This window comes from Phoca vitulina, unplaced genomic scaffold (assembly GCF_004348235.1).
Source record: "Phoca vitulina isolate PV1807 unplaced genomic scaffold, GSC_HSeal_1.0 scaffold22, whole genome shotgun sequence".
Lineage (NCBI taxonomy): Eukaryota > Metazoa > Chordata > Mammalia > Carnivora > Phocidae > Phoca > Phoca vitulina.
Genome location: NW_022589725.1, coordinates 6,935,626 through 7,079,804, shown reverse-complemented (window position 1 = coordinate 7,079,804; position 144,179 = coordinate 6,935,626).

Below are 144,179 nucleotides of genomic sequence, written 5' to 3'. Positions count from 1 at the left end.
CTGCTTCTTTTACTTTCCGAAATAAATCTCGTCTGTCGGATCCTTGAGCCCCATTCTCTGCCAACGCGGGATTGGACGAGTTAAATGTTGAACATGTGCTCCTCCAGGCTACTCCAGCCTGAAGGCGAGGGGTAACAATTGTTTAAAAATCTTGTTTTCCCTCTGCAAACTTGTCAGATTCTCTCTTTATCTTTGAAGTCTGGGAATTTCACAAGCTATTCCAAGTGTATGTCTTTTCTCACTCTCTCTGCCCAGGGCTCCACAAGCTCTTTCCATCCCAAGCCTAGAAGAGCATGTGCTCTGCTTCACCGTTTTCTTCTATCATCCACGTGTGAATTTTCTACGGTCTGTTTTCCGTTCACCTTTTGGTTCTCCTGCTAATTACTAGCTAAGACTCTTGGATCCATCCTCTGTGTGTTTTGTTTCATCCCTGAATCTCCTTTTAAAATTTTAAATTCTTATGTGTGTATGTTGGCACTGGTATTTCTTCTAAATGATCTTTCCCAACACAAATTCGGATCTCAGGAGTGACTCCTCACTTTTTCAAATCTTCTCTTAAATTTTTATTTTATTTTATTTTATTTTAAGATTTTATTTATTTATTTGACAGAGAGAGAGATCACGAGAGCAGGAACACAAACAGGGGGAGTGGGAGAGGGAGAAGTGGGCTTCCTGCGGAGCAGGGAGCCGGATGCGGGGCTCGATCCCAGGACCCTGGGATCATGACCTGAGCCAAAGGCAGACGCCTAATGACTGAGCCACCCAGGTGTCCCTTCTCTTAAATTTTTAAATCCTGAAACATTTCCCCTAAAAAGCCTGACTCTAGCGTCAATGGCGTCTCTTTGAGAGAGAATGTTTCTTTCTTACTAAAGTCATTTTTCTTGCTTATTCCAGGTCTTGCATGTCAGTGGGAGTCCGCTCTTGCGGTCCTTCAGCTTGGTCCTCTCTCTCAATTTCCTAAGTCTCTATGAGACTCTGTTTTAATTTTAATTTTTTCCTCAATTTTAATTTTTAATATGGTAAGTATTGATAGGTATAACTCATGTAAATATTAGAGTCTTCAGCACCTTTTAAAGATGTAAACAATCCTGAAATCTCAAAAAGTTTAATGGATTTTGATATATTTATTTTCTCAAGAGAGATTATTGAGTACCAGGCACTGCTTATTGGGGATTTGGGAGAACAGCAGCAAATGAGGCAGAGACATTGCTCTTATGGACATTCTAGCTGGGTAGGCAGATGCTGATAAGTCAACAACTTGACATGGAAAATAATTTCAGGTATGACACAAGGAAGGAAGCAAGGTTGAGAAGGGAGAGCAAATGCCAGGGGTTGCCATTTTAGATGTGGGAATCAGAGAGGTTTCCTTGGGAAGGGCACATTGAGTCAGGGACCTGAATGGGCTTACTTCTCTGTGCCATTTCTCCCAGGAGGGCCAGAGACTCAGTGTGCATATAGACTCACGGTGGCCCATTAGAACATGACAGGGGTTCTAGTGGGTGGGCAAAATAGCAAGACCCTTGTCATTCATGAAAGACATTGCTCCTTTAAATAGATTCATCTTAAGCTCAGTTCAAAATAATTATTACAATTATAATAAGAAGAACCATTTATTGAATATTGAATATTTAATGTTAACCACTTGCCAGGGACTATGCAAATTATATTGCATGCATTTCTCATTGAACCCTTACAATAACAGAGTGAGCTAAGTACCATTCATATCTCCACTTTACATATGAGGACTCTGAAGCCTAGAAATGCAAAGTCCCTTTTACAAGGTTAGTTAGTAGTAGCAGAACCCAAATCCAAATCCTCATTTTCTTTTTTCCAAAATTCATGCTCTTGACTATGAGGCAATTTTAGTAGGCCTGGGGATTTAAAAATAAATTCATATTCTTTGCTCTGTAAAAGCTCATTGAATTATGACCATAATAGATAGATAGATAGATAGATAGATGGATAGATAGATAGAAAATTATTATACCACGTGGTGAATGCTAGGATTCAGCAAAGCATAGAATGGCAATGGGAGGTCAGAGGATGGTCTTTCAACCTAACTGGCAGGAAAGCACTAGAAAGAAGAGATTTGAATATGAACCCAAAAGATGTGGAGATAATCAAAGAAGAAAAGGAGAGAAGGGTATTCCTGGTAAAGAAATGAACATAAACAAAGATGCTGAGTCATGTACTTTGCAGAGCATCCAGAGAACTCTGGGATGTTCAGTGCCAGAGCATGGAGATTGGGGCAATCCATAAGCAAGAGATCGTAGAGTCTGAAGACGTGTGACCATGGAGTGTTGTACACCATGGAAAGAAGCTTGGGATTTGTTTTGTGAAAAATAAGCAGTTGGAAGTTTTCAAACAAATATCAAGGTAAGACTTACTTTAAGTAAAATGCCCTGGTGACCCACACACAAAAATAGACTCAAAATGGATGAAAGACTTAAATGTGATACAGGAATCCATCAAAATCCTTGAGGAGAACACAGGCAGCAACCTCTTCGACCTCAGTCGCAGCAACTTCTTCCTAGACACATTGCCAAAGGCAAGGGAAGCAAGGGCAAAAATGAACTATTGGGACTTCATCAAGATAAAAAGCTTTTGCACAGCAAAAGAAACAGTCAACAAAACCAAAAGACAACCGACAGAATGGGAGAAGATATTTGCAAATGACATATCAGATAAAGGGCTAGTATCCAAAATCTATAAAGAACTTATCAAACTCAACACCCAAAGAACAAAGAATCCAATCAAGAAATGGGCAGAAGACATGAACAGACATGTCTGCAAAGAAGACATCCAAATGGTCAACAGACACATGAAAAAGTGCTCAACACCACGGCATCAGGGGAATACAAACCAAAACCTCAATGAGATACCACCTCACATCAGTCAGAATGGCTAAAATTAACAAAGTCAGGAAACGACAGATGTTGGCAAGGATGTGGAGAAAGGGGAACCCTCCTACACTGTTGGTGGGAATGCAAGCTGGTGTAGCCACTCTGGAAAACAGTATGGAGGTTCTCAAAAAGTTGAAAATAGAGCTACCCTACTACCCAGCAATTGCACTACTGGGTATTTACCCCAAAGATACAAATGTAGTGATCTGAAAGGGTACGTGCACCCCGATGTTTATAGCAGCAATGTCCACAATAACCAAACTATGGAAAGAGCCAAGATGTCCATCAACAGATGAATGGATAAAGAAGATGTGGTATATATATACAATGGGATATTATACAGCCATCAAGAAAAATGAAATCTTGCCATTTGCAATAACATGGATGGAACTAGAGGGTATTATGCTAAGCTAAATAAGTCGATCAGAGAAAGACAAGTATCATATGATCTCACTGATATGAGGAATTCTTAATCTTAGGAAACAAACTAAGGGTTGCTGGAGTGGTGTGGGGTGGGTGCGATAGGGTGGCTGGGTGATGGACATTGGGGAGGGTATGTGCTATGGTGAGTGCTGTGAATTGTGTAAGACTGATGAATCAGACCTGTACCTCTGAAACAATAATACATTATATGTTAAAAAAGAAGAAGAACAAGAAGAAGAAGAAGAAGGAGAAGGAGAAGAAGATAGCAGGAAGGGAAAAATGAAGGGGGGGAAATCGGAGGGGGAGAGGAACCTTGAGAGATGATGGACTCTGAGAAACAAACTGAGGGTTCTAGAGGGGAAGGGGGTGGGGGGATGGGTTAGCCCAGTGATGGGTATTAAGGAGGGCATGTATTGAATGGAGCACTGGGTGTTAAACGCAAACAATGAATCATGGAACACTACATCAAAAACTAATGATGTAATGTATGGTGACTAATATAACATAATAAAATAAAATTTAAAAAAAAAATGCCCTGGTGACCATTCTGAGGATGGGTTTGAGGGAGAAGGATAGGACCAAGGTCAGGAAGATCAGTTAGGAAGCAATTGTACTGGTCCAGGGGAGAGACTGTAGTGGTCTCCTCTAAAATAATGGTGATAAAGATGGAGAAAAGAGGAAGTCTGAGGATGTTGAGGACACATCAGCAGGGTCTGGTGCCAAATTGGAAGTTGAGATTGAGCAAAAGGGAAAATCAGTGTGATCTTCAGATTTTGGCTCAAGGGACTAGATAAATATTGGTTCCTTCAGCTGATCTGGAGAACCAGTGGGCAGGAGCAGCACAAGAGGGAGATTGGACAGAATGGGATGCCACGGTACATTTGTGGTGCATTTAGGACACCAGCTGGAGTGCACTGGGCGTCTGCAGCTCACCACAGAGATCTGTGCTGGAGATAGGGACCTGGGAATCTCGGCAACCCATTGAACGTGAAAACAATAAGAGTGGATGAGGTCATCCAGGCAGCAGCTGGTAGAATGGTGGTGGGAAAACAAAATAGAATTGGGAAAGCATAACATTTAAGAATATTCAAGCAATTGGGCGCCTGGGTGGCTCAGATGGTTAAGCGTCTGCCTTTGGCTCAGGTCATGATCTCAGGGTCCTGGGATCGAGTCCCGCATCGGGCTCCCTGCTCCTTGGGAGCCTGCTTCTCCCTCTGCCTCTCTCTCTCTCTCTCTCTGTCTCTCATGAATAAATAAATAAAATCTTTAAAAAAAAAAAGAATATTCAAGCAATTGAGTAATGTTTATAGAACAAGTTAAAGAAACTGTAGCTGACAAGATCTTCTTCGTTGGTGAGGCTAGGCGGAAAAGGGTGTAAGAAAGATTTTAGGAAAAAGAGGAAGGACACAAGAGAGTAGGCAACACCAGTGAGAACCAGTGAGTGGAGTGGGGCAAGTCATGGGGCCAGGAAAGACATATGGAGAAAGATGACCAGGGAATGGACAGGGCAAGGCGGGGTTGGGTTGCTGATCCTTCCAGGAGTCTTTATGTTTTATTTTTTATTTATTTATTTTTTTTTTAAAGATTTTATTTATTTGACAGAGAGAGCACAAGCAGAGGGAGACAGAGGGAGAAGCAGGCTCCCTGCTGAGCAAGGAGCCCGATGTGGGACTCGATCCCAGGACTCTGGGATCATGACCCGGGCCGAAGGCAGCCGCTTAATGGACTGAGCCACCCAGGTGTCCCTGTCTTTATGTTTTAAAGAAGAGTATCTTCTTCATTCAAAAAATGTCAGGCCAAGTATCCAAAAAAGAACATCGGAGTTTCCAAAGCCACTTTGCAGTGGGCTTTGTTATTGCTGTTAACTGAAGGCCAACCTTAGCTGTCCCTGTGCCATAATCCAGTGGCCAAGCTCACAGGGTTAGAGAGGTACTGGAGAATCTAGATCCAATGATAAACAGCAAAGTTAACCTTGTCACTCAAGCAACAAGCATCTTGTTGCTTCATGGTTCCTTGGGAAGCAACATGGATGAAGATATGTATATGTCTGACTTTAGTTGTCTTTTTCCTTCTACTGGAAATTTTATTTGGCTGATTGAAAGCTGTGGAATGCTTAGTATCCCATGGAGACAGTCACTTTTTTTGGTCTTGTAATTAGAATGAAGTACTTCTTTGTTACTCAGTAAACTTTTCGTGGCAAAAATAACATTAATATGACAGGTTAGACAAGAGTTTTATTGAAAGATCAGCGACAAGGACTGGCTCCAGAAAGATAAATAATCTTCATTTCACATGACAACCTAATGATAGATGAGGACAGATGGTGACAACCCTCAACCTAGAAATCTGCTTGAATCAATCAATCAATCAATCAGCAACTATTTATTGATCTCCTGTTTTGGCTAAGAACACCTTAGAATCAGATATCAGAATTCAAAACCCAGTTTTTCCACGTACCAGTGACTTATCCTTGGGAGGATTCCAAAACCTTTCTGAGCTTCAATTTCTCCCTTTAAGTAATGAGCAAAATAATTATATTTAACCTAACAAGTTGTTGTGGGGACCAGATGAGATGTAAGGACTCCATAAACACCAGTTACTGCTGCTGTTGTTGTTGATATGATTGTTGTCACTTCTGGGTGCCCCAGGTTAGTGCCCAGGCTCGCTTTCTTTCCAGGGTGATTTTATTGTGTTTCCTAGAAATGGGTAAACTGAGTTTCAAAGAAATGCTCAAGGAGGTGCCCTGGGCCTGTTAACCTATCCTGGGAATGCAGGGTTTATAGTTTTCTGACCACTCAGAGGAGCATATCCCTCTTCTCCTGTGAGGACCCTGTGGGAGAGAAGGGATGAAGAGAAGAATGAGGTGAAGACACTGAGGAAGGCAGGAGAGGGAGGGAGAGAGAAAGAGTGAGCAAGAGGGAGGGAGAGAGGGAGATAGAGAGGGAGAGAAGAAAAGGAGGGAGGAGGGAGGAAGAGAGAAAGAAAAAGAGAGTGGGAGGGAGGGAAGAGGCACAGAAAGGGAAGAACTTCATTGTGGAAAAAGAGTAAGTCCAGGGACATGCATAGGTTTTGCCTCGATTTTTGCTGGGCTTCATTCATTCCCTCAATAGATATTTCTAGAATGCCTACCATGTGCCAGGCATTCTTCTAGGTGCTGGGGATACCATAATGACTAGGAAATCTGAAGTCTCAACATTTATGAATGTTATATTCTATGGGGGAAGGTAGGGCAAAGACACGGAAATACCCTCAAATCTATTTTTTTCCAGTAGCAGTAAATGTTCTGAAGAAAAGAAAGCTGGTGAGTTGCTAGACATTGATTTGGCGATAGTGAGAGCATCTACTTGGGTTACGTGGTCAGGAAGGACATTTTTGATTGCTAAAGAGGGGCCTGACTTGTCTGGGGACAGTTCTCCAATATTGAAATTCCACTGCATGTGGTGGATCAGACTGGCCTGGCCTGTCTCCCTACCTCTTCACAAGCTCCTCTTCTCGCCATTCGAGGCCGACAGCCTTTTCTACAGTGAAATTGGGAGCAAGACTTGGTCATGCACAGCTCAGCTAATTTCCTCTCCCTTTTGGGGCAGAGAGGGGGGTGCCTGCAAAGGATATGTATTCCACTATGCTTCTTCATAGTTGAAGTTTTACAAGCATAGCACCCCATGTTCTTCCTAATCCTGGGGTTCAGTATTAGGAGGCTCTCATGCCTTCATGTGTCAGCCTTCATGAGAGGCAGTGATGCTGAAAGGGCCAGCGACATCAGCAGCACCTGGGCGGTTGTTAGAAATGCAAGTTCTGGGGCACCTGGGTGGCTCAGTCAGTGAAGTGTCCAACTCTTGATTTTGGCTCAAGTCATGATCTCAGGATCATGAGGTTGAGCGCCGCGCTAAGCTCCTTGCTCAGTGGTGGGGGGGGGGAGGTCTGCTTGAGATTCTCTCTCCCTCTCCCTTGGCCTCCACTCCCTGCTCGTGCAGTCTCTAAATAAATAAATAAATAAATAAATAAATAAATAAACAATAAAATCTCTTAAAGAAAGAAATGTGAGTTCTCAGGCCTTACCCCAGACCACCTGAATCAGCAACTCTGGGAATGAGGCCCAGCAATGTGTGTTTTAACAATTGTGCCAAGTGATTCTGATGAGCGTTCAAGTTTGAAACCACTGCTCAAATACAGCTTTGCTTTCTGTAATATACAAGGCCCCAGGTGTTAGAAAGGTCTGCAATTCCAATCTGCTCACAGTCAGTAACAAAGAGCCTAGAACTTGAACATCAGAAGCTTTCACAGCCCTTCTGTCTACCTCAGGGCGCCACACACCCAGCCCTGACATTTGGGGCTGGCTAATTCTTTGGTGTAGGGATTGATCTTGAGCATTGTGAGATGTTGTGAGATGCTAGCATCTCTGGCCATTACTCCCTAGATGCCAGTAACACTGCACCCCAGCAATGACACACCCCAGCTGTGACAATCAAAGTGTCTCCAGACATGACCAGATACCCACGGGATGCAAATTCATCCTTGGGGGAGGACCACTGGTCTATCTGCATTGGCTGCTGGCATAGCTTATTGACTCTTCTCAGTGACCACTAAGTAAATGGTCTTCCTTAGGGAAAGAACACCACCTGCCTCTTAAATTGTTGGGAGGATTAAATGTAAATGTTTGACAACCATTAGGACAGAATGTGTCATATGGGTTGTCATGTGACTTAGGTTTTCCTCTTCTCCTTCTCCTCCTCCCCCTCCTCCTCCTCCTTCTTCTTCTTCTTTCTTTCACTTGTTATAGGTCTATATAAAAGTTAGAAATTGTTAATATTATTTTTATTGTTATTAGTCTTCTTATCTTATTAAATGTCTTATTAAATGCCTCCAGAAGTTAGTTGTTGTTAAGTTATTGTTATTCTCTCATCTCATGAGTTACCTGCAGTTGCCTTTAATTTCATCCCTGGCACTCCCCATTAGGAGGAAGGATTGTAAAGATCTTTATTCTTGCTGGTTTTGCCTTACCATAGATTCCTTCCACTAAGAAAAATGTAGCAAACATTTTTTTAAAGAGGCAACCTCAAGCCAACATCGCATTGAGCATGGAGCCCAAGGCAGGGCTCGATCTCACAACCCTGGGATCAGGGCCTTGAGATGAAAGCTTAACCAACAGCACCACCCAAGTTCTCCTGTAACAAACATATCTTTAACGCACTCTTCTACTTTCCTCACCCTCCTTGAGGATGCTCCAACACAATTGGACAGCGGCTCTTATTAGCCCTTCAAACCTTGCAACTTGCTCAACACAACCTGCTTCCTTACCTCTACCCCATCCCATGAACATTGTGATCCACACATGGACATAGAGACTCTTTTAAAATAAACTCCTCATAGTGTGCCAGGATTGACAGCTGCTGCCCACATCCTTAACTCTGTAACAGCAAACGTCTGAATAAAGGAGGAAAAAAATCCGGGTGTTTTGCTGATGCCTTGCCATGCATTAGAAATTATGCAACATCTGGATGACGACCCAGTATTTTGGCTTTCCATTGGGCTGCTTGGGTATTGTGTAGACACAGGCTTTATCTTAACATGGTCATAATTTACGAGTTTGGAATTTCAAATTCAATCCAAGTCCTTTGGAGCCTGAATCCATTCACCCTTGGCAAAACGTGAGTATGTGTTTTTAAGGCAATAGGACTTGGAAAGTTTATTAAAAAGTCTCAAAAGGCATTTGGACATCAAATAACTCTCAAAACCCAATGTTTTTGTGATTTAAATGAATCAGAAACATATGGATTAAATTTCCTTTAAATTGCTCGCAAGATTAAAAATCAAGGGAAACAGTGCTCAGGGCCAAATGTGTTTTGGGTTTTCCAGGACAAAGTATGGTTGAAACGGAGCTGGAGGCAGGAACAGCACCCACACTACTGCTGGGGTCTCCACTCCTCAAACCAGTAAGGACCAGTTTTATGCACAGAGCATTTGTTCTCACTCTGCCAAGCAACCCCACAGACCACCAAACACAATCTTAGTAACAAACATCAACAATTAAAATGTCGGCTAATTTGCAGTGGGCCAAAAACAAGCAACATACTTCAAAGTCAACTTAAAGATGTCTCTTTTTAAGGTTCTCTTGCAGAATCTGAAAGTGATTAAAAGAGAAATTATGTATGAAAAAGGAGCTATTTCAAGCATTATTTAAAAGTGGGCAGAGATGGGACTTCTAGGAGCAAAGTCACCTCAGGCAGCTGCCCAGCTCTGGGCTTGTCATCCCTAAGCTCAGATATCAACCTAAACTCAGCTCTGAGGGCTCTAAACTAAGCTGGAGAAAACCAGTTGGGAAGATATGGTGGGGATGAGCACGGGCACGTAGCTCTCCACTGGAGGGGGTCTTTGTTTATTTCTATCACTCCCCCAGCTCTCTGCTCTTGCCAAATAAGAAGTAGAATCTGTTCAATCTCGTTGGTGATCAAACTACATCTCAAAACATAAAACATATGTTTTAATCTGATTTCCTCTTTCATGTCACTTTTTTGGGATCAAATTATATGACCTTCCATTTCTGCTTCTTCAGATTAAAATAACAGACTTCTTTTTCCAAGTTCACCATTCTTGACTTTGACCCAACCCTGGAGGCAAAGAGATCTTTGAAAGGAAGAACACATAGTCTGACCTTGCTCACTTTTCATTTTTCATTTTTTTTAACGTATTTTATTTAAATTCAGTTAGTTAACATATATTGTATCATTAGTTTCAGATATAGGATTCAGTTATTCACCCGTTGCATATAACACAGGGATGAAATTAAAGGCAACTGCAGGTAACTCATGAGATGAGAGAATAACAATAACTTAACAACAACTAACTTCTGGAGGCATTTAATAAGACATTTAATAAGATAAGAAGACTAATAACAATAAAAATAATATTAACAATTTCTAACTTTTATATAGACCTATAACAAGTGAAAGAAAGAAGAAGAGGGAGGAGGAGGGGAAGGAGGAGGGGGAGGAGGAGGAGGAGGAGGGGAAAACCTAAGTCACATGACAACCCAGTGCTCCTTACAAGTGCCCTTCTTAATGCCTGTCACCCAGTTACCCCATCCCCCCACCCACCTCCCCTCCAGAAACCCTCAGTTTATTTCCTACAGTTAAGAGTCTCTTACAGTTTGTCTCCCTCTCAGATTTCGTCTTATTTTATTTTTCCCTCCCTTCCCCTATGACCCTGTTTTGTTTCTTAAATTCCACATATGAGTGAAACCATATGATAATTGTTTTTTTCTGATTGACTTATTTTGCTTAGCATCATACCCTTCAGTTTCATCCATGTGGTTGCAAATAGCAAGATTTCATCCTTTTTGATGGCTGAGTAATATTCCATTGTGTATATATACCACATCCACAACCAAAGAAATACAAACAATTATAAGAACATGTTATGAGCAACTATATGTCAACAAATTAAGCAAGCTGTAAGAAATGGATGCATTCCCAGAAACATATAAACTACCAAAACTGAAACAGGAAGAAAAAACAGACAGACCCATAACCAGCAAGGAAAATGAAGCAGTAATAAAAAAAAAAAAACAAAAAAACTAACAAACTAGAGTCCAGGACCAGACGGCTTCCCAGGGGAATTATACCAAACATTTAAAGAAGAATTAATACCTATTCTTCTGATGCTGTTTCAAAAAATAGAAATGGAAGGAAAACTTCCAAACTTGTTCCATGAGGCCAGCATTACCTTGATCCCAAAATCAGGCAAAGAGCCCACCGGAAAGGAGAATTATAGACCAATATGCCTGATGAACATGGATGCCAAAATTCTCACTAAAATACTAGCCAGTAGGATCCAACAGTACATTAAAAAGATTAGTCACCACGACCAGGTGGGATTTATTCCTGGGTTGCAAGGGCGGTTCAACATCCACTAATCAATCAATATGATACCTCACGTCAATAAAAGAAAGGACAAGAACCATATGATCCTCTCAATTGATGCAGAAAAAAACATTTGACAAAATACAGCATCCTTTCTTGATTAAAACTCTCCACAGTGTAGGGATAGAGGGAAAATACCTCAATATCATAAAAGCCATATATGAAAAGCCCACAGTGAATATCATTCTCAATGGGGAAAAACCGAGAGCTTTTCTCCAAGGTCAGGAACACAACAGGGATGTCCACTTTCACCACTGTTGTTCAACATAGTACTAGAAGTCCAAGCCTCAGCAATCAGACAACAAAAAGAAATAAAAGGCATCCAAATTGACAAAGAAGTCAAACTCTCACTCTCCACAGATGACATGATACTTTATGTGGAAAACCCAAAAGACTCCACCAGAAAATTGCTAGATCTCATGCAAGAATTCAGCAATGTGGCAGGATATAAAATCAATGCACAGAAATCAGTTGCATTTCTATATACTAACAATAAGACAGAAGAAAGAGAAATTAAGGAATCAATCCTATTTACAATTGCACCCAAAACCTTAAGATATCTAGGAATAAACCTAACCAATGAGATAAAGGATCTGTACTCTGAAAACTACAGAATGCTTATGAAAGAAATTGAGGAAGACACAAAGAGTTGAAAGAACATTCCATGCTCATGGATTGGAAGAAAAAATATTGTTAAAATGTCTATGCTGCCCAGAGCAATCTACACATTCAGTGCAATCCCTATCAAAATACCATCGACATTTTTCACAGAGCTGGAACAAATCATCCTAAATTTTGTAGGGAACCAGAAAAGACCCTGAATCACCAGAGGAATGTTGAAAAAACCAAAGCTGGTGGCATCACAATTCCGGACTTCCAGCTCTATTACAAAGCTGTCATCATCAAGACAGTATGGTACTGGCACAAAAATAGACACATAGATCAGTGGAATAGAATAGAGAGCCCAGAAATGGACCCTCAACTCTATGGTCAACTAATCTTCGACAAAGCAGGAAAGAATGTCCAATGGAAAAAAGACAGTCTCTCCAACAAATGGTGTTGGGGAAGTTGGACAGCCACATGCAGAAGAATGAAACTGGACCATTTTCTTACACCATACACAAAGGTAAACTCAAAATGGATGAAAGATCTAAATGTGAGACAGGAATCCATCAAAGTCCTAGAGGAAAACACAGGCAGCAAGCTCTTTGACCTTGGCTGCAGCCACTTCTTGCTGGACATGTCTCCAAAGGCAAGGGAAACAAAAGCAAAAATGAACTGTTGGGACTTCATCAAGATAAAAAGCTTTTGCACAACAAATGAAACAGTTGACAAAACCAAAAGACAACCAACAGAATGGGAGAAGATATTTGCAAATGTCTTATCAGAGTAAGGGCTAGTATCCAAGATCTATAAAGAATTTATCACATTCTATACCCAATAACAAATATCCAGTCAAGAAATGGGCAGAAGACATGAACAGACATTTCTCCAAAGAAGACATACAAATGGCTAACAGACACATGAAAAAATGCTCAACATTACTCAGCGTCAGGGAAATACAAATCAAAACCACATTGAGATACCACCTCACACCAGTCAGAATGGCTAAAATTAACAAGTCAGGAAACAACAGATGTTGGTGGGGATGCGGAGAAAGGGGAACCCTCCTACACTGTTGGTGGGAATGCAAGCTGGTGCAGCTACTCTGGAAAACAGTATGGAGGTTCCTCAAAAAGTTAAAAATAGAGCTACACTACCACCCAACAATTGCACTACTATTTACCCAAAGGATACAAATGCTGTGACCTGAAGGGCTACCTGCACCTCAATGTTGTAGCACCAATGTCCACAACAGCCAAACTATGGAAAGAGCCCAGATGTCCATCAACAGAGGAATTGCTCACTTTTCCTAGTTGGGTCTCCTGCAGATATTTCCCACAATACGTCACCTCTTCCTCCTATTTCTCCCCCTCCCATTCCAGCTTTAATTTTATGGCTTATATTTAGGCATTTTGTTACAGTTCAGGGTGATATTTATTATCTCCCTATTATCAACTTTTCCATCAGAACTCTGAAACTGTTATATATTTCAGAATGCCATTTATTTGTTCAACCTATATTTATTAAGCTCATACTATGTACCAGGTACATATTTACTGAAGATATATCCGTAAACAGGACAATTCACAGCAGATGAGTAAATAAATGGGTAAATAAGAAACTGGAGATTGTGACAAGTGTTATTGGGAATATAAAATATGTGGTTGTGAGTACTTGAGTAGGGGGGGAGAGTGGGGGTGTGTGTGTCTGGAAAGGAAGTTAAGATGGCACAGTCAATAAGAGGCTTTCTGAGTGGGTTCTATTTGGAGCGCTGTATGGAGAGAAGTAGTGAGCCTGAGACAAGCTGGGGAAGAAAGCTCCTGGGGGAGGGGAGAGTAAGAGCAAACACCTTGAGGCAGGAACCAGCTTGGTCCACTGAAGAGGCAGAATGGGGACCACATGATTGGCGTCTATGGTTTAAGTAAGACAGGATGATAGGAGATTGGACTAGTGAGCAGATGTCAGATCCTGTAGGTTTTTGTAAACCACAGTACATCTCTGCATTTTATTGTGAGATGGGGAATTTAATTTGAAGCAAGCATGATCTAGTTGCATTTAAAAATATTATTTTGGCTGATATTCGTAGAATGGACTGTAGGGAGCAAGAGTTTATAACAAAGGAGACCTGTAGATTCAATTATGCCCTACCCTCTGTCCCTACTTTCTGCTGAGACATTTTGGATGCCACTGATTCATTTTTTTTCTCCACCCACAGGTGAGAAGTTGAGTTCTGTTGGCCAGCTTCTATCTTCTGCCATGACAGGGGTGTAAAGTCTTTGGAAATCCTTTCCCAGCTGCTGGGCATTAGGACAATGGAGTTTTATTAACTGCTTCATGATTGTTTGGGCTTTGTGCTATATAGACCTGCCTTAAAATATGTTAGTAGTGAAATGAACTCATGGTATATTTCAGACGCAGTATAACAACCTCAAAAATCTCATCAAGATTGAATTTGGATCCTCTGGGGGCACTTCTCGATCTAGGAAATGGGTATAAAAATAGGATTTATAGGATTGTGGTAAGCATTAGATTCAGTGCAGAGTGGGAAGCACTTAAAGATGGCCTGGTACATGGTGAAGGATTCCTCAGTATGTATTAGCTACTATTTTTACCTCCAACAGATTAAAATAATCTTTGAACTCACTTAACCATGACAAGAATAACACAACAGAAAGACTATAGTACATGGGCCAGTATCATTCGTGACTAATGTTGCAACAATCTTCAATACCACTGAATAGGAATATCTATTAGATGTGCAATAGTCTATGATCAAATATGGTTTATTAGGAATTTGGGGGGTGATAGTAACAGAAACACTGTAAAGACAGCACATTGCAGTTCCCAGAATCCTTCCCTAGCAGTCTTTAACTCTGACTACCTGTAGACATCTCACCCCAAAACCACTGCGGTCCATTGTAATCATTCCCTTAAAGGATTAAGAACTACTTTGGATTAGAGATTGTAGCTTTTAAACAACATTAAGGGGATAAAAATAGTCATATACCCATTTCCAATCATTTCTCAATTGCTGCCTGCTTCCTAGGCTGTGAGTATCTCACAGTAATTTTAGTATTTATAATTTCTATTTTCATACACTCTACCCTTTAAAAACAAGCTGCCAGTTCCCTTTACTACTTTTCTGAAGAGACAGTGATCTGTTTCAGTGCTGGAGGAAAAATAGGCTGTGTCGGTCACTCCATTAAGGATAATTCCTAAAGGCATGTTGAAGGTAATTTTGATTTTATATGATTTGCACAGTATTAATCAGAATAGGAGAGGCAATGCTGTGATGATATTAATTTAAAAATGAATGAGGATGTACTTTTGTTCAGATCACAAGTCCAATAGAGATCCATATGCCACTCAGATTTTCAGGCTGATGGTTTCCAGCAAGTGGATTGGCTGGCCTCCGAGGTCATCACAGAAGGGTATGAGAGGACACAGTGCTTCCAAGGACCAGGACTAGGAGTACCTTTCATCATTTCTCAAACTTTGCTGTACCTGAGAATCTTCAGGGGAACTTTAAAAAAGTTTAATGCCCAGGCTATGTCCGATTAAATCGGGATTTCTTGGGTTGAGATCTATGCATCAGTATGTTTTAAACCTCTCTAGGGGATTCCAGTGTGAGCTGAATTTAGGACTCAGTGGCTTGTGTCACTTCTGCTCACATTACATTGGCCAGACTGAGTCACATGGCCCTGATCAGACACTAAGGGAGCCTGGGAAATGTAGTCTTTATGTGTGCCCAGGAGTGAGGATTGAAAGAGGAGTTGCCAAACCTGTATGATTGTGTCAGATACACTCATTTTTCATGTTAACTTCAGAATGCACCTCCCCCACCCCACCCCATATACCATGTGATCCCACTTGAATAATATCGTGAAAGCCAGGTCTGAGCAGTAGCAGGGGAATGGGGAAAAGAGTGAATTGTATTGACATTTCAGAGATACCTTTTTCATTCTGGTCCCATGCGTATTTGAAGCAGGATTCTAATCTTCATTCTAAGAACATGGAGCAGCAAATGAAGAGTTTTAACCAAAGGACCAATGAGCCCAGATTTCATTATTTTCATCTGGATCAGCTATGATGTGGGGCGAGTATGGAGGGGAGCAGGCCAGTTACTCCTAATTCTGAGCCCGTCCAGGATAGATGCTGGTGGCCTGGATGCGAGTGACACAAGTAGTGATGTGTTTGAGAAGAATTGAAGAAATTGAAGCAAAAGGATCACATATCCCAACCATGAATTGCACATTGGGGGTGAGAGATATTCATTAGGACTTAAGTGTTTCTGGCATGAGCAATAAGATGTAGACTGGTGGAGGGATGGGGAGGCTACCACATCCAAGGGTGAATGAGAAGTGAAGAAATGCAGACATGATCATAGATACCACTTTAAAAAATTATGTCTCAGAACTGGGGGCATTGACTTGTCCAGCTATTAATAATACAATATTTGCTTCCCACTAGGACTGTTGCTCCTTGTGCATATAGCTCCTTGGGCTGCCACTCAGATTAGTATTAGGGTGCCAATGCCTCTCTTGGTACTTAATTCATGCCAACTTGTTGGCCCACCTGTCTGTCTGTATGCCTGCTTGGCTTAAAACCAACTTCATGTCAAATACCTTGTTGAAGAATAAGAAGTTTAGTATGCTCAATAGAAGAAATATTAAGAACCACACAACACTCTTGACTCTGTTGGCTTAGTGCTGGATAAAGTGTAGTGACTCAGGAAAATTCCCTTGTAAACTCTTGCTTTCCATTCTAGTCCAAGAGAATGTTGTCTTGTGTGACTCAAAATTTTGAATGGAAATTTGGAACTATTGACCCAGGGAGTGGCCTACTTATTTGTTTGAACTCTCCTCCTCTCCCTTGGCTTCACCACTAGATCAAAAGGGCATGGAATCTCTCTTCTCAAAGCTTACTAAATAGTTTGGTATATAGAAGTTGTTCAGTAATTATTTTTGATGAGTAAATACATGGCTTGTGGCGTGATCAGAAATAACTTTTGAGGTCTTCCTTCCCTGCGGTGGCTGCTTCCTGGGGTTCTCTGAGTAGCCTGTGCACAGACCAATGGAAGGATGCCCTCACATTGGTTCAATCTACACCCAGTCTCCGAAAGGGCAAATTTTCTCTACTCTTCATCATTTTAAAAAAAAATCGAGATATAATTCACATACCATAAAATTCAACCCTTTAAAGTATATAATTCCATGGATATAGTATACTCAAAAGATTAAGCAGCAACCTACTTCCACTGTCTAGTTTCAGAACATTTTCGTTGCTGCAAGGATTCCCAAATCCACTAGTAGTCATTCCTGATTCCTACCTCCCGCCAGGTGGCAACCACTAATCTACTTCCTGTCGCTACGGATTTGCCTTTTCTGAATACTTCATGTAAACGGAATCACACAAGATGTAGCCTTTCGTGTCTGGCTTCTTTCACTTCACATAATTTTTTTCAGGGTTTACTATGTCTCAGCACTTCATTCCTTTTTATGGCTGAATAATATTCTATGGTGTGGCTATCCCACATTTTGTTTATCTATTCACAGTTGTTGGGTTTGGGTTGTTTCCATATTTTGGCCAGTATGAATAGTGCTGCAGTGTTCTGACAGGTTCAGAGAAGTTAGAAAGAGAGAACAGGTGCCCTTCAGTTTACAGAGGGCTCGTAGGACAGCTGAGGTGAGCATCAGTTACCTTTCCTTCTGACTTCCTTCAAAACCTACAGAATGCGCTGCTCCTGGGTAGAAAGGCCTATCAGTGCAGGAAAATCTCACTTAAAATATAGTGAACTTTTCTTTTTAATCAATTCATAGCTACAGAGAAACTAGTACAAATCCAATCAGACTGCAGCTCATTTTTTAGGGAGCTGCAAAAAAAGTCTCCGGATTTCCGGAGGGTTTCCCTCAGTGGGATCCGGTGGCGAAGAATCCGCCCAGCTCTGCTGGGAGGATCTGTTCTTTTTTAAAGCAGGATACAGGAAGAGGGGAGAGAGAAACTGTTGATTGTGCCAGTGACGTAAATGACGTTTCAGTTCTCCCATTCAATCCAGTTTCTAGTCTCTGCCAACTCTTCTACGCCATCATTCTGATAATGCAGAAGGTTCCCCATTACGAGTTGAAAGTTTTTGGATGGGTCTCTCTCAGACCCAAATGATTAACGTTGAGGTCTTCCCAACCTTGAACTCACCTTTCCCTATGCCAACCCAAGTTAGGGTCTCATCTCTCACCCTCCCTCCTTTGCCCAAATATGGACAGGGTTGTTTTCAGCTAGTGTAAGACCCCACGAGGCTGCAGCCTCCACAGTGATCCCAGAGTCAGGCCTCTGTGGCCACGTACAGAGGTCCGTGGGTGGACGTCAGGTTGGATGTTCGGAGCCCAAAGGATAAAGTTCCTGGGCATGCGCCACCTTTGCACATTCCATGTTTGAGAGTGCAAAATTGCACAAGCAAACCGAGCTGCCCACAACTGGCTAATTGCAGAGGCAATCATCCCCCCGGCTCCCTCCAAATGAGCAGGGAGCAGCTAATTGTGCTCACAATTGGCTGATTGAGCTCACAGTCGGTAAATTGCTGCTGCAACTGTTTGTGCATACAATTTTGCACCTGGGAGTAATCGTGGGCTATAGGGTCTAACACACTTTGAAAGAACATTAAACAGTACAGCATCTGAGAAATCCAACACCGTCCAGCCTGCTTGGGGGATTGGAGCTGGGTAGGAGAGACACACTTCTTAAACTGGAGTTGGGGTGTCTCAGACCCTGAAGCAATGCCCCAGGGTACGTATTACCACTTATAGCTCTGGTCCTACCACATCATATATCTTTTAACCTCATACTCAAAACTCACCACTCAGCCTGCAAAACATCTCAGTCACAGGAAGGGTAGTAGAGTGTAGTGCTTAGAACATGAGTTCTGAACTCAGGATACCCCGGTGCAAATTTGAACTCTCGCACTTCTTTGCTGGGTAATCTTGGCAAGTTTCAATTCTTCTCATCTGTAAAATGGTGACAATGTTACAAGTCCCTGCATCACAGGGTTGCTGTGTGATTAAAAGAGGTCATGGCTGAAAACTGTGAGCACACAGTGCTTACTCCATAAATGTTTTCTCGCTCTTTTTTTTTAAACTCACAATGTTGGTCAAAATGCAGACATCCCTTGATACCCCATGGAATAACTCACACTCTGATTTTTAAAGAGTTGTTAATAGGTTGGCATTAGCATCAGAGAGATTTTTGTTTTCCTTCTTAGCAGCTACATGACTGTGGCCAAGTTGTTTGATTTCTCTTAACCAGGGTTTACCAGTCTGCAAAGTGGGGATGAAAGTGTTATCTGCTTTACAGGCAGACAGGTAGCCTGATCTCGTAGGGCTGCTGTGAGGATAAACTAAGACAATGTATCTGAAGGGGTTAGCACTTTGAAAGCCCTCTGTAAATGTTAGCTCTTGTCCTTGTTACTGTCATTGGTGTAAAGCTGCACGAGGGCAGACTGGCACAGAGCCTGGCACACTGGGGACTGCACTAAAGCTATTATGTCATTCATGCTCACAGCACATCAATCTCCTACACACTGCCCTGACAGAAAGGATCCTTTTAGAAAGAGAGGAGATGTGTGAGCTCCTAGCAAATTGTTGTGCATGGGCTCCTCCTAAATCTACATGAGACCAGTAAGTTTCAAACCCAGAGAGACATGAGACCCCAATCCTTGTGTTTGCCTTGCCCTGACTCATTTCTTGGTCCCTGGTAGAGACAATTTTATAGGGTTCTTACTCTCACCAAGAAAAAAAGAGATAAGGACAAGCTTTGTCAGGATGTGGAAATTAATCCAGGGGAGGCAGACATTGTGTCTCTAAATGTAATTGAATCTCCCTGGTGTCTGGTGGGGGGGCGGGGGATGGAGCACAGACCTTCTGACTTTTAAGTCCGCTGGGAGGGATTTGGGGTGGGGGAAGGTATGGCAGGAGTACTGCTCCAAGCTAAATCAGCTCCCCGAGTACTTCTTTTCACCTGCGGACCCAACCTCCTTCTCTGTCCTCTTTAGGACTGCCACCACTCGTCCATCCCTTTGGATGTTTCTGGCCCCCGGTTGCAGCTACCCTGTAGGACGCACACTCTTCTTTCCTTGCTGCCCAAGAATACAAGCACATAGGACTCTTTATGGTAAAATGGGTTCTTCTGCTGATCTCTTCAGTGGTGCAGACAGGGATGAAGGGCCAAGACTTTAGATCCTAGAGTTCTTCACTGGCATCTCTCTTTGTTTCCAGCACTCTCTTGGTATACCACTTTGCTAGGGCTGCCATAAGACAGTACTGCAGACGGAGTGGCTTAAACAACAGAAATTTATTTCTTATTGTTCTGAAGAATAGAAGTCCAGGATCAAGGTGTGAGCTGGTTTGATTTATCTTGAGGCCTCTCTCCCTGGCTTGCAGATGGCTACCTTCTCCCCGTGTCCTCACACGGTCTTCCCTCTGAATGCGTGCACCCCTCGTATCTCTGTGTGTCCGACTTTCCTCTTCTTCTAAGGACACCAGTCAGGCTAGATTTGGGCCTGCACTAAAGACTTCATTTTAACTTAATCACCCTTTTAACCCTTCTCTCCAAATATGGTTATATTCTGAGGTACTGACTCCCAACACAGGAATTTTGGGAAGACACAATTCAGCCCACAACTCATGGGATTCTCAGGAGTCCCAAGAAATGTTCTCTTCCAGGGATGAAGTCAACTGGACCCAGATTACAGCTCAGCACTGGTTAGTTGTGTGACCTCAGACAAGGCACCTAACTAAGCTCCCTAACCAGGGTGACTGCATGTCTCAGTTTACCTGGGATTTCCCCACTTATGTCTATCATCCTGATGTAATTATAGGAGCACCCCTTTTCATTCTTAAATGTATTCTTGTTTAGATGATAAATTATATAATCACTATTCATTACTTCTAGACCTAAATCACAAGATCTAAATTTCAGGATTTTCAGGGGATACTGGAGAAGTACCCATCGTAATACCCAATATGTAGTATGACTTTTCTTTTCACTTGCACCTTCCCATTCCTCACCCCCAATTCCCTTGGTCAGGCGGGCTCATTTTTTATGAAGAACTGTTTGCCCAGAATATAGCCGAGAGATGATGCTTAGGTAGACCAGTAAGTCTGGCCCAGTGTTCATCCTGGCCCACCTATGCCACATATAACTGGTATTTGAAGGGCCACCAGACTGGATAAAAGCCAAGTTAAAGGATCCTTCTACCCTAGAAAACTCTTCACTATTAGTGGCTGGCAGTGCACCTGAATGAATTAAGATTCCTTGACTTCCAGCAACAGAAACATTGTCTTGATTAAGTGGAAGGAAGTGGGGAAAGAGCCTAATTATACAGGTAGTTCACAGACTCCAAGGAAAAATTAAGCTTGAGAAAGGAAAGGGACCAGAGTGGTTCTTGTGATCTTTGGTTCAGAGATGAATGGACTGTCATTTATTTTCTTGAGAAATCAAAAACTTATATATAGAAACAGAGTAAGGAATTAAGCATTGATCTGCCCCCACCCAGATTTATCAACAGTTATTCATTTTGCTATATTTGCTTCTGGTGGAGTTGTTTTAGTATCATTATTATTTTGCTCTTCTTTTGTCTGGCTAAATAAACAAAACAAAGCCAACTTAACTCTTCAGGCTCTAGTCTCATTCTTTGTCCCTAGAGCTCTTGGCTGCAGGAGCCCTTTCTCCCTGTTCCCCCTTCACTTGCTCATTTAAGGAATGAGGGCTGCTGCTACCTGTTCTTTTCCAGGTGATCTGTTAGGTCTCTTAGAGCTCGGAGATGAACGAGACCCCACTTGTACTCTGGAGGATAGCGCAATCTCAAGTGGAAACAGACAACTTACAGGTGTACCTCAGTGGACTGAGGACAGGGGGATAGTTAGAGGCCATCTTTGGCAGGCAGGTTCTCCTTGTCACAGACGAGTTCTCCACCCTCCTGCTCCTTCTGGCCAGCCTGCCTCCGCTCATCTTGGGGAGGCCACTTCCCTGGGACCCATATTCATCAAGCAGTTAAGCTACAGCTTATCAATTCTATGATGAACATATTTTGAAAGCCATTTAACAAATCTGAAATATCGTGATCAGTTGCCTCTTACAAACACCATTGACCAAGAGGCAGTTGTGACAGGTGTCATCATTGCCTTCACGTGCATGAACTTGGTCTGAAAATTTTTGTGGCTATTTTCTGGTAAGATCAAGAGATCCACAAGTAGCTTGCAGAGAGGGGGTCAGCAACCTAGAATAATACCCTAGAGATGGTAGCCTCTAAGCAGTAATATTGCATGTAATATTTTAGGTATGCCAAGAGCGAAAAAATAAATCTAAAAGAGATTTTTAATAATTTGAAAATAAAATTTCTAAGGCATAAGGAAATATTGTGCCATGATTTAATTGATAGTATTTTTTGTTTCTTAATAGTGAATCAAATAATGATGTCTTTAATCAATGGTGACTTAGATTTGATAAAATAACTCACATCTATAAACCTCGTGGGGACTCCATTGGGATCATTTTGCTTTCCATACATAGCATAATGCCTGGCATGTAGTGGATGCTCAATATATATATGCCGACTGGTATGATTATTTAAAATAATATGTACACAGGAATGAAGGGAAGAATAATAATACACTGATCATAGACCTAGAATACCTTTCTGTTACTCACACTATGACTAATGCAAACATCAGATGGCATTTTTGTGAAGCAGGGATGGACAAACTTTCTGTAAAGAATCAGAGAGTAAATATTTTAGGTTCTGTAGGTCATACATTCTGTTGCAACTACTCAACTTTGCTGTTTTAACATGAAAACACCCATGGACAGTACACAAACAAAGAGCTGTGTTGCAATAAAACTTTGTTCACAAAAACAGGTAGCTGGCAGGATTTGACCCATGGGCCTTAGTTTGTCAGCTGCTCTAAAGCAAGTGTTTTTCAAACTTGAATGCGTACAATAATGACCTAGTAAACTTCATAAATTTCAGACTCCTGAGCCCCCCTCCAGATGGCTGTAATAGTGATGGCGATCCTCTTTTTAAGAAACACTTCTATAACATCTTGAAGAATTAGGTACCTTTAGAAGGTACCTGCACTCTTCTAGAAACTGTCCCCAGAGTTTGGGGTAAGAGCCTGAATAAGCAAAAGTCAGAATCTCTTGCTGTCTTATTTATCCGGCATGGATATGTTTCCCCTTTATTTGGATGGTGTCTGTGGCATCGATGTATTACCAGAAGTTAAGTAAAATAGGGGGGCTCAGCAATCTTTTTAAAAAGACAGATGTTTTACCATCCTATCCAGGGTAAAGGATAAATGGTCCAAAAGTGAAATGATACCTCTTTAGTTTTATGGTCAAGAAGAGAGTCTTCTCTCTAATGGGCAACAAGTCCCAGTGGCCATGTCTGGGCACAGGCTGGGCTTGTGTCTAGAGAAGAAACCACAACAAGCCAAGCCTTGTCCACTGATGCCAGAGTCTGATGTGGCTGCCATATGTGCATAATTATGCAGACCTACATCAGGCAGACACTGGATTCGAAGAAACTAGTCAGGCATCTCTTCAATGAGCCTCTTAGAATGGCCCTCCGAAGGGGTGATTTCTTTTTTAGAAAATGAAGCCCTCTTACATTTGTTTGTTTATGTAAATGGCTTTGGAATATCTGTGTGAGATTTTAATCTGGTTAATTGTCTTTAAATACTGCTTGCCTGGGGATATAAACCTCTTTAGGACTACATAGATTCAGGAAAATGCAGGGAACGAGAAATCATTTGATAATATAATAATGACAACATTTATCTGCTGGGCACTAGGCGAAGGACTTCCATGCATTTGATTCATTCGGCTCTTATAACAACCCTGGAGGTAGGTTCTCCTATGACTCCCATTTCTGCAGAGGAGGACCCGTGACTCTGAGAGTCTAGGTCTCTATGTAGGACCACTAGCTAGTAAGAAGCAGAGCCACGATCTAAGCCTGGGCATTGTGACTCTTGATCCTGATCTCTTCATTTCTACTTGACAAAACATTTTACTGGTGTAGCGTGGCAAGGGAGTGGGCCCACTCTAAGTATCTAAGAGTAGAAAAACAGCATTTACCCACAGGCTGGAGTTGGGGGTGTGTGCCCATCTCACGCTGAAGGACATGGCTGCTAGGATGAGGTTGACCAAAATCTGGCTTCTGTTAGCAAGGCAGGAGGAGGAATGGCTTAGTGGATGGATAACCTCCAGTGTTACTAAAGGCAGCAAACTGTGTGGCATCCATTTGTTCAAGTTAAAGTCTCAGACATCACGCCTATTAGATTGGAAAACACAAGACCTGGACCCAAGTGCTGCGAGGATGTGGAGCAACTGGGACTCGTGCACATGGCTGGTAGGAATGCAAAATTGGTCCAGCCACGCCGGTAAACTGTCTGGCAGTTTCTTAGAAGGTGACTCACTTACCATGACACGCAGGAGTCCCACTGCTAAGTATCTACCCAAGAGTAAGGAAAATGTATGTTAACGCAAAAACCTATGTATGACCATTGATAGCAGCTTTCTCAAAGATCGTGCCAAATGGGACACAACACAATGTCCTTCAAAGGGGGAATGAGGACATAAGCTGTGGTACACACCAACAATGAAATACTGTTCAGTGAGGAAAAGGAGCGAACAAGTACACACAACAGAGGTGAGTCTCAGATGTACGCTGGTAAGTGAAAGAAGCCAGACTCATGGCGCGCTGTAGGATTCCAACTATATGACAGCCTGGAAATAGCAGAACAAGAGAAACAGAAAACGGGTCAGTGGTTGCCAGGGGCTAGGGGTAGGGTTGTCTACAAAGGGGCATAGGGGAATTCTGGGGGGTCATGGAGCCGTTCTATAACTTGACTCTTTGGTGATGGCCACACAACTATGCATTTGCCAAATTGCATAGACTTCTACGCAACCAAGGTAAATTTTACTGTACATAAAATCTATCTGAATACACCTGACTCCAGTGAAGTCTCAGGCAGCAGTCAGGATATGGGATGAAGGACTGTCTCCTGGCCTATAATCGGGGGGCTGTCCAGCCCAGGAAGACCCCGGGTGGCTAGGGAGAGCAGGCAAGGAGGGCTCGGTGATGCGCAGCAAGGCTGAGGTCCACTAACCCATTGGGCCTCATGGAGTCCTGCACCGAGGTAGCAAGAGAACGTTGAACCCCCACATGTGGTTGGTTGAGGGCTAGTCAAGGCTGGTTCAGGAACTCTAAGGGCTGAGTCTGCAGGTGGATGATGTGGGAGATTCCAGCTGACACAGTTTGGGGAAGACAAGAGCTGAGAACAGCCATTCTGACCGAGAGCTTCCAGGTCCCAGGCTCCCCAGCCTGGATGGATCCCGGATAAGGAAGAGAGTTGTGTCAGTGACCCCTATAAAGGACTGGTGTAAGCAGGGCCCATCTCCGTTGGGGTAATATGTCTACAAGCCAACCAAGCGTGACCATTTCTAAGCAGGAATCTGCCTTCAGACAATGAACTACATCCTACACACTCCACTCAGTGCCCTTGCTTCACCTTTGTCAGTTAAATACTCCCAATTTCTCCTTTCCCAGTAACTGACAGGGATCAATTTTCCCTTTATTCCGTGTAGAAGGAGAGAGATTTTGGAGGCTGAGAGCAGTATCAGTGGGATTTGACGTCGGCATCCCCACGATTCGGGCTCCTGATTTCTGTCCCCATTACTGCAGGGCCTCGGGCAAAACCTCTAACCTTGATTTCCCCCAAATGCATAATAAGGAGAAGGGTCTTTACTTATTTATGATGGACTCTGTTAGTTGTATGAGAGATGTTCCAATGTGAGTGTTATTACAAGGCCCAATTTACTGTCCAGAAAGAAGCAATCCTGATAGAAATCTTTCATTTAATTAAAATTGATTTTAAAATTGCCTGATCAATAGTGAGTTAAAAATTCATCCTGACTCAGTGGGAGGGGAGAGGTCTCCCAGCCGTCCTGAGTGGAGTGGTTTGGGCTCAAGAGTTGGGATGGGCCTTGCTGGTGCTGCTTGGCTGGCCAAAGTCTGAAGGCTTCCCCTGTGGTCCAGATGGTCAGCCCCTCCCTGAAAGAATCCTGCAGAAGAATGAACTCTTATTTCTCGAGCTTTGAGCGGGAAAGCTTTCAAAATGCAACTGACTATGCTCGTCAAGTGTGAGCCATGTCATTTACTAAGAACCAACAAAAACATCTACTTGCTCGCTTTTTGACACATTTCCTTGAAAGCTGCCTCCAGCATGTACGGGGGTCCTTTCCCTGTGTCCAGTCCCTCCAGCCAGAAAAAAACTGCAGCTGTACCCCACACTCCCAGCCCCTCCCCTCCCTCACGCAATCATCTGCTGAACTGGCAGTTCAAACCCTGCATCTCCTGTCCCTTTCCATCCCCACTGCCCCTGCCCTGGGTCAAGCTTCCTTCACCTCTCACCTGGAACGTCTTAATAGCTGTCTCCCTGGCCTCCGAGGCTCCAGTCGCCCACCTGTCCAATCCATTCTCCATGCTCTTACTTGAGAGATCTCCTTAAAGCATAGGTCATCTTGGGTCACCGCTGCTCAAAAATCTTCGATGACTCCCATTTTAATACAGAATTAAGTCCAAATGCCCCAGCAGGCATACTAAGACATCCATAATCGGACTCCTTTCCAGCAAGTCATGTCCACTGCATGTCTCCCTGACGGGTGCCCACTTGTCTTCTTCTCCTTTCAAACGTCCCTGCTCAGCACTCAGAACGCACAGGACTCCTCTGGCCCCCCATGGCTATGCTCACACGGGTGCTCCTGATGGCGGCACTTGACAAATCCTCATTTGGACGATGCTTTGTGCCGGGCTCCATGCTCGGCAAGGTGGAAGCTGGCGGGAAGTGGTGTGTCAGACAGATGAGGTCCCTGCTTCCCTGGAGCTGACAGTTCAAGGGGGAGATAAACTATTTTAAAAAGCCAGCAGATAAAGAAATGAAGAAATACAGATTGTGGCCTTGTTATGAAATAAATCAATGGAGCCTTGGGGTGCAGATAATGCAGGCTAGGGGTGGGGGCACCCAACTATGGAGTCAGGGATGGTCTTGCAGAGAGAGAGAGCCATTTAAACTGAGACATGAAGGATGAAGAGGGGCGGATAAAAGAGGTACGAAAAGACTGAGCAGTAGGGACAGTGGTTCTAAGAAGCCGAAGTGGGAGAGACAGTACACTCCAGGAAAGCCAATTGGAACATAAGAAGGTTTTGTTTTGCTTTGTTTTGTTTTCTTAATGCCAGGAGATGAAGATGGAATATCCAGAGTCAGATCATGTGTGACTATGCAGCCGCCTGGGGTTTAAATTGTATCCCAGGTGTGTTAGTTTCTTGGGGCTGCTGTTACAAAGTAGCACGAACTGGGTGACTTCACACAATAGAAATGTATCCTCTGACAGTTCTGGAGGCTGTTAGCCTGAAATCAAGGTGTTGGCAGGTCACCACTCCCTCCACACCTCTAGGGGAGGATCCTTCCTCGCCTCTTCCAGCTTCTGGTGGCCCCAGGCATTCCTGGACTCACTGTAGCTTAACTCTGTCTTTCCATGGCCGTCTTCCCTCCGTGTCTGGGTCTGTGTCCAAATTTTCCTTTTGTTATAAAGACATCAGTCATATTGACTCAGGCCCACTCCAATGACCTCATCTTGACTCGATTAAATTTGCAAAGAACCTAGCCCCAAATAAGTTGATGCCCCATTCGTAGGTGTTAGGGGTTAGGATTCAATGTATCTTTTCTCTGGGGACACCATTCAACCCTAAGTGCCTTGGGAAGCTTTTAAAAGATTTAAGTGATAGACAACATTGTCTATTTTACTTAAGAAATCATTCCTTTGGTTTCTGGTGGAAGATCAGCAGAGGGGGCAGGTGGAAGCCAGAGGTCAATCTTGCAGGTGTGAGATGATGCTGGCAGCTGAGTTGGAGATGAGGGGGGTATGTCCAGATGTGCTTTGACACAGAACAGACGGGATTAGCCACCCACATTCTAAAGGTAATTTACATTCTGCACCCTCCACGCTGCCTTGCAAGTCATTCCTTTTCTTTGTGCTTCCATAGCCCTTGGCTTACACCTTATTTGGCCCCTATCTGGTTTTGCTCTGCTTAGGATTATATATGGGGGATGACTGTCAGGAATGGAGGCACCTGATATACAGGAGGGCTTTTGGCTCAACGAGAAAAAGGGAAGAGATGACACATGCAGCTGTACTGAAGGGGATTGAAGGAGAGGGTCCAGATTTTCAGAGTGACTTCCTGGGCCGAGCCCAAGGACTCCTTTCTGAGCAGCATCAAGCCCTGGTGATTTGGGCCCAGGGCACACAGTGCTGCTCAAAGTGGGGACGAGAGGTGCCCCCTCCCCCCACCGTCCCCCACCTTGCTTAGAGCACAGCCTGCCTGCAAGGTGGCTAGGACTTCACAGATGTGCTGGTATCACAAGTATTTGTGGCTTTGGGGTTATCAGCAGAAGGCATGTGTCTAATAGATTCCAGCACGCCGAGAGCAGGCAGGGGCCAGAGTGGTTGTGGTAAGACGTTACCCCCAAGCACAGCCATGGAATCCTGAGGAGCAGTCAGTATGGAAGAACGAGAGGGAGCTGCCTGCGAGATCATGCAAGAAGCTTCCGGAAGCCCAGATGGCAGATCTGGGATTGTCTAGAGGATGTTTGTCATTTTCCACGACCAGTACGTGGACGCCCTGTTATGCGGGGCATGGGGGAGTCTCCACTGCATGGGATACGGGGCAGGGCACAGCCTGCCTCTGACTAGAGAGCCACAAAGCACAGACACCCCCTTCCCCTGCTTCCTTTGAGGTGAGGGCCTGGGTGCGTGACCTGGGCTCAGCTCATCAGACATTCTGCTTCCGGACTTGGCACAGAGAACTGGGGATGCAAAGAAGCAGTGACTGGGGAGAACCCCTTTGGAGTGATGGCGGCAGACGTTCAGTGGGGATGCCAGTAGGGCAGCCCTGGTGGAGAATCGCTGCACACCAGACTGCACGGTGGCCCCCAAAGATGACCCCATCAAATCCCCAGGACCTGTGTCTGGATGTTGTCTCCTACAGCAAATTAGGTCCTTTGGTTAAGAATCCTGAGAGGAGGCGTTTATCTTGGACTACCCAGGTGAGCCCTCAATGAAACCAGACATACCCTTCTAAGAGGGAAGCAGAGGGGGTTCTGACGGAGACACATGGAGGAAGAGGCAGCGAGGCCAGGAGGCAGAGACTGGAGTGACACGGCCACAAGCCAAGGGCTGCCCGGAGCTCCCAGAAGTTGGAAGAGGCGAGAGAAAGGTTCTTCTAAAACCTTGGGAAAGAGTGTGGCCTGGTAACCCACCTTGATTCGGGACGTCTGGCTTCCAGAACTATGAGAGAACACATTTCTGTTGTTGGAAGTTGTCGAGTTGGTCACCCGTTGTTAGCCCGGTCACAGGAAATGAATAGAAGCTACATAGCCAAGCTTTCTCCAGTTTGTGTTCTGGAACTGCTCCTCCCGACTTCCCAGCAAGTCTGAGCCTGCTTTTTTTTTTTTTTTCTTTTTCTGCCTAAATCGGAGGCAGTTTCTGTTGCTTGCCACAAAAAGCACTGATGGCTAGAGTCAGCCTTTGGAGGGGAAGTGACAACGTTCAGAGAGGAGTAGCAATGCCCCCCATGATCTAATTTGGACCCGCTGGCTCCTGAGGCCTGGAGAAAGCCAGACTGTATTTGCTGTAATGCCTTCACCAGCCACTGATGAAATGCTCCACACACAGCATCCCAGGGAGCTCCAGAGTACAGAACTTGGCTTAACTTTAGCCTTCAGTGGAGACATTAATTTTCTCTGATATGGAGAAAAAAAGAGGAAGGAAGGGGATGGGGAAGAAGGACAGACTGCAGGAACTCATCCTGTGTGGTTTCAATCTTTCAGAATGCTGAGCAGTTCTGTAGCATGGGAATGTCGTGGGTTTGGGGCCAGAATGGCAAATAAGTGACTCCCACACAGTCCATTATCTCTTACCTATGCCTGTGGCAGACATGAGTAATCGATCCTTGCACCTCTGCCTCACGATCCTTCTGAAACAGTGATCAGGACAGCTGTTCTCAATTATTTGGGTGTGGAATGAGATATAAAATCTATTGGAAGTCTCTGGTTTGTAGGCATGAGGACAGAGAAGCCAAATAGCACTGGGAAAGCAATGGGAGGTGAATGCAAAAATGACTCAACATCTGCAAAGGCCTGAGGGCCACATCAGTGCACTGTGGGGAATGTCACCAGCACAGAGCTCTAACTTCCCCCAGCATGCGGACGGGCCAGGAAAAAACCCACTCGTGGTCAATGGGTTTGTGAAAGGACTAAGAAGTAATGGGACCGGAGTGCTCTTGATCAAGTTGACCATGAGTCCCTGGGACTTTCATGGATTGAGTAGAAAGGGAGAATTTTGCACGGGTTGAATGGGGACATGATGAGAAAATGTGCAGGGTCCATGGAGGAGAGATGAGAAAGATGGGGAGCAGGAGGAGGCTGCAGCCCGGGAATGGGATTTCAGAATGCACTGTCAGAAGTGGGGCAGGTCCGAGGGATGGCTGCACCTCAGTCATGGCCACTTGGAGGAGGAGGACAGAAGTGAGATGGGGAATGGAAGGTGTTGGACTTGGAGGTCAAGGAGATTCGAGGTCATCTTGTTGCCTGAATTTGCAAGGGGACACTGAGATGGAGAGAATTTGTGTTAATGAGATATCAGCTTGGGGCACCTGGGTGGCTCAGTTGGTCAAGCATCCAACTCTTGATTTTGGCTCAGGTTATGATCTTAGGGTCATGAGATTGAGCCCCTGGGCACGGAGCCTGCTTAAGAATCTCCCTCTCCCTCTCCCTCTGTCCCTCCTCCACTCACACTCTCTAGTGCGCGCTCTCTCTCTCTCCCCCCCCCCCCAAAAAAAAGGGGAGAGAGAGAAATATCAGCTTGTCAGTATGGATATTAAAATATTGAATAGATCACTTGAATGATTTGATAAGCACCAATTTTTTTATTCCTTGATTTTGCTTAACCATGTTTATTGTGATTACTGAGGTGTAATTGAGGTGTTAATTTGGTTCTCTTCTCATTGAATTTTCCCCTTCTCCAGCTCCAAGAAGGTAACCTATACTTCTGTGAGCCCTTGCTTCCCTTGTGTTATTGGACAAAACCAGAAGAGGCCTAGAGGCCTCTCCCAAATCTATCCCCTCACACAAACATTTAGCCTTTTTGACTTCTGTTTCAGGAAGTTATAACTCATTGAGGTGGTGGTGCTAGGGGGAGGAAAGGAAGGAGTATTACTGAGGGTTCCCACAGAAAACAACACACTCAGAGTAGGTTCTAGAAGGCTCCCTCAGGAGATTCTATACTATGAAACTCCTTCCATATCCCCCCAAGTCTTTCAGAGGAGAAAAAGCTTTTTTTAATGCTTATGTTCAACTTTCTCACAATCTCATTGGCATGCGGGCTAAGAATCAGAATTACTCAGAAATTAGAAAAACAAAATAACTATATTTCCCACATGCTCAGGGATCTTAGAGTGAAATTCATATTAATTACTCTAATATAGGAATTCAAATGGAAGAGTATACCTTAACAGATGATTCAGGCGGAGCCAAGTGCAGGGAGGTTAAGCTTAACTCCCTCATGTGGGACACCCTCCAATACCTCCTGCATTTGTGAGTGGAAGAGTCTGCAGTCTTGAGTGCCTCCCACTGCCCTCTCCCCCCCATTTTATGGGAATGGGTCTTCAGGGGCCTGGTCTGCCCGAGTCTCACAGGACAGCGAGACTGTAAGTTATTTGGTGAGGAGAATGTCCACATTGGTCTCAGATTCATCCAGAAGTCAGATCATCCCAGACAGAGGCTCTGCCCTCAGGCTGGTATTTTGGCTAATCACCTGACATGCTCTTGCATCTTCCCTGGCTTGAAGAGAGGCATCGCCAGCCTCACGTTCCTGTGGCTTTGGCTGGAATTCGGACATGGGAGAATGGAGAGCTCATGGTCAGCCCCTCAAGCCAGTCATCTGTCAGCACACGGCTTCTGGATTGGGTTTGGGGTCACGTCCTGAGATGTGAGTGTGGTTTGAGTGCGTGAGCAGGAAGAGCTGTGAATGTGCCCAGGGAACCAAGAGGAGAGCGTGGTGGTCGGTAGAACCAGGCTGTGTGAGCAGAGGGTGTGGCAGGAAGCCCGTGTTCCAGCACTCCCCAGTGGTGTGACTTTGGGCATGCCACTGAGTCTTTCTGAGCGTGCCCATCTATGGGACAGAAGGGAAAGGGTTTGTCTGAGTTTATGCAGATAGTAATCGTGGCAGTCCAACTTGGTCTGCCTAATTTATTATTCATGCATACAAAAATACTTATTGAGCAACTACTATGAGCAAGTCATTGGGTCAGATATGGGAGATATCTCCTGTTCTTGAGCCAGCAGGGAAGAGAGAGTGTAAACAAGAAATCACTGTGGTTATAAAGGAGAAGCAGAGGGGCCTATTGGAAGCATAGAGAAGGGAGAACAAGAAATGGAAATCGAAAATGGTATAATTAATATTCTAGTGTAAGACCCACTGTTATATCTATTTTTTTTAAGTGCAGAAAAAAATGTATGCACAAAGCTGTTAACTGCAATATTATTCATCTTAGCAAAAAGTTGGAAATGACTTAAGTGCCCAGCCACAGGGGAATAAACAAATGATGTCACATTGTTGCGGCATATCATAGACTCACTTAAAATGATGTTTATTATGTTTATGATATTATGGGAAAAATGTAGGGTAAATATGTAAACACAATACAGGTCATGAGGTTGTTTATACAGTGTGATTACACATATATTTGGGAGGATGATGAGGGAAGACCCTAGGTTATTTCTGAATAGTGGTGGAAATTATGGGTGATTATTTTTTCTTATTTCTTTTATTTTCATACACTTTCTAAATTCTGTAGCAAACCAAGGCAAAAATAATAAATAAAAACTCATGAAGCATTCACATATTTGTCCATGACCATTTGTCTGGCACTAAAGGATACAGAAGGGATTCCCAAGGCATGTTCAGGACTTACCTAGAAGGACCCTATAACCTTCTTGAAACCCCAGAATAAATATACGCTGCAATAGAAAATAGGGTGGTGCTAAAGGATAATTCTGGCAATCCACTGAGAGTTTGAATAGTAACAACTTGCTTTAGATGAGCACTTACTACATGACAGATATTGTTGTAATGCTTTACCTGTGTCATCAGCTTGCATGGGGACTAACCATACCCCACTTTACAGAGGTGATCCTTGAGGCTGAGGCTTCTGGGGCTCCACTCTGAGCTAGGTGCAAGAAGGGATGTGTGGCACCAGACCCTTCCCCCCACCACTTTCCACTGAGTGCATTCCTTTGGTGACCATGACCATCTACTGGGTTCCTGCCATAGGCCACACACTGGGCCAGCAGAGTCATGGCCCCACTCTCATGCAATTTGCATGCTAGTGGGCAATATTGACACTAAGTACTAAACAAAGAAATCTGTGAAGGAAAAGAACATTCTGGTTGGAGAAAGTGTAATGGCCATAAAAGTGTCAATAGCATACCCATTTATCCAATGATGAAGAGTAAAAAGAAGCTGGGGGCCTATGGTAAAGACTGACTTTCAACTTGACCGAGGGCATTTGCGTTCCATCCACAGAAACCTTCAGAAGAGATGAAAATATTGTTAATAGAAACTGGAAATTAAAACTTATTCCAGCAGGCAGGCTGCTTAGCGTCATCTGAGTCTCTACCTCCCAGTTCTTAAAATGGGGACAAGGGTATGTAGGTTGTGCGGTTGTTGTATGAATGAAAGGGGCCACGTCACAGGAAGAGTTTAGCACAATGCTTGTGTGATATTGTGATTTATAATAAGAAATATATATTTGGTCTTTGATCATGTTCCTGGCAAGGAGCCCCTAAAACCCTTGGAATTTCCTGTGATCAGAGCAATAAAGGTGTCTTTTGTCATGTTAATGAGATGACTTTTGGAAAGCCCTTAGGTAACCTAAAGATGGGGGCTGGTTGCCAGAGAAATCAATCAAGTGATTACAGGGTTGGAATTTTTAGGACCCCAGCCTCCCCAACTCCAGGGAGGGGAGAGGGACTGGAGGTTGAATCAGTCACCAATAGCCAGTGATTTAATCAATTATGACGATGTAATGAAGCCTCCATAAAGACCCAAAAGCAGTGGGTTCAGAGAACACGTGGAGGTCTTGGGACAGTGGTACCTAGAGAGGGCGCTCTTCCCCATACATCACCCTGGGCAGCTCTTCCCTCTGGCTGGTCCGAAGTCATATCCTTTTACAATAAACTGGTGATCTAGGGAGTACAACAGTTCTGTGAGTTCTGTGAGCCACTCTAGCAAATTGATCAAACCCAAGGAGGGGTCTTGGGAATCTCTGATTTATAGCTAGTCTGTCAGAAGCACAGGTGAGATGACCTGGGCTTTCAACTGATGTCTGGAGTTGGGGGGAGGAGGCAATCTTGTAGGACTGAGCCCCCTACCTGCTGTCTGGGGTAGATAGTGTCAGAACTGAGTTGAATTGTAGGACACCTAATTGGTGTCCCAAGAATTGCTTGTTGGTGTGGAGAACCCTTCTCCTGCTCCTGCACTGGAATTGTTACCAGAAACTGGAAATTAAGCCTGGCATTTAGAAAGTGCTCAACCCTGTTGGCTGCTATCATTGCTTCCGGGATCAAAGAGCAGAAAGAAAGGTGAGCTAGAGGGGTGGGAGGTATTGTGACATAATCTGTCATTGTTTTCCCCTTTGTTGATAGGAACATGATCTTCTTCCTGTTGGTCTTTGTCTCCAGCTGGGATGATGAAGTAGGGGGTCCATTCCCCCACAACCTGTGTTACAGGGATTTTGAGTTCCTTCTTTCTTTCTTTCTTTCTTTCTTTCTTTCTTTCTTTCTTTCTTTCTTTCTTTCTTTCTTTCTTTCTTTCTTTCTTTCTCTTTCTTTCTCTCTTTCTTTCTCTCTTTCTTTCTCTCTTTCTTTCTTTCTTTCTTTCTTTCTTTCTTTCTTTCTTTCTTTCTTCCTTTCAGATTTTATTTATTTATTTGACCTAGAGAGAGACAGAGAGAGCACAATCAGGGGGAACAGCGGGCAGAGGGAGAGGGAGAAGCAGGCTTCCCGCTGAGCAGGGAGCCTGATGCGGGGCTCGATCCCAGGACCCTGAGATCTTGACCTGAGCTGAAGGTAGACGCTTAACTGACTGACCCACCCAAGCACCCAGTAGTTGGAGTTTCACCCAGAAAAATTTGCGCTGGCCACCATGTTTTATTAGTTTTATTGTTATTATGATGTTACTGTTATGTTTGTAAACCCTAATCCTTTCAAATATTCTCTTTCTCATCTTCCAGAACTGTCTTTGTGAACAAAGGCACACAGATAACCACAGATTCATAAAGATTGCTATAGCCTGAAGCATCATTTTTTGTCCTGGCCTGATTTGGGTGAAGAGATAATGGGGACCACAGACCCCCAGTCATTATCTGCCTTTCAGGGGGCACCAGGATCCTGGTTCAGCTTGGACGAACATAAGGCCTGACACGGCAGGCATTCAGCTAACATTGTCTCCATTGTTTGATCACTAGATAAAACAAATAAACCAAAAGAACTTGCATGGAAAAAAGACTGGAAGGAAATAGAGCAAAGTTATTAGCCTTAGTTCACTGTAACTAAGAATTGCTTTATAACATCCCTTATAATTTTTGTTTTTTTTTTCCTGAACTTTCTAAGAGAAACCTGTGTTGTATTTGTAACTTGGAAAAACCCCTTTGTGTATAAAACAAACATTCATTAATTGAAAGAACGTGTCACTGTTTTCCACTGCCCAGAGGAAAATGGAAGAGCCCCCGGAAGAGGTAGGTAGAGAGAAGTGGAGGTACTTGATTTTTTGCTCTCAGAGCTTGATTTGTTGGTTTAACTTTTCAGGACTGTGGTGTCAGCCTCTCTGATCTGTATCTTGAAGCTCTGGTCACATCTTACCAGCAGAAGCACTGCAGGGGCAAATGAGAGAAGTCGCCATGTGGGTTCATATCACATGATATGTGATGCTGAGCTCCTGCCTGAAAGGCAGTATACAAATCCCAAGTATAAAAATGTTTTTGGACTCCAGATCCCATGCAGGTGTTTGGGGGTGGTTGGATTTATTCCCAGGCTCTCTTTCCTGCTCTCCCCAAAGAAGGTGGGTTGCTGACTAGCATTGGTCTCTGCTCTTGTGCGTTCTTTCCGGTTCACCGAAGGAGGAAGGAGGAAGAAGTTGTAGCATAGAGGGAAGCAGGAGAGATGTGGCCCTGGGGATGTTGCCAGGGGTCAGAGCAAAGCAGCTGAGCTGACTCAGCCTCCGATAACACATCTCCTATCAGCCCATTTACTTAGCCCACGGACGGCCCTGGGACAGCAGGCCCGACTCCAAGCTTCTCGTGAAACCTGGGGGCAGATTCACTCAGTGCCCCCAAACCTCAGCGTGACCCTCTCCTCCCCCGGCCCTGCCACATAATTTCTCATGGTGGGAAAGCAGGTTGTGTTTATTCAGATAAAGATATATTACTATAATAGAATTACTAATTATGTCCAACAACTTTTTCCTTAAACAAAACATTCCTTGGTTGGGGCAGGAAAGCATTAGTAAGAGGAGGCGGAGGAGGGAGGGGGGAGGGAAGGCGTGTTTTTCTTTCCCTCTGACTGATGATGGCGTGCTAATCTTGGCTGGCTCACAAGGGGCTCTGTCCCGTGGAGAACTGGGCCCTGCTTGGCCAGCCTTAATTTGAAGCAAATTTTGCTCGAGCCAATCTTCACCTCCTCATTAATGTTTGTTAAAAGCCATCGCAGCACACACAGATGCCTCCAGCACCCTGGCCGGCCCCCATCCCAGAGCCAAGTCCAGGTCACTGTCAGGGGCGACAAGCTCCTCCCTCGGGTCGGCTGGGCTTTCAGGACGCATGCGCGAAACAGGAGGCTGGCTCCCTAATGAAGTCTGCAGACAATGCTGATTTGGGAGTTGTTAGTGCAGATGTCACATGAGGACACGGCAACACCAAGAGTCTTAGAGTCTGAGATTCTGTGGGGGGAATGCGAGGATAAGAGACTGATTCCGTGTGAAGCAGAAAGCATTGCAAATCATTGCTAGCTTCCCCTCTTCTCCCCACTGGGAAGATTTTCCCTCGCCTGTCTTTCCCCGCTCTGTTTAGCCAACCGTCTTAGGTTGGGTTCCCGCAGAAGCAAACCCTGAGATAAGAACGCGAGTGCAAACAGTTGATTCGGGCAGGGGTCCCAGGAAGCATGGCTGGGGGAGCCGGGAAGGGAGAAAGAAGAGAAGGAAGTGAGTATAGGATCCATTGATGGACAGGTTACTGTTGTGGGCAACCGGGCTCCTTCTCCCTAGAAATCGCTGAGAGGCCGCACAGTTCATGCCTCAGAGCAGCTGAGGACTCCGGGGTATTCATCTGCTAACTCTGTCCATCATGGGTTGAGGGCTCTGGAGGTAGAATTCCTTGGCACCCCCGTCCTGTCCCACAGGTGAGACATTCCTGCAGTGGGAACCTGGAGGGTAGGGCACTTGTCCCTGTTCCACTCACGAAGCACAACTACACATCCCGGACATTTTGTATAAAACAAAGGATAAGAATATTCTGGAAGAGGAAATGAAGGTCGGCCGATGAGGACGTCAGGACTTGGGGAACGACATGGTGGTGAATTCCTTTGAATTTCCCTTCTGCCTCATGTATCCTAGACGCGGCACTGAAGAAACAGCCAACCTGGAAACATAGCCTGTTCTCTCAAAACAGAAAACTTTCTGATAATCACTGTTCTCCTTCAGTCAAGCATCACAGAATTAAGCTGTGACTACACCCCCGTGCATGCCAGCAAAGGCTGAGTGGGGGACCCACATCTGTGGGAGGCTGCCCCAATACCCCCGCTAGAATGATGTCAGGGAAGACCTATAGGGAGCTGGTATCTTCATCCCTGCCGACCAGTAACCCAGTAACGGGTACCGCCCCCTCCACCGCGGAGAACACATGCAGAGTGGAACTCCCACCCCCACCCCGGCGTAATGCTGAGCTCCTGCATTTCTGCTTCCACCTAGCCGAAGTAGAAGGCCAGGAAAAGCCCCAGACAAATATGGCTCACTGGTTTTTTTAAACTAAAATTTTTATCAAGATACTTATAGATCCACATGCCATTGTAAAAACAGTACAGAGAGATCCTTTGTGAAGTTTGTCCAGTTTCTTCCAACAACAACACGAGCAAAACTGCAGTATAATTTCACAGCCAGGATCTTGATAGTCATGCACTATATGAATCTTGTACAGATTTTCCTAGTTTTATTTATGCCTGGTTGTGTATATGTGTATGTGTGTATGTGTTAAGTTTAATACAATTTATCACCTGCGGAAGCCCATGGATCCATTACCACAACTAAGGTATGAAACAGTTCCAACACCAATTGGTGATGTCCTTTAATATTCCTTTTAAGTTCACATCCTCTTCTCTCCTGCTTCTCCGGACCCCCTTCCCTCCCATCCCTAACCCCTGGCAACCACTAATCTGCCCTCCACTTATAAAATGTCATCATCAATCATGTAAAATAAATGCATTATACAGTAAGTAACTTTTTGGGGATTGGTGATTTTTGCTCAGCATACTTCCTTGGAGTTGTGCGCATCAATAGTTCAGTCCTTTTTTATGGCTGAGCAGCATTCCATGGCATGCATGTGTTACGTATTTATTCATTGCTGAAGGGATTCCAGTTTTTGGTGATTACAAATAAAACTGCTGTGGACATTCATGTACAGGTTTTTGGGTGAACACACATTTTCAGGAAAGAGGAACTGAGAAGTGGCACAAGAGAGGATGCTTGAGTAAAATTGCTTGACCCTAGATCTAGCTATACCTGAAGCCATCTATTCCCCCTCAAATGTTTGGGTTACTAGGGGGGTTTGCATCACTTGTTTGATATTACTAAATAGTACTAACATATCAGGTCTTAGTAGTGGGTCATTTTATATGTCTGTGCCATGAAAACTACAACAAATTACTTTTTTAAGAACAGTAAATTATTTGGCCCCCAGAGGCCAGGCAAAATTTCAGCAACATAAGTCTGTTACATCTAACAGAAGAGGGAGAATTCTATTACATTTTTTACTCCATTATATAGTTAGCTTCTAAAAATATTTGGCACAGAGTAAATGCTTAATACATATTTTGTCCCAGGCTGAATGTTCTCTCGGTGTTCTCTGGGAAGTCTTTCTGTCCAGCAGAGTCCAGGAGACCTGAGACAACTCCACAGTGGCCTCTGGGGTATGGAGGGTGTCCTGATGGCTGCAAGGCTCTGTGCCATGGTGGTTCTGGAGACATGGTGCCAGGTGGTGGCAATACTCCCAGGGGACCTAGACCAGGTCCAGGTCCCCATCTATTGCTATGTGAGATGGCAGTGTTGATGACCATAGTTGGATTTGTCATTATTAAAAACCAACTTCATTCAGGTAGAGACAAACTGGCACCTGGGGTCTCCACCTTCCTGGAAGAAAGAGAACACATTTTTGAGAAGCTCAGACTAATTAGAAGCAAATTTGCAGTCAGTTTCAACAGATGACAGTTTGGAGACCACAAGTATCAGATATCTGAAAACTGGAGGCCGTCCATACAGAACTAGAAAGGTATAACTCTTGAGGATAGAAGAAACACTTCCCAAGAAAAATTAAAATAAGGTGAATCTCAATATTTAAAACAAATTGGAAAAAATGGATAAATGGTACTACATCAAAATTAAAAGTTTCCATGCATCAAAGGACACCATCAACAAAACGAAAAGGCAACCCATGGAATGGGAGAAGATATTTGTAAATCATGTATCTGATAAAGGGTTAATAACCAGAATACATAAAGAACTACAACTCAACAACAAACAATCCAATTAAAAATGGACAGTGGACTGGAATGGACATTTTTTCCAAAGAAGACATGCAAATGACCAATAAGCACATGAAAAAGATGCCCAACATCGTTAATCATTAGGGAAGTGCAAATCAAAGCTACAATGAGTTACCACTTCACACCTCCCGTCCCCAAATAAAACATCTGGAGTCCTTATGCACTGTTGGTGGGAATGTAAAATGGTGCAGCTGCTGTGGAAAACAGTATGGAGCTTCCTTAAAAAAATTAAACATAGCATTATCATATGATCCAGCTATTCCACTTCCGAGCATAGACCCAAACGAATTGAAAGTGGGGGCTTGAACAGATGTGACTTATACACCCACGTTCATAGCAGCATTATTCCCAATAGCTAAAGAATGGAAAAACCCAAGCATCCATCAACAGATGAAGGGCAAAGAAAATGTGGTCTCAACATACAGTAGAATGTTATTCAGTCATAAAGAGGAAGGAAATTCTGACTCATGCTCCAACATGGATGAACCTTGAGGACATGATGCTGAGTGAAATTAGCTAGTCACAAGAGGACACATACCCTATGATTCCACTTATATGAGGTACCTAGAGGAGACAAATTCATAGGGGCAGAAAGTAGAGGGGTGGTTGCCAGGGGCTGGGGAAAGTGGGGACTGGGGGTTAGTGTTTCATAGGTACAGAGTTTTGATTGGGGAGGATGAAAAAGTTCTGGAGATGGATGATGGTGATCGAACAACAGTGTGAATGTGCTTAATGCCCCTGAACTGTACCCTTACAAATGGTTGCGATTTAAATTTTATGTCATATATATTTTACTCCAATAAACAAAGAGATTCATAAAAGCACAAGTTGACACTTCCAGGAAGAGCCAGTCTTCACAAGATAAATCAGAGCACATCGAAAATCAAGTAGCTGCCACCATGACAGCTTTCAAAACCCATCAGAAGAACGAAGACAAGCTTCAAGGAGCTCTAAAAGATGCTTTGAAGAAAAATTCCAGTCTTCAGGGAAGCCTAAATCTCCTTTCATGAGATGCTGAAGGAACGAAAGGCAGAGTGAGTAAGCTCCTCAGACAGAAGAGAAGCATCTCAGGAAGCTCGAGAGGAAGTCATGCCAAGCCTCTGGGTGGACACCCTGGGGGACATGGGGGATGGGCCGCTGTTCCTAGGGGAGACAGCTTGGATGCTGGGAGCTCAGAATTCATCAGAAAACAGGGACCACATAGCATATGAGTCAAAAACGAGTTTTGAACACGATGAAGCATGTGGCTGCATTAAATGCTTAAAGACTTTTCAAACTCTTGAAGAATAAAGAAATGAAATATGCACTGAATTAACTGAAGAGGATTGAATAAATCATGCACTTAAAAATCCAAAGAAAAGTCGCCAAGCTGATAAAGCTTTACTGCCGTCAGAAAAGACACACACACACCCCAAAAAACAAAACAACAACAAAATCAAACAAGAAACAAAAACAAACAACAACAACAACAAAACCCCAACCAGAACCACCATTAGAAAGACAGCAGAGACAACAGCTCCCCTGGAAACTTCACCTTCTCTCAGAGAACGACAACAAGGGGGAAAAGATCTGGCTTAGTGAGAGGGTAAACCTCTAAGGTTGAAAATAACCGTTCAAAAGCAGAAGACAAGATTAGCAGTCCATATGAGCCGGACACCTACAAAATACAAGCCGAAATTCTTTCAGAAAAATTCAAAAGAATCCCTGGCTATTGTGGGAGGCAGCTTTCTCCCCATGAGAGAAAAAGCTCTGTCGGCTGAAAGACGCCTTCATAACTTCCGGAAAGAGAACGTATCCCAGAGACAAAACATTTCTTGAGGAAGGTTTTAAGGTTTTGAAAAGTATTCTTATATCTTCGATGTTGCAAATGGGGCATTCGGTAGAGGCCCACTAGGACCACCAGGGAATCTTTTGGATGACCATATCCCTGAGGAAGGAGGAGTTCCAGCCTGGGGTGGGATGGAGATTCAGAGTCTCATGCCTGATGCGGGACAGATGCTACCTTCCCAGATCGGGGCCCCGGGAGAAAGAGCCCCCTCTCAGGTCAACTCTATCCTGACACAGAAGCTCCTCTTCAAGAGCATGAGAGAGGTGTCCTGGTGCTTCTGATTCATCCCTCCCGCCAGAACAGAGGACTGCCCCCAGGCTCTGGTCTTTCACCTCATGCCCTTGTCAGACATTAAGTGTTCCAGAGGGACTCCAGGGGCCTGAGGAGAGCACGCTCTGTCCTCCCCCTGTTCTAGGCCAGGAAGAAACTGCCTCGGAGTCTTTCCTTCTGACGGACCCCTGGCCCACATGTCCTCCATTGGCCACAAGAAAGGCCTCTGCACCAGACACTGTCCACACAGCCTAAAAGCAAAAGTGTCACCTCCGAGGGTGCTTGGGTGGCTCAGTCGGTTAAGCATCTGCCTTCGGCTCAGGTCATGATCCCAGGGTCCTGGGATCAAGTCCCATGTCGGGCTCCCTGCGCTGCAGGGAGTCTGCTTCTCCATCGGCCCATCTGCCACTTATTCTCTCAATCTCTCTCTCTCTCAAATAAATAAATAAAATCTTAAAAAAAAATAAAGCGTTACCTCCGAGTTGATTCCACTGTCCACCAAGCTGACTTCTGAAGATCCAGAACCACTGAAAATTGCTTTTCTTTCCTGACTAAAATTTTTTTTTTTTTTTTTCCTTTTCATTTTATTGCTATTAAGTAATTATGCCCTGGCTCCAGTGGAAACCTGGGAGGATTATAATTCTGGAATAATGTCCTCCAACAGTGGATTACCCATCTATGACTCATAAATAGTTGCTTTCATTTTATTCTACTTGTAGGTAGTTTTGGTATAGTAGCTTCATTGTTAATAAGTCCATTAAAATAATCCAGAGATACAGCAAACATTTTGTCTTTCTTCTATTTAATTATTTTCTCTTGGTTTTATTGCTATTATTTAGGTGATGATACAATATCTCAAATGGAGACTTGATGGGATTATGATTTTAGGATGGCGTTTCATAAATATACATTATACACGTGTGAATCTTGGACTGGAAAAACCTCAGGGGCCAAGCTGCCAACCCTCTCCGTGGTGTCACCTCCATCCTCGGCCACTTCCCAGCCATGTCCAAGGACGCTGGAGCTGATGACCATGGACAGGTTAGACGTCTTCCTTTCTTCAGGGCGAGGGCAGGGGCCCAGGAGGTACAAGGCCCCCACTGTGGCCCAGCCTGTCATGGTTTGACCTGGGGAACTTGACCTCTTTTGGGCTCAGTTTCCCCTTAGCACGGCCTCTAGCCCAGCTGCCGTGAGACACAACACCGTCCTGGGCATGCAGCTGTCTTTCAATCCAGAACCCACTGCAGAAGCAGAGACAGAGCTTGGGGAAGCCAAGAGGGGTCAGACAGCATTTCCTGTCCTGTGCCCCCTCCTTCCCCCTCACCCTCCCTCCCCCCTCCTCTCCCCCGTCTCCCTCCCCCCCTCTTCCAACTCCCTCCTCCCCCCTCCTCTTCCCCCTCCCTCCTCTTCCCCCTCCCTCCTCTTTCCCCTCCCTCCTCTTCCCCTCCCTCCTCTTTCCCCTTCCTCCTCCCCCTCCCTCCCCTCCCCCCCTCCTCCTGTCCCCCTCCTCCTCCTCTTCCTCACCAGCATTGCTCCTTTCTCATCCCTGCTTCCCTCTGGCTGCACCTACTTCCTTGTTTCCTCGTGTTTCACATGTGCCCTGAATGAACAGCAGCTCAAAGTTCCCCCTGCTTCCAAATCGCACTGAGACTCCACTGTAAACTCCTGGAAGGTCCACAAGGACGCACATCCCCTGGTCTTTGCTTGCCTGCCCACGCCCCTCCAGTCTAGTTGCTGAGCTTCCTTCTGTTCCAATAACATGTCAAGCTCATGCCTGCCTCGGAGGCTCGACACTGCTTATTTCCTGTGCCTGAAGTGCTTTCTACCAGATATGTGTGCGGCTGCCTCCTTCTTGCCATTTAGATATCAGCTCAGGAGCTGGCTCTCTAGGGGGCCTTTCCTGACTATCCCAGCTAAGCGACCCTACTCCCTGCCTTCTTCCTTATTCCCTGGCCCTATTTACGCCTTCCTATCACTCATCCTTTCGGAACTCATTTGATGTCCTTATTTTTCTAGTTTATGTCCTTTAACCCCCTTTGGGCTACCCTCTGAGACAGGCACTATATTCAGAGCTGAAGATACTGGGGTTCTCACAAGCTCCAAATCAGTCTAAGGAGGCCCTGAGCCAGAGTGCCTGGGAGCCATCCTCACTTTTGACAATTCCCAGTGGGGTAACTCTGGACGTGTTACTTAAGGTTTTGGTGCCAAGACTTTCTCGTCTCTGAAATAGATAAAGGATGCACTGTGAGTTAAGAGAAACAAATCCTCATAGAGCACTGAACATATAGTGAGCCCTCCAGGGAAGTTGCTGTTTTTATGATCATACTCAAAGTAAATGATGTACCTGACCTTGAATCTGAGACCTCTGGCCCCAAAGCCATTTACTTTCCGTTCATGGAAAAACTGTTTTGTCTGTGTTTAACCTGTGTTTGGTTTACCGGTCCCTTCTAAATTTGCCCTTGACTTTTTGCTTCTGGGAGCTCCCAAGTTAAGGCCCAGTCTGCCTTCTCAGAGCTTAGCCGATGGAAGAGCACATTTTCCTAAAGGACTAGGAAGAAAGTGAGATGGTTTTAGAACCTCTGGCAAGCTCTGGTTAATTGCAGTAACAACATCTGAGTCCCTGTTCCCAGTGAGGCTGGCTATTCCCAGGGAAATTTGATTCAATTTCACAAACACTTCTCCTACTCATTAAGACACCTACCACCAAAACATCTGGTCAATTAAATTTAAAGCATTAGTCAAACCAGTTGTTGGCATTATATGGTCAAACATCTGGACAAATGAAATTTTAATTGAATGTTTTGATGTCATGTGGTCTCTGTTTCAAAACCAATCCCCAAATAGAAGCTACGTACCTTTACTTTCTCTGCCAAATTGTGCGGGTTGGGTTTGCTACATTGATTCAATTTTAGAAAGTTAACTAAATTATCATGTTATATAGGTAAGAGGATGGTGCATCTTGGATCTTCCACAGCATCTCTGATTTTTTTTTTAAAAGTTCCATCCTTTTGCTGGATAATTGACATGCTCCAGTTTTGGGGAGGCAACATGGTCGGTATTTGCTTAGAGTCCTGAATAGAATGAGGGAAGCCTAACTGAAATTTTGAATCTGGTTCCATTTACCCTAAAATATCCAGTGACACATTTAACAATTCTTTTTGCCCCCTCAGGTTTCCCATCGATGAAATGGAGAAATGATTTCTGCATTTTGTACCACAAGGGGAAGGACTTTCTGTGTACATCTATGGCGTTTCATACATATGTGAACACACGTGTTCATATACACACTGTTATAATGAACCCTCAGGAACTCTTGACGTAGATGAAGAAGAATGGTGCCTGGGATCAAGGTTCTAGCAGCAGCCATACAGAGAAGTGGGCAGATTTGAGAGAGGCTGACAGTGCCCAGGGATGCATGGGCTAAGGGGGTGGCCAGATTCTGAAGGAGCATTCCCACTGCCACTGAACGCAATGTTGGAAGGGACCTCTTGGTCAACTTCTCAAATTCCAGTAGAGCAATCCAGCTTCTTTTGACATCTCCTGCCTATTTTTCACCCTGAGAACCCACACAAGCATTGTTTAAATCTCCCTTAACTTGTCTTGCTTCCTCGACCCACCAGAAACCTTTATCTTGGCACAAGAAATCTCTGGCACAAGGTCATGTATGGCTTAAAAAAAAAAAAAAATCCCCCTGAACACAAAAACACAAAACAAAAACAAAAACAACCCCCCTCTCTGGACATCTGTTCCGATGTGGCGGCCAAGAGCAGGATCCGCGTGGTGCCCGCCCAGCACCGAGGCGCTCGGTGCGGTCAGAGTGTGCGAGGTGCTCACATGAATGATCCGGGCTTCCTGCGGAGGCCTGCTCTGCCAGCCTCCTAATTAGGCCAGCCCGGCCAGGCCTCCTCTACTGTCTTGTCTTCCTCCCACGCGGCAATTTTGCATTGTGAGCATTTTTTATTGCGGGCCGTGTCAGACAAAGGGGAGAGTAAAGCGGACTCCACCTAAGGTGCCAGACAAAGGAAGAGCCCCCAAAGCCCATGGCACGGCTGACGGGAGAAGTCCCAGCCCTCCTCCTTGGAAGGGTGCAGATCTCATTTAACACCTCATCGGTCAGGAGCCAGCAGAGAAAGACCCTGCCCCAAGTGGGGTCCAGAGACCCCACCACTGCTATGGGTGGCTCAGCCTGGGCTCTTTTCCAGTCCCTTTGTCCCAGAGGGTCATCAGCAGGAGATGACCCCTGGGTCTGCCCCCTGCTGGTCGGTGGGACGTGGCAACCACCCACTGACGGAGTTGGGGAGGGATCAGGCTGTGGCCTGTCGGGGACGAGGGTGTTTCTTCTGATAGCTGAAACCCATTCATGGAGAAAGTTTGGAATGTCATGAATTTTCTATGAGCGTGTTGGTTCTGGTGGGGGTCCTTCAGTGGGGGGTCACAGGCTTCCGGAGAAAGAAGATGGGGCAGGGGTCACTTGGAGGAACTTCCTCAAGGTGAGAGGGGAGTGTAGCTCTGGGCCACAGCTCAGTAGCCATGAATCAGTGAACGAAGACTGGAAGCTGACCTAAGGCAGACCAGTTTGCTTTGCCTACTGTGGTGGCACCTGGCACAAAGGGGCTCGACAAATGAGTTAATCAGTGAAATGGGCATCCTCACAGCGGCCACCTTCTAGGGACATGGTGAGGATTGAAAGAGACGGTGGGCAGCAAGTGCTCAGCACTGAGTTTGCACATGTCACTACAACAAAATGAAGTTCAAGGCCCAGAGAGTAAATATTTTAGGCTTTGCGGGCCATGTAGCCTCTATTACAATGACTGAACTTACTGTTCTAGCAGGAAAGCAGCTAGAGACGATATATGAATTCATGAATGCAACTGTGTTCCAATAAAACTTTATTTATAAAAATAGACTGTGGACTGGATTTGGCCTGTAGACCATGAAATAAAGAGGTTACTGGAAAATAAATAAAAGTTACTCTCCAAAGAGAGAGTATAGCTACAAATATGCCCAGATTCAAGGCAAGTTCATGTATACCCATGAAGAACAGCTCCAGCCCAGATGAGCCAGGTGAACTCAAATACAACAGACATAGCCCCTCACCTGGGGGGCTGATGGCATGAAGGATGCACAGAGCATCTCCCAGCCTCCTCCCTAGAGCCCTTGAGTTTCTGCCCAAACCAGAATCTACACATCTCTAGTCTTAACTAATCCCCACAGGCTCTGTGAGTGAGCAGCCTTCTTATCCACCCGCACAGACAGCAGAGGGTGGAGTCCTTAGAAGCCTGTTCTGTTCCTTGGGGTTTCCCGACTTGTATATTCTTATCTCTGGTGGTGTTTCAGGACCCAGTTCACTCAAGTGAATACTGGAAGTTGGGACACCTTGCAACGATATTAAACTCACGTGTACCCACTCAACACGCCTTGCCTCCTACCTCCTAGGCAGCAGCCATTGTGCCCAATGGAAATAAGGATATGGATAAGATTTTATCTGAGACTTGGAAGAGCTCTTGGTCTAGGTGGGGAGACAGGCATGAACAGGGAATTGTTGCAACACTAGGCAACTTCTGAGGTGGGAGGGAGGGAGTGGTCTCCTGGGTTCGGCTGAGAATGAGTCAAGAATTATTTCCCAGGAGGTGAGGTTTGAGCTCCATGATGGAGGCCCATTGCTCTTGCCCACTCAACTGCCCTGAGAATGTAGCTTTTCTCTGCAGGAAGGACACACTCTGGGGAAATATTGACAGGACAGTTCTCTTTGGTTTTCCCTCAGGGGCTTTTTGAAGATAAAGGAGGAAATGACAAGGAAATAAATGGCTTTTCTCTTAGTCCACATTGTTGGTCTGGCTCTGGGGGGGGGACTTGGTATGAAGAAGAGGGCAGGGTGAAATGCAACACGACGAGTAGAAAGTGACTCTTGTCTCATGACTTTTATGGTCATGTGTAAGTCAATTCTTCCATGGTGGGAAAGAAGTCCAGATGTCAAGCAAAATACGCAGTAGGACTTGTGGGAAAACTTTCAAGGTAGGTGCTTGCTTCATGATGGAGAATAAGGGTCTTGTGATGAAAGGTTTACATTTAGAAAGTTTCTCTTTTACAATCAAGGATAAGCTAAATATTTTCCATGGTTTTGTCATCTGCTTCCCTCAGCAACCCACTTAGATCATCTGTAATCTCACTATTAATGACATTCATTTGAAACCCAAACATGGCCCTTACCACTCCTTGGCTTAAAACCATCAGCAGGAGCCTTTGTCTACAGGATAAATTCCCCCCAAACCTTCTGTGCTCTGCCCCTCCTGCGTCTCCAGCCACACTAAAGTAGTAGGAGGCACCATGTAATGAGTGTCCACCATGGGTCACATTCCTCTTGGCCATTTGCTTATGTGAGCTATTTGATCGCCACCATAATCCTAGGAAGCTCAGTCAGCTCAGTATTATGGAAGAGGCAGTTTAGGTTCAGGAAGATGGAGTAACTCACCTAAGATCAAGCAAATAATCACAGAATTTAACCAAAGATCTGTCTAAAATCAACATCTATACCTCTTCTCCAACATTGTTCTGCCCAGAATATTTCTCATCCCATTTTTCCTCCTAAAAAATACTAAGCCCCTTTAGGATTTGATTTAGAAATTTCCTCGACTCTGGATTCTCTCGTACCTTCCCTGCTGACCATTTGCAGCACCATTTTTTTTTGGTACTCATCATGGCATTGCTATTGTTCCGTCATTCCTAGTTCTTTGCCTATTTCCCGTGATGGATGTGAGCATCCTGAAGATGTCTTCAGTACATGATCTACCTTTATATTCCTGGACCCAGTTTAGAGATGGTGCATTGAATATGGATCCAATGAATAAATGACAGGAACAGAATATTTTGGGATGCATGTATTCAGATCAGACCTCTCAAATGCAGAAATAACAACCTTTAAAACCGTCTGCTAATGGAGACTGGATGCTGAATGTAGAATGAAGGAATATTCTTCTCTTGTTTGTTATGCAGTCTGAGCGGTGGCCGGAGCAGTGGACTGGCTGTGGCTGGTTATGCTGTCCACCCCTCAGAAATCTCTGAAGTCCATCCTAAACGTTTAAATGAAGTAAAGTGGTTGGCTTTATAAGTAATAGAAGTCAATTGTGTTTGCAGCATCTAATGCAGGAACGGCATTAGGTGGTTGAGATGGGGCCAGTGCCAAGAACTGCTGAGTGGGCAGGAGGCCTGATTTTCAGCCTCCCTCTGCATCCATTTGTGATAATCCGGGTCTGGCTTTCAACCAGTCACCTTCCTAACGAGACTTGCAGAAGACAGCCTTTGCCCCCAGCACAGACATATCCTGAATCAGGAGTTCACTTATACAGACTTTTAAAAACACCCACACATCTACGCACACTCATACACATTCTTCCTAAATACATTTTTTATCTTTATTGTTACCAACACTCTCCTAACAGGCTGGCAAACATTCAGACAGAACCTGAAATATTTAGCTGGATGGTGGCCCCTTCACTCCCTTACAAGATGGACTTTCAACGGAAAGACAGAGGGAGCAGATATTCTGCCTTGAGCCCATGAAATCAGAGCCGCTGATAAAAGATTGTCTTTTGGCTTCAGGGTAGGGCATGAGGGCTGCAGACAAGATTGGAGTTACATTCATATTTGTTTTGCCTTTCACAAGAGAGTCCTTATCCTCCCCCGGCAGGAGGCTAGGCGGTGCTTGCTATTAGGAAAATGATAATAAAGACATTAGAAATAAAGTCGAACATTTATTATCCCACTATATTATTCTAAGCATTTATAGCATTATGTAACATTGTCATCACGATAATCCTGATTGGTGGTTTTATTATCTTCATTTTATAGATGAAGAAACTGAGACTCAGAAGGCTCACAGTTTGCTCAAGATTCCAGTTAGTAAAGATCCCAGCCTGCACCTGGGTTCATATAGATCTGCCCCCCCCCAGCCCCCAAGAACCTGTGTTTTACAGAACAGAGAGAAACTGGCTCCAATCTATCGAAATGAGATTCTGGGGAACCTCCTGGGAGTGAACTCATTCCACAGAAAAAGGATATCAGGTTCATCAGGCTTTGCCCCATAAAACCCTTAGGAATTATGAGTGGGGAACTATTTGCAAGTATATCCTGGTGTTAGTGTCTTAGATTTGTCTCCAGGCTCATCTTTCTGCAATCTTGTGCTGAGAACCTATGATGAGTAAGAATGGAAAGAATTGTTTTACTAGAAAATGCCAGGAGACACAGAGGACACAGGCCATGTTGTTGCGGGAATCCCTTGAAAGACGCGGACAAGAAAAGGAGAAAGGGGAGGCGTTTGCTCACACTTTGTAAGCTCGGCCAGCTCCGGGATCCAGGATGGCAGTGGAGGATCTTGCGGGGCGAGGGGTAGTTGGAAGCGCCCTGGGGCAGACATTATCGAGTCTGGCAGAAGCCACCAGACTGTTGACAGAAGCATTGCACTCAGTGGGGACATAGCAGTCACTGAAGACAGTAAAGACATTACATGGGGTGGAGGACAGAGCCAGAGAAGAGGAATAAATGTGCAAATATCAGTAGCTGATGGTGTTCTTTAATTGGCACATGGGAAACACTTTCTCATGGGTTCCCCAAAATGCTTTGGAGGAGGCTCTTTTATCCAGGAGACATGGGCTTTCTCAGATCAGGTGGCCCTTGTTCCTATGACGTTTTCTCAAATATCTCACCTGTCTCTGTGGGAGATTGCAAACATGGCTGCAAATTCTTCCCCTCGCTGCTTCCGAGCCCTTGTAACGTGAGGAGGCTGTGCTCCCATTGAGAGCTGGAGGCAATTTTCTATCTCTTTCATCTGGGTGTGACTTGCTTTCACCAATGAGATTTAGCAAACCTGATTCAAGCAGAAGCTTGAAAGACTTACAAGGCCTTCCATTCAGGTTCCTCATGTAAAAATTCCTACATATAATGGACGTGTGAGGACTAAAGACAAGGCAAGAAGGTGTTCAGCACAGAGAACACTGGGGCTCTCTCTAGTGCTTGGAAGCCTGAAAGCACTGAGTGTTGAGTCTGAGGTAGATTGCTGAGCAGTGAGCTGGTCTAGCCAACAGCCTGGTTGGGATAGGGCCAGACATAGGTGTGGGGCCATCCTGGATCAACCAGCTCCTGGTCTACTCCCCAGCTGACACTGGACCAGAAGCCCAGCCCAACCAGTGTTATGAAGTAATAAAATGATTGTTTTAAGTCAGGAAATTGTGGAATGGTTTACTATGGCAAAAATTAACTGATACATCCCTTTAAGGATGCCCAACTCTGCATAATCAAGGAGGGCAAGTATTAAAATCTCATTCTTAATGGGGCACTTGGGTGGTTCAGTCAGTTGAGCATCTGACTCTTGATCTTAGCTCAGGTCTTGATCTCAGGGTCGTGAGTTCAAGCCCCCTGTTAGGCTCCACACTGGGTGGGGAACCTACTTAAAAAAAAAAAGAAAAAGTCTTAATACTAAGATGAGAGAATTAAGTATCTCAGAGGATTAAGATTTCCCAACATGCCAGAGCCAGTTAATGGTAGAATAATGACTAGAACTCATAATGGTTCACAAGGGGTCTTCTAAATCCATGCAGTTACTCTCAGTGAGTTATTCTGACTAATTTCTGGATAATAATTATAAAACAAAATCAGTTCTTATTTTCTACAACCTCAGGGTAGGTCAATAAATACATCAAATTCCACGGATAGCCCATCCCAACCCCCTCCGACCTCTACCCCCAATACTACCACATATTTGTCTCTCAAACCTGGTCATCCTCTAGGGTTGTGGTTTTGTATGGACTCCTTGTAAATAGAAGAGAGTAGCCCATACACATACTCAGAGCCATTGTTATCCCTAACCTGGTCTCTAAACTTCTGCAGAGGGAAATTTAGCCCCTCCTTCCAGATAAACCAATGTACCTATACACTGCTAACATTGCCATCTTCATAATTAAGGTGACTATAGGATTTATCCTACAAAGCAGACCCTTTTGAGAATAAAAGGGATGCAATTTATAAGTACACCAGGAATGTCTAAGCAAGCAGAGTTGTATGGTCACTCTATCCCTAACTAACACAGAGAGAATACTTTGCGGGTGGCAAAACCTTTTTAGGTGATTTATTTCATTTTATATAAAATTCCTACACTGCAGTTCATCTCAATACCCCCATTTTACTGAAGGGAACTTTGATCTTCAGAGAAATAAAGTGACTTCTAAGGTTCTTGACCCTAAGTAGGCATTTAATAAATGTCTATTAAAGTGGACGGGTAGTTCTGTGAACAGATGGATGAATGTGTATAAGAGAATAAATGCAAGAAAATGAAGCAGAAAGCCTAATAATATCAAATTGCAGGTGTTTTCAGGGAAGTAGGAATAAAATAGAGTAGCTAAACGGATTATTCTCAAACTGGGTTCCCCAGAACACCAGTGTTCTCCACGATGTGAGTAGATGTTCTGGGACCATTGTTCAAGGCCAAGGTCTTACTCTCAGGGTCCAAATCCATAAAATTGCAGTAAACCTCCATGTTATAAAGATGTGAAGATTAAAGATAAAGCATATAATGTGTTTGGCACAGTAAGGGACACACAGAATAAGAAGAAAAATAGGGGCGCCTGAGTGGCTCAGTCGGTTAAGCGTCTGCCTTCGGCTCAGGTCATGATCCCAGGGTCCTGGGGTCGAGCCCCGCATAGGGCTCCCTGCTTGGCGGGGAGCCTGCTTCTCCCTCTCTCTCTGCCTGCCACTCTGCCTACTTGTGTTCTCGCTCTGTCAAATAAATAAATAAAATCTTTAAAAAAAAAAGAAGAAGAAAAATAATAGCAAATACATATTAGTCATTTATTATGTCCTAGGCATCATGCAAATGTACTGTGTGGATTAATCTCATTCAGTTTCCCCAGGGTGCCTCCAAGTCAGGTACCATTTATTATCCCCATTTCACAGATAAAGAAATGGAGGCTTAGGGAAGAGAAAGTTTCTTGCCCAAAGTCCCTCAACTACCAAGTGGAAAAGTGACCTAGAGTCTCTGTTATTAATTATGGTGCTGCCCTGCCTCCTGCCCAGTGAATGGAAACCATCATTAATTTTAGCGTTGTATTTTTTTTTTTTTAAAGGAAACACTCCTCTCTGTATCTGCAGCATTTTTAATTTGAGTGGGTCTCAACTCTTTTCAGCCACGTGATCCCTAACAAAATCAAAACTAAATCGTATTTGAACAGCCTAACATGTAAAACAAAGTCAAAGCAGAATTTCTCTGACTGAATCAGCCGTGGGGCCCTGGAGCCCTCCCTTCCTGTGGTAACTGCATAAAACCCTTTGCCCTCTGTTGAGCACAGTTAGCAAATATTGGTCTAAAACACAGTTGAGTGGATTTGCTGCCTGGCACATCTAGTCTTACTGCCTCCAGGGACCCCAGCTTGTTGGTTTCTTACAGGATCTAAATGTGTGTTTAAGCTCAGATGAAAAGGCCCAGGAGAATCATGGAGGGTGGGACGGGATGGAAGCGAGCAATCAGGTTTCTAAGTCTTCGTAGGTAAGGTCCAGGCTATATGCTCGGCTCCGGGTGGGTTCCTGGGGAGTCTGTAAGACAGATTTCCAAGATAACTCACTCTTATGAAGCCAGGACTTCTAAACACAGCGCTGGCTCAGTGGCAATGAGGAATGACCTCCTCTTCCCCCCCCCCCCCCAACTCCAATTAAGTCTTTTTTCTTCCTCTCCACCTGTACCTGGGGTTCTCTCCAGGCTGCAGGCAAATGTGTGCATTAATCACACATGGATCAGCCGGAGCACTGGGAAGTGGCTGATTTATGAAGCAGCCAAAAGTGTGGGGAGCCTGGGAGTGGGCAAGGCAGGCCCAGCTCAGGGAGCATATGGGGACTCTGTCTCTAGGACCAAACCCATATGCTTCGCTGCAGGTCCGTATGCTGTGCGGGCTGGTCTCCCCCCTGCCCCCCACCTGCCCGCGTCGAGGCTGCTTGTCTGCTGTAATGTGCGGGGAGCTGGATCTGCCGCACGCCCTCTGCAGCAGTGTGAGACCTTTGGGGTGAGGTCTTGGAGCTCTTCTTATAGACATTACATTTATGCCCTTGTCAGTATGAGTTATTGTCATTTGCTTACCGAGGTACAGTCCACAAGAGACAGATGAGACCAGGTTATTTTTTTGTAGTTGCTAGAGGGGGAAATTGAGACCTCAGTAACAAGAACAACAGTCACTGCATGAACCTCAGGTACTGAGCTCTGTTCTAATCAATTTTTATGGGCATTAACTGAGAACACGGAGACATGTTGCTCAAGATAACATGCGTTGAAGTGAGGAGTGGGGCCCTGACTGTGTTTGCCGGGGCCCCCCATGAACTCTCCATCTTCAGTCATCTGTCCATTGAGTTTGTCCTGAGCTCTGACCACGTGTCAGACCTACGGTAGGTGTTTCAGATACAAGTAGGAATACACCTCTCCGAAGGCCTGGTACTGGTCTCTCACGGAAGACACATTTTCATGAGGCAAGACAGGAAACAGAAAAAAATGCAAAAAAATAGTTCAGAAAATGTATAGTGACGAATTGCAGTAACTTAAATGAAGAAAGTAAAGAAAGGGCTTGGACAGGTAGCAGGATATCTATGACAGTGAGGGTGGCCAGGGAGTTTCATGTAGGGAGAAAGGAGCGCCCTGCTGAGAGTGCAATGTGTGCAAAGGCCCTGGGGCATGCTTGAGGTAAAAGTCTAGGAGGGATAGAGCCAACTAGGGGTGGTGAAGAGTGGGAAAAGAAGGGATGGAGAAGGGGTTTTTGGCTGATCACGGAGGACTTATGGTGCATGCTGAGGTGTGCGCCAGGAAGTCATGGTAGGGTCTCAAGCAGCCTAGCAACACTCACTAATTGTTAACATTGGTGAGTAATAGCTCAGCCTGCTCATGAGGAGTTAATATGTGACTCTCACACAGGGCACCTCCTAGAATCCACTAGTACCTCACATTCTAGAGATGCCCCAGCAGTGGCAGCCAGCCCAGGAAACAGTTACTTGAATCTGGAGGTGTGCTTACCTGGTCCCCCTGCTCTTCCTGAACAGGTACTCAGTTCCTACCATCGTATTGGAAATACCAAAGCATTCATGAGACATGGGGACATCCTTACATTTAAAAACCACTCCTGATTCTTTAAGACCACGCTTGCTTTTTTTTAGTAAGCCCTAAAATGATGTCATTACTGTACCCCATTAAGTTTTACTATACTATTTTAGCATGAATTTTTTTTCTTGGCACATTCTTTTTCTTTGAAGACATCAATGACTTTGGGATATTTCATTACTTTCTTTTAACATTTTAGAAAAAGTTTACAAACTTTCCATCCCAGGAGGCCCGACCTCAGGGATAAGATCTAGTAGCTTGCAAAGATTAGATTTTATTTAACAAACATGTACATAGGGATTTATGGACTTAGTACAGATCTTACCGCTTTGCAGGAATTAACTCATTCAGTCCTATAACAAACCTATCAAAGGATGAATACTGTTACTAGTATTCCCATTTTACAGATGGGGAAATTGCAGCACAGAGAGATTAAGTAAAATAGCCTGAGGTCATACAACCTTAAAAGTCTGTCCTCAGCCATTGCCTTCTGGTGGAAATTTCCTCGTATAGAAGCAGAGCTCAGAGGCTCGCCTTTCCCTTGCCCACTAAATAGGACTCTGACTTGTGTGGGGTCTTCTCTTGTCCTCTTGTCCTTAAGGAGTCTCTTTGGGCAGGGTGGGGTGTGGGGCAGGAGGAAAGGGCACAGGGAGTGGGCAGAGCTGGGGAGGAGGATGGATGAGGCTGCGGTGTAGGGGGTGAGAATACTTTCAGAAGCATGGCTGGAAATCCCTGGGCCTTCTGATGAGAAGTTGGAGAAGACAAAAACGCTTGCCCGGTTCGAGGTCTTGCTGTGCCGCATGGCTGAGTGTGGTTGCAGACTGAGCCCCGGGAATCCCATCCTTCCAAACAACAAGCCAGCGGAGCCCAGCATGGTTTGACTTTCTCTGTCCTCCTCTCCTGCTTCTTTTCTTTTCGTCTAGCTGTCCCTTCCTCCGTCTCTCCTCTCCAGATCCATGTCAGCAGCACCCATTCTGTGCCAGAACTTGACCCTGGCCCCAAGCTTTGGAATTCCGCCGCGCCGATCTGGCCCCAGAGAACATGTCCATGACAGACACTGCTGGAGTCCCGGGAGGGCATGTGACCTCGGGCAGCCTCCTGAGTGGCAGATGCTCTCCCGCCTGGCTCACCGGCCAAGCCCCGGCTCTGTCATGCCCATGATGGCAGGCTGTGCCTTGTTTCCCGTGGCATCTCTCCTAGAGGGCTCTTGTCCACTCCTTGCTCTGCACTTGCGTGAAACACAGGCTGAGAAAGTGCTCACGGAGTCTGCAAATGTCTTGGATGTTTGTGTCTGAGTGCTGCCAGACCTTGGAGGACAAGGATCAGCAAACTTTCTGTAAAGGATTTGTTGTTAACTATTTTAGGCTTTGCAGGTCATTCAGACTCTGTCCCAGCGCCTCACCTTTGTCATCCGAGCATGCAAGCCGAAGCAGCTAGAGAGCGTACGGAAGCAAATGTGCCCTGCTGGGGTCCAATAGAACGTCATTGACAGAAGTGGGCAGCTTTGGCCCGCGGCCTGAGTTTGCTGGCCCTGCAGTACAATTTTGATTCGCCCAGGTGCAGACATGGTCCCCGTGGATGTTGTGTCACAGGAAGACTGCAGGGCTGATGGATGAGGTAGCGGTGTCTTCAGGCTTCTCACCAGCAGGGACAAGCGGGTGTTGGTGGAGAAGAAGGGGCTCCAAACAGAGCTGGGCTGCAGTCACTCCTACCTTCACGGGCATCCAGTCTTCCCAGGGAGCCCACAAAAGTGTGATACTTAGAAAGGAGCTTTGGAACAATGCCCGGCATGAGAGAGACTTATGTGCAAACAATTCTTCACTGCTGTAGGTGTTTTGTGGCTCTTGAGTGAACAAACGTGGTTCACGGTGATGCTGCCTGATCCCTCTTCTTCTGTTCCCCTGAAGGGGAAAGGGAGGGAGAATGAGACGGGGGGTGGGGGACTGTTCAAAGAGCAGGTGAGGGACTGCCGGGTCTGTCCTGGGCACAGAGATCGCATGGAACACGGTCACGCAGGGGGGCCCAGCGTGCATTCATTTAATGTCTGCGGACTCCCTTAGAGCGCATGTCTCTAGGTCTCCGCCCCCATTCCCTTCTTATTCAGCCCTGTGGGGTCGGAGTTTGCACCCTGTGCCGATCCCCTTGCTCCTTTCGGTCTACCTTTTCTCCAGTGAGCTTTCCTTCCGAACAGCCGACACCTGCAGTGGCCCCCGAGCCCTCGTGCCCACGCTGAGGTGAGTCTGGGTGCTTCGGAATGTGTGCCCTCCAGCTGGCCCTTCACTGGTGACCAAGGGGGTGCAGGAGCATCACTGCTCCCTAGCCCGAGGTGAGGGTGACAACTCTGAGGGTAACTCACACTCCGGAGTTCTCTGGGTGACTGGCTGTGGGGCTTCGCCTGAAATCGCACCCTCATATGGCTTCACCCCTTCCTGTCCTGCTCCCCCCAGGCCCCCAACACCTTCCCAGTTTCCCTTGGTAGTACTGTCTTCGTAAATCACTTGTATGCCGAGCCTCATCTCAGGGTTGGCCTCGGGACGCCTGACCCGAGACTCAGTCCCTGGAGAAACATGTGGAGAGCCCGAGGAGAGCTTAAAGCCAAGGAGCTACCAGGGGAAAGGCACAAGAAAACCTCTCAGATTTAGAATGGCAACTCTCCTACCACTTCTGTCCATGTAGTAGACTTGACGTCTTTGTGACATAAAGGGTGATGGCAGGACGGATGTAGGCTGACCTCCTTGGACGCCTGCGCCAGCCCACCTCCCTTAGCCCTCAGCCCAAGAACCTGGGAGCAGTGCACAACCTGTGCCTCCCTCCCGTCCCAGTTACTTTGCTATCTAGTATCACAAACGAGGAAGTGTTATACACCACCTTCTCTTTCCTCTTGCTGTTTTCTCTCTTGTGCTCACTATGATACAGTTTGGTCTGCTATCATACTTAGGGGAAGCAGAGGGAACTACACACCAATCTAAAAGAATCACTAAAAAAAAAAAAAGAAAAGGAATCCCGTTTTAGGGGAGGGAGATAAAGACATGTAGATAAATATGTATTCGTGTTTTTAACATTGTATTTTATGGCTATGCAGCACATGTTTTATTGGGTCGATGATATTTGTGTGTTAAAAAGTGTTCTGAGATGCTGATCGGGCGTGTAGCATTTAAAGAATTTCCCGAATCATGTTCCGATGCGCCCTTCATCCCTAAAATAGTCGCCATAAGAGGGGTGGCAGTCCCCAGTGTGTGCTGGACCTGGCTTGTAGCAGTGCACAAGAGCCGATTGTTAATTTTTCCACGATTGTGCTAACTACTAGTCAATGTCACATTGGTCGCACGAAGATGGCCGGGCTGGGAATGTTTACACCACAGAAATTGGCGCACGCTACAAATCGGGGCACACCTTCCCCATTCCTCCCCAAGAGAGCTGACTCTTAAACATTTACCAGCACGGCCCCTGGCAGCTCCAAGCCCTGTGCCTAACCCCTGCTGTCGGCTAGTACCTGCGAGCCTTGGCGGGCATGACAGCAGGCTGTCCAGGGAAGCGAGTGAGTCCGGATCGCTGCAGAGGGCTCCGTGCACTGTCTCCATCGTGACCCACATCCGCAGAAATCACATACAGGAAGGCTTTTCCTCCTGCCAGCAGGTCTGTTCTTGTATCAGGATACAATGTGTCTGGTCATCTTTCTGCATTTGGAAATGCATATTTCATGAGATACATGAAACAGTATTTGCAACTGACATTTTTTCCCTTCCAGAATATTTGAATCTTTTGAAGCTTTGGTCTCACCGTTTTGCTGAGAAGGAAAGACAGTCAGCCTGACTCCTGGCTTATATGTGAATGCACATCGTGAGAATGCCCTCCCTGCCAGGGCATGGTCCTCGTGCTATGGTGCAGACAGGAGCGGTGGTTTGGGATCAGGCTCTTAGGAGTGTGCCTGGGAATATAGGCAAACACAGCAAAGTAGCTTTCATATGCTTTCAACAGGCACTGGGCTTCTAATGTGAGCTAAGCCCAGGGAGGAAGAACCACTTTTAAACAACTAATAACAATAAAAATAGTTGGGTAGACCCCGAGACCCTATATTATTACATGCTCAGTGTATGAATGGGGTGCAGTGTGGTAGAAGGAAGTTGGGGTTTTCATTTAAACAGATCTGTGATCCACAGTCTTGTGTCACCTCCAGCGAATCATTTAACTTCAGTTTTGCCATCTGTAAGATGGGGGTGGGAATACTCACCTTTCTGAGAGGGAATGGGAATTTCATGGGCAAAGAAATGCCACGAAATCATTCTAGGGAGAGGAAACATCTATTATTCAAAGGCATGGGGAAATACGACATGGCGGAAACATTAGATCGGGCAGGTAGTTAAGGGATAGAATATTTGGTTTATCTTTCTTTTAAGAAAAAAGCGAATTTCCTATACCCTCTGAATCTCAAGGCTACATGCTGAGAAGAGCCAGATTTGAATTTCTCTAACTGCAACCCCCCTGGACTTGTCTGCACTTGCTCAGGCTTTGGCCCTTTGTGCAAAGGGAAGGTGGCCTCTACCTCTCTCTCTGGATTCCTTCATCTTTCATTCTTTCAAAGTCCAGGCAAGAGAACAAGGAAAGGCCAAGAGAACATGAGATTCTTCCTTCTCTTGGGCAAATGGTAGTGCTCCCTGAGGCGGAACGGAGCCTTACGAAGCATTCCTGTCCTGCCCTTTATGGCCCACCCTTGGATAGAACAAATGCAGTAAGGGAAAACCACAGATCTGTGGCCCCAGGTGGGAGACCAGGAGGGGCTGGGGTGATTTAGGGAACTTTTCCCAAGTTCAGGGACTGGGCTCAGAATCTCCAGTGGCTGGAGGGATGGGCCTCTGTGTTTATGAAAAGCCTCCCTGGGAGATTCAGACACACCCTTCTCTCCGCCCCCCCCCCCCCCCCCCGGCCCCCAGCCCCTTCCATCCACTGAGCCCACTGACATGGCTTGTTTCTGCAGGGAAACCACCCACTGTAGCCTTCAAGGCTATCAGCTGGAAGAAGCAAAGCTCGGGATCTTTTTCTAGATATTTTATGCATCATTTTAAACATAATCCATTCTCCCAAATGGAATATTTTTTCCCTGGGAATAAAAACACACACAAAAAAGTACTCAACAATAAATGTTTTCTCCCTGAAAATTGCTTGGCTTTTGGTTGATCTCTTTCATCTTTCATTTTAAAAGTTTTTTGTTTACTGGGCCACCATTATAATGACAATAACAAAAAAAAACCCAAATAAAGCTGTTTTCATCTCTCATGTTGGCTCCAGACGCTGTCCTCATGCAAACACAGTTTTTACAGTTTTATTTTTAAGATTTTATTTATTTATTTATTTATTTGAGAGAGAAAGACAGAGATAGCAAGAGAGAACACAGGTGGGCAGGGGAGGGAGAAGCAGGCCCCCCACTGAGCAGGGAGCCTGATGCAGGACTCGATCTCAGGACCCTGGGATCATGACCTGAACCAAAGGCAGACGCTTAACCGACTGAGCCACCCAGGCGCCCCAGTTTTTACAGTTTGACTCCTAGTGTACTTAAAACTTTGTATTCTGCTTTGTTCATCTAACATTATATCATAAACAAATGTGGAGTTGCTTTCTCATATTGCTAATTAACATTTTTATTGGCTGTATACTATTTCATCAAGTTGGTATAATTTTATTTACATTTCTCTGCTGTTGGATATGTATGCTATTGACAATTGTTTTAAAATATATATTAAAGTGACACAGAAATAAACACCGTCTGTTTTTACCTTTTTTGTGTGTGTTTCCTTTTAAAGGTTGTATTCTTTGATGTGGTATATATATACAATGGAATATTATGCAGCCATCAAAAGGAATGAGATCTTGCCATTTGCAATGATGTGGATGGAACTGGAAGGTGTTATGCTGAGCGAAATAAGTCAATCAGAGAAAGACATGTATCATATGACCTCACTGATATGAGGAATTCTTAATCTCAGGAAACAAACTGAGGGTTGCTGGAGTGGGGGGTGGGGTGGGAGGGATGGGGTGGCTGGGTGATAGACACTGGGGAGGGTATGTGCTATGGTGAGCGCTGTGAATTGTGCAAGACCGTTGAATCACAGATCTGTACCTCTGAAACAAATAATGCAATATATGTTAAGAGAAAAAAAAAAGAAGAAGATAGCAGGAGGGGAAGAATGAAGGGGTGGAAATCGGAGGGGGAGATGAATCATGAGAGACGATGGACTCTGAAAAACAAACTGAGGGTTCTAGAGGGGAGGGGGGTGGGAGGATGGGTTAGCCTGGTGATGGGTATTAAAGAGGGCACATTCTGCATGGAGCACTGGGTGTTATGCACAAACAATGAATCATGGAACACTACATCAAAAACTAATGATGTAATGTATGGTGATTAACATAACAATAAAAAATAAAAAAAAAAGGTTGTGTTCTTTGAATAATAAAAGTCTCAACCTTTGCAAAATGATCTAAATGTTTGTGGGTACAAGTTTACGGTGTGGCCAGCAATGTTTAGCAGCTTAATCACACATTTGTCCCTGTCGGGTTATTGTCCGTGTGACGAGGTGCTATTGTTAACTGTGACTGAGCCAGGGAGATCGAAGAGGGACCAGGCACACACACCAGACCCTCCAGTGCAGAACACAGGTGCAACTCTCATCATGGATTTCCGATGAATGGATATGACAAGCTTGAGTGTGGCTTTGGGAAAATCCAGGGAAGCACTGAGGGCCCACCCCCAAAGAAGCGCATGAATGCGTAGATTTGGGAGTTCAAGGTGAAGTTATCTAGAGCATCAGAAGCACCTCTGTGCTGCCTAATTCCACGGGGCCATGTTCCCATCACATCTTATGCAACACAAGGGAGCTCGCAGACGCAGTGCACACTGGGAAGGCATCCCTGTCTTGAAGAGGGGCTGGCAGGCCCATCAAGGCCATTATGGGCTCGCCGTTGGGGCCACCTGTCCTGTGGGCCAGGAAGAAGCAGGTGAAGACTGCATCCATCTCTTGACCCTCCAGCTGAGCTAGCTTCTTTGCACCCCATCCTCCAGTGCCAAGAACACAAATGATTCCTTCCAAGCCTGGGTAGGTTAGGAAGGAGCTGCTAATTTCCGCTGGCCTGGGATCCTCGTGATTCTGGTCCCATGAGAGTCTGGGTGTGTGTAGCTGAACGTTTGTGAGGCTGGGACGTGTTTTACAATGACAGCTCATCTGGGGAGTCTCGTACCTCCACTCCCTTACTCCCTGCACCTGCTCCTTCCCCATTGTTCACATGCTCAAGTTTCTCTCACCCTAAAAGATTAAAAACAAAACAAAAACATGATTCCTTGACTTTACTCTCAAAATGTCAACATTTAGATTATTTTTTTTTCAATTTGTGTTCCATAAGATATTCTGCAAAAACAAACAATCAGGGTGCTATTTGACCAAGAAATGGCTAATTAAATAGTAGATAAAGTGGACAAATACCACCTATTTCTTACAGCATAGATCTCAGACTATCTTTTTCATCAATCTCTTCTCTCTGAAATCACAAGAGTCTCATGCACAGGCTATTTCGTTTTTCCCTCTGCTCTGATCCCTGAGTGGTGCCCTGTTACGTGGATGAGGACATGTATTATTTACTAACTCCACATGACTTCCGCTAGCCGTTCTCAAGCAGAATGTACATTTGTTTCAAACTTTTGTGAATCAATAGGACATATTTCCTTCCGATCTTTTAAGTTTAGGAAATCTAGCCAAATGAAACATTTTAAAACAGAGTGGTTTCTCCATGTCTGTGTAAAGGTAGTCATTTTTCAGAAAAATTCTGATTGGACATCACCCAAGATTTTGTGTCGAGATCTCATTTCATTAAAAAAATATTTTGAGGGACACCGGTGGCTCAGTCCGTTAAGCCTGAGCCTTTGGCTCAGGTCATGATCCTGGGGTCCTGGGATGAGTCCTGCATCGGGCTCCCTGCTCCGCGGGAAGCCTGCTTCTCCCTCTCCCTCTACTGTTCACCCTGCTTGTACTCTCTCGCTCTCTTTGTCAAATAAACAAATAAAATCTTAAAAAAAATATTTTGAGAAAAGTTGCAAAGTAATATAGAGCGCTCCCACATTCCCTTCACTCAGCTTCTCCGGAACGGTAACATCTTCCATAACCAGAGCATACTTACCACACAGGATAATCCTCATTGACACAGTGTTATTAACTAAACCACAGACTTGATTTGAATTTCCGTAGCTTTTCCATTAATGTCCTTTCTCTGTTTCGGGCATGTTTCCAGTCTCCTCCAATCTGTGATAACTCCTTGGTCTTTCATCATCTTTCATGACCTTGAAACTTTTGAAGAGTCTTGGTCAATTATTCTGTAGAATGCCCCTCAATTTGGGCTCATCTAATTTTCCTCATGATCAGATTGTGGTTGGACATTTGGGGCATGAATATCACAGAAGTGATGTTCTGTTCTATTTCCTGTCCGGGTACAAGATGTCGACATGTCTTATCACAGGTGGTATTGGCTTTGATCCCTTGGTTAAGATGGTGATGGCCAAGTTTCTTTTCTGTAAAGTTACTATTTTTCCCTCCCTTGGTGGGGCAGATAAGAACCCCATTTCATTCTGCTTTCTATTAAGTAAGATCAAAATCTCTCCTTTTCTTTGTCTTCTGAATCTTATCTCTGTCCAGGTGATGGATTGATAACCTAGAGGTAAGCAGAATATTTCGTTAATATTTGGGAAGTTTTGATAAGTCAGGACACAGGCCATGGATGAGATGTAAATATTAAGAGCATTGTCGTCTGAAGGCACCCTTTGGGAGCATCCTGGAAGAAATGTGGGAATGAGGAAGGAAAACTTTGTTTCTACAGCAGTGCTTAACCTCTCTTAGCATTGATTTCTTTGAGCATAAAATAGGGATATTAATAATACTGCCCATGGGGACATGGCGAAGATTAACATCAAATGCTGCCCAAACATTTCTTAGCATAGTGCCCGGCACAAAGTCTCATCACATAATAATTCTCATTATTATCTTAAGAAGGCAAGTGCTCAGATTCCAGACTGCTCCTACTACTGTTGTGCATGAGAATTCTTTGCCTCTGCCGGCCTCTTCCCATTCATGGAACCTTAGACGTGAGCTACTGAGCAAGGAAATTGTCGCCTACCTCCTGCAACACGCAGCCCTGATTCAAACTTGTTTTAAATTCACAGTGGTGAAAAATGGGTTTGCATCCTACTGTGAATTTAAATACTTGCAACCCAGGAATAAACGGATCGCATGGCTCATTTGTCTTGCAGCCATTAATTAATGGTGGTTAATTGTAGTTATGAGCTATTGAATTCCAGGTTCTTGCACCCATACATTTTCTTTAACGTATGCAGGAAACCATAGAGGCAGTCAGTTAGGGACTGAAAGAGAGACTGTCCCAGAGGGCAGATGCTCACAAACCCACCCCTCCTCCCTGGTCTTTTCCGGGGGGGGGGGCACCCATTGTTGCAATGACCTCACGGGCTGGCCTAGGACAGGAGGCTGGGTTCCATAGCACACGGCTTCCCGGGCCACTCCTTGAAGTGTTTCTCATCTGCCACATGCCTGGGAGGGACCCGCTAGCTGAATCCTTTTTCTATTTCTTACAGGTGAGAAGTAAATTTGTAAGAAGGAGTAAAGAACTTTAAACAACCTGGAAATTTGAAAAAGAAACAGTGATGTCATGTAGAATCAGGTCTTTGGCTAGAATGCAAAGTACACGTTTTGAGTATTTCTATTTTATTGTCTGCGGAGGAGGCTGCTGAGGGGGTGGTGGGGAATCTGGAATGGATGAATTTGGACATTCCTGAAGGGAGTTCTCCTGCCTACATCTGAGTCCCTTACAAATGAAACTTCTGGAGACATCTCTGGTCTCACAGCTCAGTAGTTATCACTGGGTTTAGAGATGTGATAGGCAGAATTCTAAGATGGTCCTCAAGATTCCTGCTCCCCCAGTGTGTAGGCCCTGTATATTATTATCCCCATGAGTGTGGTGGGCCTGACCTAAGCAAGTGATCCCTTTTGAGAAAGGGTCCCATGAGAATATGCATGGGACTGCATCCTAAGGGTGCTGAATCAAGGTGAGGAAAACATTAAGTTGTATATGGGAGATTTTATTGAGATAAGAGCACCCTCCAATGATGAAGAATTTAGCCTCTTGCCCAAGACCCCCATAGAGGGTCCTAACACACTTCTGAGATGGCTCCTAGAAAGTTGGAGAAAAGCATGACCCATATTAAGTGAGCCAGAAATGCTAGAACTGCCATGGCAGGTGTTGGAAGAAAAGATCAAAGGGTTCAGAGAAGAGGGCATTCTCGAGAAAATATCCTGAATAAGTTTGGGAAAGTCATCAATCATGTTCCCTGAGAGGCTTCCGAAGGGCACTCCATTTACCAGAACCACGAGATGCGTGCCAGTGACGGGAACACCAGTATTGCTGAGAAGCTCGGTGGTGTTGTCTTCTGTAGGTCAGGAACGATGGAAGGAGAAGCTTTGATGGTGCAGGAGCCCCAGCTAGCAATGGGTATGATAAGATTCCACGTGAACTTAAGCCATACCAAAACGTTTTATCTGAAGAAACAAGGTAGGCACAATTATCATAAAGGGAGGTGAAGTTTGAGCGGAGCCAGAGGACCCTGGTCTTCAGAGAGCTGTGGGATGCTTAATAGAACACAGTGACCACAGGGGCAAAATAGATGGGCAGCCAACAAGTATGATGTTCAGTCTATACAATCAAAAGTTATCAAGAATATATAGTGAAGAGGCTGAGGGCAAACACTGCAACAAAAGTTATGATCAAGTGCTGGTTTCTGGAAATGAACCAGTTTTAGCTATGAAACCACTGATCGGGGGAAGGAATCCAGGAGGAAGTTCCCTGCAACCTCACAGCAAGGGTCAATGGTCACACCAAAGGGATCCCTCGAGTGTATTTGGGTTACTAAATGTGGGAATGAGGGCATACACAGACATTTCAAAGATACCTGGATACAGATGTTAGTTGACATTGAGACCAGAGACTCGAAGCATTGTTATGCCCCTCTGCCTATTAGGGGTGGGGCATAGAGGACCCAGGAAATAAATGGAGTCCTGGCTCAAGTTTAGCTCACAGAGGGTCCATAGTGATCACAATCCTACCCAGGGCTCACTTTTGAGATCCCTGCATGGATCCCTGGAATGGAGATACTTGGTAGCTGGCAGAACCTTGTGTTGGTTCCTTGACTTCTGGTGAAGGACAAGTGGGAGTCTCTTAAACTTAGCCCCCTCCCCTGGCCAAGACAGTAAACAAGGGAACATATTGCATCTTGGCAGAAATGGCTCACATTAATGCCATGCTCTTTTTTGGTGTCCCTCTGGGCTCAGAACAAATCGACGGCCTCTCTTGGGCTACACCAGACGGGGAAGGAGCACCCCTTGAGCTGTGTCTGCTATGGTCACGCAAATCTCCCTGGGCAGGTAGGTGTCTGGACCTGGTGCTGAATGAATCACATTTTCCAGTCTTTCAAGGACCAGTGCATGGCGTGGAACTGGGACTCCCCTTGAGCAACTCTCTCTCCTAACGGAGAGAATGTTCTAGGTGGGATGTGGGAAGTGACTTGGCCAGCTCCGCTCTTTCCAGGTGAGAAGCTGTATCAGGAGCAGAGACGGAACTTGGCCTCGCCGGACTCCATGGGCAAAGGACTTGCAGCCAGGCTGACGGGGAAGGCTTCTCCACTCTCTCACTCTTTCCCTGGACGGCCACATGCTTTTCCTCTTTTCACACGCCATTGACACAAAGCCACATAGGTGGTGACTTCTTACTTTTCACGAGTCACTCACCCAGTATTCGAAGATTTTTGTTTCAATTGTTTTTAATCTCTTTGAAACAAAAATTTGTTTCCGTGATCTCTGCTTTCTTCCCTGGAACATCGTCCATAGCCCCCATTATTTTGTATTCCTTTCTAATATAGGACACATTCAGGGTCTTCAGTTTAGAGCTCACTCTATTTTTTAAATATTTTTTAATTAAAAAAATTTTAATTGAAGTAGAGTTGACATTTAATATTATATTTGTTTCAGGTGTGCAGCATGGTGATTTGACAATTCTATAGATTCTTGGCATGGTCCTGGGTGTTTTACATATTCATTTTCATCTACCTCCCACAGAGTCATGAGTCTGGAATTCTGCAGGTCCAGTACTCAGAGGAGGTGAGCGGTTTGCGCGGGGTCACGTGGCTGTCAGGGGCGAATCCAGCGCTCAGACCCGTATCTATTTCATTGCAGGCTTCGTCCACTGCCCACCCCTCCACCTGCTTATCCCATCTTCTTTTCCAGATTGAAGAGTCCAAGGACAGAGATTCCATGTCTCAGAGGTCTCACTCCGCCCCCTCATCCCCCCGCTTTGCTACTAACAGAGAGTCTCATATATTCCCTGGAGGTTTGTTGCGTGAAGCCTGAATGAATGGATTATGCTGTCAAGACACAAGTGAAGGAACAACTTCAACGGAGCTTCATAATTGAAATGAGCTATGGGCACAGAAATCAAAGCCGAACAGAACAAAGCAAATCTGTACAGACCAGGGCACAGGGCACAGAAGGAAGCAAAGTGAAAACATCCAGCAGCAGGAGAACGGAGAAAAGGAGCCACGGAAAAGAAAACAGGTGGACAAGACGTGCAGGGGTAGCTTCTTCGGGGCAGTGTGCTAAAGTCTGCAGGGGGCGTCGAGCCAGCCAGGGAGAGGCAAGCACAGCTCGAGGTGGAGCCAGGCCTGCCGCAAAGGCCTGGAGAGAGGGCTGATGATGGCAGGCACATGGGGAGGTGTTCGGTGTGACTGGAGTGGACGCACCACGAGGGAGAACGGATAACCAGGCTCCAGGGCACGGAAGGCTTGGATCTTATCCCAAGGGCAATGGAGGATTATTGCAGGATTTTCAACACAAAAAGGATCTGAGCAGGTACCTATCTTAGATCGTCTGACTCCCGTGCAGGGAAGAGATCAGATTGGGGTCGGATCGGCCCATACCATTTTGGCCTCAAGAAATAGTTGTGTTACACTCAGACCCTACACCGCCCTTGGGTTTACGCCCACAGGAGATGCGTGTGCACGTGCAATGATTTTCACAAGACAGCTTTTATGATCCCAGGGCCAAACTGGACCCAGCCCAAGGATCCATCCTCGGTAGAATGAACTATGGCTGTGGTAGAAGTCGTCACCCCTTATCTGTGGCTAGCTGTGCTCTGGTTTCAGTTTTCTGCGGTCGACCCCAGTCTGGAAGCAGGTGACGCTCCTCCTGATGTATGGTCAGAAGGTCAGTCGTAGCCTGATGCTGCGTCCCAATGCCTACGTCATTCCCCTCTGTTCATTTCAACAAGCAGGCATTTTACTATCTCATCGATCACGAGAAGGGCGAGTTCAGCACAATAAGGTATTTTGAGAGAGAGGGAGACACACATTCACATAACTTATAGTATATTGTTATAATTGTTCTATTTTATCACTAGTTATTGTTCGTCTCCTGCTGTGCCTAATGCATAAATTAAACTCCATCACATCAAGTATGTATGTGTAGGAATAAACGCGGTGTATGTATGGTTCGATACTATCCATGGTTTCAGGCATCCGCTGGGGGCTTTGGAACGTATCCCTGTGGATTAGCGGGGACAACGGTGTTCAGACAATGAGACATCGTCCGGCAACAAGAAAGAGAGAACTCTCGCCACACACAACCACACGGATGAGTCTCACGTGCATATTGTTGACAACAGAGGTCTCTCGCGGAAGAGCACGTGACTCCAGTTACATGTAACTCAGAAAGAAGCAAAATGAATCCATGGAGATTAGTTAGACTACCTTCTACCTTGGAAGGGGATATGGGTTGGAAAGGGCAAGAAGAAGGCCTCTGGGGTGCTGGCTACGATCATTTCCTGATCTGTGCGGTGGTTACACGGGTGTAGACGTTTGTAAAAGTTCACTCTGATGTTCACTAAACGTGCGTGCGCTTCATTCCTGTCTGGGCTGTATGTGTTGCATGTACTTTCATAGTGTCTATTGCGCTTCGAAAATACTGATCTCTTTGGAATCTCCGCTATATTTACTCCCAGGCACGATGGCATTGTAGAAAACTATATCGGTAACCCAAAACCATATAGAATTTCCCTGGGCTCATTCTTAATCTATGCACGGCAATGCTCAGTTTAAAAGCAAATTTAGCATTTAGTGAAACTGAATCAGAACACTAAATACATCTGCTAGCTTTTGCTATTTCCTCAGAAAAGCTCACTCATCTGTGTGTGTGTGTGCATGTGTGTGTGTGCCTGTGCACGTGTGCACAGATATGTGTGTGCATGGGTGTGAGTGCATGTGCACACACGTGTGTGAATATGCACTCATGTGCATGTGTTTGCACACGTACAAATGTGTGCACATGTGCACACGTGTGAGATTATGTGTGCATGCACATGTGTGTGCATATATGTGATTATGTGTGTGTACACTACAGTCACGTGTAAGTGACATCTCTTGGGTTCCTCTTGAAGTTCTCAGAAGGCAGGGCTTCTGCAGCCGGGCACGCCATCGATAATGGCCTAGTGCCTGAGGTTCTAGGTGCTGTGGAGGCTGCCAACATTCCAGCTGAAAATTTTTGCCCTGTGTTCTGACCCCACCCTGCCTGGCTCTTCCTACCCAACTCCTGGTGGGCTTCCCTCAGCTCACACTGAGGGAGCACCTAGCTCCCCAGAGGAGGGGCAGCATCTTGCTTCGACGCGAGTCTAATTGTTTCTAGATTGAGTGTTTCCCTGGGACAGCAGTCCCAGCTGGTGTTCCCTGAATTAACATGCTCACTGAAGGATTGAAGATGGTGATTAGGCCCGACAACATCAGTTTCAGTGGGACAGTGTCAGTGCCACAGAGCTGCATGGGACGGCGAGGAGATTTATTTGTGTGGAATGGAGACATATGGCCAGAATCATCCGCTCCCTTTCCTCTGTAATTAAAACATCTGGGAGCACCAAAGGGCTGGGAAATGAGAAGTGAGCAGTGAACGTCTCATCCTGCCCAGCCCCGAACAATCCCGCTTGTGGGGCTGTGACATCAGAGGCCACAGACCACCTGGCCCAGGCCGGGCCAGCGACTGCCAACAACCCAAAGGCCAGTTCGCTTGTGAACATGACTTTGGGGTCTTGTCTTTGGTGGTTTATTTGACTTAATTTTTTTCTGAAAGGACACATAAGGAGTTTCTTTTTGAAGATGGTTTTCTGGAGTGTTTTATGAAAAAAAGGCTCACTAATAAGGAACATACAGGGCTCAGTTTGGGGGCTGGTAGAGGCTATGACTTTTTTTTGTCATGCGGTGAGTTTTATCTGGGGAGGTGAAGGTTGTTGCCCCCTCGATATGGTCTTCCTTGGTTCCTCGTAGCCAGGACATCCTTCATCTAATGTCTACACATAAAATGGATCCCATCAGCCTGGTTTCAGGCCCCTCAGCAAACCTGTCAATCTGAGAAGAACTGGTGTGTGACGATGTCCTCTGTTTCATTTGGAAGGGACTGAAGGGGGACAATTTATGGAGAGGAACATTCTTAGGAAGATGGATGAACCAGAACGAGAGACCAGTTCTTTCTCTGGGGATTCACTGCTTTCCTAGTCTGTCCCCTCCCCACACCTATCAGCTCCCCCCCATGACTCCACCCACCTGTCCTTCCAAGCCGGGAGAATCTACTGAGAGCGTCTCCACACCAGGTTCTGGGAGCCCTCCAATAGCTCACCTGGTTTTGAAAGAGACGTTAGTGGCATCCACCGCACGTGCACCCTGACCCCAGGGAATGTGCTCGAGAGCCACGTGGGGAAGGGGCAGTGCGGCTGTAGATACGGACGGTTTGCTTGGGGGCTCACAGCTAGAAAACACCAATGCTTCTGAACCCATACATCTGGCTCCAGAGTCTGAGCTCTTCGTGGATGCACTGCCCTTGGTTCTCCATGAGAGTCTGTCCTCGATGGTCCACGAATCCAGACTCATGAGGGTCCTGCGTAAATTTATGCTGAGCGTAAATTTGTCCCCAAGATTCAATTAAGACCAATCCAGTTCCTGATTAGAGAATCTGACATCCATCCAGGCATAAATATTTATGTCTGATAGGCTTTCTCTTTAACAGCCAAACAATCTGCACTGACAACATTAAAAATATGAATATATTCCTGCTGAAGACTCCATTATCAGTACTAATAACAACTTAACAGTTTCAGCAGGTGTCATGATGAGATGTATGCAAATGGGGGGCTCGTCTGTCAGAAGCACTTGGAAGTGGACCGGCGGGTCTGTCACACGCCTGGGTTGTAGCCGGTGAGACCTCATGTCACGGATGACGGTGCCGTGTGCTCATTTGCCGGTAGGATGCTCTGTGCCTGTGTCCCGCCCTTCACTCGGAGATCGCAAATAAGCTTGGCAGATTCTGCCAGGGCTCTGTGAAGCCAAAACATCTGGATGAGGAGTGAAAAATCCAGTCTTTCAGCAAGTCAGCCAGCCAGACATTTTTCACCATATATTTGTTTAGTGCCTACTGTCTGAGAGGGATGTTTCATCTGCACGCTGTCAAACATGCAGATGAAAGACGGATTCTTTTTCATAATTCATCTAGAAATTTGGGTCCCGGGAAAACACAATGCTTCTCATCACGTCTGCAACATCTGTTATTAGTTGGGAGGTTTCGGTTTTCCCGTGGGCACTTTTTCTTGGAACCGGGCTAAGCCTGGCCAGAAGGTTGGTGATGTCTGGTGTCTGTCCTCGTGTTTCTAACTTCTAGGATTTCTAAAGGTATAGATAACCGAGGGTAACGTGTCATTTTCCTAAATTACACTCCCCCAAACTATAATGATGAAGCCTAAATTGGGATTTATGGATAAATGACACTGTGGGCATGAATAGCTTACCACAGTATCCTTAGTCCAATTACTTACCAACAGGATGTAATGACAAAGTGTATGTCAGCAGAGCACCAGAGGGAATGGTGCCATTTATGTCACAATGATCAGAGTTCTTGCTAGCTATGGTTCAGAGGAGAATGGATTGAAGGATGAACCTTCCTGAGGGTTGCTTCCCACATGTAAGGCAAGAGTTTGCCTTAGCAGGACCTGGGAAGGAAACTGGTAGAATGGCATGATCAGTCCACAGGGATGATTGGAAGGGCAGACCGTGGGTATTTTGGGAGGCACATCTGGGCCCCACAAATTACTTTGGGTGGTCACCCCAGGCATTATAAACTTATTCTTGGCAAGGAGGCTGGCAAAGAGCATTGCCACCCCCTATGTCACATCCAGCCATGTGACGGTTCCCCTCAAAGAGGGTGGGTATTGCGCAATGAGCTTATGGCCGTTTCCACATAAAGGAGGGGAACTCTCCAGCCTAATGCCGAAATGATGAAAGGTGTCTAACTTGGGCCCCATTCCCACTTGTCCTAGGCTGCAGGATTTTCGAACTGGCAGCGTTAAAGAAAAGTAAATCTAAACTGTTCTCTATGGGAAAGAGGGAGATAGGGATCTACACCATCTGCCAAAGTCTGTGTCAGCTCCAACTCTGCTCCTCAGGGTGAGCAAAGAGAGGAAATTCTGCAAAAATATGAAAGGTTAGAGCTTGTCAGAAGAAGGGGACCTCTTTGAATAACGAGAGCAAACATCTCCATGTTCAATAGTTATAAGAAGAGAGAAGTTCAGAAAAGTTAGAAATAGCATCTTCAACAACATTCAGGAGGATATTACACCTAGAAAGTGTGAGGAAGCAGGAAATAAACTAAGACTAGGAAAGAATGGATGCAGGTGAAACATAAGATTGCTGAATTTAAAACTACAGTGGAGGCACTAACCAGTTCATTACACACTCAGAGCATTGTCCAGAAGATATTTCTGCAATGGTGACAATGTTCTACATCGAGGGTCAGAAAACTTTTTATGTAACGGACTAGATAGGTAAATATTTTAGTCTTTGAGGGCCACACACAGTCCTTTGCATATTCTCAATTTTTTTTTAACAAATCTTTACCAAAAAAAATTCTTAGTTCATGGGATGCATAAAAGCAGCCCATGGATACCACCTCACATCCACTAGAATGGCTATAATTAAAAAGAGAACAAGGGGGAAATAACGAGGATAGGCAGGGATGGGGAGAAACTGAAACCCATACATTACTGGTGCGAATGTAAAATGGTGTAGTCTCTGTGGAAAAAAGTGTGGCCATTTCTCAAGAACTTAGACATAGAATTGTCACAAGACCTAGCAATTCTGCCTCTTGGTATGTAGCCGCCATCATTGAAAACAGGTGTTCAAAAAAATCTTGTACATAAATATTCACAGCAGCACCATTGACAACAGCCAAAAGGTGAAAACAGCCCAAGTGTCCATCAACAGAGGAGCAGATAAACAAAAGGTGATATAGCCATATAATGGAATATGCTCCTGCCATAAAAAGGATTGATGTGCTGATCCATGCCACAAACATGGATGAGCCTTGAAACCATTATGTTGAGTGAAAGAAGCCAGACACCAAAGGCTGGTTTCCATTTATGTGAATAGCTGAATCACAGAGACAGAAAGCACGTTGGTGGTTTTAAGGGCTGGGGGGAGTGGGGAATGGAGGGTGACTTTTCCATGGACATGATGTTTTCTTTAGTTCTGGAGCAAGCTAGTGGTGACAGTTGCACAACACTGGGGATGTACTAAGTGACACTGAATTATACACCTTAAAATGGTTAAAATGGCAAATTTTAGGGGCACCTGGGTGGCTCAGTCAGTTAAGCGTCTGCTTTTGGCTCAGGTCATGATCCCGGGGTCCTGGGATTGAGCCCCGCGTCGGACTCCCTGCTCAGCGGAGAGTCTGCATGTCCCTCTCCCCCTACCCCTCTCTCCCCTGTGCTCTCTCCTTCTCTCAAATAAAAAAAATCTTTTTTTTTTTTTTTTATGTTATGTGTATTTTGTCACAATTAAAATAAATGGTCGAAGGGAGAACTTAATTTGTAAAACAGCTATGGGTTGGGTTTGACCCAGGGACTGTAGTTTGTCCTCTTTTCTCTACCCATTGGTAGCCACCAGCCCCATGTGATGGCTGAGCCCTTGTGACAGAGCAACTAAACTTCTTATTTGATTTCATTTAAGTTAATTTAAGTTTAAATATAAATAGCTGCATGGGGCCAGTGACTTTTATACTGGACAGTATGCGTCCAGAAAGCTGAATGACTGAAAGAGAAGAAAAGTGCAAGACATTCTCTTAGAATTCAGAGGAAAGACAAATTAAAAAAAAATGGTGATGAGATAGAAGAGGACAGATCCAGGAGAAATCCTAGGAAGATGGAAGGGAAAGACAGAGGAGAGATAAAAATCAAAGAAGAAAATAAAGAACTCTGAAGAGATGGCTTTGTTAATTGGATCAACTCACCTTGATGCTATTATCAAAAAATAGTGAAAGATAGCAATGTTGAGACACAGCCCAATGAAAGTATTTTGAATTTAAAAGTTAAAATAAATTTTGCTAGAAATATCCATGTGTGGGAATAAATAGATCACTTAGAGAGCAAACACCAGAATGATCTCAGGTCTTTTGGAGGACTCTAAATGCTTTAGGCAATGGTTATAACATTCTGAAGAAGAAAATACAGAGATTTAAAAATTCTGTACTTAAGATGGGTGCAGCTGTTCAGGAGCAAAAGGAAGCCGTTTTCAGAAAGACAGACCTCCGGAAAGTCAATACTCTCTCAAAAGCAAAATTTTCATGTAAGTAACCTAGTAGAGAAGAGTCAACAAAGCAAAACAAAGCAAAACAAAAACAAAACAAAATGAATGGGAAATCATGGTAATAAAGAATTGGAAAAAAACAACTAAAACTGTAAAATACAGAGTTTTGTAGAAATGATTCCAGTTACTATGATTATACTGTAATGTACATGAAAAATAAGGAAATGAATGATGTAAAATTGTTTTGTTAATTTAAAAATCTAAGATTACATCAATCAGACTTGGATAGGAGTGAGAAGAAAGTAAACTTGTCCAGACGGTCTCAAACATGTACATGTTTGATGTGGACTTATTTAGGTCACAAAAAACTGTTTCTCCAGTGCAATATTTTATGATATGCTCCTGAGAGCGGCTTCCTCCACACACAAGCCTTTCACACCAATCATATGGTGGTGTCAGAGGCAACCTTATCAGGACATACCAGTAGAGGTGGCAGCTTTCTTCTTGAATTTGGGGACATTTATTCTAGAAGGTCTCTATCTGTCTTTTCCTCATACATTTCTGCCTTCTAGTGACAGTTGCCACACCTTCATAAACTGAAACATTCTGATTTTATGAGGCCCTTCCATAGCAATTATATGGTTTTGATCACTTCCCATGCCCAACGCTAATACATCAGTTTAATTCTAAAATTATATATATTTTTATATGTCTTCAGGGGAATATTAAGATAGTAAGTGAGCTTTCCTTATTAATGGGAGGTCCCATTCAATGGATAAAGGAAGCCCAAGGGCCATGTAAATAGAGAGGAGACCTCAAACTTTGTGTAACCTGAAGACTGAAGGAAGAGAAATTTTAACCATAGCAGACTTATCATGGTGTAAGCTGGACTTACAGCTCTGTAATTTTTTTTTTTAAAGATTTTTTTTTAATTTATTTGACAGAGACAGCGAGAGAGGAAACACAAGCAGGGAGAGTGGGAGAGGGAGAAGCAGGCTCTCCGCCGAGCAGGGAGCCCAATGCGGGGCTTGATCCCAGGACCCTGGGATCATGACCTGAGCCGAAGGCAGACGCTTTAACGACTGAGCCACCCAGGCGCCCCTCAGCTCTGTAATTTTATTTATCTCATTTTTCAGCTTTCCCAAGAGAAACAGAAAGAAAGCATTCAAACAAAATGAGAGTAGATGTATCAATTATTACAATAAATGCAAATGGCTTAAATCCTTTTATTAAAAGATAAATTAAATTGAGTTAAAGAATAATCTAACTTTATGCAGCTTAAGGTTCACTGGCAAACATTAAAACTAAAAGTATTAGAAAAGATATTCCAGCATATGCAAATAAAAGCAGAGGTGGAGAATTAATATCACCCAAATTATAGTTTAATGCACAATACAGTAAATAGGATAGTAGTGTATGTTGATAAAATGTATTATCCTAAATGATGTTGTAATAGTCTTCATTCATTATATCTCATATATATTATTTATGGAAGATGAAACAAAAAACTTTCATTCTTTCATAGATCATGAAGGCAAAAATCTGTATATGAAAATTTATATTAAAATTTATTAGGCTGAATATATGAATATTTAACATTAGCTTCCATAAGAAGGAAAAAAAAATTTCTTTCCAAAATCCATAGAAATTTACTAAAATTTCTCATAGTCTTGGCCATAAAGAAATCCTCAATAAATTCTAATGAGTAGAAATTAAACAGCTCACATTGTTTAACCAGAATAAAATAAATTCTAGAAATTGAAAGAATAGGTGTAAATAAAAACCACTTGGGGGCTGCCTGGGTAGCTCAGTTGGTTAAGTGTCTGATTCTTGATTTCGGCTCAGGTCATATCTCAGGGTTGTGAGATTGAGCCCCGTGTTGGGCTCTGTGCTGGGCACAGAGTCTGCTTAAGATACTCTCCTTCCCTCTCCTAAAAAAACAAAACAAACAAACAAACAAACAAACAAAACACTTGGAAATCGTGGGTAAAGAAAAGTCTCTTTCTTCAGTCATATAAATATTAAAAACTAACATTAACTATTTAGAAAATAATGGGCCTAGTGCATATCAAATCTCATGGGATAGGGTCAAAACTATAGCAGGAAACAAAATCATAGCATTAGTATTCAATAATAAAGAATTAAAGCAAAGTATTCAACTTGAGAAGTTATCTAAAGATTAGCAAAATCAACATAAAAATAGCACAAGAAAAGAAATGAAAGAATTCTGAAAAAGCAAATCCATGAAACAAAGGCTTTTTTAGATGTGTACAAGCCCCATCAAGAAGAGTCAAACACAAATATGTGAAATCGTGGCTGAGATTTATATAATAGGGCAGCTACACATAGATTTTTAAAAGTGAGAATACTATGTACGGTTTCTGGATAAATTTTAAAATCTTATTTAAAACAATTAGGCAGGGGATATGAATAGTGATATTGACTGAGGAATGGTTACATATCCAGCAGCAAGATAAAAAAATGTTTTGAAGTAAGGGTCTTGGTCCAGAATGGATTATGGGTGAGGTCTTTCAAGCTCATTGCAGCATTGCAATTAATCTCTTGAAATGTGCGTTCTTTTTAGACATGAAACTTGAGCTCTACATCCTATGTGCCTACTGCTAGGCTTGGCATAAAGTAGTATCTCAGTAAATACTTGTAAAATGAATTAACCCATCAATGGAGACCCAACATGATAAATTTTATTTCAAAAAGGTTTTTGGAGCTGTTGTCAACCTTTGTACCAATAGCATTTCACTTTCTTATATCTTCCTACTTTTCTTTGTTCATGCTATTCCTTCTACCTGTGCAGAAGGCAGAAGGGTAAGTTCTGCTTCTCCTGCATGACATCAGGCATCACTTCCTTCAGAAAAGCCCCATTTCCCATACCTCCCCTAGCCGAGTGTTCTACCTTCTCATCATATCTTACTCATGTAACTACCCTTGTACTTTCTGTATTACACAGATACTTTTTGTGCATCCACTTGTTTCTCCAACATGATGATATATTCCTGGAGGACCATGACTATGTCCCACCAATCTTCAAATTCCTAGCACCAAAGATGAAATCTGGAAAGTTGGAAGGATTAAAAAATGTTGGGCCCGTTCTGTTATGACAAGCACCCCCATTCTACTATGTTTTGTGAAATTGTATTTGCCAAGAGAAACTCCACTTATTAGGGAATAGTAATCATGCTCTTCATTTTTATTAACTGTTTCTCTTCCTCTACCACCCCTCATCCAGATTCTTCCCTCAGTTCCTATGGGATCTGCACCCTCATCCCTCTGGTTTTCTTTGTTCCACGTTTCCTGACATTCGACCCAAAGGTGTTTAGTAAGTATCAATCAGGTCCCAGGCAGGAAGAAGATACGCGTGCTCCTAGCCCCATGGAGCTCATCTTCTGTCTGAAAAGAGACATCACACTCACCTCCTTTGGCTCAGGGTTGCTTGGTGTCTGTTTAAACAACTGACAGAGCTGCTGATTCCAGAAGTGGAGAGTAGGGAAGGGAAGGGAAAAATAAGAATTTCTATTCTTAGTCTGAATAAGATTATATTACTGTATCCCATCTACCAGGTACCCTGTGAGGAAGCAGAAATACAGAAGTGAGATGGGATAGTCATGTGCCATGCTCTCAAGAAGCTTTCATTCTACCGGGAGAAACAGACAAGAAATCAGTAAAACAATTAATAGATAATGTAATTTGCAAATTGTGAAGCATACACAAGGTTGAAAGAGACTAAAAGGATCAGGACTGCAATCCGCTCTCCTTACACTGGGTGGTGGCTGCAACAGTTTAGCCAGGTGCAAATATTTACTTTTCAGACCTTCAGACCAGAGACGAGTTAGTAAACACGTTTGGTGACCTCGAGCATTTTTTAAAAAATTTAAAATGAAAAAATAATGTATTTTGGAGTAATTTTAGATTAATAGAAAAATAGCAAAGACAGAGAGTTCCTATATGCCCTTTGCTCAATTTCCTCTCATGTTAACACCTCCTAACCACAGTTTCTTTTGTCAGAGAAACTAACACTGGTATATTACTAGTGACCAAACTCCCCACTTTATTTGGATGTCACTAGCTTTTCCACGTTTTTCCATTGCTCGGTTCCAAGATCCAATCAGGGATACCATATTGCATTTAGTCTAGCATCTTTGGGATCCTTGAGTATTCATGCCTCTGTGACTTTATTTAGCACACAGACACAAAGCAGACGCTGAGGGCAAAGTGTTGCTTATGTAGGTAGTCTGCCGACGCACGGAGGATCAAAGAAATCCTTAGGAAACTGGGGACTCATCCCTGCCCCAGTCACTGATGTCAGCCAAGCCTTTTGCATTTTTCAATGCATCTCCCGTGGGCATCTGGGACAGATTCGGCATTCCCACAGAAGCCTCTCTCCAAATTAAACACTTTAAACAAAATGGGACCTGTGATGCAACATTTATAAATTACCTATGAGGGCCTCTAAACATCAGATTGCTTTTTTTAAATTTAATTGCTCTTTTAAATTTTTAATTCGGAGACAGGGCCGAGGGTGGGGGTGGGGTGGGGTCATTCGAGGTGTAGAGGCTGGCTCCTGAACTGTTTCCTGTCTGTCAAACGGACAGCCCGCCCAGAAAGATTAACCCAGATTCCCCCAAAGAAATCTGTGTCAAATTGATGCTGAGTTGTTCTGGCATCTGAGGAGAATTTTGACATGACAAGATTAACCCTCTCGGTGCCCCGGGGCTCTGGGAGAAAGACTTCCAAAGGTTTACCTGCGCAGAGCTCAGTGGCAGGCAAACCAGCAGTGAGTTCTCCGCGTCAGGTGCGCGGCTCCGGAGGCCGCCGGAATGAACGATGGGGAGGTGCTATCACTCAGGGGGGATTTCCCACCTGATTGCACTGGATTTGTCACTGACGTTTTATCACACTGTGTGCTCGCTGTGAATCTGGAGGAGAGCTCTGCTGCCTGGCTCCACACGTTGCCATCCCCAGCAGCCAGCTCTGACATCCACCTGCCACCAGATGAGTGATCCCGGTTCCAGATCCATGGTCCAGGACGAGGCTGTGATTTGATGCTAATGAACCTCTTTCCCTCCTGGTCTTCTGAGTCTTGCTTCATGCCCCTGGGAGCATTTTCACTCCCGTGAATGACTTCGTCTCCTCCTTCTTGCACAACGAGTAAGATCTTCTTCTAGTTCTTTTTTTTTTTTTTTTTTAAAGATTTTATTTATTTATTTGACAGAGAGAGAGGCAGTGAGAGAGGGAACACAAGCAAGGGGAGTGTGAGAGGGAGAAGCAGGCTTCCCGCGGAGCAGGGAGCCCGATGCGGGGCTCGATCCCAGGACCTTGGGATCATGACCTGAGCCGAAGGCAGACGCTTAACGACTGAGCCACCCAGGCGCCCCTATCTTCTTCTAGTTCTTAATTGTACCATATGGGTTGGCTTATCTTCTTAGGGTTTCTTTAGAAGCAAAATCAATGGTATTAACCGGTCACTACTAAACAGAGCCTCTGGAAGATGTGAGACAGACACACGGAGCACATGGCAGAGGGCCCAGGATTCACTGTTTCTTGGCTGTTGAACAGAAATTCTCATGTGGCCCCCTTTGACAGCAAGGCAGGTGTCGAAAGTCCAGGACGCAGGCCCCAGATCTTAGCCCAGATCTTAGGAAAAGAAGCTCTAGGACTGAGCTCTGATGGTTCAGTGACAAATGCAGTCCTGGCTCGGGCCACTCCGCTGAGCCTTGTTTGTTTGTTGGAGTCAGATTTATGGTTTGTGCAGAACCGGAATGGCCTTCAGCCACTTACTCATTTGTCAGTCTACATATGTGATAAAATCTCTCTGCCAGTTCCTGCCAGGAGGAGAGTGGATGGCGGAGTCAGTTTTGAGCTGAACATTAGGCTTTAGGAAAAATCTGGCATTTTTAGCTGTCATTGCAATTGTGATTTGTATTTCAGGAATTCATCCTTAAGATATCATCCACGAAGAGGAGCATCTGGGATTGCCCTGCATTCCAAACTGGACACCTGTGGACCATATCTGGGCTCTGGATTTATTTAGTTTGGCCACACAGAGTGAACATGAATGGTTTTGGATGGGACGCATACTCCCCAGTATGCTGGTCTCCTCCTGTCTCCACGGTCTTATGCATAATCTGCTTCATGTATTGGCCTCACGTGTAGTGGGTTGAACAGTGGCTCCCCAAAAGACATGTGGAAGTCTTACCTCCTGGAACTTGTGTATGTAACCTTCCTGGGAAAGTGGGTCTTTGCAGATGTAACTAAGCTCAGGATCTGAGATGGGGTCATCTGGGTTTAGTGTAACCCCCGATTCTGATGGCAGGTGTCCTTCTGAGAGAAAGGTCCAGAGGATTTGAGATACAGACCCACAGAGAAGAAGGCCTTGTAAAGATGGAGACAGGGATTGGAGAGACACAGCCACAAGCCAAGGAAGGCCTGGGGCCACGGGAAGCTGGAAGAGGCCAAGAAGGATGGACCCCTAGAGCCTTTGGAGGGATTTTGGATTCCTGGCCTCCGGAACTGTTTGAGAATAAATTGCTGGTGTTTTAACTCACCAAGTTTTTGTTTGTTTCTTATGCTTTTGTTTGTTTTAGTCTCTGTGTGTTTGTATATGTGTTTGTGTGTCTCTGTGTGTACCATCTGTGTATGTGTTTGAGGGCCTTTGAAACTCACTCAACTGTGGGGCATTATTCTCCTGCACTCCTGTCTTCCTTCTCTGCCTGTCTTGTTGAGATCTTTTCTAAATCCTTGTGGCATCTATAGTTTTTGTCCATCTAGCACACTTCCCCCTTCTTCTGGTGACCGAAGCCACTACTCTGAAAACAGGGGACACATGACTCCTGCTGCGTCCATCACAGCCCTCGACATGCCCACAACCATGGTGACCAGTTCAAGGCGAACATGCGGTTCGTCATCACAGTCATTCCCTGGAAATTTCCAACGTGAATTGACAGGAGAGCACTTCTCCTCTGCAGTCACGGAGCCCTTGGTTTGTGAACACTGAGATGCTCACTGACGTATGAAGGAGTCTGTCTGTGCAGGGGAATAAAGCAAGGGGTGGAGATGCAGAGAGACAGAGAAATGATTGATAGGGAGAGGTCACTTATTGTTGTGGCTTTGTTCAAATTGGGTTTCTCTGGTCCCTTGTAACTGAAAACACCTTAAAAAATATACACCCTTCTTCATCCCCATCCCAAACCTCTCAGCGTACCAGCTTTTCTTCTTTGGCCCCCCTTTTCCCCTTAATTGGAGAAATTGAGGTAATATCTCTTCTTGGGTGATTTTACTCTGGAGCTCACCTTTGAGCTTCACATACACGTGCATCTGCTTCCTGCATGCCCCATGTTAACCAAACATGAGCAACACGGAACGTGTCCTCCCTTCCTCCCCGTTACGCATGGTTGCCTCTGTTGGCAAATGGCGCCATCAGCTATAATTTCAATTCTTTTTTCACTACCATTTTGCCCACATCCAGGCACATCCACTTTTGCCCAATACATTTCAAATTATCTTTCAAGACTCAACTCAAAACTCATCTGCTCCAAGAGCTTTGCATGAGACACCTGCCATACTCTGCAATGTTTCTAGAACGTGCATATTTCTATCTTAAATTCATGTAACTGGTTTTCTTGGGGGTGGGGGGAGTGTCTCCTTGCGAGAAAAGCCTAGCAGAGGTCTCTATTTCTGAGAACTCATGGAGGTATTATGTTGTCATGGCCACCTCTTGCCTTGAGTAATTAATTAATTGAACCACAAAGACTTTTTGAGTATGGACTACATGCACCATGCTCTGCTAGGGATTGTGGATGCAATGGTGAGCAAAACCAGATACAATTTTATCCTCTTGTGGCTTATCCTCTATAGTAGGGGGGTAGACCATCCAGAGATACACCATCCAGATTCCTCAGAGGAAGGAGAGGAGTATAGTCAGCAGAGAACCTTGAGTTCAGTGTCTGCCTCAGCTGCAGAGACCTGCCTTACCCAAGGTCATGCCCTTCCCAGGCAGCTTGCCCCCAGACCCAACACTTTTTGTTCTGGAGCTCCCTGCAAGGGTTGGCCAAGGTTTCATGGGGCCTGCATCACGATCTGACTTCTTTCTCTGACCAAATGTGCTTCCTCCCCCTCCCCTCTAAGGGTGCTGATCCTTATTTCCATAATAAACATCTCATACCCCAAACTCCATTTTAGCATCTGTTTTCAGAGAATCCAACCTGAACAATGGGTCAGAGATGAATCAAATCAATGATGACATAAAGAAATGTGAAATTGTTATGGTGGTAAGTGCCCCAAAGGAAAGTTCACTGGATTCTTGTTCCCAGCTCTGTACTTGAAAATTGTCCCTCTATCTCCCACCTGGATGGTGGTCGAAATGTGGGACTCTTCTCCTTTCTTTCGTTTGCAGGCACCCCTATAAGTAGACACACAGACAGAGCCACGCACACTCACCAGAACTCACTTGAACAAGGTCTTAACACGGGTAGGAGATTCTTCTGAAGATGTGGCAAATGGAAGATCTGTACAATGGGGAAAATGTATTTAAATGGTTTAAAGTGGTTAATAAGATATCCCACTTCTTTAAAAAGTTTGCCCACAACTTCTTCCAACTGGGGCTCAGCCTCCACGTATGTCCCCGGCGCTCTCTGATTCTGTGACATTGACATCGCATTAGTGTGCCGGCCAGAATCACCCTCTTGCCTCCGGTTTTCTTTTTCAGCTCTTTACAACTGCATCTCCTCTTTTGGTTACACAGCTGTGTTCATTTGAAGCAAATGCATTGAACTGTACACTTAAGATCTGTACATTTGCTTATGTAAATCATTATGCCTCCATTAAAAAGAAACTATCCCTTCAGGCCCATAGGGGTAAGAAGCAACAATGTTGTCTACTGTTAACCACACCACCCTTTGCTCTACATTGGTTCAGCAAGGTCTCTGAGGTTGTGCTTTGTTAATTGGCATGTGATGACACTCTTGGGAAAGGTGGAATTTGCCTCCCTTGGTTGGTTCCAATGGGGTGAGGTGGGCTGGTTCTTCTAGTAATATCTGTTTCCTACAGCGCATCTTTGGCTAGACTGGGGTGAGCTCCTCAAGGGTAGGAGTGGTGCTCAGTGGTCTCTGTAACATCCACATCTTGCATCCAGCCTGAACTAGAGAAGGGGCTCAACGGAATGCTGAGGATAAACAGAGATGAATAATAACTGGATGAGGAACTGAGCCCTAAAAACGTGTGTGAGCCCCAGGACCACAGATGGAGACAGAGCCAGGGATCCTTCCAGCCATAGCCTGCGTCTTGGATGCTATAAGGTCCAGATGGCATGGGTCAGGGCATGAGACACCCTGAGAAAGTCTCCGAGTTTGACCCGTATTGCCTGGTCTTCCAATGGTGCCCTTTGCTTCCCTTTGCAGCCTACAGCCCAAAGCCTTGGGGCTCTTCTTCGCCGACCTCCTAATCTCTCTGCAGATTAACATTCCAAAAACATTGAGGTGCTCGTTGTTCCTTAATAAACATTTATGAAGATTAAAAATGCGGAAAAACTTTTGTGATAGTGCGTCTTTGTTTACATTTTGTCCTTTATGTGAAATACCCTTATCCTGCATATTGCCTACAAATGGTCATTTCAAAGAACATGGCTGTTGACGTTTTGTAGATCCAGGCTGAAATTCTAACTCTGCCACTTAGGAGCTGGGTGACCTTGAGCTAATCACTTAACCTATCTGAACTTCAAATTCCTTATCTGTAAAGGGGGTGTTGGCATGAATAGCAACTATGTCATGTAGGTTTGGTGGGGATTAAATCAGGCCAGGGGTTGAAACATATATCAGGTGCCTGGCACCAGGTATATGGGAACTCAAACTTCTGAGAGTGAGCACCTTCAGTCTTGCATCCTAGGCACCTCTCTTGCCTCACCTAAACCAGACATATCATAGTTGTCATTAAGTATCCATTTTCTTTCCTTGTCCATTAAGGTTCACTTGATTCCTCTCTTTTCTGTTTCTTCCAGCAAGAATAATTATATGACACATTCTACTGTTACTAGTCTAGACCAGGGGTCGAAGAGCCAAGTCCAGCCCATTGCCTGGCTGTGGGAGTAAAGTTTTATTGGAACACAGCCATGTCCACTCACCCACATGTTTTCTATGACTGCTTTTGTGTGACAACAGGGTTTGGTAGTTGCAACGGAGACCATAAGGCTCACAAAGCCTAAAATATTTACTATCCAGCTCTTTACAGAAAAAAAAGTTTGCCAACCCTGGTCTATAGTGATCCCCTCAAAAGCAAGAACCCCCTTTTCTCTCTTTTTAATGTTTCCTTCCTTTAACACCTCAACCCACTGCACAGACACCCTATAAGTGTCTGCTGCGTCATGAAGTTTATTACTTTGTGTTGTGTACTATTATGGTCTCCTGGCTTCTGGGCCTACCTCTGACTACAGGTGCTCCTTTTATCCTGTTCTGGAAAGTTTCAAGCACCTATAATATTGCTTAAGTTGAACCTACTTTGGGATACATTTATGCTCCTTTCTGACAAGCAAAAGCGGCCTCCTCTGTCTTTTCTATTTTAAAGGTTGGCATGGGCTTCCAGCCTATCAACCACCCACGTGGAGTCACCAGCTTTGTTTTAGAGATATTTCCTATGGACTTTGCTGGAGTCAGTACTTTCGAGCCACAATTCGGATGCAACAAAGGGCGAAATAATGTGGGATCTGATGCAGTGAGGAGGAACAGGAGAGCAGAAACGGGAGAGGCTTTCTCCTTGTGGTCACTGCTGCACGCCCTTTGTGCTTGCCTTGTAGGCATCCCTCCTGCATTTCCTATTTCATGATGTGGTACAAGTCTAACTGACTCTCTAAAGCCTGTCCTGGGCTTATAATGTGAGGCAGCATTTGTCCACACTGAGCTTTGTATAACCTGCAGAGTTGAGCTGGGTTCTAGGTATTGACTGTGGTTGTCATAGGGCTTCATCAAGCTGGTTTGGAGAATCCGTGAATTCATGGGCCATGGATCTGGGAGCTTTTGACTTACTCCTTACATGATACTGACTTGCTGCTCTTGCTTAGAATCCACAAAAGTGTCACAAACCTGAATCGGTCTAAGTAGGCATTGACTGATGAAGGTGAAGGAAAGTCTAAACATTTCCTTCCTTTCTTGGTCCTCCCTAGGTCTATTATGTTTGTCTTTGCTCAGTATTAAATGATTAATAAAAACCAGAAGAGCTGGATTCATAGAACAGGGCCTGAGAGCCTCTTTCCTTGTGTCTGGGACTGCCAGCAAATATTCACCTTTTAGGCTGGAGACAGCAACAATGATTTGTCACTTGACCATATTTCAGGAAGTCTGTGAACCAACATGCAAGACTAGCTAGCCCTGAGTCCAGGGGATTAAAGTCCAGGACTTTACCTGCAGAGGTCAGTGAGTTACTCTTGTAACTATTTTAACTTCTATTCATTCCATTTGTCAATGAATCGAGTTGAGAACTCCAAATTCTCTAGCTAGGAGTTTTTCAGGGTGGTCTGTGAACCACTCTATCAGAATAATCTGGGGAACTTGTTGAATGAGCAGATTCCAGGGACCCACTCCTTACCAGTGAATCAGAATCCTGGAATGGAGGGAGGGGAAGGACATCCAGAAGCAGTGGAATTCTGCAGGTTAAACAAGATGTCCAGGTGATCCGTCTACTCAGGAATGTTTGCGAACCAGAGATGAGTAAGACACACTCTCTTTCCTTGTTGAAGATGCAGTATCTAAAGACAATTTTTGCAGAGTGCTATAGTCCAAGACTAGGTAAGATGGTGTAAAAAGACAGAAGCTGGACTGCTGGAACAATTCATAGATTGTCTTACTGCAGTCGGATGAACTGACTGAAGGTCCATTTGCTTGGTTGGTATGTAGACAAGACTTTATTGGTCGACTACTGAGAACAGTTGAAGTTGTATGACATCAATGTCCCATCACTGAAGACACTGGATTAGCTTCATAAGAGACCTTCAAGAGTCGGGATGCCTGGGTGGCTCAGTAGGATAAGCAACTGCCTTTGGCTTAGGTCATGATCCCAGGGTCCTGGGATCAAGTCCCACATCAGGCTCCTTGCTCAGCAGGTAGCCTGCTTCTCCCTCTGCTGGCCATTCCTCTTGCTTGTGCTCGCTCCTCTCTCTCTCTTTCTCTCTCTGATAAATAAATAAATAAAATCTTAAAAAAAGAGAGATCTTCAAGAGTTGATATAAGAAGGAAAAATGAGCTCCTAGACACCTCTCTTACACTGAATATAGTAGTTCACTCCAGCCTTTGTCAGACTTTCATTTCACCTTCAATGGGCCAGGTGCCTCACTGGAAGCGGCAAACTGGTGCTTAGGTACATTAGGCAATTTTTTGCCCCTCAGGATCTTTCATTTCAGCTACATAAAGAAAGTCACTGCAACTTATAAGACTTTATATATATATATATATATCAGTCAATGCAAAATGCTGGATAAGTAGAATATACCATGAATTTAGAGGCCTGGGACTTGTGACGTTCTTTTCTTCCTAGAAGATGAGAGGTTGTAGAAAAAAGGACACAGGGGTAAGTGGATTTAGAGAGATTTTTAAATGGTGTGTTAGTACAAGTTCTCCAGAGAAACAGAATAGAACAGGGGAGATATTTATTTTAAGGAATTGGCTCACATAATTTTGGAAGGCTGGCATCCAAAATCTGCAGGGTAGGCTGGCAGGCTGGAGACCCAGAGAAGAGTTGTGATTTTAGTCCAAAGCCTGTCTGCTGGTAGAATCCCTCTTCTTTCCAGGTTTTTCTTCTCCTCTTCTCTTCTCTTCTCTTTTCTTCTCTTCTCTTCTCTTTTCTCCTTTCCTTTCCTTTCCTTTGCTTTGCTTTTCCTAAGGCCTTCCCCTGGTTAGATGAGGCCCACCAACATCATGTAGGGCAAGCTGTTTTACTCAAAGACCACCGATGTAAATATTAATCCTATCAAAAAATACTTTCACAAAAACACTAGAACAGTGTTTGACTAAATATCTGGGTACTAAGGCCAGTCAGTTGATACATATAATGAAGTATCACATGCTGAGGCCCCTCAGACCACACTTTGAGTAGCAAGGCTCTCTGTGCTACTTTTTTGCTTACATTACCTCTCTTGGACTTTTTTTTTTTTAAGATTTTGTGTATTTATTTGACAGAGAGAGACACAGCGAGAGAGGGAACACAAGCAGGGGGAGTGGGAGAGGGAGAAGCAGACTTCCCGCAGAGCAAGGAGCCCGATGCAGGGCTCGATCCCAGGACCCTGGGATCATGACCTGAGCCAAAGGCAAACGCTTAATGACTGAGCCACCCAGGCGCCCCACCTCTCTTGGACTTTGACAACTTCATCTAGAAGGCTGATAAGACAGATTGGAATTGGTGTATCTCTAATGTCTTCTTCAGAAACCCCCGCCTCTCTGGACATTTTTAGAGGAATGTATTCCCTGCTCTAGAGATCTGATCATCTCCCTAGACCTTGTGGCTCTAATCAAAGAACAATTAGATTAGACTCTTAAGATCCTAATTGTCACTTCAAGAAAAATTGTTCTGTGTTCAAGGTCTGAGGGGAAATGTGAGATGTCAGGTTTTCACCTTGTTTTGATACAGATTCCATGGTATTTGGCTAGCTTGCTTCATAGTTTATGGTTTGAGGTTATAGCTATTTTCTTGTTTCAGTGAAAATAAAGCTTGTTTTAAAAAAATTAGTCCTCACAGATGGTAATCGGGCTGGGTGAGCATCTGACAGGGTCAAGTGCAGCAGAAACACAGAACTCTCAAGGTCATCTATTTCTATCACCTGGTGTTTTCTTCCCCAAGACTGACTACAGTGCAGGACAGCAAAAGGTCCCTTGTTCATTCGTTCTGCTTTTTACTCAATTACACACATCCATTATTCATTTAACAAATATCACTGTGCATCTTCTATACACAGAAAACTATTTAGATGCTGAGGATACAATGGTGAGGCCCCTGCCCACATGGAACCACAGATGAGAACTTGGTGAAGCCAATCCTTCAGAAGTCTGCTTGCACTGAGGGCTGAGTGAAGAGCCTCGTGGGGGAAATTCAAGATCAAGGAGGAGAGAGTCAGGAATAGCAAGCATGACTCAAACCCAAAATCGAGTTACCAAAAGGGAAGGGGAAATTCTGAGTAGAGCTTAATGTTGATCCTATTGACCTCTTGGGTCAGCCTCTTGTGGAGAGGAGTTTCTGCTTTAATAAAATGCTGAAGATCTGGTTCCAGATATTTGTTATATTAGGGTATGATTAGTATTACTTTGAGGCCCGTTCACCAATGCATAATGACACAGAGGAAGGACGGAGACATGTTCTGCTCACATTCTTAAAAACTCTTCTTGACTTCTGTGTGTTCAGAACACAGAGTCATTTTGAGATCTTAGGTCTGTAGTGTCTCATCAGTGGCAGGCGAGGTGATGGGTAGGAAATGGAAGTATCCAAGGAAATGGCAGAAGTGTCCCGCAGAGGGCCTGGCAGTAAGCAATGGTATCTGATGGGCGCCATCTGAGTTCATCCAGCAGTAGCTGTTGTCTCGGATAAACCACCAAATCTTGGTGATTTATGGCAATAGAAGTTCATTTCTCACTTAAGGAAATGGGTATTCCGAACCTGAGGGAGGCCTTCCATGTTGGCCAAATGTTGAGATCTAGGCTTCTTCCATCTCGGGTCTCAGAGTCCTCTGCATTCAGCCAGTGGAAGAAGCGAGCTGTCAGAGAATCATATGTGTGGTGTGGCCAGGACTGAAAGAGGCACACATCACCTCTGCTCACTTCCTGCTGTCTAGACCTGAATCCTATGGCCACACTTGACGGGGCAGGGAGTGGGGTGTACAGTCTAGTTCTTTGCCCAGAGAGAAGAAGAGGCGGATTAAGTGATTGTCTGGCAATTTCTGCCACAGGGGAAAATATTGCCATAAGTAGGCAACATAACTTCGGGCAGAGGCAAAAACAATAGACAGAGCAGGAAAGATCAAAGAGAGCTGAAACCTGGCCATGGCCATGAGCAATGCCTGGGAAACACTACTTGGTGACTCCCAGAAATAGATGAGGGCAGTTTGAAGGAACCCAGTGGTTCAACATGTTGGAGCATGAGCAGTAAGAGCACTTGCAGTGGACACAAGCACCCTCATTTTCCCCTGTGTGTTGCAAATTAGGTTCTCCAGAAGCAGATGGTGAGACACATGATATGTAGGATACTGATCAGGCATCAATATCTATGGACAAGAATGGGGCAAAGGGAAAGTTTGAGCTCTAATGCATCCACGAGGGCTTGGCCGACTCCCCCAGGACTTTCGTAGCACACATGACCCATCAGGATTGTTCCATAGTCGGCTGAAGTGACGTGTCCTGCAATCATTCTGTGGCTGGGGGCCGCCCCAGGAACAGTGTGTCTCGCTGGGGGCAGCTTTCTGCGCCTGAGGCAAAGCCCAAAGGAGTGGGCCAGTAATTTGCTGGTTGCTCTCCCAGCTTTTGGGGCAGCAAGTCCTTCCTTGCAGAGGCATCTGGGGCTCAGCTTCCTGTCCCCTCCTTGTAATTTTAGTCCACTGCTCTACTGTCAAGAGTAAACCAAAACAGGGCGCCTGGGTGGCTCAGTTGGTTAAGTGACTGCCTTCAGCTCAAGTCATGATCCTGGAGTCCCTGGATCGAGTCCCGCGCATCGGGCTCCCTGCTCAGCGGGGAGTCTGCTTCTCCCTCTGACCCTCCCCCCCTCATGTGCTCTCTCTCTCTCATTCTCTCTCTCTCAAATAAATAAAATCTTAAAGAAAAAAGTAACCCAAAACATGTCTCCTCTGTGTTCCCAAGGACTGGCCTCCAGGTATTGGATGCCATGTACACACATTCCATCTAGTTTGAACATGCATGTGCCAATATCCCACCTGGTCCTCATGGAAAGGCTTTCTGGTCCCTCATGTGTTGTCTGTATGGGTGGGCCTTTGATGGTGACAGGTCCAATGGGGTCTCTCCCTCTAAACCCAAAGACGATGCCCCTTGGAGGGGACTGAGACATCACTGGGACCTTTTGCCTTTTAAATTAGGCTGACACAGAGCTCAGAAAGTATAAGTCCCCATTTCTCCTGCCCCTGTTTATCATTAATATGTTGAACTTCTCAGCTGGCAAAGGATAAAATAGTTGATAGCAAATGAATTAGATATCAATTAATTTCTAAAGCAAATCTAATGGGCATTTAAGAAGAGAATTTAATGTCTCATTTACTCTCTATAGCTATCTTGTTAAATGCCAATTAAGTATCTAAATATTTCCTACAAGCTTAATGAATTATAATAAGTAATAAGTGATTACCACTTTTTCCTAAGATCTTGGCACTCTCGACTTCCAGTGCAATGATACTAGATTTTTTTCTCGTCCTGTTTATGGTATGGATATAGACTCGAACCTTCTTAATGAGCATTGGTTAGCTTATTTAGCAAAAGAGAATTATATTTATAGTCACTTCTGAAAAAAAATTGAAATGCATAAAGCTAGAGAATATGTGAATAATAAGGATTTTTACTTGAAAATAAAGTGAGCACTATTAAAATGTTATTTATAATAAATGCCGAATGTTTTATTTTTTGCAGTACCTTACGGCTTCCCAGCTCCCTCCCTGCAAACCATTTCTAAAGACCAAGGCAGGATGCGGATTAGCAGACTCAACACAGGAGCTGCTGGGGGTGTGTAATTGTGGCAGGTGTGACACACAAAAACCTGAAAGCCAGGCTGGGCAGGACCTGGACGTCAAGAGATATGAGGAAGGTGGAAGAGGCCGGTCTGGGGTCCAGCGCTTCAGGGTTTGGTCTGCTACGCTGGGGGAATAAAGGCAAACCCCACTTTTGCTCGGCCAGGCTTTCATATCTGACAGTGCCCTGTGGGGCTGGGCAGGGTTCGCGGCCGATGCCCGGGTGGCAGGGAGAAAGGACCAGCACCCCGATGCCAGCAGCGCTCTGGTCGGCCGTGAGAAGGCAGAGATGTGGACCCTGGAGGTGAGGCTGGGGGTGATGGCAGGAAGAGGCGGGGAGCCCTGATCTGAGCGGCACAGAATTCCTGAGCTGTCTCCTTTGACAGGTCATAAATTCTGTGTGTATGTCATTCAGATCAGACTCCCACACAAACGTCACTGGACCCAAGGTGAAGGGTATGGAATTTGGGATCCGACAGACCTGAGCTTGAGGCTCAAATTGCCATGCACTTGTTCTATGAGCTTAGGAAAGGGATGATCTCCGAGTCCACTTCCTTATTTATAATAGAGGGATGGTATCTCCCTCAGGAGTTTCCTACGAAGATTAAATAAGAGAATTTATTTAAAGCGTGCAATACGACGCTACCCAAACAGCACACATTCAGTAAGTGCCATTATTACTAGGGAAAGTAATAATGATAATAAAAATAAAAATAATAAAAAATAAAATAATGATAATAAAAATATTAATGGTGGGACGCCTGGGTGGCTCAGTCGGTTAAGCAGCTGACTCTTGATTTCAGCTGAGGTCATGATCTCAGGGTTTGGGGATCAAGCCTTGCATTGGGCTCCACGCTGGGTGTGGAGTCTGCCTCAGATTGTCTTTCCTTCTATCCCCGAGCCCCTGCTCTCTCTCTAAAAAAACCAAAAAAACCCCAAATATATATATATATATAATTATTTAATAAATAAATATAGTATATATATAATAAATATATAAATACATAAATTAAATAAATATATATATTTATATACATAAATTAAATATATATATTAAAGGTTGCCTTATTTGTGTTTTTGGGAATGTGTCCGGTTTGGGATGACCTGTCTGACAGCTTTTCCTTCCTGATGGAAGTTCGTTCAGTCAGAATCGTATGAGTCCCATGCAAAGGACCGGCTGGTGTGCCTTTTCTGACCACAGGGACGCTATGTACGACATTCGTGTTGTGACCTTGAGAGAGAAAAAGTCCATTTTGTTCTCCAGAGGATGCGGGGAGCGGTCAGTAACTGCTACATGGCAGTTGACCCTGGTCAGGAGATTCCTTGCTGCCTCCCCGCCAGGCTGGAGGGGACTCTCCCGAGGAGCCCCAGGTGCAAGTGCCACCCGGACTCCTGAGGACAACCCCGCGCTTCCATTGGGCCATTCATGCTGGCCCCACATGGTTGCCGTCACTTACACCAACAGCGATGAGGCGTTCGCAGGAGAACTGGTAGGCGGCCATTCATGTCATGGTTTTGGAAAATATTTTTATTACAGGAAGATGTTCATGTTGTAGCATGGAAAAAGGTTCAAACAAACAAACAAACAAACAAACAAAAAACCAGGAAGCAAATCAAAAGCAGCAGAGACAATAACTAGCATCGATCCCTGAGTAAAACCAAGCCTTCTTTCCGTCACCAGAGGCTCACCTCAGCAGGAAGTCAGGGGGAAAAAAAAGAAGTGAAGACCCAGCCAACCCCAAAGCACTGACAAGCAGTGTGGGTCTTCCAGTGGCTTCTTGGGGATACCAGGGAAGTGTTGGGCTGCTCATCATACAGGAAACGCTCCCGACAGCCCCCCTTTCCACCACCTTATCCCAGAGCTCAGTGACCTTCAGCTGCTGGCTGCTTTATTCCTCCCTCTCGGCTCTCTCTTTGCCTCTAAAAATTCCCATTCGTACCCCTTTCTCCGCCCGAGCCACCATGTATGCTCTGGCTAACCTCCGCCCTTCCTCCTCACCTCTGTCTCCTCTCTCCTCCCCATCATCTCTACATCTCGCTGTGATGGCTCATTTTGTGTCAGCTTGCCTGGCTGTCTGGGTACATCTGTGACAGTATTTCTGGGTGGCATTAGCGTTGGAATCCGTGCACCCCCCTCCGCAGTGTGCATGCGAGGAGCCTGAATAGAACAAAAAGGCAGAGAAAGGAGGAATCCATTCCTTTCACCTGCTTGAGTTGGGACTTTCCATCTCATCTCCTCCGACCCTCGGACTGGAATCGCCACCAATGGCTCCCCAGGTTCTCAGGCTTTTGGACCCCAAGTGAATGACATCACCGGTTTTCCAGGTTGCAGAAGGCAAATCATAGGACTTCTCAGGCTCCGTGATCGTGTGAGCCAATTCTTCATAATAAATCTCCTTTTAAATATACATCCTATTGGCTCTGTTTCTCTGGAGAACCCTGACTAGCCCTGTGCATTAAAAAAAAAAAAAAAAAAAATGAACATTGAGCCGCAGAGCCTGAGTTTGGGTCCTGCCTTTGAAATTGCCTACCTGTGTAACCTTGGGTGAGTTTCTGAATCTCTCCGTGTCTCAGGTCCATACCTGTATGATGGGGAGGAGAGCACTAATACAGCTTCATGAGGCTTGTCTTCATCTGTTTGGACTGCTGTAACAAAATACCATAAACTAGGTGGCTTGTAAGCAGTAGAAATTAATTTCTTGCACTTCTGGGGACTGAGAAGTCCAAGATCAAGGTGCTGGCAGATCCAGTGTTTGGTGAGGACCCACTTCCTGGTTCATAGAACTGTCTGTGTCCTCACAAGGGGACAGGGGCTACGGAGCTCTGTGGGGCCTCTTTTAAAAGAGCATTAATGTCCCATGCATGAGGGCTCTACCCTCGTGACCTAAGTACTTCCCCAAGGCCCCACCTCCTGATACTGTTGGGGGTTAGGATTTCAACATACGAATTTTGGGGAAACTCAAACATTCAGACCATGGCAGCGTTATTTTAAGTATTAAATGAATGGATACGTATATGAATTCCGTAGAACATTGGATTAAGAACTGAATAAATGTGGGGCACCTGGATGTCTCAGTCGGTTAAGCATCTGCCTTCGGCTCAGGTTATGATCCTGGGGTCTTGGGATTGACCCCACATCGGGCTCCCTGCTCAGCAGGAAGCCTGCTTCTCCCTCTCCTCCCCGCTCCTGCTCTCTCTCACCATCTCTTTCTCTCTCTCAAATAAATGAATAAAATCTTAAAAAAAATAACTGAATAAATGTGACCCATTATTCTTATTATTGCTATCCTTATTGGTTGGTGTTAATCATGTGGGTTAACGGACCTCTCAGCTTCTTTCACCTTCCTCTATCAAAAGTGGCTTTCCTCCTCACAAGGAAGGGGAGGGAGGATTTGCAAATCGTTCTGATTTACTGTTTATTCAAGTATTGTCATACTAGATAGGAAAAAACGTGTGTGTGGGAGGCAGAATAATGGCCCCCAAGAGACATCCACATTGTAATCCCTGGAACATGTGAATATGTGAGCTTACGGGGCAAAAGGAACTTTGCAGATGCAATGAAGTTAAGGATCTTGAGATGGCAGGTTATCTGGGATTATATGTGTGGGCCCAGTGTCATCGCAGGCGTCCTTAGAAATGAAGGAAAAAGAGACAAGAGTCAGAAGCCGAGGAGGAAGTGAAGTCGGCATGCTGTCCTTGCCGGAAGGGGACCACCTGCCAAAGAATATGGGGCCTCTTGAAGCTAAAACGGGCCATATTCTCCCCCTGGAGCCCCCCGAAAGGAACTCAGCCCTGCCAACACCTTGATGTTAGTCCTGGAAGGCTCCTTTTCAGACTTCTGACCTCCAGACTGGAAGACAAGAAATTAGTATAAGGCAATTTGCTAGAGCTGCAATAGGAAAATCACGTAGCACCAAAACTTTAGCTTAGAAAGATTATCGGTTCGTCATGGATTTGTGGGAAATTTTAGTTTTCTTCTTCACACTGTGTCTCTTTTCCAAAACCAGAAGAAAAATGTGAGTTGAAGAAAGAAACGACGGATTACAGATGCCTAGCACACGCCAGCGGAGTTCTCATGCGGCTGTAAAAGCACCCAGCCCTGTGCTTCGGAGTCACCTCCAGTGGGTGGTCATTACCCATCCCTGAGCTGACTGTGCTTCCGGCTCCTATCATTGCCTCCCCCCACCCCCATGCTGGGCCTTCTCTGTCCGCTCAAACTTCCCTGTGTACATAAAGCACAGGGGGGCTCTTGCCAAAATGCGGGCTCTCTTAACATCCACTATGGATCAGGAAAATGCAAACCAAAACCCCAAACTGGTAGCACCACACACCCCTAAAATAACTAAAATTAAAGAGACCAATAATACCAAGTGTTATCGAGGGCGTGGTTCAACCTGAATGCACACACCCTGCTGGGGGGGAAATGCGGAATGGTAAAACCACTTGGGAAAACTGGCATTTTCTTAAAAAGTTAAACATACACACAGCATACGATCCAGGCATTCCACACCCAGGTATTTATCCCAAAGAGACACCCTCACAAAGACTTAAATAGGAATGTTTATGGCAGCTTTATTCACGGTAGTCAAAACCTGGAACGAAATAACCCTCAGCTGGTGAATGGAGAAACAGAAGGTAGTAGCTCCACACCAAGGAATGAGCCGCTGAGACACTCAACAGCATGGGTGAGTCTCCAAAGCATTATTTGTAGCCAAAGAGGCCAGGCTCAAAGAAGAGCCTCCTATAAGATTCCATGTCTATAAAATGTACACTAATCTATGGTAAGAGAAAGCAGACCACTGGTTACCTGGGCTGGGCAGTGGCAGAAAGGACTGCAAAGGGGCACAGTCTTTTGGGGTGATGGAATTTTTTGTGTTTTGTCGTGATGGTTTCCTGTGTGTAGACGACTGTCAAAATTCATCAAGGTTTAGGGGCGCCTGGGTGGCTCAGTTGGTTAAGTGACTGCCTTCAGCTCAGGTCATGATCCCGGGGTCCTGGGATTGAGCCCCGCATCGGGCTCCATCTGCTCAGCGGGGAGCCTGCTTCTCCCTCTCCCCCTGCCTGCCACTTTCCCTGCTTGTGCTCTTTGTCAAATAAATAAAATTAAAAAAAATTCATCAAGGTTTACACTTCAAATGGATGTGGTTTATGATAAAAATAGTTCTTCAATTAGGTGATAGGGAAATAAAAAGCAGATGCTGACTCAGAGGTCTGGCCTGAGCAAGCGAGCCTACATGTCTGACAGGCTCCCAGGGGCTGCACACTGCTGTTTCCAGGACTGTCCTTTCAAGAGGAGGGCTCCCGAATCCCTTTCTTCACCTCTGCCACTTGCAGGAAACAAACTGTCTTTGTCTTTTGCTAAGGAAAGAAAGATATTCCTCCAGAAACTCCCTTGTCGCCTGTCTCCCACCACCCATATACTATAAGCTATTGACTGTGTGTAACCACTTGAAGACACGCAGGGTCAAGTATGCCAAGAGAGGTTTGTGCTGCTGCTGGAGAGAATTAGCAGATCCTCCACTCACCTTCTCATTTCCACCCTGGCTTGGGCTTTAAATGGAAACACACAGATGAACAATAAAACTTGCATGGGGGATTATCGTCCTATCACTCTAAATGTTTGAACAGATTTCTAATTTTCAGTTAAAACATCCATCTTTCAGGGTTTTCAGATTAGAAGAACAAAAATACAGGGCGTTGAAACAATATCATGAATACTTCTTGACCCATGAGGGATTAGAAATCATTCAAGACCAAACAGAAAGGCTGTTGGCGGTCTTGGGCTCTTGCTCAGCGATGTTCATCTGTGCACTGCGCAGGCTTTCGGTTTCCCTATGGGCCACAAGGTATCCACATGTAACACAATTCCTTGATATTGACACAACACCTTCCCCGATCTTCATATACTTAGCACAGAAGAATAAAGCTTCCTCGAGAAGCCATTTTTGGGTAGTCATCAAGACTGTCTCTCTAGCAACAGAACTTGCTTCTTCCTCTTATCCCAGTCACATATGTGCAATCCAAACCCCTATCTTGACAAAGTAATAAATTAAAATAGTTGCAGGACCTCAGAATAATGGTAAGCAGCTGAAACGGAAGCTGTATTGATACTTTTCAAATGCCTCGTGTACTGGCCCAAACAAAACAAACCAACAAAAACTAGAGAGAGCGTTTGGTATAGCTGTCATGTTTTGTAGATTTCATGAATTTCGATCCCTTCGAACCAATGTCTTTTTTTTAACATGTTGGTAAAGCATTGAGAAAGAGATATTAATTATTGTCTTTCTGTCTGCATTTCCTCAAAACTCACACCCCCGCCCAAATGTTCTGCCTCAAGTATCCAGATTGCTTCAAATTGTGTATCTGTTCCTCTAGCTTTTTATTCTCTGTGGAGTCATTTCATAGCTTCATGGAAACACGGAGAATTGTAGGAATTATGGGCTTTCTCCAGCACAGTCAGGTCATAGATAGGTATTACTGACTGGTTAGCCCACAGTAGCTATTCGATAAGTGATTTTTAATTTTTTTTTTTTACAAAATAATAGTTTGCCTCTCAAAGGTTTTAAAAACAGTCTTTTTAGATCTGGTACAAGGTTGAATAGGAAAGATTGCTAAGGTTTAGCTGGTTCAGAAGTAGAATGACTAAAACCACCTTTCTATGTATGCCAGACACAATTTTGTCCTCCTGCCTGAAAAAAAAAAGGAAAAGCAGAGTCCCCCGGCTAAATGGTTTCCTAAGTGTCCCCCTCTCCCTGGGTCCTCATGACTTTATGAAACAAGCAGCAACAAAACTCGTCTAAAGCTAAACTAACGTGAAATAACCCAGGGCTTGAACTTGTCGCATGACGTTGCTTTAAATTTTAATGCGAACTCGGGAATAGATTTGTGAACAGCAAGGTAAAGCCAAGGCCATGAAATATTGATTCTGTACATTTTCTTATGCATTTTTATTCTCCAATTTAGTAAATTTTTCATCTTGCCTGCACTTAGAGGTTCCCTATGAAGTCGTTACTACCAATTGTATTAGCTGTTGTAAATAAATAATCGTCACTCGAGCTGTTTGCCTGACAGCAGGTGGACAAGGACCCCACCTTCGAGCACTGACTTCCCACAGCCCAGCGCATGGAGGATGAAGAGAGACACTCACGATTTTCCACATGGTACAGTAGCAAACGCCTGCTCCTGGAAGGAGGGTTTTAAAGGAGGAACTGTCCTATTTTTGCCGAAATTATACCACCATCTGACAGTCGCCCAATTTGGTCTAAGAGATGGTGGAGCTGATTTTTGTTTGTTTGTTTTTAAAACCAAAATGTCAGGAGAAGCTGTCAGAACATGCTTCTTGGATATACCCTAATATAAGAGAAAATAAAAGTGCAAGACTTTCCCCAGTTATCCTAATCCTTGTATATGCACAAAAAGTCATATTTTACCAATCACAGGAGAAGACAAATCCGTCAGGTATTTCTCACTGTCTTTATTCCATAGTGTACTTCTCTTTCTTAGAATATACACCTACCCTGCTATATTCACTGTCTCACAGGGCGTGAGAGCCAAAAGAAAGATGGAAAGCAGTTCTGACAGCAAAGGGCATGTCCTTTGTTGAATAACACATGGGAGGGTCCAGTGTGGTTCTGCCACCTGTGGAAATCACTCCGGTTCTTTGTACACTTTTTTTTTTTTAATTTTTTAAAGATTTTTTACTTACTTATTTGACAGAGGGAGAGAGAGAGAGATAGCGAGAGCAGGAACACAAGCAGGGGGGGTTGGAGAGGGAGAAGCAGGCTTCCCGTCGAGCAGGGAGCCCGACGCAGGGCTCAATCCCTGGACCCCAGGATCATGACCTGAGCCGAAGGCAGATGTTTAACAACTGAGCCACCCAGGCGCCCCTCTTTGTACACTTTTATACATTAATTGATCACTTCTCTGTCATTAAGTCACACTGGGCATTTATTCAGATTCCTGGCCACACTGACCAAAGATTCATAGTGGACTATTCCACTGGATCCCAAATTTCTTATTCCATGTTTCCGGAACAAAGCAGGAAGGAGGGCGGGATAACATCAGACTGGTTATTTAGTTTTGAAATAGATGAAAATATGTCTCTTCCTTATTTGATCAGCAATATGGTAATCCTGTTAGGTGGGCAATAGGGTCCTTTGTTCTGATTTTTTATCCCTGTTTTATGGTTATTAAAGTTGTATATGCCTGATTATTGTAGAAAAAAATAAATCTCCCAAACAATGAAGATTACTTTAACACTCTGCCTCTGACATCTCCACCTGCTCCAAAACACACACACGCACGCACACGCGTGCACACACATGCACGCACACACACGCACACACACGTACACACACACACGCGTGCACACACACACACAAAACAAACAAAAACAAACAAACATCAACAACAACAACAACAACAAAAAATATCCAACTCAGGGAGAGAATAAAGATTTCTAATAATGTGTTACCTTAGTTTTTACTTGGGTGTCTATTCTAACACTTTTTATATAGTCTTTTAATAGTCTTTAAACTTTTTAAAGGCATCCTTGGTTTCTCTGTTTACTTTAAAATCCTTAAATACTTGATTCATATACTATCTCAGTTTTGGGGGAAAGAAGGAAAAGAGGGAAATTTAATTGCCCAAATAGGGTCCAAATGGAATTTTTTTCTCCCAGTTTGGTAACTTTTGTATTTGGTCAATGAGTCCCCATATTGGGAAATGGTCTTTAATACGTTCATCTGCACACATCTGAATATTGTTGACTCGGGCCACCCACCTTGCACAGGTGCTCACCTGCAAATACTGTTACCTTAAGACACATACAGTGCAAGCAGAAGTGTAGCAAGATGTAGCCAGGAAATCCAAGAGCCGGATGTTTGAATTAGACAGCACAGACATCTATCTCCTCTTAGACTTTTTAAAAAATTCCTCACAACACCTTTAGCTGAATCCCCATTGGAAAGATGACAAAGGGAAAGAATGGACAGGGGAGAACTGAAACTTAGGGAATGAGTTCATACAATGATGGAGACTGAGAAGGTTTTGTTAGACGCAGAGCAGAAGGCATCAACCTGAGGAATATACCAAGGGTACAACTTAACAGCTCTATCCTAAGCATGAGCATTATCATCAGGATCAAAATATAGGCATTCTGGTGGAATCTTCTGCCCTTATCTGGGTGGGGGATAAGACCCAGGTGCACGGCAAGGCCATGTGGCAGATGGGACCTCATGATCTGGGCTTCGCCTGAACCTCAAGGATCAGCATCCTTTGTGACAGCAACACTTGGAGGGTCCAGGATTAGTGTGGTGGCCACATGGAGAAGAAAGGGGTCAACATAGTGAAGACAGATGCATTAAGGAAAGAATGTGGGGGATACGCTGGGGCTATCATTTTCTTATGCATTTTTATTCTCCAATTTAGTAAATTTTTCATCTTGCCTGCACTTAGAGGTTCCCTATGAAGTTGTTATTACCGACTTACTACCGTTACTATCGAAAACTTACCAGGGGTAAGTTTTCCTGACTAGGTAGAAGATGTGTTGAAGGTGACAGAAGCTCCCATAGTTGGTGCGTGGGCTCTGCGACCCCCACGGCAAGGACCAGGAGAAGACATAGAATTCATGTAGCTGCCACATCAAAGAAAACCCGATCAGGGTTAAAGAAACATTTCCTCCAAATGTCAAGCAGGAGCACCAGGAAGGAGCCTGGGCATAGCCAGAGTTTATACTGGAGTAGCGGCTGTGCCAAATTAGATGTGAACGCAGGACCCTGAGCGGGTTGCAACAACAGCTTCACCATGCATGGAAAGAATTGCCGCCGAGATAAATATTCCTGTGAACACTACTCATAGCTCAAGCTTCCTCTCAACTCCCCTCCGGCTGCTCAATAACAATGAGAGTGTTATAAATTTACACCGAAGAAGCCCTCCAGTTGGAGATCTGAGAAGCCAAGAACAACCAAAGGGAACCAGAAGGGGAAGCAAAGACAATTTACTCAAAATGTTTATGGAAAAACATCAGCCCCGCTTACATATCACATCACTTAAAGATGAATAACCAAAGCAGCAACAACATCAGCTCTATGACAAATTTCACCTTGCAAAACATTGAGAAAATGCATGCAATATGCAAAGGACACGAGAAACAAAGATGCTGTCAAGAATGTCTTCTTGTGCCTTCACTACTGTCCGAGAAATTAGGGCCTCTGTAAAACCAGAGATGAGAAGTACTAAATAAGAAGATTTAAGTGAAAAGAGACATAGGCAAAAATCAGGCAGTCTTAAAAAAGGAGACTAAGGTGCATAAAAGAGAGTGGGATGTGAGGACAGAATTCAGCTCCAAAACCAAGAGGCAACACTGCAGGAGTTAAAAAGGTGACCAAGCACAAATCCTCAAGAATGCCTGGGTCAGAGAGGGAAGGGTCGGATGCAAGATGCTGAGGAGAAATAAGAGACAGGAGTGGAAACAGAGCAGCTCCAGTTCGTTTCTAAGAAAGATCCCAGGAACAAAGAAAGAAGCAGCCATCAGAGATACAATGGAAAGAACATTCCAGAACTAAAAAAATTTTCATATTCCTTGGGAGGGCTGCAGTGTGTTGCAGAGCTTTGCCTGCATAGAGTTTGGTAACTTTGTTTTAATCTTAAGGAAAAAGAAAGAATGTGGCAAACAGAGAAAGGGGTGAGAGTTGCTATCAGAAAGAAAGAAATGCATCCAACTCCAGAAATGTCTGAAAAACAGGGAGCCATGTCTGTGGAAGTTGGAGAGTTAAAAGGCTGTGCTGTAAGCATTTGACACTCAGCCCAGATTCTGTTCATATATAAAAACAAGAAAAGAAAAAAAAAGATGGGGCAGGAAGGGAGAGGGAGATTCCAATCAATATCTTGGTACCATTTCTGTGCATCTTCCATCCAGTCTTCTCAAAGGGGCCAGGTGGATGTTACGATGTATATAGGTTATGTCGCTTTCCTCTTCTCCATGCCCCTCGATGATAAAAAAAAAATAGGAACCCCCCCAAAGCGTTTGTTAGCGACTGGTTATTTGTGTCCCCCTAAAATTCATGGTGAAGCTCTAATCCCCAGTGTGATGATATTAGGAAATGGTGCCTTTGGGAGGTAATTAGGTTTAGAATAAGGTCATGAGGGTGGGGTTCCCATGGTGGGATTAGTGCCCTTATAAAAAAAGAAGAGACAGCCACATGAGGACAGAGAGAGAGGGCATCTCTCTGCAGGCCAGGAGGAGAGACCTCAGCAAACTCGGCCATATTGGCATCCTGATCTCAGAATTCCAGCTTCTAGAACTGTGAGAAGTACATGTCTGTTGTGGAAGCCACCCAGTCTATGGTATTTTGTTATGGTAGCCAGAGCAACTAAGACAGACTCTCTGCTTTCAATTCTTTTGGGGGCACTGTGCTCTTTTAATTTGTTGCATACATCCTTATTTCTGGTGTGACGTTACTGTGTCACTAGAAGTATTACTATGATTCTTTGCTTAGTGTCTGCTTGTCCATACTATGCCCTGAACTCTCTAGATGCAAGGGACATTCATTCCATTGGCTGCCACAGCCCCGGGCATGATGTTGAACCATATGAAGTGCCAGAGAAATGAATGAATGAGTGTGTGAATGAATGAATTGGATGAATGAGAAAGCACATCTCCCAGTCTGGGGACCAAGCTGATGGAGCCTGAGAGTAAACTTTTGAAGCATCTGGAAAGAGACAAAGCAAGATTTGTTATATGGTTCAAAAACAGCCTCTCGCAGTCATTAAGAAGCTAGCCTTCTTCAGTGGCCAGGCATCGTTTAATTGGTACATTCCAAGCTCTGAAAACCCCAGATGTCCCAAATCTAGGGCAAGAAAGTTTTGGTGATACTTTGCCTGTTCCTCAGCTTGGTGCTGTCCATGGCAAAGACACAGATTCTCGCCAGGAATTCTGGACAGGGGACTCCAAAGGAGCCTCAGCTGAGAGGGCAAGAGCACATTCAGCATTTCCAGACTTTTCTCTTTGGATCTTTTTAGAGAGGAAGGATCAGATAAATGTGAATGACGTTCAGGGTTGACAGTGCTTGTGTTTAAGATTCTGGTGGCTGAAACCGAGTTTGGTTTCTCTTTGTTCTTTGGATGGCTTTTCCAACCTCCTGTGAGCCAACACTCAGTTCGTAATGCCTGTTGTATTTGCGGAGCCCCAGAGCTAGCATGCTGGGTGGGCCGAGGGACCCAGCAGCTTGAACCTTTTCAGCCTCTACTCAGTGTCTCTGAGGTGATGCTTCTCGGTCCACCTCTGTCTGTCTCCCTCCATCTATGAGTGTGTGTGTGTGTGTGTGCCTCTCACTGATAGCTTCCCTCTCTCAACTCTGACCTTGTTCCACCTCTGCTTTGCCTTTATAGTCTTCTCTGCTCTGTGTCTCTGCTCTTCTTCCTGTTCCCCCCCCCCCCCCACCTCTCCTTGTCCTTCTGAGTCTCTCCTGAGGGAGAGAGTCATGTACTCCATGAAGCATGTGTATATATTGCTCTGTCTCCTCCAGGCCACTATTTTCCCTTTCAATAAACTCCTTCCTGTCTCCAAGTGGCTGGTCCTATCTCCTTTACAATCAGGGGACACCGGAACTGGCTGCAATGAATGTGAGGAAGCCTTTATAATGAACAGGATCTCGCTGCTGTTTACACACTTTCAACTACACAGGGAGCCAACAGACCATTCCGCACGGCTGATGAGAATGTAATTAAGTGTGGGGGCGTGAGTAGAAAAGGGGAGGCGGGCAGGGGGGCTAAGTGATAGGGCAGAGGGGTGTTGGAAGCCTCCAGATTAACTTGGATGGGGGGAACTTTGTATTTTCCCAGGCTCCATAACCATGCACTGACAATTTCTAGATGCCGGACGCTGAGGATGCCGGGCTCTGGAGATGGACAACTGTTCGAGGCAGAGCTGTAGAATGGAGTTTCATAACATTGTGCCCGAGTGCAATAGCAGAAGCGCAGACAGTGGGTGGGGGAAGCTTCGAGAAGGAGACTGGGGAGATGTTAAAGGTGAAGTGCTGTGTGAGTGGAGCCTAGAAGGGAGAATATGATTTGGTAGCGAGAAAAGCTGGAGAAATAGCAACGGACTGAGCCAAAGCGGAGTCAGGAAAGTCCCAGATGCTCCAAGGAGGCTGAGGGATTGTCCCGGTTGTAACCTATCAGGGCAGGGGTGGGGAGACAGACAGGTGAGGGCTGGGATGTCAGGGGCCCTGGGTGTCACCTAGAGTGCTTGGCTCTTAACCCCATGGGGGCCAGGAGATGCTGCGAGTCTCTGGGGCAGCACTGTCTGCTAGAACCCTCTGTGATGGTAGGAATGTAGGTGGCTATTAGGCAACTGAGCCCTTGAAATGTGGCTAATGTGACCAAGGAGCTGAATTTCTTTTTTTTTTTTTTTTTAATTTTAGTTAATTAAAATATAAATTTAAAAGGTCCTTACGGCAAGGGGCTACTATGCCAGGACAGTTCAGAAGCCACGGCCACTGTCTCTTGAGAGATGCCACATCTGTGTTTTTGGAGGACGGGTCTGGCAACAGTGTGATAAGACCATTGGAAGGCCAGCTCCTTAGGGAAGAACAATGAGACACAGAAGATCTCTGATGGTCACTTGGCTGTGAGTCTAGGAATATCTGAATCCTGCCTTTGATAAGCTGCTCCTTCCCTTCAGGCCTCCAAAAGGCTGCTACCTGCAGAGGAAGCCCGGGGAGATGGAGGAAACCCCCGACTCCAGTGTCTTGAATCTCCAGGGTGCTGGATGACCTCTCCTGCTCTTTTTCTTTATGGCACATTTTACCCTTGGGTGACATGGACTCAATTTAACGCAAAGAAAATATAATTAGAATCCAGACAGGTTTTCATTTGTTTGTTTTGTTTTGTGGATCTTGACAGAATTTACTCCTAATATATGTATGAAAAAATAAAGGGCCAGAGATAGCTAAGATACTTGTGAAGAAGAAGGAGAGAAGCCTTGTTCTTTCCTACAGTAAATTCATTTTAAAGACATGGTAATGGGAGCAGGGTAAATGTGGTGTAGGGATAGAAGAAAGCATCAGGGGAACAGCAACAACGGGGTGGAACGGCCCTTGAACACACACAGAAACTTGGTAAGAGACAGTGATGGTGAGAGGGAATGTTTTATTCAATCAGTGTGGTGGGGGAAAAGGCTATCTCTACAGAACGAAAAAAAAAAGTTTTTGTCCCTACTTTAGACGATGTACAAACATCAGATCTTGAAGGAATAAATACCAAAATAATAGAACTTTTAAAAGAAAATTTATGAGAATATCTTTGTGATTGTAAGGTAGAGAAGTTTTTTTTTAAAAAAACAGTGAACAAAGGACACAAAACATAAAGGATAAGATTGATAGATTTGACTAAATGAAATAAAGTCTTTCATATGACAACAGACATTTGTATAAATAACTGACAAAGGTTACTATCTGGAATATATGACGCACTCCTATAAATCAATACTATAAAGACAAATAGTCTGCTGGGAAAAATGGACAAAGGATACCAAGAGAGGAGGCCAGACTGTGAAAATCAAATGGCCAATACTTACCCAGAAAAAAAATGCTCGCCCACGTTAATAAGTCACAGATATGCAAGTTGAAATGGGACACCTTTTCCCATCCACGATTATGATGCCAGTTTTTGCTGAGTTTGTGGAGAAAGATACTCTCACACTCTGCCGGAGTGAATGTAAATTGGTGTGACTCATTTGGAGATCAATTTAGCGATAACAAATAAAATTGAAGATGCACACACTTTATGACTGAGCCCTTCGATTGCTAGGTATTTACCTTCAAGAATCTTTCACACATGCTCATAGACACTCCTAGAGGTGCTCCTTATGCTCCAGGGAAATGCATACACCAATGGTAACAATGACATATATCAATGACATTGTATCAATATAGCAATACAGATCGAAACCTCAAGGACAATCAGTAGGGGATGGATAAATAAATTGTAATCAGAGAAGAGAAGGTACACATCCAGATGTAGGTCACCGTGTGGGCAACATCTACTAAGAGATGGGGTCACTACCTAATAAAGATGCTTACACGTATTCGCGGTTCTTCCTTTTCTTCTTGCTTCTGCACAACCAAGTTGGTAAGCGCATTCACCTGCTGTGTTTGTGAAACACTGTTGGGCATCATCTAGTGGCAAATAAAGCCTTGAGAAAGGACATTTCCCCCCATTGAGTCTGTTCACAAATGGGCCATAAATTCCACATGCGGCTCCAAAATTGGAGTCCAAAAATAGTGGAAACATTGGCAGCCCTGTTGAGGAGCGTAGCTTCCCGCAGGGGCTACTTCTGAGAAGACAACTTCATTTGGACAGATTTGAGCTGGTGTGTCTGTTAACAGCATGGTCTCCTTGATTCATAGACTTCTCGAGGATTTCCCAGGGCTTGGAGAGATGTTCACGCAAACTGGCTTCCCAAGATAAATCCCAAGGCATGTAGCCAGAGCCTGGCATCAAATTGAAAGACAGTACAAAGAAGCGAATTAAAACCTTGCCAATGGGATCCACAAGAACCAGAGTTCCAAATGGAATCAATACAATATAAGCTCCAAGAGGGCAGAGACTTTCCGCCTGTTTTGTTTACCACTTACTCCCCAAACCTAGCTCCTGGCATGCAGGCCATGATTAGTAAATATTTGTGGAATGAATGACCTGGATTCAGTTTATCATAGAATTGCTATCCTGTGCTGAATTGGGGGCTGGATTTATAAAGTTACTCCCAGTCTGGTGGAGGAAAAAAGTTCAAAAACAGATCATCAAAATGGAATATGTTAAGTGCTATAATCAAAATGTGTAAAATTGCTGAGGGAAAAGTGACCAGGGCATAATTAATGTGCTGGTAGAGGAAGAAGCAGCTGCAGAAAGGTGGTGACATGCCAGGGCTTTGAAGGGTGAGTAGGAGTCCTGCAGACAGGAGAAGGAGTGGAGGGTATTCGGGTGGGAGGAGAGGGGATCACTGGAAAAGGTGTGGATGTGTAAAACTGAGTGGTGTATTTAGGGACCACCTTGTGGAGTTAAAGAAGCAGCTGTCAAAACAGGGGCAAAGCAGGCTGTCCAACAACAGGCAAAGCCACTGATAAAAAAAAAAAAAAAAAAAAAAGAACATCTACTAAAGTTCCAGGCACCACATTTAGTGCTACATTTACAAATGCAAATGACATTGATGTGCCCTCAGCTGCTAGAATAATCTGCCGTGTGACATGGACCAAAGTGTTCTCTTATTTATCTTTGTATTTACAGGGCCTACAACGCACTTGGCATAAAGCAGCTCAGCAATTGTTGGATAAACAAATGCAAGAACAATTCAAAGGAGTTTGCCAAATCAGGATGATAAATAAAAATAAAGAGGAGGCTCAGGCTATACCTCTATGCAGAGCAAAGAAGCAGTGCAAGAGAGCGTGTAGACTTTGATGTTAACTGACCTAGATTCAAATCCTGGTCCCACCCAGTGTAGATGAGCCATGATGCCATGCTTGAAATCCATGAGCCTCAGTGTCCCCATCTGTGATACCTAGATCATCAAGGTCAGCACAGCCATTTATATAGGCAAAGGCCCACCTCATCTCTTTTTAAGACCACACACTCCACAGGGTGGTTTCAGCGTTCTCAAACAGCTCAGTGTTTCAGAGCATCCTTGGAGATACGTAGACCCGGTCTGAAGCAAAGCTCCACTACTGTTAAGCTGGCTGGCATTGGGAAAGCTAGTTGACATCTTTGTAGCTCTGTGTCCTCATCTGCGAAATGAGGATAATAATCGCATCTACCTCATAGGGTTGGCAGGGAACTAGAGAATGGGAAGTCAGTGCCAAGTACCCACCAAGCTCTCTTCATAAATGGAGTTTAAGTTGTAGCTGATTCGCGGTGGGCCTGGTATTGGATAGCGCAGCTGCGAAGTTGTAATGCCCTTACAACAATGTAAAGGGCACAAGCATTGCATTGGTTTTGTACTGCTATGTATCAAATACCACAACTCAGTGGCTTGAAACAATACATATTTATTATCTTACAGTTTCTCTGGGCCCAGAATGTCGGCGAGGCTTTGCTGGGTCCCCTACAAGGCTGCAATCAAAGTGTTGGTCAGAGTCGGGGGGTCTCCTCTGAGGTTGGCCTAAGGAAGGATCTCTTTATGTAGTTGTTGCGAGAATCCAGTTTTTTGCTGGTTGTTGGCCAGAGGCTGTCTTCAGTATCTCGTCACGTGGCTGGTGTCTCCAAGCTTTACCAAGTTCAATGACAACTGTCCTTCCTATTAACTCCTTAGGAGTTAATGCTGCCCTACAACTCATCGCATGGACAGGTTTCTGATGCATGGGGCAAATACTCCCACGAATAAAATGAAACAAAAATATAACAACAAAAATATATAAATAAGAAGAAGAGGGGGAAAACATAATACAAATAAAATAAAGTCACCTGAATTGGGTTTCCAGGCCATGAGGGGAAGCTGGTCCTTGGGCAGGTGGAGGAGAGGACAGAATTCTGAGCCAGAGTTATGGGTTTGGTTGTGGGATCCTGCTCTGAACTCAACTTAATTGTATTTGAGGACAGAGTGGGTTGTCATCTGAACTCATTAGAGGCTTTTAAGGACAGATAGCATCTCAGGTTTTGGAAAACTCAGTCTTGTCCTTAAGTAGACACTTGCTTGCAAGTGGCACGGGCTCACCTTGCCTCCTAGTGGCTGCAACTTAAGGGGAGCACGGCTTTGTGGGTGAAGGGACTTAGGAGGCAGCCAGACCCTCAGAGCCCCAGAGAGTAGCAGATGCTGCCCAAACACCACGTCTCTCCACTCTGAGTGCTCCCAAAGTGCAGACAGTGGCAGGCAGGGCCCACCAGCTTCTGACACCATTCATGTGCTCCAAATGACCTTGGGAACAGGTTTTCGTGGGAGGGGCAACGTCAATGCTTGGGGGGAAGAAGCCGATTGAAATCAATAAGAATTGATTTGGAGTGCGGGGGCCACAGTGTTAAAATCTCCTACCTCTTGATAGAGCTTCATGAATATTAACAAGCTGAAGATCAATAAGGAGCTGATTTTCAGATGCAAACCTGACTTCTTCATGTGTAGATTAAAGGAACAGAAGGATGATGTTTCTTTCTGCACTGCTCTACCTTCCCCCCACCCAATGCTGAGTGTCCCTAAAATCCCAAAACTCAAACAAAAACTGCAAGGTGCAGCTCTCATCAGAGATAGTCACATACAAGTTTGTTGGACATCTCTTCTCCCTGTGCTTTGATGTGAGGATGTTCTGTGTCTGAGGCACGTATGCGAAGGTAGGTGCCTGTGTGTTCATGTGCCTTTATTCACTTATTGATTCGTCAGTCTTGTTTCAATGCCTTCCCCGCCACTACTCTTGATCTTCTTCATATCTCATTGTGACTGTTGCCATGGCCTCGTGATTGGGCTCCTTGCTTTCAGTTTCTCCTACAGAACAGTTCATCTGCCAAAGTGATTTCTCTACAAGTCTGTTTCAAACAACTCTCTCCTCTGCCTAAAATCCACTGAATCTTCCCTACTGTCCCCAGGATGGTGTCCTAACTCCTTAGTACAATGTTCAGGACATGTCATGGTTTAGTCCTGTTTATACCCTACAAATGTCAGATATCTCAGCTGAGACCTGAAAGGTGGGGATGAGCTAGTTCTGAGGAAACATGGAGGAAGAACATTCTAGACCCACACTATAGTAAATCTAAAGGCCCCAAGATATAAAAGATCAAAGAGCCGAAAGAAAGCCAGTGTGTGTGTGTGTGTGTGGTGGGGGACGGGTAACAATCAACCAGTTATGAATCACACTTTCTTATCTGGGTCTGACCTGAACATTCACCCAGCAGAGACTGGGAAGGAAGATTCCAGGCATTTTGTGGGGTGGATTAATCAGTGCAATGATTGTGCTGCGTGTCACACACCAGGACCAGATATTTTTCTAGCACAGCTATGTCCCCTCAATACAGAGGGAACTTGGGCAGAAGGGAGGAGCCCACCTCAGCTCCCTGGAAGAGGGAGCGAGATTTCTGAGAGTCCCTTTCCCCTCTGGGCGCAGATGCTCAGACTTCTTTCTCAAGCCCACTGTAGGACGTGGCTGAGGACCCACCGACTTCTGCTTCCACCTGGGCACAGTGCTCACGAGGAGCAGTGTTCCTCCCCAGCCTTTCTGAGGAGGCACCTTCCTCTGGTGCCTTTGAGTGAGGTCAACCTCTTCTCGGAATACCACTTATCGGGAATTTCTCCTGCCCGGAGCACAGGCTGGGTCACGTTCACTTAGCCGCCTTCCATTACCAACTGACCCTTTATCTTCTGCTGAGATTTATTAGGACTTCAGAGACAGAGCGGTCACCCAGGCCCTGGCACTTTAAGACACACCCAACCCATTTATGCCACTTCAAGTTCTCTCCCCTCTACTGTCTCTGGGTTCTCTTGCAGCCAAGATGTGCTGTTAGCCCCCTTTTGCAGATGTGGAAACTGAGGCCTAGGCACAGCAGAGGGTGCCTCCAGCCTCACTGTGAGTGGCAGAGGTTGCTGGGAAGCTGAATTTCTCTGCCAAATTAACCCACTCATTCCCTTCCTTCGTGTCTGCTTTAGCGTCTCAAAATTGGAGAAGGTTACACAAGGTTACGTAACCGGGACGACTGGTTTCAATACTAATTCATATCCCCTAACTCAGACTGGACCTCAAGACCCGCCTGCCCGCAATCAAGCGACAGTGTAGCCCATGCTCCCATTCTTCCCAAGGACTATTTATTGCAAACCTTTTCCCACTTTCCCCAAACCTTGTCTCCTGGCTCCCTGCCCCTCATCAGCACATGACCTCGGCTCCCGGTCTGCAAGTGGAACAGGGCATCGTTAGATGAGCCCTGCTCACCACGCAAGAGGGGAGCCCACAACCACAGCTGCCACCCCACCCCTGCCTCCTGCCTCCCCCAGCACAGGCACACTGAGCCCACCGTACTCACCTGCCAAGGTGGCCCGTCATCTACTGCCGCTCCCGTCCGTCCGCCTTCCCTTCCCCTCCCTGACCAGGCTGATCCACGGAGGGCCTCCTGGCTTCGTTTTGGCCTTTGTGCCTACCTAAGGTGCTCCTTTTCCCACCTCCAGCCTCCCTTTCTCTTTCTTATACTTTAACCAAGCTCCAGCCTCAGCTGGACAACCTTGCACGTCAACCAGGGGCTCCCATACTTCTTCCTCTTTCTCCTTCCCTTAGCTCCTCAGAATTATCTGTCTGTCTAGAGTCTGTCTTTCTATCTACCTACCTACCTATCCATCCGAGTTCAAGCCAGTCCCAGGCCAATTTATCAAAAATCTCACCTACCCTTTTGGGACATGGCATATATAATTGCCAGTCATCTTTTAAATGTAATCACAGAGGTAAGACATTTTCAGCTCCCAGCTTGTTCAAAGCACACAAAGCAGAAGCCACTACTTATCTTCTCCACTAGTAGGCGCCCTTCCTTCCCCAGAGGTGACCCACTCACTAATTTTTATGCATCTGTGTACAGAGAATGCATATACCTGTGCAGTTTAGTTATACAACACATTGTACATATTGCTGTGCGTCTTTCTTGGTTCACTTAACCACACATGTTCACGGCGTGGACTAGCACCTGCTCGTGGGGGCCGACTGTGTGATCACATGCCCACATTCAAGAGGCATCAGGCCAGCTGCCCGAAATCAGCCCTCGTGGGAGCATTCACACCATGGCAAGCAGCAAACGATGCAAGCAGGGACCCAGTTCTCAAACCCATACTGCTGATTATAGATAGCTTTCTACGTCGGTTCGCATACTCTTATTTTATTTGCCTCAATGGTTGCAAAATTTTTAGGGTCATGGACGAGTAAAGCTTATTCGGCCATTCCCTGAATGAAGGGTGTTTACGTTATATCTGTGTTTTCACTTGTACACGCAACCGCTTCACTGAACCTCCCCGAGTCTTTTCATTTTTGGACACATCTGTGAATGTTTTTCTCAGAGAGCTACTTAGCAGTAGTGTTCTTGGATTGAAGCAAAGCAAACAGGGTTTTTTATGATAATGGACAAGGCTAAATTGTCCTTCAGAATAATCACGAGCTTACACACTCAACAGTAGTATGTGTGAGTACCATCGTGATGTCTTTGTGATAACACACGGCTGATCTCAAACCCTGGTTTCTCTTTAATGACTGCACACGGCTGATCGGCAAACCCTGGCAACTTCCCCAGGAAGCTACAAGGAAGCTGCTCTCGGGCTGAAGGATGAGTAGTAGTAGCCAGGAGATCCTAATGCTGATAATGATAAAATGGTCGTGAAGGTAGTCACGGATAATCATGCTTCCGTGTATGGCCGCCAGTTACCCGAAAAATGGCATTTCAAGTTTACATAGGTTTACATCTTCTTGCGAGGGATGTGGTTCCTAAAACACATTAAAAGAATTAATTAACCCCGTTTGGGCTCCACCCAGTCCCCTGACTGATCAAAACTATTCTCTTACCGATTCTAATTTTTCAGATCCAAAAAAAAAAAAAAAAATGTTAACTATAACTTTTTGTACAGGACATTTAATTTAATCATGGTGACCTAAAATCATCGTCTTTCCCTGTAATGGTTTTAAAGTACCATTTCCAGCCACTCAAGATGAAGTGCTCAGGAATAATTCAGGTGCCTCATCTAATGCCCTCACTTACAGACCTCCGGCAGAAAATGGGGATTCTGCAGTTTGTTTTTACTGGTTGTATTGATCTGATCTGCAGAATTTCTTTCTTCTACAGTTAAATCAGTAAATCCCACACTTAGCTGGCATTTTGCTCCAGTACTTTTAAGAAGAGTTGAATTTGGAGTCATGGAACGATATATTGTCACCGTTACTGATCCTGGCACATTGCTATTAAGGAGAGTCTATAAAATTCTTGCCTGTGTATGGAAAATCACTATTGCCAAACATCAGGGATGAGATAATCCTTTTGAAAATAAGATATACCTCCTGATACGCCATTGTACATCTCTTTAGCAGCCCTCGGTGTGAGTTGTGTTATCAGGGGGCACGTCTGGATTTTTCAAAGTCTAAGGAGCACAGAGTCTTTCTTCAGAGATCAACCTTACACTATCCCCTTCCTTTCCAGAATCATGAGTTACTAATATAAAATGCGCTTTATGCCACCCAACCAAACTTTCCTGAGCTTTTGTTGTGTGCCGAGGTGTGCGCTAGGCGCTTTCTAATTAGTATCTGGATTAATCTTCACTCCCTCCTCGTGGAGTGGATACTATTATTACCCTCGATTTACAGACAACGAAATGACTTTAGCAGATTAATAAAGTTACGCAGCTGGTGAATAATGACAGCTCTGAGTCAAACCCAAGGCTCTTTTACTAAGAGACCCAGCCCTTTCCAAGTTTAATTTTCCTTTGGGCCCCAACTGGTGGGCAGATTCTTTGAAGTGCAGCCCGTGAGTGGTGAAGAGCGAAAGGTGGAGGTGAGAAGGTGGGCAGGGAGGAATCAGGCCCTGGGATATGTTTCTTCCTCGAAATTTTGGGTAAGAGACCCTGCAAGGCGGGCTCACTCCTCACGCCTTCTGAGACTTGAGCAAGAACTTGCTCGCTGATCATTTCTGCTTTTTCACCTTATGTAGGCAAAAAGACATTTTAAAAAAGGAAAAAGGAAAAAAAAAATGAAAGAGAAGACACACATACATACACACACATCCCTCGTAAGCATTAAAAAATAGAATCTCAGGGAACAAAGAAAATGCTTGATTCCACAGGCGTTCCTGCTTAAAAGGGATCTTGTTAAGTTGGTGCTTGTAGAAAAACAAAGGGTCTCAGCTTTCCTGGATCTGATGTTTATCTCCAGCCGAGCGATACCATTCAAACTAATCAAAGTTTTACTGGGTTCAGAAATGCCAAACCAGCACATTTTGTATTCCTATTCCCCCAAACCACTGTCTGTAAGTGAAAAACATCTGCATCTAAAACAAGACAATTAACAAGGAGCCAGGCGTGATGCTAATGCTGCGGGTCTATTTTTGGTCACCAGCTCACTGAGGAGCAGAAGCAGGGAAGGGGAGCCTGCCTTCCTCTTTTCTTTCTTTCTTTTATTTATTTATTTTTTTTTCATTTATTTATATATTTTTTTAGGCAGTGGTGGAGTATATATAACATAAAATGTACCATGTTAACCATTTTTTAAATGTCAAGTTCAGGGTCAGGAAATACGCTCATACTGTTGGGCAATTGTCACCCCCGGCTGCCTCCAAAATTTCTTCATTTTCTCAAACAGGAGCTCCGCAACCACTGTAAGGTCCCCAGGCCCCTCTCTCTGAAACTACCAGCCCCCACCCTTCTACTTTGTCTCTGTGGATTTGACCCCTGTAGCTCCTTCACGTACGCGAAATCATACAATATTTGTCCTTCTGTGATCTGTTTATTTCGTGGGGCAGGAGATGCGCAAGGGTCGTGGTATAGCCTGTGTGAGGATGGCCTTCCTTTCTATGGCTGAGTGATAGTCCATCAGACGACTTGGCCACACTGTTCATCCGTTTACCTGCCGATGGAACTTGGGGGGCTTCCACCATTTGGTTATTGTGAACAATGCTGCCGTGTGCGTGGGTGTACACACGTCCATCTGAGCCTCTGCTTTCAACTTGTTGTGTGTATGCCTACAAGTGGAATGACTGGGTCACAGAGTAATTCTATGTTTAGTTGTTTTTTGGAGAAACTGCCATGCTCCAGCGTACCTCCCTTCATCTTTCTTGAGCCTCTCTTCTGATGGGCTCAGCTCTCTGGGGCGATGCGCGTGCACGCTGGGGATGGCGTTGCCAGGGAAGTGCCACTCTGAGGGCGCTTCCAGGGGACAGTGCTCAGTGGGTCTGTCACCATCCACCCTGTGGAGAGGGTGCCTCCAGGGAATGAACGTGGCTCTCCCCTGGGGTCAGAGATTGCATGGCAGTTGAATTCATAAAGGGGGGGCATTTCTGGAAGCCTCATAAAGGTTAATGCCAAGAATATTAAATAGGTTGAAAAAACTGTGTATAAGACGAAAGTGATCGTGTTCAACTCCGAGACAGATCCTGCTTTTCTTTACGAAACTCAAGGATGTTGATTTGGTGAAAGGAGCAAGTGTACTTCACTCAGGTCTTCTGGGCGTTGCCTGGATGGGAGGGGGTAACTTTTTGTCTTCCCACCGGCCACCTGGGAGAAAGTGGGGGTTGTGAGGAAGACTGAGAAAGGGGAGAACCCAAGAAGAGGCCAGTTGGTTAGGGTCTCAGGAGAGAAAGCAGACCAGTGTTAGGGGCAGCCAAGGAACATTTGGTTGATGCCAACTAACATTTACCTTGGTGTCCCGCCCTATGTCATCTCCTCGTCATCACCACAAACCGTCGGTGAGTATCTGCTGCCCCAAAGCGTGTCACTTAGTAACACCATCTGGGTATGAAGGAAGGAAGGGGTCAGTGCCATTTGGCGCACATGGGGTTCCCCAGAAGGATATGCTGAGATTAGAATTTCAGTGGAGTAATTTCTCTGGGAGCTGGGAGGCCAGTAAGGGAGTGGAGAGGTGAGATACAAAAGGGCAGGAAGCTGATTGAGGATGAGTCAGTGAACAGGTTGGCTCTGTGCACAGTCCCTCTGGAGCCTCGGGGACACTAGAGAACAAGATTCAGACTTGTCCCTCTGGCAAGGAACTGAGGTCAAGAATTAGTTGAAGTTTGGTTCTCTTTGCTTTTCGGATTGAAGGCAAATACTGATGCTCCGAAGGATAAGTTGGAATGACGTTGTGAGCAGTTAGGAAGGGTGAATGTTGCTGAAAAGTAAAGGTGAGGAAGAGCAATGGTGTGGTCTTCCTGAAGACCCACGTGGCAACCGTGGGGCTGAGCTTTCCTGCTTGGCTGCCTGAACCAACTCCTGCCTCTGGTCTTCTAACCTGGGGACAGAAGAGCCTCAGTGGGACAGAGGAACCTGACAGTAAGAATTTGATCCAAATCTTCTCCCCAAGAAGTGTTTTCTATAAGATAGGATACGTGCTATTGTCATTTTTTTTTTAGACTTCTCTTTGTCAAGTTACTATCTGATTCATTATTCAGTGTACTTTTCTGTCTGCTATGGAAACAATGGCATCATAATGATTTTAAACAGTGCAATGTTTTGCACAGATAACCCATCTTCTCTCTCCATCCCAAGCAACCATTTAGTTTCTGTGCATTCCTTCCAGCCCTATGTCTGTGGATAAATTTTGTGTAATAATAATTATGGCCTGCATGGAATTTTGTATTATGCTTTCATCAATTATATTTTATCATTTATATTTCATTTTAATTTTCTTCCCTGTCATCATAAATAACACTTTTAATAGCAAGAAAGTCTTCCATCAAATGATTGGACAATAAAATATTTAATTAGTTTCCTATTCCTAAACACAAAGGACTGTCCCAGGTTGGGTTCCATGAGAAGCAGGCTCTGAGACGGGGGTTAGCAGATGAAAGGTCGATTACAGAGTGCTCTTGGGGGGCAACACCCATCGAAAGCAGAAAGCAGGGCTGGCCAGAGGGAGAGGTTGAGCTGTCACGCCTTTGCAATGAAGAGCTCAGCCGACCCTAGGGAGAACGTTGAGGTTGGGATAGTCTTGCTGAATTGTCTCAAGGTGGGGCATGAAGACAGGGAATTTATATCACCATATGGATCAGCCAGTGGCTGTGGGCCAGGTGGTCCTTGGATCAGACAGTTTTCTTTAGGCAAGGAAATGCCCAAAGAGGGGAGGGCTATCTTACAGGTCCCCAAAGAGCCATCTGGGTAGGGCAGCACAGATCTAGCTCAGGGATGTTTTCCAGTTTTTCTAATTTAGATACCACAACAATGGACATCTTTGGACATACTGCATTTTCCACTCTCCCTTCCTGAGAATCTGGGACATGATTGAGAGTTGGAGCTTACGAGTATCCAGCCCTGAAATGACCCAGAAGCTTGCCTCTAACACCTTTTCTGGCACTAACCAAGTTTCTCAGCTCTCTTTTGTTTAGTTCATTTCCCAGGATGGTGACACCAACTCCATCAGAAATGTTGTGGGAAGAAAAGTTACATTATGTGCCTGAAGCATTTTGAGTATTACAAGAGTTTTCTCCAAACTTGCATTGGATGGTGGTTACAAAATACTGATTCTCAGAGTTATTCCCTAGACAGTGCAATTGACCGAGTCTGAGGAACCTGTATTATGAACCAGTCAGCACACTATCTACTTTTCATTCCTAGGAAAATACGAGGACAACTGCTGGGTGAATCCAGAGTGTTTTGTTATTATTTGGCTATGCTCCTGGATGGAAAACAATTTGCATCCTGTCTTCTTTGCTTTTCTTCAAAACTTCTACCCTTCCCAATTCCCCCCTCTAGTTTCAGCACACCCTTTTATCTTGTCACTTAAAAGTCTTGTGGAAATAATCCTGATCTGAATTGCAAGTGTATTTTTATATGAGCTCCCACATTTCTGGACATTGACTGAGACCCCAAAATGTGGAGGTCACTGTGTTAAGTATTTTCTAACATATCACTGAATTCCTCAAGCAACCCCTAAGGGTGGTTTTATCATTCCCATTTTCCCCATAGCAAGGAATAGAATGTTCCATCGGTTGAATAAAGTACTCAAAGGCCTGATGAACCATTACTCACTCCAAGGTGTTAGTTTTGGCAGTAGCTCTTCAAAGTTGTACCCAAATATCCGGATCAGATATTTCTCTTAAACGCATAGGTATTTGTAACTGAAGATTTTTTTCAGTTGTAAGTCACAGAAAACCCAATCCAAACTGGCTTAAGCAAAAAGGGAATTTATTGACTCATATAACTGAAAACTCCATGAGTAATCAGCCTTCAGATGTGGCTCGATACAGGGGGTCAAATGATGTCATCAAGATTTTTTTCCCCTCTCAACTTGCATGAATGTGTTTTCTGTGTTTTTCCCATTCCCAGGTGGACCTCCCTCCTCCCATCAAATGGCTGCTGGCCGCTCCTGCCGGCTTTATGTCCAGTGGAAAGGCATCCTAGGCGGCCACTGCCATATAGTCTGGAGAATTGGGGATCAGACAGACTTAGGACATGTACTCAGCCTTAACTATAACCTGGAAAGAAGAGACTTTGGGTTATGTGCTCTACCCCCTTGCTTTTCCCAAATGTTGAAGACGGAGGATGGTGAAGGACAGGACTCTAAAGAAGAATCAGAACTGTTACTCAAATAGTGGAGACTGGATGCTGGGGAGCCAATCGGTAAATGTCTTTGCTACACTGCCAACTGCTTCTTCACTCTTCTTTAGTATTGAATCTTGTTGAACATCCACACACAGCCTTCTAGAGAATTCAGGAACCCTTCCAAACACTTCATATGCTAACTCAGTTAATTGTCGCAATAACTCTTGAAGGTAGGGGCCATTATAATCTCCACTTTTACAGATGTGGAAGCTGAGTGATGGGAAGGTTAAGTGACCTGTCAGAGCCTGTGTTAAAGGTGGGATTGGAACCCCGGTAGACTGGATTCTGAATCCATTCTCTTTCCCATCACACTCTGGTCTTTGCAAGTTGTACCTCTTCATGTGCCATGTCAGTAGAATGCCACCAGTTTCCCGTGACTCTCTGAATTAACCCCAGGTCGTATCCAGCCTCGGGTCTCCTCCTCTGCAGTGCTGTATCTAACCACACATCTTCCCAAGAACCATCCACATGTTCTCAGGTCCACACTGCACTCATAGACCCCAGTCTGGCTCTGTTGTAAACACTTGGGAGTGGGGGTGGGGACTATAGTGGTCAAGAAGACAGACCTGATTCCTTCCCACACGCAGAACAACCTGGATGATTAAACCTGAAAAGAATTCAAATGCCTTTCTGTGTCAGGGAAGAAAGGCCTCAAATGAATAAAACACACATAGTTTGTGAACTTTGAGTGTCTCCCCTCAATGTTATTCATATACTTTAAGGTGGGCTGGCTGAGGGATTCAGAGGCAATCTTTATTTCAGATAGCTGATATATTCTAGTTCTTAGCTGCAACGTTCTGGCTTGGACCGTCTTGTGAGCTCATGGACTGTGTGAAATTGAAAGCATGATAGTTTTCCTCAGTGGTCCCCAGACCTACCAGGGCCTCTCAAAGGTACATAGCTTAGGCCTTCACCTAGGGCCTCCCACTGCAGTCATGAGAGTGAGAATACATACAGTGTGCTGTAAGGATCAAGTGTCACCTTGCAGTAATGACACTGCTCTCTGGTGCTGGTTCCACAAGCAGGGCGGTCACACACATCCCATGGGGAAGACTCGGACCAGGGGTCAGGAGGTCAGAATCACAGCTCTCCTATTGCCATATCTCTAGGTCGTCTTTTGAAAATCTCTTGCCTTTGCTACACCTCCGACTTCTCCTTTGCAGAGTGAAGGGATCAAAATAGAAAACATGAAAGGATATTTCCTCCTGTGCCATGACTGGAGAACAAAGAGGCACTAGAGAGCATTTTCAAGGTCCTTAGAGAAGTCAGATTCTGATCAGGGCGTGGAACGTCACTAGGGAACTATGTTGGGCTTATGCACAGGAAGACATCAGGACGGGAGCCAACTCTAGGAGTTGGGAGTTCAGAATGGACTTAGGGTGCATGTCTCAGGACCAATGAGGGAAGAGACAATGTTGGTGAGACTGGTCACAGCATTGAAGTGTGGCCATGAGCCACGTGCGTCTTCAGGAGGCTGAATCTCAAGGTTAATTCCTCTGAGTCCTGCCCACGGTCTCTCCCTTCACGGAGCAGAGACCGCCTGCAGCGCAGCTTTGCCGCAGGCCGTTGAGCTAATTGCAGAGAGGGGAAATTCTTCTCTGCGTTAGAAAGACAGAGAAGTCTCAGATGTGGCAAATGTCAGACACACTTGCTGCTCTCCTCCTCCTCCCTGTGTCTGTGGAAACATCACTCATCAATTACTGCCTCTTTCCCACTGCGCTTGGGCATGACTTCAAAGTCTTCGCTGCAGCCTTCCAAACAGCCAGTACCAATCCATTAAAGATGGCGCTGAAGGTGAAACTGATGTCCCACACGCCCTTCTGGGTTGTCTCGTCTACGGTCCCTTTGCAAAAGTAAGCTTAGTATCCTCCTCTGGTAGATGACTAAGCGGTTTGAGGTTTGATTCTCAGGCTGAGTGTGAAATCACATGAGCTGCAGACAGATAGAGGCAGACAGAAAAGTTGAGGCGCATGACTACAAAAGGGTTTGCTAGTAATACCTGTTTAAGGCTGTTGCTTCGGGTCAGATTGTGAGCCCAGGGAGCCCATCAGACATGGCCAGGGAGACCCCCACTTGGATTTGTCTGGGTTTAGTATAAATGGACTACTCCATGTCTCTTAGGGTGTCTGGGTATCATTTCAGGTTCTTGGCTTTCGTTCAGATTGGATCTTAGGTCCAGACAGGTTCTTGTTTACCCATCCCTTTCCATCCTCCAAGTCTCGTTATAATCCGCCAGTGTATTAAGAATTAATAGGTAATGGGCTGGCCCTGTTTCCAGCCCTCTTCAGCCATGTTTTAGTAACAGGGGTTTCCAGGGAAAGGATCACAAGTGAGTGGGCTCACTTCCACACCCACCTCCACATTCATATTTAATCAGATGCTAAGAGGTCCTTGGGCAAGACTTCAGAGTTGCCAGGGGAAATCTACATGAAACCATGGGCTCTTGACTCTTAAAGGGATAGTCTTATTGTTGGAAATACAATAATAAGTGCATGAAAAGAAGATAGAGCAGAGAAGACATTTGTCTGGTGTCTTGGTAGACATCTTGCCTTCGGAGAAAGAAGCACTGCCTGCAGACTCCAGGGGGAGCTTCGTTCTTTCACATTTGATTGAAATAATGTGGAAAGTGTGAGCCTCAACAGAGAAGCCTGGCTTGTCACTGTTGCTGCACCTTATTAAGAGTAAGGCTGTTAATTATCCTCATTAAAGAGATGGGGTGGAGTCTGACATACCTGGGGTTGGAAGTCAATTCCATTAATTACAATATATATACGAACTTGAGGACATTGACTTACCTTTCCTATGCCTCAGGTATTTTTTTTTCCTATAGAAATTGGAAAAAATTGTATTGTTTGAATTGTTCAAATAACACTTCTCTAGCACGATGAGGGAACCACGATGTTATATAATGAGCCAGAGACCATTGTATTGGAACAGAAATGTAGGAGATGGTGTATCTTGCTAACAGGAGCCAAGATAGGGTAATCAAGGCCTACTTCGGAATCAACTAAAAGATCTGAAACTGGGAACTAGATTTTATCAAGGCACTTATAGCTAGGTCATTTCTACCACAGGACAACTGACGCTTGGTCCTCTACCCAAGGGGAGGTTGAGCAGCATAAACAGAATGGTCTTGCCCTTATTGTTACCCTAGAGCATGCTCTACAATCGCATGCATACCCTAGCCAACTGATGCCAACTCTGTTTTCTAAAGATAGTAATATTTTTGTGTTATTGAGTTCAAACTATTCCTAAAAAGGCCAGGACCCCTGCTGGATAAGAAACCATACACTTTATTTCCAAAATTAAATCATTCTGGAGGGCTGTTGAATGGACCAAATGGGCAGACATAGGATTCTAAGCCTAGACATTGCTCATCCTTGGAGCTGGGACCTTGCTCAGAGATGTTCACACACAGGTGGCTTGGGGTCAGGAAGCTAGTCACTCTCTCCAGATGAGTCCTTCTTCCTCCTTTTAGTGGGCATGGCAGCCAGGTAGCCCATCTGCATTCCTTTTTTCTCCAGCATGGTTACTAGGAAGTGTAGAGTAAAATTGTACCTGGCTCTTTTGCTTTCCTCAGCCTTGCTTTTTTGGAAGTAATTTTCCCTTCATTATTATTTATTTTTAAATCCCAAACTGGTGGTTCAAGTTTATTGGATTCATGATTTTACTTTAAGCTGCCATTCATTCATTCATTCACTCATTCATTCATTGGCTATAGTCGTTAAAAACAAAGACTATGGAGTTTGATCTGGGTAGGTTTGATATCAATTTTACCATATTGTAATTGTAAGAGTTTGAGAAAAGTTACTCAGTATCTCTGTCTTCGTCTGTGAACTGGGGCAATAATAGAAGTTGGCTCACTGAGTCATCGTGAGGATCAGTGTGATGCACACTAGGGTGCCTACCACAGAGCCCAGCACGTGGCAGGCCCTCCAGTCACTTCATTTCTCATCCACTTAGGAGTTGGGAGGCTGGTGAAAGAGAAAAGCACGAACAGATACCTACAACATGAGAATGGCAATTATAGTTCTTGCTGGCCTCCGCAGCTGAGTTCAGGGCCGAGATGAACTTGAATATATTTTTTCTGCCACTTGTGCCATTTGGGCTGCTGGGTTCTTTATGCTCTGTATTTCTAACCCCGAGAAATCTCTTAGTCCGTAGAGATCTATCCATAGGCTCTGGGCACTCCCAGGTTATCCATCTTTAGCTCCTTTAGAACAGCACCGTAGATCAGCATCGTAGACCAGCAAATGGCAGGCAGTGTCCCCACACAGGGAAGTCTCACTGATTCCCCCTCGTGAGCAGTGATTGCGTTTGTATGGCCAGTTTGACTTTTTTCTGTGTAGCCAGCACTCCAGTCTTGCGGGTGATTCTCATGAGGCCAGCAATGAATGTGGCTTGAATGGAAAATGTTGTTTGCATGAAGATGTTATTAACACAGCTCTGGAAAAGACCAGCCTGCTGGAGAAGCCACAGCCGCCTACGGAGCCTGATTGGTTGGTCATCCCATGATCTCAAGGCTGGGAGGCACTTATAAGTCATCAGGTCAAACCCACAGCTGACGATTGAGTCCCTCTGTACGGTGGCCATTCATCCTAGGCTCCAGTGGCTTCAAGGGAAGGAGAAAGTCATCAGTCATGACTCCTGGTGCGGCTTTTTCCACCTCTGGACAAATCTGCTCATTACGATTTTTTTGTTTGTTTCCCAGCATTGGGCCTCAAATTTGCTTTTTCAGAACATCCACTCACTGATGCTAAGTCAGATCCTTGTGACTATAAGGTACAAATAAAACCTCTCTTCCCTGTGATAGCCTCACAGATTTGAAGAAGACAACTGTGGTTCCAGGGAGACTTCCCTACTTGCTGGTTCTTCCAAGTATTTCTCAGATAACGTGACTACCTAACATTTGTAACTGCCGCCCCCTCTCCCAGCTCCATCTTGGACTAGCTGTGTGATTCTAGGTGAGCTTCTTATCCTCTCCCAAACCTCTCTTTCTTCGTGTGTAAAATAGATAATAGAGATTTATATATTTACTTAAAATAGTATATGACTTGGACAGATGTGAAGTTTAAATAAGGTAAATGATAAGGCACTTGTCACAATGCTGGGTATACAGCAGGCACTCTATAAATATTAGTGATCATTATTGTTGTTTTAGCATTCAGCTCTGGGCGCAATGCCCTAGATGTGCTCTGACCAACCCAAGGACGATGGAAACTTACCAGGGCCTGTGAACTAGTGAATCATCCAGGCGCTGCATATACCCTTCCTCCCTTACTTCCCATTGGTTCTTGCCTTCGTTGGCCACGCCCCATCCACACTGGCCTCCTCGCCTCTCTCTGCCTGGGCTAAGCTCTCTTCTGTCTTGGGGCCTTCGCTCCTGCTGTCCTCTCTTTGGAGCACGCCCCTCCTTCTCACCTGGAGGCACATGCTTTTCATCATTGCTTCTTTCTCAACTTGCTGTCTCACTTTCCGAACACCACTTCCCTTTAAAAGAGGTTTTCTTTGACCACCGATGTAAACAATTTCCCCTAAAATATTCCTCACACTGCACCTTATCTTTGTTCCTTATAACATTCCCCCAAATATGCAATTACCTATGTGTTTACCTTGATTAGTGTTTGTCTTCGTTGCTAACATGTCAGCAACATAAAGACAAGGAAGGAGTCTGTTTATTTTAAAACATTTTTTTCTTGGGGCGCCTGGGTGGCTCAGTTGGTTAAACATCCTACTCTTGATTTTGGCTCAGGTCATGATCTCAGGGTCATGAGATTGAGCCCCACATCAGGCTCTGTGCCCCGTGGGGAGTCTGCTAGAGATTCTCTCTATCCTTTTCCCCTTGCTCTCTCAAATAAATAAATCTTTAAAAAAGCATTTTTTCTCAAAATGTTATAATGGAAAATTTTAAAAACACAAAAAAGTTGAAAGAATTGTAGAACAAACCTCCATATGCATATCCTTTAGATCACAAAGCAACATTTTGCTATATTACCTTTATCACACATTTCTCCATGTACCCATCTCTCCCATCCCTCCCTCCATCCATCTATCCATTCATCCATCCCTTTTATTTCTCCACGCATGTCAAACTGAGCTGAAGACATCAGCACACCTCACCCCTAAGCACGTCAGTGTGCACATATAATTAACCAGAGTTCAAAATTCATTTATGATTCTTCTTTTTTCTGGAGGGAAGATGCTTATATAGTGTAATGCACAAGTATGAAGTGCACAGTTCAGTGAGTTTTGCAAAGGCACATACCTATTTAACCAACCCCCCCATCAAGACATAAAACATGGGGCGCCTGGGTGGCTCAGTTGGTTAAGCGACTGCCTTCGGCTCAGGTCATGATCCTGGAGTCCCTGGATCGAGTCCCGCATCGGGCTCCCTGCTCGGCAGGGAGTCTGCTTCTCCCTCTGACCCTCCCCCCTCTCATGTACTCACTCTCTCTCATTCTCTCTCTCTCAAATAAATAAATAAAATCTTTAAAAAAAAAAAAAAGACATAAAACATTAATGTCACCCCAAAAAGTTTCCTTTGGCCCCTTCTTAGTTAAACCCCAACTCCATTGGCCCTTGAGGCCACTACTGTTCTGACCCTTCCCAATACTGATTAGTTTTTCTTTTTCTAGAATTTCATGATTAGAATCATAGAGCGTATATACTTTTTTGTAAGACTTCCTTCACCCAACGTAATGTGTTTGATATTCTTCCAAACTGTGACATATGTCAACAGTTCATTCCTTGTATTGCTGAGTGGTATTCCATTGTATGGTTACACCACAGGCAGTGTGTTCTTCCGTGGATGGACACCTGGACTTTTTTCTTTTGGCGGCTATTATTAACAAAGAGGTTACGAACATTCAATTACCTTCATTTATCTCGTTCTTTGGTTATTATGAGTTGAGAGGCCACGAGTATTCTATTCCATTTTATTACATTCATTGATCTTAGATAAATACCTAGGAGTGAAATGGCTGGGCCAGAGAGTATAAGCATAAGCTTATTTTTATAAAACTCGGCTGAACTTTTTCCCAGAGTAGTTGTAAGAAGAGTCTGTTTTATTTGCTAATGTCAACTAGTTAGCAAGTGAGTTTGGCACAGAGTAAGTGCTTAATAAATATTTGTTAAATTAATGAATGGGGAAATAAATATAAGTGCAGTGAATGTTCTAATCCTTTCTTACTATTTACCAGTGAAGTGTGGCCCTCCTCAAATCAGTTAAGTTCTCTGAGCTTGAATTTCATTATCTAACATGAAATATTCTATAGTGCCTTAAGACAGTTACAGAAAGGAGCAGAGCCAAAGGCCAACAGTATGGTGGGGATTGTCAGAGGTGAGGGACGCCTTTGATTTGCTATGACTCTGCCTTCATTCTGTCCCTCCCTCTGCCCCCACTTGTACCACAGAGGCCTTGGCCTGCTGCACTCGGGGACTATGCCAAGGCTTAGGCACAGAGAGGGGAGGGAAAGCGAAAGAGCAGGAAGCACTTGGATCCACCATTCATCCCTCTCCAGGGTGGATTAGTGTTTCCGTCTAAAGTTGGCATTTATATACTTGACTTCTCCTACATTTCCTCCCCTTCAGATTTAATGTCTAGGTTTGTCTGATTTTTAAACTGGGTTATTTGAATGTCAAACTTTCAATAACACTTTAATAGAGGTGTCCATTAACCCGTGCTAAATTAGAGCCCAGCGTCTCTGGAAATACATGTGACATCCACATGAATACCAAATGCCTTCATTAGGCGCGGCGTTTACGCAATGAATACCAAATGCAGAGTCCAACTCAGGGGCACAGACTCTGCTCCCAGGAGTTGCCAACACATTTTTGTGTTTCCTCAGAGGTACAGTCAGCCCTGTTTGCTGTTTATTTCCAGGTGACAAGATGTGGCAATGGTGGCTTTGGCAGAAATAAATAAAAGGCATCCGAACCCCCAAGTTCAGAGGTAGAGAAGCAAGGAGGCTGGGGCAGATCACCCAGGAGTCAGCAAGAGAACGCCCACTTAGTATGCAAGATGAATTCCAAACACTTCATAAAAGGCGATAACTTTCTTTGACCAATGAATATATTATTTATAAGTGATTCCAATGCCTTCTTCTCTCCCTCCTTCACCACGAGCCCCCCGCCCCCCATTTTCACAGTACGCTGTAGCACTTGTTCAATGATGAAGCCCCTCATGATAAATAATTTATAAAGCAATTTACAAGTACATTATTTTTAGCAATAAGATAAAACCTGGAAGAAAGTGTTTTACTGATACACACACACACACACACACACACACACACACACACACACACACCCCATGGCTTCTAAGTAGCAAGATATCAGAACACCAATGAGTGGGGGGAAGGGGTGGGCACGAGGTGGTCCACAGAGCTGAGCCCTTATTCATGAGGCATAGGAAGTGTATGAAGCGCATTTCCATAATAAGCAAGAGAAAACCCACTGAAAAGAATCTTTTCTCTTAATTCTTGGTACATGGTTGCTAAGGTCTTTCACATGGTGTGATTCTAAATGAAGACATTTTTCCTATAATATCTAACTTGTCTTGAGCACGTCCATTGATCTGGGCGCAGTGTTGAGAGTTCTCCAAGAATTATCTCATTTTCTCTTCACTATCTCTAGGAGGTGTGTGTTCTCATTATCCCCACTCTATGAGTGAGAAACCGAAGTGTCTCCAGGGCTTCAGTATTTCTTTCCTCTTGGAACTCCCAATCAAGTTCAAGCCACTCATTCCAGTGTTCATTCAATCACTGATATTCGACCGGTGTTTGTTAAGCTCCTATGCTGTGGCCGGTGTTGTGTCAGGAGCCAGGATGTGTGGACGGATGGTACATCTACGGCGGTGCCATCTAACTGAACTAGGATGCGAGCCACATAGATAATGGCCAATTTTCTGGCAGCCATGTTCTAAAGAAGGTAAAGAAAAAGGGTGACATTAATTTTCACGACATATTTTATTTAACCCAATATATTCTAAATAGTCTTATTTTAACATGTACTCAATATAAACATTATTTGATGAGATATTCTAAATTCTTTTTTTTTTTGGTACTACTTTCTAAACCCAGTGTGTATTCTACACTTAGGATCCATCGCCCTTAGGACTAGCCACATTTCCAGTGCTGAGTAGCTCCATGTGCCTTGTGGCTATTGACCTGGATGGTATAGGGTCTAGAGAAAAACACAGGAGGCTGATGCAGAGGATGAAAATATCACTATAGTGTGACCTTTGCTCTCACATCAGCACAGGGTGGGTCAAGGGCTAGTAACTCAAAGGCCAGGAAAGAGGAATTCAGTTGGGAGGGCATCGGGTTGGAGGGGGAGCCAATGGGATCAGTGCCCCATAATGTCCATTATTCCCCACTCCCCTAGCACTTCCTTAGCTGATTTCTCGTCCTTTTTGTACTTGTCCTGCAGTTTCTTTACTATTTTCTTTAAATTGAGTTACTTTTTAAGCTTAAACAAATTCAGTCGACCGTGCAACTTTTTGATGCTACCATTAATGGAAAAGCAGGATTGATTGTTATAAATAAATTAAGCATAAAATAAATACGAAGAAAACAAAACAAAGTATACTAAGCTCTAGCTGGGTAGTCTTGCCTATGTAAAGCTCTGGGGTCTGCTTTATCTTTGTTTAAAAAAGGGGGGGTGCGTGGCTGGATGGGTTGGAAGAGCATGCGACTCTTGATCTCAGGAGCGTGAGTTCGACTCCCATGCTGGGTGCAGAGATTACTTAAATAAATAAATAAAATAAACTTAGAATAAATAAATAAATAAATAAATAAATAAATAAATAAATAAAGGGGGTATATCAGGAGAGGGGACTGCTGCTTTAGACCAGGATGGGGCATGAGGGACCTTATTTATGCTCCTACTAGAACAACCAAAAACCAACAAAATATACCCCAGAATGGTTTTCAGGACCTGGACAAGAGGCCACCAAGGACAGGGATCCCTGAGAGGTGGTAAAAAAAAAATGACGTGAGCCCTGACATTGCCCAGCTTCCTATATGGGGAATAATCTGCCCGATGGTGAGTGCGGCTGTGATCCCACCTAACCAATCTTAAAAGCAGGACCCAAAGGACCAAACTGCTTCCAAATAATTTAACTTCATTTGAGAACAAAGCTAAAAAAAGAAAAAAAATTTACAGGAACATAAAAATCGCCAGGCTGCAGTGCAGGGTGGGGAAGTCGAGGTGGAGCCTGGCACCTGGGGTGACAGAGCACCTGGGGCGACAGAGCCTGGCACCTGGGGCGACCAGGGGGAGAAGGCAGCTAGCATTCCCAGGAAGGGGGGCCTGGAGTGGGGAGCATTGTCTGCAGTGGGAACCCCAGATCTCTGCAGACAAGCATTCAGCGACGGCATGATGGGGCTCATTCATGAGAAGGGATTCAAGAGTGCCCTCTGCTCACACAGGCTGGGAATGCTGCCTACGCCAACCAGCCAGCCTGGAAACCTCATGACTCCTGGAACATGGGGCCAAGTACACGAATGAGTGCTGCCTCAGGGGTAGGGAGGAATGAGCCCTACTTTCAATTCTCTGATCCCACCTGACACAGATGAGAAGCAGGATCCCAGAGAATTAAACTGTTTCCGAATAATGACATCCAGGAATGAGCTAAAGGATATTTTGAGGAATATAAAAATCTCCTATACCCAACATGGTAAAACTGACAAGGTCTTGCCTATAATCAGAGATCACCACACATGCAAAGAAGTAGCACATTATGATCCCTGATGAGGAGAAAAGTAAATGGAAACTGAAACGAAACCCACACAGATGTTAAAATGAGAAAGAACATTTAGAAAGTTATAATAACTGTATGCCAATTATACCTCAATAAATCATTTTTTAAAAAGGGAGAACTCAGATAGTGTTCAAAAATGTTTGTCTAGTACTGAACGGTCTTCTTAATACAATCGGAGGAAGAGAAAAGGACTTGAACAGAGAATGACTTTCCATGTGCGGTGATGGTGCTCAAAGAAGCATCTGCGTGCCACACAAATTCATCTCCCAGAACCGCTGCAGGAGCATCCCACACTCGGGGAAACTCTCGGCCAGACTGCGCTCAGGACTGGAAGGCAAGAGCCTCTGGGCTTTTCCAGACACTGTAAGGAAGTCACTTGGCTGGAAAGTACAGAGCAAGGGAGAGACCAGGGAGATAGGCTTCTGCTGTAAGTGGGGGCTGACCGGAGACTTTTAACTATTTTGGCATGAGTTAGGTGAGCCTATTGGCTCAAAGACTGGCCTACGTTCAAATCCCTGTTCTTGTCCTGTTGGAGCTTTTGGAACCTGGACAAGTTAAATAATATCTCTGAACATCCTTTCCCTCATTGATAACCTGAGAATAATAGCCACCGTCCAAAGGGATGATTTGAGAAGATTCAATTTTATAACGTATGTTGCTCAATGCTCTTCATTTCCTCACAGCACTCCACATCATCTGAGATTACTCTTTTTAGTTTGAACTTGATATGCCTTGTGGATATCCCACGCCCCTTACCTTCCCATCACCAAAAGCAGGGGTTTTGTCTTTTCTGTTCTGGTTGTTATCTCCAGCCCTTGGCATGTCCAGCACTTGGACAAGGAGTAGGTCCTCTGTGAATATGTGTTAAGTGAAAGGATGACCTCGGCAAGCAAAACACTACATCTGGAACACTGTAGATGATCGGCAGTTTAAAAGTAAGCGTTTATTTAGGTTCTTAGAACAAGGCCAGGGCATCAAAGGTATTCGCCTGACTGTTCCACCAAGATCTTGCTAACTTGTCAGCTGATAATTGAGGCAAGTGTAACCAGTACTCTGAATTCCCCCAAAGTTCACTGTTTCAATCAAGGTCAAGCAAACTTTTTCTGTCTCGAGCCAGGTTGAGTCATAGCAGATTTAAGGAAAGAAGCAAGTAAATAAAATGTTCCATCTGATCTGCCTGGATGAACCACAGCCCTGGCCTCGGGAGCTGGCCCCCTGGAAGGGTCCAATAGACCTTGGCCCAGAAGAGATAGTTAATAATAAATTACAAGCATGGTGGGGCAACCATAGGGAGACCCTGCATCCCTTCCCCCGGCCCTCATGTTCACTCTCTGGCCTGTCCTACCCCATGGGCTTAATGGGCATCAAAGCAAAACAAATCCAATAAAACGTTTCCCTGAGCTAGGAGTGAGTTCAGTGATTCATTCCCATTCATTCTCTCTCCCTCTTAATTCTTCCTGCCAAACAGCTGATCATAGCTGACGGAAGAACAAAGGAAGAGGCATTTCAGGGAAGTCTCCTTTGCTCCCTCGCAAGAAGCAAGACCCCGCCCCAAGGCTTCCCAAGGCATAGTGATACATGCCATTTGGATAATGGGGCCATGCGTGTCCTTCCAGTGGCAGGACACTAATGTGGCACCTTGTTGCTACCTTTGTGTTGCCCCATGGTGGCTACGAAAATTTAGTTTTTAGACTCCCCGCTGCAGGGGACATCACTGACTGCCGACCCCCAGCCGCTGTCCTACACGGTGTCCCTAGCACAGGCACCTACGCCATGTTTCCCACGAGATGCCAAGGACTGAGTATAAGTGCCGGGAACGAATGTAGGTTCATTTCTGCAAGATTCTGGACCCCTTTCATAGATGACCTTTTTTTTTTCTTTTTTCTTTTTTTTTTAAGCTTTATTGAGGTATAATTGACACATCAAATTGTAATATATTTAAAGTATACAATGTGATGATTTGATACATGTCTACATTGTGAATGGATTCCTACTGGCGAGTTAAATATTGTATCCATCACCTTGCGTATTTACTACCCCCCTCCCTTTGTTTCATTTTTGGTGAGAACACAAGTTCTACTCTCTTGAAAAATTCCAACCATACACAATACACAATTACCAACTATAATTCTTACGTTATACATTAAATCCTCAGACCGCATTCAGCTTATCACTGAAAGTTCAGATCCTTGTATAACAGGTGACTTTGGTTTGAGGAGTTGACATTGGCTCGGCTGAGACCCTGCTTAGAGGGCACTGCAGGATGAGGGTCCTCTTTCCAATCCTCCTCCCTGCCCCTCCTCACATGCAGCAAGCCTGAAGGCCCCCCTGCCTTCCCCAGCAGCCTCTTCCTGCTTTTCCCCGTGCCAAGTCTCCTTCTCAGAGAAGGATGCACACAGGTGGCGCCAGGCAGCAGGACGGGCTTGGGGACGGTCTCACTCCCCATTCAGATGGCAAACAGGATATCGTCCAGAGTGGTGTGGGGCGCAGAGAGAGTCCCTGGCGCACATTGGCTGCCCAGTTGCTGAAAACCTGTGGTGACCTGAAAACGGTCTCTGTGGAAGGAAGCCCTTTCAGTGCAATGACTCAGACGTTGGAAAGACATTAAGGGGACAACGCCTACAAAGATGGTAGAGAGGGAAGAGTCATCCCAGCAGGTAGAGCTTGACATATTGGTTTGCTCGCACAGAGGCAACAAAATGCCGCAGACCCCGAGTGGGGCTTAAACAACCGAAATTTATTTCTAAAGGCCAGAAGTTTAAGATCAAGGTGTCTGTAGGTTTGGTTTCTTCTGAGGCATCTCTTTGGCTTGCAGATGGCTACCCTCTTGCTGTGTTCGCCCTCTGTGGACACAGACCCCTGCTGTGTCTCTGCATGTTCATATTTTCTCCTTTTATAATGACACCACTCTGCTTGGATTAAGGCCTACTCTAGAAAAACCTCGTTTTAACTTAATTACCTCTTTAAAGACCTTGTCTCCAAACATGGTTACTTTATGAGGTACTGAGAGTCAGGACTTCATCCCATGGATCTGGGGAAACACAGTTAAGCCCATAACACAGTCACCCAGGCACCTACCTTGTGTGGGGAGAGAAGCAGCCCAGGGTGAGGATATTTCTAGATGCTGAGGCAGTGGTCCAGCCCTCCAGTCAGGGGCCCGGAGGGAAAAAAGACTGGAAAGTCTGAGACCAGGAGTCTGGCATCGAGGCATGCAGATGGACATATGGGAGTGGGCAGACCGGGCAGGGACTTCTGTATCACACCTCGATCCCCCTGGAAAGCATTCACCATCACCATCTGGATGGGATGACTTAGCAGAGGACCACAGTCAGCTCTCCTTATCTGGCACCCCAGGACTGATCCAAGGAGCGCATGGATAGAATGGTCACAGCGACAGAAATGGAGGCTACTCTGGGCCCAGTCGTGTGGATTTCCAGGTACACAGGCCATTCCTGCGGCTGCCGCCCTGGGCATCTGACTTGCCACCAACAGGGACCAGCACTGAACCCCCAATATGGCACTCTACCTTGAGGAGACCAAGCCGCCATTTGTTGGCAAATAGGCTTCATGTGGCCCCTTCCATCCTGGAAGGGTGAACAGATAAACACCTGCTCTGAGTAGGGGCTTGCCTGTCCTGACCATTGAGCTTCATCAGTGCCACTGGACGGGGGTTCATGGAATGCCCGATCTGAGGCATGGCGTCCCACACAGCACGGCATCTGACCAAGAGCCCTTTATCACAGTGGACGAGGTACTGGAATGGGCTCTCGTCCTTCCAGTCTGCTGGCTTGGGTGGGCTTTTCTTGGAACTGCTCAGCAGTCTGAGACTTTTATGACCGAATCCTCCTTTCGTCCTCCACTCCTTGTCAGATATCGGAACTGCGACAAGATGAGAAACCTCTTTCTGCCTTCTCTAGCTCACTCTCCTTTTACTACGAATAAAGCTCTTACCTTTCTGATTCTGTTTCAGCAGCTGCTTTTCTGAGCACCTGAGCTAACACGAATCTTTTCTCGAGGAAGAATGGCTCTTTCCCCGTCACCTCTATGTGGTCAGTTTCCATAGGGTGATTGATTTGATCTGCATCCTTTTATCGCCCTAAATGACTGTACTTACAAGTTCTTAATTTAACTGTGACTATTTCAAATGTATTAGTAGGTTTCTATCACCTTTTCTTTAGGAAAAAAAAGATCAAATTTTGGCTCGAATCATTGGACCACAATAAAAATCACAGAACTCTTCTCTTAATGTATTATACATAATTATATTTGAACTTTCTGTCTTAGGAGGAAATTAATATATTGTGCTAATGGATACATTCGAATTATTTCTAAAAACTTATCTTTTGGCATAGTAGCAGTTAGAATCTTAGACATTAATCTCCCATGACATCATATTTCATGGATTTTGTAATGTGTTCCAAATGTTATGTATCTTAAGTTTTAGTAATGACTCAGGGTGCTTTTCCCATCCAGGAAAACCAGAGTACCAATGTGTCCATGTACTTAACTTTCTGTATTTTAAAGGTATTTCCCTTTTAGGACAATACACACTCAGAAGTATAAAACAACAACCGATGGGTTCACAAAACATATGTGTAACTGATTTATTTGATGTACTTGGCTAATTTCCAATTAATTTAAATTTAGCTAATCTACACATTTTGAGAGTTTCCAAAGTATAGTATTTTCTCCCAATTTACCATAGGAAACAACTGACGTTTTTTCCAATTTAAAAATGATTCTTGATTTCCTTTAAATTCCTTTCTAAGCATTCCCAAATCTGTAGGCTATAACAAAAAAAGTGATAAAAACAATTAAAAAAAAGATTTTATTTTTCCAAGCATCCCTGAAAGCACAATCTACTGAATTTCTATACTTCTTCTGCAACTCTTGAGGCTTCCAGAAAATTGTATGATTCTTGGAGACAGACACGACGTCATTCTTCTTGTGTTTCTGTGGTCACCAGCAAAGCAGTGGGCAGGGAGTTAGTTCTCAATAAATGTTTGCTGTTTCTCTCTCAGATGCTCCCTTCCCATTTGGAGAAAAATCTTGCTCCAAGGAGCAAGGACAGTAGAGATGGATTGTTTCCTGCACGGACAGAGCTTGTATGAAAAGGAAATGAGAAAAATTTGGAAGTCCTTGTAAAAAAAAAGAAAAAAACAGCTCTAAGCTTTTGACTTTCCAAAAAGTCTTATTGTTTTCCAACTAAAGCCCAGTGTTCTAAAAATCATGATTCCTGCTCCTTTATACTCTGTGAAGTCCGCTTTTGATCAAAATAACGCTAGAAGGTTGCGCCCATGATCTGTTTAGCATCAAGATAAGGTCAGGCATTAATTAATGTTGAATTACCAAGAATTCCTATGGAAATGCATATGACATCTATATTATAACCATAATTAGCTAATTAACCAATCAATTATAATGATTAATGTGATCATAATGAATGTATGGCAAATGGTTATTAATTCCTAGAATTTCCAAAGTGAATGCATTAATCACAGTTGAATCCGTGGTACAGGATAATGTGGGTGCCTAATTGTCTTTTTGAACTCTGGGTGTGATGTAATAATTTACATCTACTAGAACTTTTGCAGTTCATCAAACACTTGGCCACATGTTATCTTTTTTCCCCTTACAACAAACTCGTAAAGCACTGGAAGGCAAGTATTATGATTATTGCTAATGTTTCCATTTCACGGGTGGCAAAACTAAGTTTCAGAGAAGTTGGATGATTTTCCCCATATCACACCTTTTTGTGTTTCCTCTTTCAAATAGGTCTTCCAACAATCTTAGTTGGAATTTGGAGTTCTGGGACATGAACATTTATGCTAGGCTTTCCCCATAATTTCCCAGACCTTTTATTACATAACACTGTCTGGTGTTTACTTAAAAAATTAATGAGCTTGTCATCATCAAATAGATATAAATGGGGAGACAATTTTACCACCGAATGAAAGAAACCCTGAGTCATCTAGGAGAAGAGAAGGGATTTTGGGGGCTGGGACCCCAGTCCTTCTCCTGTGTGGCTGGAGTGAGCAGAAGGGTCAAGAATCACTGCAGCATCATTTCCCCTAATTTTCCTCCACCGCAAATGTTGTAGCACCTAGCACTGTTCCAAGCGCATAGTAACAATGTACAAGCTGCTTGCTGAATTGGACATACCTAACTGGATGAAGAACAAAACCAAGACTAACCAAAACAAAATAAAGCGGGAAAACCAAAATGCTGAAGGGTGCTTTGGAATCAGACACCAAGCCCTAGAATGTAATGAGATACCCATGCCTCTGCATTATTCAGTTATTCTCTGATTTTCCCTGGGAAATTGTGTAGCTGTTGAACACATGGTCACTATAAACGTGGAATAAGTCCATAAGGGAATGTAAGAGGAGATGAACATGAAGCGAGACTCAAGCATAGGCTTAGAATGGAAGGAAGAAGAGGGAGGCCATTCTAGATCAGAGGGATAGCATCTGTCCAGGGCAGAAGTGGGAGAGAAAACAGTAAAGAGGAAGGGCTTCCTGAAGTTAGGTTAGCACCAAGAAGTAGTGGGGGACAGGGTGCAACAGGAGGGCCAGTGGAGGGAGAGTTCCTGATGGAGGCACCTGAAGACCAACGTGGTTGTGGAGGCAGCACATGGTGGACGAAAGACCTAGACCAGCTGCAGCCAAAGATCACGGTTCGTATCAGTCTGCCAGAAATGCGGTCACACTGCTGGGTGTTGGAATAGTGGATGCACTTTTAGAGGTCTATTTCAAAGTCATTTACTCTAAAAACATCACAGACATTAGAAACTGACTTTGAACCTGCTGCAAACTTTGGCAAGAATCTTGATTAGTGACTTCAAGGGGATAAGTGACATCCATTCCCAAATGGAAGGGGCTGCCCAGAAGAGCATCAGCAAGCCAGGACGGCCATGTTCACCTGTGCCACACCTGGCTAGGGAGTGCGGTTCTTGCTCATTGAGGAAGATTCTTCGAGTGCAGTTCTTGCTCATCGAGGGAGACCTAGAGATGAAAGTCAGATTTGTAGGTGTAGTTAAGCGAGCCTGCAGTGATATGGCATGTGTTTTTTTTTTTTCTTAATCCATGGTTAATTAATTTTCAACTAATTACTGTGTTGTAGGCATAGACACCGAAGTTAAAGTACCTTTACCAAAATGTTATATTAATTCATTGTTCAGTTCATTTCTTGAGTGTTTCTTTCGTGCCTAGTACACAATGGTGGATCCCAGGAAGACAAAGGGAAGGATGACATGTTTGTCTCTCCAGGAACTCAATCGTTCAGTAGGGCAGGCAGACGTGTAAGTGAACTGATGCCTTGTGGAGGTTTCATCCACCTGGCAAGCCTGGTTGTGGTTAAAGTATGCAGAGGGTATGGAGCAGAGAATATCTCCCTTACAGTCTGATCTTATTGAGGTTGATTCAGGTCTGCTTGCTTTAGATTATGTAAGCATGCTGGAAGAGGTTTACCAACAGTTCTCACCATATTTAACTGCCTCCAGAAAGTTCTGTCACCATTTGGAAAGTGGGATCGTGTGTGGTGGTTAGGAACATAAATATTGAAGTCGAAGAATGTATTTCTTGGCCTTGCCCCTAACACTTATTGAGTGGGTTGCCTTGGATAAGTTAACCCTGTGATCATCAATTCTGTTTCCTATAAAAGGGCATATTGATACCTACTTTAGATGGCTAGCTGGGGAATAAATTAAAATAGAGTGTGTAAAGTACACAAAAACGCCTAGCAGTTGGTATCTTCGTCTTGATACCCTAGAACGGAATCTGAGATGAAGTGTTAGTGTTTTCCTGGAGGATGTAGTCCCAAGGCTGGGAGGATGAGAGCAAATACGTATGTAGCCACTGTTTCATGAAGAGCCAGAACCAGCCATTCGGCCATGCCAGAGAATGCCGTTCAGAAACACCGTGCTCGAGAACAGTCCCACAGAGAGAGGCGTGCAGACGGGCTTTATCTGCCAGATCGCTCCCATCTTCTGCCGCCCATCGAGTTTGCCAGCCTGGTCTCAGAAACGTCACGTGTTGAGGCAGTCGGGGGGGCGGCTGTATTCAGGGAGCCCCCAGATGGGGCTGGCCCGAGGAATCTCTGCTGTAGAATCAACGTGTTGCATGACTCCAGCCCGGGGTATCTTGTTTTTGCCTGATGCCTGGCTTTGATTAAAGGCATATGTCATGTTCAAAGGCCTCTGCTGAGCTCAGCCTCTGCGTGCCCTTATGTAATTAGTTTGTTTAAACACTGTCTCCCTTTATGTCAGGTCTTGACTGTGGCCCTAAGTACAAGAGTGTAATAGGATATACCTATTAAACAGATGTTGAACCTTAATGGATATGTTTTGAACAATCAATCGGAATTAAACTTTCAATAACTACTGTAAAACATGAAAACGTATCTCATTACATTAAGCAGAGCAATATGGCCTCTTACTGACTCTCCAGAGCTGTGGCTTCCCCAGATGGGTTGAGTATCAGAATCAACGAGTGGGCATTTTAAAATTCAGATTCTTAGGCCCCCATTCATCAGATATTTTGATTCGTGGATCTGGGATAGAACTTGGGCATCTGAATGTTTTAAGGGTCCCTTGACATTTATGATGTGCAGCCAGGTTTGGAGGCCCTGAGCCTAGAGACAATCAGAAGTGGCCATTTATAGACAATTTATTGTGTGTAATTAGAGATCAATGCTTTCATTCATTTATTTATTTTTCATCCCTTGATTGATGGATGGATGGACCCATTCTTCATTGGCTTACTATCCTCTGAGCAACCGATAAGCACAAGTTGCTGGACTAGACTCTGTTGGGATATAATATATGTTTGCCTAAGACTATGCTTCTGCTCTAAAAAGTGTTTTCAGCTTAGCTGAGGGATAGGAGGCCACACATTTATTTAGCACGCAGTCTGTCCCACGCGTGTACTATCCGCTTTTACATTCGACATCTTCTAGCAGGCCTAAAGAGAAGCCAATGTTATCCTCACATGACAGGGGAAGATCCTGAGTTCACATAGTGTAAGTAACATGTCCACGATTACTCTGTTAGTAAATGCCAGCAGTGAGGGGAAAAGATGTGTGCAAAGAAAATACAAACACACTGAGAGAGAGAAACTGATAAATCTTGTAAGGCCGTCAAGATAAGGAATATAGAGGGTTAATAAAAGGGGGTCACTTCCAGGGTGACTGGGCAGAGGGGAGAAGACAATTGCTCGAGCTTAGGAGAACACAGGGAAAACATTTCAGTCAAACTGGATTTTTAAGGCAGGAGTTCCCCAACCGGGCAGGAAATCTAAGTCATCTGCGAGCTTTAAAAACAATTCTGCCAAGATGTGGAAGCAGCCCAACTGTCCATTGACAGATGGATGGATAAAGAAGAAGTGGTGTATGCATACAATGGAGTATTACTCAGCCACAAGAAAGAATGAAATCTTGCCATTTGCAATGACATGGATGGAGCTAGAAAGTATTACGCTACATGAAGTCAGAGAAAGATACCACATGATTTCACTCATATGCGGAATTTAAGAAACAAAACAACCAAAGGAAAAAAATAAGAGAGAGAGAGATCAAGAAACAGACCCTTAATTCTAGAGAACTGATGGTGACCTGAGGGGCAGGGGTGGGGGATGGGTGAAATGGGGGAGGGATGTGGATTAGGGAGCGCACTTGTCCTGATGAGCACTGGGTGTTGTATAGAAGTGTTGAATCACGGGCACTTGGGTGGCTCAGTTGGTTAAGTGTCTGCCTTCGGCTCAGGTCATGATCCCGGAGTCCTGGGATTGAGTCCTGCATCAGGCTCCCTGCTTGGCGGGGAGTCTGCTTCTCCCTCTGACCCTACCCCCTTTTGTGCTCTCATTCTCTCTCTCTCGCTCTCAAATAAATAAATAAAATCTTAAAAAAAAAGAAGTGTTGAATCATACTGTACATCTGAAACTAATATTACACTATGCTAACTAACTGGATTAACTAACTGAATTAAAATAAACAAACAAACTGATTTTTGGAGCGCCTGGTTGGCTCTGTTGGTTAAACATCGGACTCTTGATTTCGGCTCAGGTTGTGATCTCAGGGTCTGGGATTGAGCCCCGTCTCGGGCTCCAGACTGGGTACATGTGGAGCCTGCTTGAGATTCTCTCCCTCTCTCTCTCTCTCTCAAATAAATATATAAATCTTTAAAAAAATAAAAATAAATAAAACCCAATTCTGATTCAGTGGGTGTCAGGTGAGGCCTCCGGAATCTGTATCGTTTTAAAAGCAAGTGAAGTGGTTCTGAATTATCAGCTGGGTTTGGGAGCAAGCTACTCATTTACAGAAGGGATAAAGTCAGCAAAGTGCTTTCCGGCACTTATTCAATATGTCACCTCCCTCCGCATGGAATCCTGTCACTCAGGAGTCCTCTGTGTTTGATTTATCAGTAAACCCTCCCCTCCCCGCACCCAGGGTCTCGCTCTCATTCCACTCTCCCTTCTTTGGCCTCGACGGTCTGTGGCTCTGTGGCTCCTCTTTGGCCTCGACGGTCTCGCTCCTGAATTAAAAGCCTCTAATCTCTGCTTCTTCATTATAGTCAGCCTCCACTCATGACAGCTTTTATTCTCTTTCTCAAATTTGACTAATCACGGCATAAGATGGCCATAAACCCAGTTAAAAACGGTTCCACACTCCCCATTGTTGGATTCCTCAGGATGGCCTTCAACCCTTTCTCAGTCTGGTGCCAGATCACTTCTCCGTTTATTTGTTCATTAATTTACAAATGTATTTGGTGCGTATGATGTGCAGACGCTGTGCTAGATGCTGGTAAGCCAGTGACGAGTAAGACCGTTCTGCAGTTCATGAGCTCACACAGTACGAGAAACACGGCCAAGAGATAAACTCAGGGCATTGGGCAACACAGAAGAGAAGCTTCCAACCTGATCTGCAGGAGTTGGGGAGGGCTTCCTGGAGGACAGGGCCTGAAAGACCCAAAGGGGAGTTCACCTGGTAGAAAGGGAAGGGCAGCTGTGACAGGGCACAGGAGGAACGAGGGCACGGTGCTAAGAGGGAACATCATTTGTTTAGAAAACTTTCGACAGTTCTGCAAAAATTGCAGTTGTGGAGGGGGTCAAGGACTGAGAATTTATGAAGCACAAATATAAACATGATTCTAAGACTGATTTTCGGAAGAGTGGGTGCAATGCCCAGATCCACATCGAACTGAATAGATTGAAATAAATTTTGCATTTCAAATGCAAAAGTTCATACATTGCCCTGAAACCCAACTATGCTCTCACAGGCTGGGAGGATGTGGCCTGATGTCAGAAGCACATACGGAAAATGTTCAGAGTTGAGCTGATGTCAAAAGTACAAAGCGGCCCCCTGGATGGACTATCTGAGAACAGAATGTCCAGAGGTCCCAGGACACTTGGGTTCTTGTGTTCAGGGTTAGATTCATAGCACAAATGGCACAGAGAGACCGTGGATGCTCAGAGGTGGGTTACTGGAGAGGAGAAGGGTTAACCCATACCCATGAGGAAATCTTGGAGGATTTGGGGCCACTTCTCTTAGAGATCCTTACAGCGGATTATCCGGAGAGCCGCTGTGCGCAGGAGGAACTGACCTCTAGGGGGCAGGGCTGAGTCCAAAGGGCAGTAGTCACAGGTCTCTGATCTCCCAAGTGCATAAGGAAGAACTTCCTACTGGCAGGAAATGTCTTCCCATCAGAGAGCCATGTACTGGATAAAGGATAATATGCAACAGCATTTCCTTATTTATTTTTAATACCCACTTTATTGAGGTGTATAACTGACATTCGTGAATCCGTACCTATTTAATGTATACAACTCAGTGAGTTTGGGGGCGAGGATGCAACCTTGAAACCATGACCACCGTCAAGACCATGAATATATCCATCACCTCCAAAAGTTTTCTCCTCTCGCTTTATTATTATTATATTAATTTTTTTGTGGTAAGAACACTTTACGTAAGATCTTCCCTCTTAGCAAATTTTAAGTTTATGGCAAAATATTGTTTGCTATAGGCACTATGCTGTGTGGTGAATCTCCAGAACGCACTCATCTTTAACTGGGATTTTTGTACCCTTTGACAATTGCTTCCCCATTTTCCCCCTCCCCTGAGCCCCCAGCCCCTGGCAACTATCATTCTACTCTTCACTTCTATGACTTTGACTATTTTAGATTCTATGTGTAGATGAGATCATACAGTTCTGTCATTCTGCGTCTGGCTTATTTCACTTAGCACACTATCCTCTGAGTCTATCCACATTGTTGCAAATGGAAAATTTTCTTTCCTTTTTTTAATGGCTAAATAATATTCCATCGCATGTATATACCACATTTTCATTATCTATTTATCCATCGAAGTCCATTTAGGCTGTTTCCATATCTTGACTATTGTGAATAATGCTGCAATGAACATGGGAGGAGTGCAGATATATCTTTGAGATCCTGACTTCAATATATGTATATCCCCCGAAGTGGGATTGCTAGAGCACTTCATTCCCCTGCCAGGTCTGAGTTTCTGATCACAGAAACCACTTTTTAGTAAAGGGAGGGTCGAGCAATATTTAGAGTGGGCAAAGGAGTTAGGAGGATGTTTTCTGTAACAGACCAGTTAAATATTCTCAATTTTGTGGATTACTTGCTCTCTGTAGTGACCACACAAATCTTCTTTGTAGCCAGGAAGCCGCCACAGACAATAAATCTGCTAAAAAAAACTTGGCTTACAACCAAAGACAGGGGGCAGTGTTTCACCCGCAGGCAGGATTTGGATCTCCCCTGTATCAGCAGATGGCAAGAGCCCCACCTCTGAAGTTCTTTGGGCAGCTCTGAGGGTTTGCACTAAAATGATCTTCATACATGCAGGCAATCTCTGCAGAGAACTTAGAACTTATATAGAAAACAACTTAGATCAATTCTCCTTCTACAGACAAGGAAAACGAAGCCCCGCAAAGAAAGGGACTCACCCCCAAATATAGAACTAGGTAATGGAGTTGGCTTTGCTGCAAGCAATCGAATGTGTTGCTTATTTTCCTTATAGCTGCATATTCAGGAGATAGGAAAAAAAAAACCACTTGTTTTTATGGTTTGTAACAAAAGTCTTCAAACTTTCATGCCTTTGATGAAAGTCTTTCCTTTTTTTTTTTTTTTAAAGATTTTATTTATTTATTTGAGAGAGAGAGACAGAGAAAGAGAGAGCATGAGCAGAGAGAAGGAGAAGCAGATTCCCCACTGAACAGGGAACCCCGTGCGGGGATCGATCCCAGGACCCTGAGGTTATGACCTGAGCCAAAGGCCGACGCTTAGCGAAATGAGCCACCCAGGTGCCCCTGATTAAAGCGTTTTCTAACTGGTTCTGGAGCCTTCCTCTGGGTGGGTGAGCCTGCTCCCCTCCAGTAGATTAACATGTGCATTATGAATTCACTGTCAATGTCAGCAGGCGAGCTTTCCCAATTTTACAAACATCGTTTCTTTCAGGAGCTGGAAATGTTCTCAAAACTGTCCTGAAAGCAAGTAATGCTTTCGGTCGTTGTCACCTTCGTGAAGAACAAACTGCAACTTTGCTTTCTGACTTCATTCTCCCGGTGACATTTTTCACACAGGCTCTGACAGAGACAGCAATTATAAAGACATCCAGGTTGGCATTCAAGGATTCTTGAAGTTAACAAATTGTCCAGGGATAAATGACAATGAAGTTGGCAGACTATACATTCCTTCATGAAAATGCACACAGAGGGGATTGGAATCAAGCCCTGAGAAGAGGCTAGCTGCCGCCCACATTCCTGGTGGGGGTGTGTTGGGGTTCCCCCCAGTACTTACCTCCTCAGGAGACCATTTGCCTTAGGCTGGTTGGGCTGTGGATACCTCAACAGGTCTGAAAGTTTGGAAGTTTTCAGAGAAAAACAGTGAAAAAATACATACCTAAGCAAATACTGTATAGCTTCTGGATTTGCGGACGATGCTCAGGGGTGGGGATGGTGTTTATTCATATTCCCTCCTGCATACATCTGCCATTCGTCGGCCCCCCGCTGCCCGAAGTCTGTCCTCCCTGGGCAGCCTCACAACCTCTACATTCTAGCATTTTGGTTTCATTCTGCTGCTTCCCCATTCAAGTGTCCTCATTTCCAGGGGTTCAGCATCCCCGTTCCATCTGCCTGGGATCACCTCCCCAATTTCCCACTGAGCATTTCGGCCCCGAGTCACCTTTTCTGTGAAGCCCTCTCTGTTTCATTCCCAGGAGAACCATCTTCATTCATGATGGAGATGGAGTTGGGGGACTCAGGAGTCCTGGGATTGTCTAAGGAAGCTTGACCTTAGAATGTAGAGGTTATACAGAACTCGCCCCGCCCCCCAAGTCCTAGGGACAGTTGTCTGTGAAATAACTGAGTCCATCATGAAGCAGGAAGCCCAAAGGTGCACGACCAAGTGCTGATGGAACAAAATCAGTAACTTAGTGCTGCTCAGTGCTTTGTGCTCAGTGCTTATTGTGTGGGGGAGTAGCTACTCACATAATGTTCACAATTCAGGATCCTGGAGTCGTGTGCTATTATGCAAACGCTGTTTTATAGAGGAGTATGTGGACAAAGAAGTTTAGAACTTTTCCAAGTTCTCACAACTAGTACAAGTGATAAATAAGCCAGGAATATCAAAGGCTGCAGGGGGCCAATGTGAAGGGAGGTTGGACCAGGGGCTTGGAGGGGAAAGACTGAGGAACGCCTAAACCTCGGG